We start from the raw sequence: 144,179 nt of genomic DNA, 5'->3' as shown, positions 1-144,179 counted from the left end.
TTTGCGAGAATTCACTGAATACTTGCATACCCGATGCTTTTTGCGGCAGCCGCAGTCTGGTTGCCTCCTTCCCTGATTACTTTCCTGCAGACAGCCACGTGTCCCTGTAGACATGCAACGGAGGGAGAAGATTAAATCCAAGACATCCTGGGGACAAGAAGACCACCCTACCCACATGGATCTGGTTGAAGGAACTGGGACTGCAAGCCACAGCTGATGGAGCAATCCCTGCACCCCACCACCACCTCCTTTGCCTGCAGCTGGTCTACCTCTGCATTTGGCCCAACATGTATAATGTAAGTTCTAGGATGGAGAAAAAAAAAAAAAAGGAAAGAAAAAGAGCACAAAGCCCGAATATAAATCCGTTCTGCAGACAGCCATGCTTTCAAGCGAGGTCCTAAGGAATGTTTTTCGTCACTCCCAGTGAAACTGTAGGACTTTCATCTCTAAACGCTTGCAGAGCTGCAGATGAAAGGCTCCTGACTGGAAGCACTTGAAGCTCAGCTTTTGATCTCCGTGTTGCCTGCACGCTTGGCCGAGGAGCACCGCTGCAGTCCCTCTTCCGAAAGACAACAAGTGTTTTCTTTCGCTCTCTCCGTTTAATATTATCCGAGTTTACCCAGGGGATGGACATTCCTGTTTTCTGAGGGTCAAATATTATGACAGCTTTGGATATCAATGTTCTCACAGTACCTCCAGCAGTTGTCTTCCAAAATAACTTCTCTGGTCCTTTTTAAGGAACAAGCAGTCCTGTTTAATTTAGCTTTGATTCTCACTGGGTTTTGGGGAGGGTTATTCTCTGAGGCTTGGGGAGAGGACCTTTATTTATTTTTTCGGAGGAAAATTCTGGCTATTGCAAGATGTCTCTTAAAGGAAACATGGAGGAGCATTGCCAGTCTCTGTGGGGGACGAACGACCTGGGAGATGCAGAGCTCTCACCGTTGGAAATGTGGGGGCTGAGGATTAAAAAAGTGAGGTAGCAAGGACTTGCAAGGACAGTCGTGTGTGGGTACCTGAGGTTTGCTCCTGGGAACGGTCTGGCAAGCAGGGGCTGCTCCCTGTCTCAGAGGTCTCAGGGTGGGAGGAGCTGTTTTTCCACTTTCCTGCTACAGAAATTGAATGCAAAATGCTGTCATGTCAGAAATCTCTGCTCAGGGACTGGTATTGATTTACACCCACTTAGCACTCAATTTGTGCTGGTATAAACGTCTACCTAAGGCAGTGGCAAATCAGGATAATTTTGTGGTAATCCTGAATCAAGTAACACTGTAATTAAGAGTAGTGACTACGGAGAACTGGCTGTTTTTGTGCATGTACTTATTCTTCCTGCTCGATGGGAGTTATTGTGAGGAAGTACCAGCAGGTGCCCAGCACTTGCTGGTGCAGAATGTCTCATTCATGTTAGACATGAGGAAGAAATTTTTGACACTGAGGGTGGTGAAACCCTGGCCCAGGTTGCCCAGAGAGGTGGTGGATGAACCATCCCTGGAGACATCCCAGGCCAGGCTGGACGGGGCTCTGAACAACCTGATCTGGGTGAAGATGTCCCTGCTCATGGCAGGGGTGGCACTGGATGAGCTTTGAAGGTCCCTTCCAACCCAAACTACTCTATGATTCTACAATCTCCCTGGCACAGCAGTGCTCTGCCACCTCTGACAGCTGAACACATTCACCATCCCATGCTCTGCTGTGAATTAAATTCCTTCATAAAACATCATCTTGGACGCCCTGCTTGTGAAAACTATGACTCCAAAGCAACTTGATGAAGCAAGCTGGTTTAAATTAGAAGGAAAAGAGTATTTTAAAAACATTTCAGCTAATGCATCCTAAGGCCTCCTGTGGAGGGGACAAGTTATATTTTCACACCTGCTCTGTTACTGAAAGAAAACTCCCAGGGTTTGCTCTGATTGGTTGATGTTAATATACAGCTTTTACCTGTCTTAATTAGGACTTTTGGCAATATTCACTAATACATTATATGCATATTTAAGCCCTGTTTAGTTAGACCCTGTGTCTCCAATAGTGGAAGGGAGTAAAGGTGAATATGGGTTAGCTATGACATGAGGGAAAACACTACAGTGCCATGACATGAATATCTGGATACTTGTTGCACAGTGGTTAAAGAAAAAAAAGGGTAACTGGTCTTGTATTAGTTATCCCATTTCTGAGACCATGCTGAGAGCACATCTCCTTGCCCCTACAGGGCTCCTACCTTTCCCTTGCTAATGGACCATGATCATAGGTTTTTCTTTGTGCCACTGAGCCTTGTCAGCTTTTCTCTTTATTCTCACATTGGTGTTTCTCCCAGGCTTCCCCAAAGCCCTTGCAAAGGTGTGGGATGTTCACTAATAACCAGCAGAGCCAGTGAGTGAAATACCATAGACTGAGCATGGATTCACCACTCCAGCCACGAACATCTGCTGTAAGGTGCATGGAAAGGGCTGTGCCCATCCCATGTCTCCTGTCTCACACTGAACCCAAATTCTGGCCCATGTTCAGTTGCCATGTTTGGTGTGGGATCCTCAGCACAGTCTCAGGCAGCCCAGTCCTCCCTCTGTTTCATGGGGACAGCAGCTCCATCCCTCCCTTTGGGGCTGCAAGGACACCCCAGGAGCACTTTGATGCTGCTGTTATGGCATGTCTGTAACTCCTTGCACCCCCTGTGCACTGAAGGCCCAGGATAATTTTGCAGAGTCAAAATACCATCCCAGAAATTAATTTCATCAAGTGCTGTGGAGTTTTGCTTAAACTCCCCTTTTGGATTTATTAGCCTGACAAATATAATTTTTTTTCACAGCTTGCTGGCCATCTGCTGATCCTCTATAAATATAGCTGATTTAGTGCTTTGTCTTGAAAAGGAAGAAGAAATACATTTACACATACAACCTATAAGAGTGTGATGCCAATGAAAGGTATTAGAAAATATAATAGTTGGCCAGGACCAATGAATAACATAGAAGAGTAATAGGACTAGATGTGTGTATGTGTTTAATTTACTGTCTGGAGTTGAACGTACTCCCAAGACAGCCAGTGTCACCCATCAAAGGCCATGCTGGTGGCATTGCTTAGGTTTCTATTCTGGAGAGATTCAGAGTCTCTGGGAATGGATTCACCTGGCCCAGCTTTCACCTTTCCAGTGGGACAGTGAGGGTCCATGTGGCTGGGGGTCTGTGTCCCAGATCAACAAAAGGAAAGGAGGAAAAGCAAGGAAGGAAGGAAGGAAGGAAGGAAAGGGTGTGAGCCCTGTGAAACAGGATAAGAAGATATTACATATGTTTTCCTGGAGATTCCTCCATGTTTTGTCAATTTGTGTGCACACAGGAGTTGTCTCTTCTCTGCAGAGATAAACATTCAGACACGCTGGGTTTTGAAATGGCCCATCAGCTGGAAGCAGCCCTGTCACCGTACAAATGTCCCCATACCCCCGCTTCTCCTCACCACAGCCTGCACACAGGGTGCATTATCCCTGGGCAGGACCCAAGCCCCTAGCACAGAGATGTGTATTCCTTTTGTGTGACTCACAACTAGGAGCTGCAAGTTTTGGATATAAACATCTCCTCCTCTGCTTCTGGCCTTTGGAGCTTTGAATGTTTTTGCTTTTTTAAAATTTTTTTTTTTCAATAAAGGGTGTTCCTGGCATTTTCTTTTCCACCCTTGCCTTGTAAATCAACTTGTTGGCTTATGGGGAGTCCCTGCAGGCAGACACGGGCAGACAAGGGGCACAGCATCTCCCCAGGGCATGAAGATGTGTCCCTTGGCTGGTTTTGCAGCCTGAGGAGCTGTGGCCAGACCCTGCCAGAGGGTGGGAAGGGCAGGATGGGGTTTTCCCTGGGCAGCTGGTGCTGTGAATGCAGCCTGATGGCACTGGGCTGGAGCGCTTCGAGGCAGCTCCTCTCCCCAGCACTTTCCTGAGCCAAGTGGGCTGCGTGATGGGTTTCTCCTCCGAGGCCAGCAAGGAAAAAAATCTTTCATTGCTGCAAAGCAGCCTCAGGAGAGCAGCTCCCAGCCTGGGACCGGGAGCCTCTGAGGCTCTTTCATGCCTGTGTGTGAAGGTCAACGCCGGTGTCCCCAGCCGGGGAGGATCCCTCGCCCCTGACCTGCCCTCTCCCCTCGCCTGCCCTCTCTGCATCAACCCCTGAAGCGTGCGAGTGGCCGGGCAGATGTTCATGGCTCCTACGGCACCGCAGCATCCCGAAACCCCGCTGGCAGGGCCCTGTGTGCCCGTGGAGGGGGAGACGTGTCCCATTGTGCATTGACAAGGACTGGAAGACAGTAAACAAATAAATCAAAAATAATTGAAATGACACCATGGGAAATAACTCCTCAGGGCTTGCAAGCAGACAACTTCTTCCCAAGGAAAGTTGCTGGGGATGCTGCCTTGGAGATGTCAATGTAATGAAAACAAAAACAAAACCCACCCCAAACCAGGGAGTGTTTTACTTTAACTAACGGGTCCCTTTTAAGTGTAGGATATTGACATTGTGTTTGAATGGGGGCACCGTAGGAGCCCAAACTTGCCATACACGTATTTCCAAACCTACCACCTTCTGTAGAAACATCAAGGGAATACATTTGAATGGAAATAAATTCAGCTAACGCCTATTGATGCAAATGGCTAATTTCAAGTGCATTAAAGAATGCGGCCAGAGACGCTTCAGCAAACAATCCAGATCATGTCTTAATTAAGGTAGTTTCTTTCTTCTTCTTTCTTTTTTCTTTCTTCCTTTTTTCCTCCCCTCCATTTGTGGGCACAATAGCAAAGAATCCTCTAGCTCCCTGAAAAGACAAAATTACACCTAAAAACCAAGGCCATCTAAAAACATGTGCTTTGATAAACATATATGGACATGAATTTAATTGTGCCTGTGCGCTTTCACTCTGCAAAGGTGACAGCTGAGCCAATCAGCTAACTAATTAACATACACTGCAAACGAGATTCCTCTTTTCTCAGGACCGGGACAGATGGCCTATGCCACTCAGCCAGCTTCCTGCGCCTAATCCCCTGCTCCTATTTGCTCCGGTGGCTGCAGATATTTGCATTCACTCAACAATAACCCATTGAAACAAATCACTCCCTTTTTTCTTGCCACCTCCAAGAAAGCACTACACGCCACTGCCAATGTGGAAACGCTGCCACAAAGGAGCCAATTATTATTTACAGAAAAATATCAGAAAGAGGAAAAAACAAGATTGCTGCTAAAAATAAAGCAAAGCCATTAAAAAGGGGGGGAAAGAAATAAAATTACTTCTCTTAAAAGGGTCTTGTTCAAAAGAGCTCCATTCAGAGTGTCTGAGGCAGGTTTTCATATTTTTTGCCTGTTCCTGTTGCCATTGAATTTGATAGTGAGCTTTGCTTTTTAACAAGTTTTATGCTTTATTTTGGACACTCGTTTTATGCCTTGGCCAAAAATACTGATTTAGATTTGTTTTTTAATGTCCCTTTTCGAATGGCCCACCCCTTGCCAATAATAAAAACAGTTTCAAGGCAAGGTTTATTTTCAACAATATCTTTTACAGAAACACGTTCACGGATGCTTCCCAACAACTGTTGCTGTCTCTGAGGTGTCCAGGCTGGGCTCTCAGGAGTGGTTTGTGAGGGATGTGCAGCCCTGAGAGCGGGGTAGCACAGGTGCCTTCGCTCATACTGATGATATAGGCACCCATGTCCCATCCATCCTGCTGCTCAGCATCGCAGAAGTTTTTCCCATTTTCTCAAAAATGCAGCTGCAATGGGATTTTTGGATCCCATTGGAAGAAAGGTTTTAAAAATACTATTGCATATGCTGTGATGATCTGTGGGGTGTTTGCCAAGGTGCAGAGGCAAATGCACTGGAAGGAGGCAGATCCCAGGGCCCTTTGGAACCATGGAGCAAGGAGCGGGCAGCGGTGGCGGGGAAGGAAATAAAACCAACCAGGGATTTGGGAGATCAAAGAGAAAATTTTTTGAAGAAATCCTCCAAACTTCATTGATACAGTCTAAGGAAACAATACATCAAAAAAAGTGAATCAGTGAATCATTACACCTTGAGTCCAAACCAAGACTACAGCAAATAAATGCAGGACTGGTAGGTCTCAACAACACGCTTGTAACATGTCTCAGTGTTGGCAAAAAAACATTACTAGCTGCTTGGATCAGGTATGAAAGAATTGCTTTTTTATTTTGTTTTAAATACAAAAAAGATCCAAAATATCTGACATCTAAAATCTTTTTCTGTGTGTATAATTTTTGTTATAACTTTAATAAATTTCATCACATTTGTGCTGTACTTTATTTCAGCTGACTGAAACGATCCCAGCCATTGATTATTGATTCAAGTGTTGACTGAGGTGACCGTGTAACTGAGTCTTCTTTCCCTGTGTTGTGAGAAGTGACTAGATATGAAAACATCTGCTCTTGGGGGGTGGCAGAGTTGTTTACGCGGCTTCATGTTTGGTTGTTGGTGCCTTGGGTCAGCTTTTCTGGAAGAGGAGATAGCTTTACAATATCCATCTGCCCTGGTGCAGCAGTTCACATATTAGGATCTCAATCCATGGTGGGTTAATATCAGCATTAAAAAAGTAAGTAGTAATCATATTCAGGAAGGATGGCTCACTGACAAACTGAATAGACTCCTCTCCCTTTTGCTGCCTTGGTTTAGTAGAAAATAGTAATTCAGATGCAATTCCAGACCAAGGACTGGCAGGGAAACTCCCTAGCAAATAATTACAGATCCATCAAAAGAACTGAATGCATGCTAGTTTCATTCTAGTTTGAGAAAATCCTTGCATATGCCTTGTGTCCAGACACTCAGTACTTTTGAAATGAGGATTTGCACACATGTGCTCAGCCTGTCCATGTAGCCAGGTAGGTCCAGAGACCAGGGCAATCGTGCCCTCCCAAACGGGCACCAGGATTGCATTTGTAACACAAAACAGACTCCCAGAGATCAAAAACCTCTGCTACTCTGACTTGGTTTCCCAAGATTTATGTTTTCTCTCTGTCTGTTGCCAGATTCACACGGAGACGCCAAAGTAGAATAGGAGAGACTCCTCTCCATACATCTCCAGTTCGACCAGAGTGATGACAAGCAACCAACTAACATCTGAGAAGACTGTGATGAAACTTCCTGCTTGGCTGTGCAGCCTTTCTCCTTTTACATCCATCGCCACGCTACAGGGTCCTCATTTGACCCACAACTCTACAACCTCAGTTCTCAAAGGTTGGGCAGCCTAATTAAAACCAAAGAATACGATTTTGCACGCTGCATCTTCTCAGCCTGCAAATTGGTTTGGCCACTCCTAATAGCTCTTCCACACCCATCCAGCACAGGAATGATTACGGGAACATTGCTAGGAAGCCTGTTTTGGTGGTGGTGGACCCGCTTGCTGTTCCCTCTCATCTTTACACCAGGCCCCTTCACACAAGCAGGAATGCATCCCTGTTTTGTTGGGGTTTTTTCATTCTGTTTTGCTTCTTTTTTTTTTTTTTTTTTTTTTTTTTGCCCTGGAGCACACTCCTCCTTTAGGAATCAAAATGAATATGCAAGGTGGAAAGATTGCAGCCTGGTAAAAAGCTGTGCTCCCCTTTGCATCTTAACTGACCACTGACTTTTTTTGCAAAAAATGACTTCTCAGAGGAGCGCACAAATTAACTAGCTGTTTTGCATGCAATTAAAAGAAACCCAACAACAACAACAAAATCCCCTGTATTTTCGAGACAAAGTTATTTTTCATAGCAGAGCCTTAAACGTCCTTATAAATGTAAAATGCCAGTAGTTTCTCATGCAAACAAAAGATCCCAGGGCTTAGCTCTCTGCTGAGAGTGGAGGAAGCGCCAGGGTAGGAATGAGGGAACATTGAAACGGGCTCCTCTCTGACAGCTTTATAGCCCTGATACAATGGGCAGAGCCTCTATACTGATGACTCTAATTTAGGCAGCTCTGGCACCCACCCCCCATGGCTCTGCTGCACATTAGTGCTGGTTTCTTCAATTCTTCTCCCCGGCCCCAACCGAACAAATCGCGTATCAGTCACAGCGGCCCCACGCACCAGGGCCCCGCACACCTTTGTGAGACTCCCTGCAGAAAAAAGCTGCTGTTTAGCAAAACAAAAGGACTCTCATAATCTACTTATTGTGCTTCATTAGGATTGCGGGCGCCCTCTTCTAATGGGAAAGTTATAGGATCAAGCAGCCAGCGCACTTCAAGGTTACCGTTCTGGGTAATAAAGACATTTTTTTCCCCGTTCGTGTCCAAGCATGACAAGACACAGCAGCTCGCTCCCAAGAAGCCGCTTGACATCTTCATTGTTCTACCTTCTCCGCTGAGCATTTTTTGCACTGTTTTTTGAGGTGACCATCACGAAAACAACCATGGCTTTTCCAAGGAGAGAGGCGTTTGGATGGGATTTTTATTTTTGCAGAAGTGAGCCCACTCGGGCAGGATCTCTGCACATTTTCAAAGGAGGGTCCTGGGCAGATGTTATCAGGGGTAGTTTATATAAATCTGAGCCTGGGTTAATTCAGAAAATATGTAGTTTCTGCAGCAGCTGCGAACCACACAATGTTATCGCGTTCCTGATATGCGGACACTTAGATAACATGACAGTCCCTAGGTGATAGGATCGTATCAACCTTTGATGCTGAAACACATGCAAATTCCCTTTAGAGCTGGCAAAGCAGTGCTTCTGGGGACTGTTTAAAGAAGACATTGTTCAGATAGTGTTTCTCACTGCAACTGCAGTTTCTTATTTCCAGAGCAGAGGAGCCAGCTCTGTTGGATGTTACAGAAGTCCCTTAGAAACATTAGAGAGATAACTTAAAAATAATCATTATAGCTCATTTTTAATGGATTTATGGAATATAAACAAAGCAGAACAAAAGCTTGGCTTGTTTAAGAAACTGTAGAGTCATAGATCTGATGTGTTCATTAAATACAGCAGCCAGAGTCGTGCTGCAGAAAACATTTGTGAAATACCGAGCATTTGACTTTTACTTCATATGTAATTTAACTCTAATGGACCATATTGTGTCATCAGTTTTAAAGTGAGAGTCCTTGATGAAGTCTTCAGGGCTTAAAGAAACAGTGACACAGTAAGGACACAAAGATTTCAAAGCTCTTCAGCAATCTAAAAAGACCTCAGTTCTGAGTATTTTATTTAGACAAAACAGACTTTTTTCAGCATCAGAACTCAGACTAATCACACAGATTTATTCAAGTGACATTAAAAAGCAGATGTCCCTTGTAGGAAGAACATCTATTATTTAATGGTTCACAACAATGCTCCATTTCAATTTAATATCAGGATTGGGAACTATCCCACCCAGGGAGGAAACCGGGGAGGGAATTTTCGGAGGTGCAAGGTCATTCCCAGCTTTACCTGAGAGAAACCTCCCCCTTCCAAACTGCCCTAATCATTACCTGATATACCAGTCCTTACAGAAAGTCACTGTGGCCTCTTTAAGATAATGAATGGTCAACACTTGGTCTACCTGAAGAAAAATACAAATTATAACCTCACCCGAAGAGGGGCTATCTCCATGGAGGTAAAATAAAATAAAGTATTAGACCGTGATACTATTGCTATTGCCTGTGTATTGCACACATGGTCACTGGAATTAGGTTTAATAGGGTCTCTGTAAGGAGTTACAGTACAGAAAAGCTTTGATTTGAGTGATGAAGAGTGCAGGTCTCTGGTGTATCTGGCAGTCCTGCAGCCAGGTGACACACAACCCAACTCTACCAACCCCCTGCAAATGTTTACTCCCCAATAAGTCTAATTTCAAACTCAGGCAATGCTTACATGCATGAAGTGCATCAAGCAAAATACTGTAGCCAGCAGTTATAGCCTTCCAGGAATGCAAGGAGAAACAAAGTGCAGTTGCTGTTTTCTGGAAGCATTTAGTGAAAGAGCCCAGCTGGGAGAGCAATAGCTGGTGTGGAACTGCTGGGGAGTGTGACCTGGGAAGACGTTGCCCTTTTGGATAAAGCAGATGTATTTTGCAGGGCTCTAGGCAATGACAAGCCTTGGAAAGTTGTAGCTAATGTTTCACCCAGTAGCCTACAAGGAGACCAAATTTCTTGGAAATAAAACATTTCTCATGGGTGTCTCATTAAAAAAAAAAAAAAACAACTATTCTGGCCATATTCGCCAAGCAGTCCCTTTCTAGGAAAGCAAATGCACAACGAATCCCAACCAAAAATGAAGCCAAGCTACCCTGGCACCAAAAGAGCAATGCATGGGCTGAACCTGGATTTATGCCATTTTCCTTAATCTGTTTGTAGGGAGGTAACAAATATCCAGTTTCTCTCGTGCATCAACAGCTTTGAGGCCTCTTTGTAAGCAGAGCTAAAGTCAAGTGCATCTGTAATGCCTGTTATTGTGGCAGACACCACAGAGAGAGCATTAGGAGCTCCCTCCTCACCCAGGGAACACAAACCCGGGTGTGTTTATAGCCCAATAATTGCTTGTTTGTGTAAAGTAATGATGTCCCTGTTTGGCTTTTAGGCCAATTAGGAGAATAAAGGTGGTAAAAACACCAACATAATTAGTCTAATGACTATAAAACACTGACACTAAGTGTAAAATCTCTAGCCTTTTTGGCACCCTGGTTTTATAGTGCAATATAAGGAGGGCAGTAACATTTGGATGTGGAGGAGTTCCTTTGCTTTTGTAGCTGACTTTGAATACTCCAGCCCCATCAGATGTGTTTGGATCGCCTGGGGTGGCTGACTGTGGTCTCATATTAAAAGAAAGTTGCCTCTGCTAATTATTTCTTGCACTGCTTTTCCCCTTTGCTAATTAAGAGTGGCAGAGAGTTTTGATTATCACTTTTTTTTCCCTAGTACTTAAAACCAAACTCCAACCCACCCCAGATCCCCAGGCTGAAGAAAATACCTTTCCTCACGTCTGGGGTTTCATTACTTTATCAATACGTTACCAGCTGAGATTGCTGGGGACGTGCTATGAGCAGTTCAACTCACCAAAAATCAGTCTTTTAGTGTCAGCCACAATGCCAGAGCTGTTGCTTGGTGGGTGAACAGACGGGGAGTTATCTGGATGTGCAGCTCCTGCTGAAAACATGAACAGCTTCATTGTGACACGGCTGTTCCCTTCCTGGTGCGGTTAGAAAGGGACTGTCCAGATTGGCAAGGCCAAGATTCAACCTAGGATAATTATTTGCCCAGAGGCTCTCTTCAAAAAAGCGATGCAATTCCTTTTGAGGGTTCATCCTGCTGGCGTGAAAGCCCCTTCAGTTAACCGATGGTTGTTCTTTCAGTGCAGGAGCTGAGCCTGTGCTGGGAGGGCTGTGCTACACCAGCAGTGTGTGTCGCTCTTATGGCAGCAAAACTGCTATTACTCAAATCGTTCTTCTCCAGTAAGGTGATTTCTGCTGGTAAAATCCACTTTTCAGAGCTTTTCAGAGCACAAGAACAGCACAAGTGGGAGGCCTTGCAGCATCGCCCGGTGGCACTGTGTGCTCAGAGCAATGAGATTGTTCCACGTACCTGCCACAAGAACATGGTCCAGTGGCTGAGGCTGGACAGACTTCATCACAGTGCACATTTCACAGCATAGAGGGGAATTTCTGATGTGTCATGCAGGGCGCTGGCTAATCGCAGGCTGGGACAGTCTGCAGTTATCTCAATTTTTCCTCACAAGTGTGAGGAATGAAGAAGTGTTGCAACCCTCTCCTCTCTCTCAAATTCCCTAAATTTGCCCCTAATTTCCTGGACATATTTCCCCTTATGACCCCTGCTTTTTCCCCACTTCCACACCACAACACCTGTCTTGTGATTCCTGGCACAGCTCCCTGAAGGAGACACTTGCATATGTTTAAGGCCATGGGGCGGAAAGTAATTGTCCCAGTTCAGTCCTATGTAAGTAAAGAAATGGCTCATCTCAGTCTGGTTCGTAAGAACTCTAAGGGCACGGGAACATCTGCAAACAGCAGATAGTTTAAAAGCCAGACTTAATTCCTAGATACTGGTTACTGTGTCTGCTGCTGGTTCTGCCACCCAACAAACCAGCCAGCAAAGTTCACTTGCCTCCTGAATGCATCAGGAAGGGTGATCTGCAGTTGCGTTTGCACAGAAACAGATTAGCGAGAGGTCACACTGTCCATTCCCTCCAGCTCACGGCAGTCAGGGCTGTGCTGCAGGAATGGGGAGCTGAGGGCAAGAGTGTGCCAAATGGCTCCAGTGAGATGGGCAGGAGAGTCCTCCATCGTGACCCCACTCTGAGTGTCCTTTGAAACTGCACAGACACCTCAACAGAGACCTTTCATGTGGCAAATGATGTAGTGATGTTTAAAAGATTATTATTATTATTATTATTATTATTATTATTATTATTATTATTATTATTATTATTATTATTTCCTAAGGATACAGCTAATAAAAAGGAATTAGGGGTGACAGCATTTTGACCTTCAGTGTGAACTTCTTCCCGACACTTGGGACTCCAGGCAGAGCTCTGTAATTCACTAAATCCAGGCTAGTTTTGCTGTTTGTTTTTTTTTAGTATTTTTTGGTGGTTTCAACAGATGTACCAAACATACCTTGTTGAATTAAAAATGACAGTAGAGGAGCTTTCTGCTGCCCAGGAAGCTCAGCTTTGGGGTTTTGAAGCATTTATCTTTTAGCAAGAGGTGCCTCTTTCTCCCAGCCACTGTTGAAGCTCAGCCTTCGTGCCCTGGACTGCTCTCTTTCCACAGATTATCTGAAAAAGGTTCTGCCTTCCTTCACTCTTCTCAGATCAAAGGGAACATTATCAGTTTACAAAGCACCCCTCGTTGCTTCCTGTCTCCCAGCACCTCTGTCTCACAAACTTTTTCTCCACGGACAAGAGACTGGGCAGCACTGCATCCTCCAAGACAAGCGTGACTACAGAAGTCTTCTGCACTATGAATCAGAAAATCGTGCTTCCTAGCCCTGGGAAAAGTTGTTTAGTCTGAAGATTTCGGCCACCAAACATTTCTGGTGGAATGCCAGTGAATGTGGGGAGTTCTCGAAAGGATCAATTTGACCCCCTGTCCTTGATTTGCACTGTGGGGAAGAAAGGAATAAAAGGCATAAAAATGTAAGTTAAGGACAGAGTGTCACCCTTTGCTTTGAATTTCCTGCCTTTTGTCAGGCTAAGTGCTCAATGCTATTTAAATGCAAGTTTTCTATAGGAGAATCCTCCCCCAGCCAGGCTTTCAGGGAAAGGTTTGCAATGCCCATTGCTTTCATAGCTGCAGGTCTGGGGACAGTTCATCCGAAATCTCCTGCCATCAGAGAGTTCACTCCATCTCCAGGTTACGCTAGAGCTGGGTGATACTTCCTTCAGCATCAGAGCAAAGAGAGAAGATGCACTTCTGCCTCTACCACTGATTTTGTCCTACAACAGTGTCACCTAAGCACCTTCTGCCTCAGTTTACCTGTCAGTTCAGTGGTTATAACAGCACTGGTCTTGTGGGGACATTACAAATCCATAACTCTTCCATGTGCCTGAACATGCTTTGTGTGCTGCACTTAGGTTGGAGCAACTTCTTCAGAAAGACTATTTTGCCAATGGTGCATCTTTTCTTCTTGCCAAGATGGACAGATGGCTCTTAGTTAAAAAAAATAAAATTAATACTTTCTTTTCCTAGACTTTTATTACAGTATGTTGTCGATAGAGCTCTTGCTTCTGAAATATTTTCTCCCTTGTATCTATTCCACCCCTGTCTTGCCCCTAAACAGACTCTCAATTAACCATAGAAACAGATTCTCAATTAGGAATGGGCAAACCTTACAAGCTCATTTTCACATATTTATATGGTTGGTCAGTGTTGTTCTGTCTCAGCTGATATTTCTGATTGGTTTTCAATTAAGTAAAAGCATCTGCTCACTGGAAAACTGTTTCAGCGTAACTGAAGCAACAAACCAGTCTTGTTCTTTGGTAAAATATGAGGTAATAAATAAACTTTTTCCTGTTGGTGGTGAAAATAACAAATTTCTGACCTGAATTATTCCAGAGGTTATTGAGTCCTGAAATTTCCTGATGATTTAGTGAGATATGAGACATGAAGCCTCTCTAAAAACCAAACAAGTGGAACTAAGTGAGGATGCAGTTATTCAAGTGTAGGCACGCCTGCTTCTGAATCTGCACTGATCAGCTGTACCACGGTGTTACACCTGGTGAATACCTGGGATATAGTCCCTTGGGTTTTATGTTTTGGTGGAAATCCAGCATAACTCCATGAGACAACAGAGCTGTACCCAGAGTGGCCACACGATTGTATGGTTGAAATGCCTCCCTGAGCAAATCGCTGTGAATTGTGCTGTGACTTGGAAATGAAGTGGAAACATCCAATATGTTAAAGACTAGACTATTGCAGAAACACCCCCACATGGCCTCCATGTTGGTTACTGGTTCATTCTAGTTGTGGCCATGAACACAACCTGCGAAAGACAGAGAGATATTAATTAATCTTCAGCGTTGCTGAGCTCATGCAAACCCCAGGACAAACTTGGTTTCTTTGGAAGCTCAGGCATAAAAAAAACCCAAAGTAATTTGTTTGCCCAGGTGAGGCCATCCTTCCTGTCATATTTTCATATTTGAAAACAGAGCCCTGGCCTAAAGCCTTCTTTCAGTGTTTTGGACAGCAAAACCAAAGTCACCCCTGGAACATCATGAAGGTGGGACAGCCTGTCCCTTGATGCGGGGATCTGCGGCTGGGTTTAAGCACCGGATTAGCCACAGAATAGCTAAGCTCCTAGAAGGCTTGAGAAAACATGCTGCCCTTCCATGCTTAGAGGGTTTGCCAGGCTCTCCTGTCACTTGGGATGAATGGGGAGAGAAATCATTATTTAATTATCTGGGAAGCCCTCTAAAAGACTAATCAGCAAGGAATTTCACTCCAGTAGTAACAGCTGGCTCTCACACTATGAGTCACAAAGAGAGATATTAAAAAGCTGTGTTTTTCTCAGTTAGTGAACTTATTAACTGTGCTCTCCTCTTTTATAAAAATGCTGCATTGTTCTCTAACAATGGTCCCCAGCCCTTGAGAAACACGACAGTACACTGAAGGGGATGGGGGGCTCCTTACTGTAACTTGGGGTTTACCTAGTGCAGGATCTCATGCTTCAAACTCCAGTTTCCTTTTATTTTTTTGGGGGGGGGGACATTCAGGTCAAGCTCTGCCCTTCAGCCAGAGGGCAAAAGGGTCTGAAATGAGAGGTATCAAATGGAGGAAGCACTGGGAAATGGGTCTTTCCAAAATAGATGGGGAGGTCAAGGATAGAAAGGGACAGAAGTTCTTGGCAGATGCTTCTGCTTGGGCTGTGATTTGTCACTGAGTTGGGAAGACCTTACTCTGCTGTAAGATCCCACTTGAGGTCTCTCTGCACCAGTTCCCCTCATTCCAGTGCTCGGCAGTGGATTCCGGAGCGATAACAACCACAGGGCACTTACTAAACATCAGTGCAAGGAAAGAATTTGAAGTTCAAGGGGCAGCTTATGTGAAATTAAATGAGGGAAGCAATGGCTCGGTGTAATTCCAGGTTACCTGTCACCATCTGGGTTTACACTGCTTGGACACCAGTTTTACTCTCTTCTGCAATCTGCAGCTACATGACAAGCACTTCAAAACTCAGCAGACCCCATCACCCTCTCCAGGTCTATGGACCAGACCCTTGGCCTTATCAGAGCTCTGTGGAGGGGACAGTCACCTTCCTCCTCTGGGCTTGTCACATCTCCCAGGGTTTAAACATGTAGCTCTCTAAGCACAACTGGTTCAACAGCACAATCTGATTGCTGTGGGAGCATGGGGATGGGGAGCAGGTCCCTCCAGCACACAGGGGCACAAATGCCTGGAGAGATGCTGGTTGTGGGGGAGAAGAGCCAGGCATGGGATGGGTATCTGCTCAGGTTTTGGGGGGTGTGTGTGCTTGTGTCTGCATGTGGGAAGGAAGGGAGGAAGGATGGAAAGGTTATAGGATTACAGTTCACTGAAAACCCATTTCCCATATGCACAGTGGTTTGTTGCTTTCAATTTTTGTTGAGCAATCTTTGTATGTGTATATAAATTTCGGCCCCCTGAAAGAGCCTTTCCCCGCACCAAAGATCATATATTTAACTGCAAAATATATTTACAGGGTCAAATTAAATTCCTAGTATTTGAGGCAGGACAACAGAGTGGAGGCATCTTTGTCCAAGCAGCACTGGGCTCTCTGCCGCAGGGGGGAATACGAAATAGTATTTACCTTGCACAGACAAAAACAGTGTGAACACAACCACCCTCTCCTCTTCTGGGGCCCTTGCTGAAGACAGACGGCTCAGCAGTCTGGCAGTAATGGATAAATCTCAAAAGGCAATATTTCAGCTTATATAAGGGGATGGGGCTCCCTGCCAAGAGAGCTTCTACAATTTACATCAGGGAGGATTTGGCTGGAGATAAATCAGGTAGTCATTCTGCCGGAGGAACTGCGGTACCAGCAGCGCTCACCTGTCTGCCCGGTGTCAGAGCCAAAACTGTCCCCCCTCGGGCAGCCCCAGGTATGAATTGCACATTTGGGGTGCCCTGGGAGAGGTGGGCAGTGATGCAGATGAGAGACAATGGCAAACTCAGGTGTGTGTAAACACAGGAAAATAGATGTTCAGCTGGAGAACTTTCTCTTATAGGGGAGAAGGAGGGTGTCCTGTCAGAGGGGAGAATTTCCCCAAGGAAAGCTCCCTGCTTTGCCACTGTCTTTTTGTGCCATCAGTCTCTTCGCCTTGGCCTGCTGCCACCCAGCACCCCATTAAGTATCCTGGGCTGTAGGTTCAGAGGTGATCAGGACTTCCCATGCTCATCCTCTCTACGCAAGAGGTGGGATGGAAAGGCCAGAGACCAGCAAATGGTGGTTTCAGCTCCCTTTGCTCACATCCCTGCACAGCTGCCGTGGGGGAACAAGCACCATCATTTTGGGGCTGGTGTGGGCTTGCTCTCCACTCCTGATCCAGGACGGAGCTGGCAGGACGGATGAGTCAGAGCTGTCTGAAGCAGAGCTTGTCCTGGGGCTGCTCTGATAGAGTAGCTTGCACACAGCCCTTCCTTATGGCCCTGCCTTCAACTACGGCCAAGCCCAGATGGTTTGGTAGCAGATGCACATTTCCAGCTCCTGGCTGTCTGCATCTGTTCAGGAGGGGTGTTTGCTCCCAACTTTTTGCTCACACATCCACCACTTTTCGTAATGTGCAGGCTAGCAGGATGCAAGCTTCAGCAACTCTGGTGCAAACACAACCTGTGCTTCCACCTCTTTCCTTCTACTAACCAGACCCCAGCACTTTTCCTGGGACTGCTGGATGGGGATGAAGCCAAGCCAAGGGCAGGGCAGGCTCCAGCTGAGATCCATGGGGAGGTCTTCAGCAGACAGAGGTGGAGCTTCCTTTGCCTCTGCCCTGCACACCTGTTAGCTTTGTTGCATAAATAAAAAACAATTTGCTCTTGATTGTTTGTATTTTGTTTTGATACTCGGTGGGCTCACAGGATGTGGAGGAGGTAACACACACACCGGGAGTTCACCTGCCTCCTAGTGAGACAATAAACCTTTAATAAGCACGAGGAACAAGCTCTCCTCTTCAGTATGTGCATTACAGGAGGACATAATGGTACTGGTTTAGGAGACAGCCCTGCTGCAGAGCCCATGTCCAGATCTTGCAGGCTGTTTTAAAAAACAAGGAGGAAAAGTTATTTTAAGTTTTGCAGACTGCATCCTGATGCCTGGGGTTAAATCTGATCTGATCTAGTTATCTGTTGCTTCTGGATGAGACTGGGAGTGTCTCAAACACCTGAAGGGGACCAACACATCAAACAGAAGGGTCTGGACCATCTGTGTCCTTTTGGAGGCTGGAGGAGCACTGAAAGCCATGTCCAACAGCCCTAGATGCCCATGCATAAGCAACTAGTTGACTAATAGGACTTCTTAAATCAAGTCCCTGTCAGAGGGAATTACTGAGCCAAGATCTGCAATAGAGGCTTGTGCCTGTTTCTGTAAAGAGTGCTCACATTGCTGGATACTGTACAATAGGAAAGGGTTTCTGGCCTAGGCTGCTATGAAAGCTCCTTAACAGATAAGAAAATATGTCTTTATATTTGCCATTTGATTGTGAGAGGAGACATTTTAATCAGCATTTGTCAGTCTGTCTCTGTCTGATATATAAATAGTATTTTATTCTGTTATGCTGTTCTTATCAGCATCCTACAGTCTGTTCACTCATAAACAACAGCGATTATCTTTTCTGTAGGGAAAATGTGGCTTTCTTCTTCTTAAATGCGCAAAATTCCTACCAAAGTTCTGTCAAAATGGATGGATCCCAGCTCAGGTGAGTGTCTGGGGAAAAAAAAAGGGACAGACACTGAAGTTTGTCAGCGGCTAAATTCAGAAATGTGAGGAAAGGTTGGCCTGTGTAAGGGGTCCAGAAGACAGCTACCATGTAGGAGCTTCCCCATAATCCGCTGATCCCAAGGGCCTGAGGCTGGTCAGGTAAACCTGGTGCAACTCTGGGTGCAGGCTGAAGCAAATGATGGCATTTGGGAGAGATATAGGGAAGAAACAGTGCTGGAGAGCTGTTTTCATCAAGGCTTTCTTCTTCCTCTGTCTGCTTTCAACCTGCACAGTGAGCTCATGTATCTCCCTGTTCTGTTCCAGCACCTTTGCCCATCTCCTCTCTGTCACTGGTACCTACAAACCCTGCATCCATCAGGACAAGGGGATGGACAGTTCTTCTAGGATCTATCTTCAGAGGGCCAGCTGATGCATTTTCCACCCTAGGTAAATAGTTGTTTTGATGCAGAAAGGCACTTTGGAGGCATAGTGACCCTGAATAGGTTTTGGTCAGTAATTAGTTGGAGGCAGCTGTGCCTGCTGGAGAAGTGATGTGGTCCAAGATGTGTCCTCACTGACTGTGTCCTAAAATAGCTCTGCCAATGGGGATCCAGCCAAGATCATATGAGTGCTTTGTCTGCCCTGGGTCCTGCAGCATGGAGTGACTGTTTGTACAATAAATCACTGCACATCCTTCAACTCAGATATGCAAAGTCTGCAACACCTGAAGTTGAATCAAGTGAGCTCCATGTGGCACTGTGGTTTGCAGTTTTCAGGTATAAGCCCCAGAGATTGATGATGTTCAGCTACATTTGTGCTTCTTATAAATTTCTCACTGTGCTGTGCTGTGCGCCCACAGCTGTTTCTGTGCTTCTGACGCTGAGGACAACTCTGTTCTGTGCTGTGAAGTGCTGTAAGTGATGGGCATTTGCAGTTCAGCACTTCAGCGTAGAGATATAAAACTTCATCAGTCTTAGGTATTTTCAAATTCCAAGTATGTGCCTGGTGGCCCTTATTTCTGCAAAACCACAGCCAGACACCTGTTTATGTGCATTCAAAGTACAGTGCAAAATCTAAGGCTGTGGCTTGATGCTATTTCTACTGCTTCTGCAACAGCTCAGTTAAAAGGCATTTTTTTCAGAGGAAAATGTGACACTTAAAGGGTAACATATTCTTTTCGCCTTCCAGTTTCCAATTCAGTTTGTAACTTAGCCCCAAGAAGTGATCAGGGGCAGCTTTCCTTTCAGCCTAAAATCTCTTTTTCATGTACTGGATGTCAGCGCTCCCGAAAAGATTAAATAAGGCAGAGGTAATGTAGATTTAAAGGATTTTCCAGATGAAGTGCCAGAGCACTTTGAACTGAAGAAGAAAGGGGTTGCTGTGCAGGGACTGGTTGTACTGTGGGAAGGCACCGTGCAGCATTGCAAGTAACTGTGCCAAGTCTGTGGGGTCACGGGGTCTGGAAGAACATCGTTAACTCTGCACTGTGGGGCACAGGGAGATGCTTGTGGTGTGCTGGGAAGAAAATGTGTGATGGGCTGCATGTCCAGTAATGGCCCTGGGGAGGTGCGATACCCACTGGTTGGGCTTGGGGAGCTGGAGGGACCTTGTTCATCTGCCCTGGTGCTACCATGGAATCACAGAATCATAGAATTGCAGAAGAGTTGGGGTTGGAAGGGACCTTTGGAGATCATCTAGTCCAACCCACCTGCTAAAGCAGGTTCATCAGAGCAAATCACACAGGAAGGTGTCCAGGCGGGTTTGAATGTCTCCAGAGAAGGACACTCCACAGCCTCTCTGGGCAGCCTGGTCCAGGGCTCTGGCACCTCAAAGTAGAGAAGTTTCTCCTCATATTCAGATGGAACCTCCTGTGCTTCAGTCTGTGCCCTTTGCCCCCCATCATATCATTGGGCACCACTGAAAGGAGTCTGGTCCATCCTCTTGACACCCACCCTTGAGATATTTATAAACATTGATGGGATCCTCTCTCAGCTTCTCCAGGCTGAACAGACCCAGCTCTCTCAGTCCCTCCTCATAAAAACCACCTTGAGTGTGGTCAGTATGCAACCATCAGCAATGCTGATGGGGCAGAGGGGACCTCTATCCCCTGCAGCTTTTGCCCAGAGATCCAAATCTACATGGAGAGCAAAACCCCTCCAAGGGGATGCTGGAGTGGGAGGAAGAGCTGTGAGGCCAACAGATGTGCTCCCTGTGTCTGTTCAGTGGCCATCTCAGCTAGGGAAGGGGCATCGGACATCACCAGAGTTAAACGTTGCTGCTCCCATGAGAAAAATAGACATCAAGGACAACTTCTGCTTATCCTCCAAGACAGAGACTCCACTCTGCTTTAGCACTGAGGACGTTTGGGCGAGAACATGAACTGCTGCAAAGGATAAATTAGTTCTGCTATCTCCAGGTGGATCAGATCTCTGACAGTATCTGATACCAGCTGTTCAGGAGGAAAGTTCAAGGAGATTTGTGGAAGCATTCACTCTGTGATGTTCTCAGAAGGTGCGGAGTTACTTTCTGGCCACAGGCTGTGGGTGGAAGGAGTGGGAGGAACAAGGTTTAATAATAATAATAATATTAAAAAAAATCCCCTTTGCATTTCAGTAACAGCTCTTCCAATGTTCTCAGACCAAATTAGCTCATGAAAAATTCCTGGCAGGTTGGTATGAATTCCACAGATAGGTGAAAAGAGATTTGGAGGTAGAGTGAATAAACAGCAAAATGGCAGTGGAGTGGGTAGAAAAAGAACTCAGGAGCCCAGCTCCTGTTACTTCTCTCTGGCTATGTTTTCCTTGTGCCATTTAACCTTCAGGAACACTGGTGGTGTTTTGTATCTCTACTTGGGGCATTTTTATTTAAAGAGTTGCAAAGCAGCATGAAAAGCTGTCAGGAGACTGAAGCAATTTAGGTATCTAATGCCATTGAGCAGATACTCATCTCTGCCTGTCTAGGCTTGTTCACCCTTTGGGTTACGTGGGTGTCTATGTGTGGGGCAGTATGGGATTATTTGGGAGCAGAAGGCAAGATCATAAATACAAGTCTTTACAACAACTCAAGAGCTGATTTTTGGGTGCTCTGTACCCACGGTCAGCTTGCTTCTTTCAGAGCCCTTTGACACCCTTCTGGGCAAACTTTCAGGGGCTGCTGACCTGGTGAGCTCTGGTGAAAACCATTTATTTTGAAATCTGACTGAGGTTTGAATGGTGAGCTCTTGGAAAGTTTGAAACTTGATGCATAGCTAGATCAAATGATCAAACACAAAGCTACTGGGTGTATGACAACAGATGTTCATATCCTGCTTCTGTAGATATGTACAATGTGGCTATTGAGATATATTTGAGATATCTTTGGAGTTTCCTCATCCATTTTGGGAAGAGCTTTCCAGCTCTTGTCAGTCTCAGGTACCTCTGAAAAGGTGAGAAAACCCCAGCAAAAAAAGGAGAAAAAAAACCCTCCTTTCAGGTTCTGCAGGCACCTGTGAACAGCCAATAGAGATGATCAGTCCCCTGTGGACAGGGACATGACTCTGCCTGGTCACCCAAAGCCCTTCTTGGACACACCAACAAATGGGACACTCATGGATTTTTCATCATTCTGAGGCATCCAGGGCTTGATTTTTAGACTGCTGAGCATCAGCACCCACTGAAGCCTCAGCCCCAAACACCCTAGGAATCATTGCCCCTTCACAAGTGCAAAGTGGGGAGCCTCAGGCAGTCATCACAGAGAGAAATAGCCTTAAAAATCACAGTACAGGTTGGATTTGCCATTCATGTGGGGCATTGCATGTGTCCTTGGGTACCCAGGACCAGATGGTCACATCCTGCTTTTGCTGTGTCCCCTTCCCCGGACTCTTCATAAACACAGATGTTCCTTCTCCTCTGACAAAAATCATTCATGAAAAAATTCAATAGGACGTTTCTTCCCCCTCTTTCTCCCTCTCGTTTTTGTTGTATTGTTGACAAGCTTGAACTCCACAGGGGGGGGAAAGAAAAGAGCAGCCCAGCCCCTGGTTCTCCCCGCATCCTGCAGCAGTGCCCATTTTACATGGTACAAAGGTCATTTAGCATAGCATGGAGCACTCAGCAAGTTGCACAAGGCAATTTCATCTGATCCGTGATGGAATTCCACTCAGCCAAAGTCCTTATTATTATGCATTTTTTACACATTAGGATTTTCCTTTTGTTGGCAGCCAGATCTCTTCACGAGGTGTTAAAAAGTGCAGAGGGGCTCTCTGCTCCACTTCGGGTAGCTAATCCTGCCTTTAAAGCTGAGATAACTGTTTCATTGCAGGACGGGCTCAGCTTTAGAGCTGTTGACGTTTTCTGACAAGGATCTCAGAAACCAGCACAAAACCTGTGGTGGAAGAAAACCCACCTCTGCTTCTTGCAGAACAACCACATCCCAACAATGGCTGTGAGACTGACTGTAATTTCTTCTCTCTCTCTTTTTTTTTTTTTTTTTTTTTAAATTTACATTCTAGTCTCTAATTTTCTAAATGTTTTCCAAGCTGGCAAACATGACGACTCATTTGCACCTGTGAAAAGCAATCCTCCCAATTTGATGGATGATACGGCAAACCTTAAAAAAATAAAGGTTAACCGGTAAAGTTAAATAAATAGATTCCCCCCAGCACTGAATGGAGCAATGTCGCAGAGAGAGCAAACATCTGCTTCTTGCCAATCATGGCCACATGTCTCCAGAGTAGTAAGAACAACTGCTTTATTAAGTATCATAGTCCTTCAAGTACTAATTAGATTATACCTGAATCTAAAAAAATACATAGCCTTTGCTCATAGCCCTTATAAAATAATATCAAGGTCTATTATAATGCTTCTGGCTAGAAAAATAATCAAACCCAGTCCTTCAGTCAGTAGGATATTTCAGTGATTTTTAAACTGTTTTGACTCTATCAGAAAAGATAAATTAAAACAGGAACAGGTGCAGAGAAAACTAACTAGGAGGGAGCATAATCAGGACCTGGAAAGCCTGGTTTATGAGAGGGGACTAAAAGAGATTGGCTTGTTAAGCCTAACAAAATTAAGGGAACATGATTGCTGTCTGTAAATACATCAGGGAAGTAAATACGAAGGAGGGAAAAGAGCTATTAAGGAAAAAGGCAGGGTTGGCACAAGAACAAATGGATATAAGCTGGTCACTAATAAACACAGACAGGAAATTAGAAGATGTTTTCCAGCCACCTGAGCAGTGTGGCTCTAAAATCGGCTTCCAGCAGCAGCGGAGGGAGCAAGGACTGGGCTTAGTTAGAGCGGTGCTTGGGAAGCTTCTGGCAGGGATGGCATGTCCTGAGAATGGGGAACTGAATTCAGAGTGCCAGGACATCCCTGCTGGTCCCACCTTCACCTGTCAATGCAAATAGTTTGTAACAAGTGAGGGTGGAGGGACAAAACATGGAAAATTGTAACAATGCTGGTAGTTTGTTGGGAAAATGCTGCTTCTGAGGAAAATAATCTCTCAGGGAACAGAAATAACCAGTGAGGAAATTTCAGCCAGAAAGATAAGAACGAATAATGAAATGTGTAGTAGCAATGAAATGATCTTTCTGGCTAATATAAGGAGAAGATGAAAGAACTGGAAACCTTAATTCTTGGTGACAATATGAATTTCATTCCCTGAAATATGGCAAAACCCAGAAAAGCTACATAGGACAAGATGCTGTAAGTCTGGAAAGGCACCACCGCAGTTGTTAGCAATGAGCAGACAGCATTTGGTAAGTTGTGAAAGGATAAACTGAATTTAGTTTTCTCCTCCTCCTACCTTCCCCATGACCAAATTTTTAAACATTCAGAAAGACTTCCCTTTGACAGACTTCCTAAGGAACACGTGGTAGGGGCAAATTAGCACAGCTATTTAATTCCCTCAGTGAAGGTGCCTTTTCTTTTTTCTTCTTGATTTAGCCAAAATGAAAAGTTTAAGCGAATTCAGCAGTCTGGCACAGTCTGTCTGAAGCTGGTCTGCTGCATATGAAATCCTTAAACAGGTTTTGGCTTAACAGAAACATGCTAGCTTTGTTTTGTGAGTAAATCCCAAGTGTTATTTGGAGTTGTCCTCTCACAAACACAGAAGCAGAACAGAGTGTTGTGGTCAAGCTGATTCTGTTGCCGCCTGAGCAAAAGGTGTTTGGTTAATGGGTTTTTAAGTGATCTGATGTTTGGTCATCATCTTGTAAATGATCAGGGGGAAAAATAAAGGTCTCTGGTTCTGCTCTCATACTTCATGGTGATATAGAGGGGAATAACTGGGAGGAGGTGTTGGTCCCATTCTCAGCTGCTCCTCTACCGAATCACTGGTGGTTCTGTAACAGCAGTACGTTTCCCTCAATACCCTGTTCCTAGGCTGTTTTTCTGGTTTCTCACATACCTGTACAACTTTGTTTTACAATTAAGAACATACTGGTCCCTGTTCAGTAATAATAAAGGCAAAGGAAGGTAATGCAAATAGTTACCAAACGACCAAAGGGACTAAACAAATTGTGACGCTTCCAAATAGACAAGTAACCCTGACTGCAGCATATCAACACAAGCATACATCAATATCAGTCAATACTGTATCATGATACAATTCCATATGTACTTCAGCCACCCAAAAGCACCCCGGGTATCCATTCTGGTTACATGATGCACCATGGTCTCTTTTTCCTACTGTATGATTCAGTTGTTAACTCAGGTAATGCCATGGAGAAATTACTCAGACCCAAGATTAGTAACCAGGTAGTAACCCAGCCCTAATGGTTCACAAGCAAGATCAAAGGTGGTTAGAAAGGCAAAGGCGAGGAAGCTGCTGCATTAAAACCCGGTTACAGGTGTATAACAACCCATCTCTATAGAGACATCTGCTAAGATACATTTACTCAGAGATATTTACTGCACATATTAGCAGGGATAATGCAGAGGGACAAATTAATTACCTGGGTAATGATTTTACATTAGTATTTGCCTTTAGTGGATTCACTCCAGAAATTATTTTTGCCCTGTCCATATGCACATAGTATTATTTGTCCCTATTTGCATTTATGAAACTCAGACCTGAAGTGAAACTTGAGGAAAAGCTAGACAGAATACAGAGATGTAGTAATGACCTTAAACTTCCATTTGCTAAAAAGTGAGATGAAAAAGTACTCTAACCTTCTTACAGACTGGGTAGCTCTCAGGACATAAAGAAGCACTGGTGTTACAGATCTGCAAGCCAGGTAAAACCTCTTTGAGGTTTCGAGGGTGAGGGGTTCAATTAAGGTGGTGCAAGAAGAGTGGCATGACAGTTGCTTTGTCCCATCGATCTTCTGAACAATGCCTTCAAGTGAAAAAATAATCCATGGCATGTACTATATTGGAGATAATAACTGCCTGATTAGCGAGTTTCCTGTTGAATGGGTGCACTGATAACATGCCATATGAATCAATTCATTATTAGGCTGTTGCAGGGGCACTTATTGATTTGGTTTGTAAAGTGGCTTTTTTTTTTTTTTTTGTCTCAGAAATGCCCTTGCTGCTTTTGTTCGTCCTTTAAAACAAAATTCTTTTAGAGAATGGAAACTCTCAGACTAGTCTTGAACTTAGGCTGGTGACTTCATATTATTTAAGGTTTCTATGCCAATTAGCTTCTGAAGTGAAAAAAAGGCCATCATCTACGAAGGGGACAGAGTATGCAATTTCATTTAGAAAGACGGAGAGAAGACGGGCAGGATGGGAGGGAAGAAGAAGGAAGAAAGGAGAAAGCTGGAGGGAAGCAAAACATACAAGAATGGATTACAAGTGTCAAGTTCAGATCCAGTCCTTGAGTCTGGCTGACCAAAGAGCCAGCCTAGTTTGGAATAGCTGAATTTCATGTTGTAATGTGTATATATATTGAGATGAGACTTTTGGGTCAGGTACAGACCCAGAGCTCCTTGACAAAATACATATCAAGCTACAAGTTTGGATTTCAAGATTTGGATCTATTTAGATGTGCAGTTTGGCATCACATTTCCAATAACAAGATGCCTGAACAATAAATAAGCCACAGCTCTATATACCCTATTCTGAACTCCTGGAGAACAGGTTGCTTTGCTGCTGAGAACAGAAGAAAGCAAACACTTTTCTGGCCAGGCTGTGCTTTGCAATCAAATCCTGTTGTACGTTACCTTCACTAGTGCCTCATGCCTATATGAACCTTCCTTTCTACCAACATCTTTTTTGTCCTGTACTGAATAAGGAGGACCTTACTCATTCGGCCTTTGTCCCACAGGCATTTCTCTGACTTGTGCTTGAGCCAGGAGGAGCCCATCGTGAAAAAGGAGATGTTACTGACACCAGCCTGGCCAGGCATCCATTAGTGGAGAAATTACGATACAAGTATGCCAAAGTGTATCAAAACAGCTCATTCAAAGTGCTGCTACAACAAAGAACTTGGGCCTTCGACTTTAAGTTGAGGATGGCAGAGGTTTTGTTGTCTTCAGCCTAGTCTTTTTGCAGATCACTCCCTGGTAATAAGTTGAGGACTGCTTTCCGCCTTTCAGAACAAGCCTTCTGGGACAGAGAATCCTCACTGCACCAGTTTGGGCATGAACCTGACCCCATGTGTGGGGAATCACACTTTGCAAAGATGCAGGGTGAGCGTGTCAGACATAGCTACATCCAACTCTGCTGTTAGCAAGTGGCCAGCCTGCTGATATACCTGCAATGAAGGTATACAACAGCATAAACATCATGTACGTGTTGCAGTTACAGGGCTTAACACTTAGCGTTTCAGGGGGTTCTTGCTGTACCCAAACTGCAGCAAGAGAAAAAGGTGTCTTCTGGTTTGGATCTGGCCTGAAAGCAAAACCAGACGGTGTGTTCGGATCACCCAAGCTCAGAGGCCTTCAGCTCTGAGACTTTGGGTTTGATCTTTTTATTATTTATTTATTCCTCAAATGCACTTAATCATTTCTACCAGATGTTAAAGACCATTTGTGTCATCTGAGACTTACTGAAAACAAACTGAAATGTGGCTAATACATATATGCATAGTACTGCATCATGACTATCTGCTCCTAGATGATTATTGCAGGCACCCCGAATTTCATGCTGGCAAAATGTATTTAAACATGAATATCAATTTGAGACTTCAGTTCTGATCACACTAGATGACTCTTAACAACCATGACCAACCTCTCCTCAAATCATTACCATTCGTATAGCCTCAAAAGGCAAACTTGATGAGAGAATGAGAAGCTAGTAGGGTCTCAGGCTAAGCATACAACAGTGGGATAGCTATAAATGAACCTTTTCAACCATAAATTACATGTGGCCAGTAATTCCCTTTTCTCCCTCTCTCCCTCCCTCCCCATCCTCCCCCTCCACTCTGAAAACCCTGGGACAAAGGCTTGCCTCTCTGAAGGATGCCTTTCTGGAGGATTAAGCAGCTTTTGTTGACAAAATACAAATTACAACTCCTTTGCTTGGTGTCCCGCCTTCTCAGCTGGGCTCCAGTCCCTGAGGGACAAGGCTCTATTACCCCTGCGTAGATGAAGAGCTCAGAATAGGCAGATGTAATTATTAACACCATTCAATGGGGTGTCTTTCTGAATTATCAATTAAAAATCTCTACTGTTTTTTCCTTGCACTAAATAGAAAGCTGATGGCAGTTAATCTATTGTGCAGCAGAGCTTTATATGCATATTTAAACAGTGTGCTTCTCTGCTTTTTTATCCCAAGGGCAGTGTGGGGTGAGAGGGACTCCCATGAGGCAGCACAAAGACCCCTGTCATTTGGTTGAGAGAAGAGTCTTTGGAAAAATATTGTCGCCTTCCACCCTTGCAAACAGGTCCCGTGGAGATAGCCAAACAGGCCAGCGATGCCCGATATTGTGGAAGATGACAAATGAGCGTTCCCTGCTCACACACCAAAGTACATCTGAACAGCTCTTTTGACGTGCTGCTATTAAAATGCAGAGTTCACGGGCAACAGACACATGAGCATGAAGTGAAAACAGAAATTAAGCGATGTGATTAAAACCAACAGCCACGCTGAGCTGGGCTGCCAAGAGCTGTCAGTTTTTGGCTGAGGGAGAAGGCTGGTGCACCAGGCTTTGGGGACGGCACTGCGAGGATGGCTCAGGAGCAGGACTTCACGGGTAGAGTTTTGTTAATGCTCCTGCTGACCTGCGAGTGTGTCTCCAGCTTTAGCAAGAATAAAAACATCCTTGCAAACTGCCCAAGACAGCTTGTTTCAATTCCACTGAGACCTTCAAAATTTCTGTTAGTGGTAGTGGGGTGTTGAGCTACCACTTCTATTTGGCAGCTCCAAAGCCCAGTCCTAACATTTCCAAAAATACTCATTTTGTTCTCAGATCCTTCTCCACATGAGCGAAGGATCATTTTTTTCCTTGTGAGTAACTTCTATCTGGTCATAGAGTTGGGCCTATTCGTGCACAGAACAAACTCCTGATTTATGGGTAAATTAATTTTTTTTTCTTCTATGTGCTGTGTATGTTGCCTTTTTTCATAGATGGGATTCACATAAAATCCACAAGTAGAGTGAGAGAGGTTTTTCAACATTGGAAAAGTGACATTATGCACAGCAGGAATGTCAGTTCAATAGTTTCAATTTCCAAAGTGGTGTCAACTAAAAAAGCACCCAAAGAAAGACAAAACAAGCAAAATTTGGGACTACCTCTGGGATTGGGGAAGTAGAATTAAAAATGCTGTATTAGACAGAAAAAATAATAGCTGCTACGGAAATGGAAAGCATTCGGGGCTGGACATGTGCCTTCAGCAATTTAGGAGCTTATTTTATTAGCACTTAAGACCTAGAAGTAGCATTGAACTCTTGACATGTTGGATCACTTCCATCTATTGCTTGACACAACCCCCGTTCTCTTTTCCTAGCTTTTCAAAGTCGTGATTACCTAACAGCATGCAATACCTGGGATGTCAATATTTTTTTACTTTTTAATGATTTGTCTCTCCTTGTCCCCAAAACCTGGCTAATCATAATGGACCCTAATGTGCATGCAAGTGTTTCCAAGCTGCACTGCTCTGCTCAAAAGCCTTTCTCAAGATGAATAGCATTTGAACTTTGTCCAATTTGTCTTATGTGGTATGTGCCCTTTATTTACTCCGTCATGTATATCTCACTCCATTTAAAATATTCACAGTTTGTTTTCAGTGCTATCTGGCTGGCCTTCAGTCTGGGTTTAACAAATGTTAGACGTTATATTCACTTGCATATTTCAGGTTTTGTCATGAACCAGCAGGGGAAAAAAAAAAAGAAAAAAAAATGGCCTGCACCATGATTTAAATAACATGTTCAGATCCTTTATTTTTTTGTTTTAAATGCCTTCATCTCTTGGCCTTATAAGGTGCAGACTGTCTCACACTGAACACTAGCTGGGTGGCCTCAGTCAGCCAACAGCCCCGCAAACTCATCCCATTAAAGTCATTATGTTTACTTCTTATTTCAACAAACCAACCTGGATTTTGAGGCAGGATTTTGAGGAAGAAATCCTAGGTTCATTTCAGAGTGAAAGGGTGTGAAATTCAGTTGCCGATATGATGCAAAATGGGAGCTTTCTGCATTTGTTGCTAAAAATGCATTTTTTGTCACTGGTGAGGGCTGATTTTTTCTTTATAAAATCTAAGGAATCAAACAGTTCATGAGCAAGAGATTAAAGAGAAGGATTGCTGTCAACCAGAGTAATTTCATATCTGAGCACCACCACTTAGAGCAACTCTTCACCAGACCTCTGGTCCCACTCTCATCGGGAGAGTGCATACCTCCGTGAATAACACTGATAACCTCATGGAAATGCTCTCACTGTTGGGGAAACTGAGGCACAGACCCTAACTTCAACAGACAGTTACTGCACGTGTCAGGAATCAGACTCATGTGAAGAACTATACACTGGAGAAAGGCTCAAGGCCCATGTCCACCAACAAGTAGCATGTCTCAGGGAACAAAACTTTGCCACTGGTGCTGTGTAGATGTAGTGAGACTATGATCCTTCTCCCGGGAGTTTGTAGCCTACAAATCAGAGAGAAAGGACAAGAAACAGGAGACAACAGACCTTGAGGATAAAGGTGGCAATGTAAAGGACAAAGGGTGGGGATAGATTCCTGAGTGAGTCACCGAAGAAAGTAGCACACACCTGGAAGGGCTGGAATGGTCCTCAGCATCTCCTGGCTTGCAAATTTAAAAACATAAGTGAACACTTGTGATGCGCTTGGGTAACGCCTCCAGAGCTGGACACAGCCCCGTCTACCTGTGTTTTCCCTGGGGCAGTCACTGTATGCCCAATTTCCCTCCTGTCTGACAGATAAATAGGACAATAAAAGGAAGATTGAATGACGAGTTTACTTGATGAAGTGTCCAAGTACATTCCAAAGATACTGGGCACTACAAGAGCTTTTCAAATTCAGCCAGAGAGCAGCACAACAAGAACCAGTAAGAAGAAGCTCAGCCTGGAAGTTAAGGGCATTCAAATTCACGGGGGAAATAAAGCACGCAAAAAACCCCAATTAAAACAGCAAGGCTGAATAACCCTTAGCACAAACTATCGAGGAGAAGCAAGACGTTTTCAAACCAATACTGAATGCCTTTCTGGAAGTCATACTTTGATCAAAATAAAAGCGATTTGGCTCAACAGAAGGAAACCAGAGTGAAATCCCTTAGGGGGGTGCTTTCCAGAAGATTTCCCCAGCTGAGAAAATGGCTCTTCTTTATTTTAACAATCTCCTGAGCTCTTTATTGTGGAGTTTTATTTTTATACAGTCAGTTCTATCAGTTGCATGGCAAGAAGTGTCAGCACTTGCCCAGCAGTTCACATGAGGACTTTTATCCTTCTGTGTCTCACGAATGTCTCTGTGCACAGTGAGAAAGAAAGAGGGGATGAGAGGGTGCTGGAGTGAGTCACCCTGCAGAGCTGGGGAAAAGTCCCAGGAACCGTCTGGTGGAAGGCTGCATCCTGCCAATGCTCACAGTGAAAAATTGCTTAGCAAGCTCTTATGAGACGGAATAGCAAAGCGGCAAACGCAAATGGATGATCTGGATAAACAAAAACATCCCCTAAATAAAAATCTGCAAAAATGGATTCAGACTGCTCCATCCCAGGGCTGCTGACTGCATTCCTCCTCAGCAGCAGGATCTGGCCTTGCTGCTGGCCAGCCTGGGGCCATGAGGGATGCTCCAAACTGCGTTTGAAGAGGCTTTGCAGCCATGCTGCAGCTGGGAGGAATGTGCGCATGTACCAGCTCAAAGACAGTACAAGTCCCAGCAGCTCTGCAGCCTGGAGTGAAGACTGATGTGCCGTTTTTAGCTGTATCAAGAGCCATGACCTCATGCCTCTGCCCTGTGGAGGAGCTGCCCATCATTCACCCGTTTGACACCTAAGTTAGCAGATAGTTTGCCTGAGGTCCTTACATGCAGAGGTAGGAGCTGAGCAAAGGTCTGACCCTCCATTAACAGACTCATCTGCTTTGTCCCAGGGCTTTCAGAAAGCACAAGTCAATTTTTCTGCCTCAGGAGCCTGGTGCTGGACTTTTCTTTTGGTGCAAATTCATGCTGCATACAGCCTGATGAGTCTCTCTCCATGCTTACTGCAGAAAAGCTAATTCTTCAGCTTGTATTTGTAGATGAGGTGGTGTCTCTTTCCTCTGTGCAGAGGTGCCAAGCAAAGGCATTGCTCCAGCTGTCCACTGGTTTCTCACTGACACAGAGGAGCATATACCAAATCACAGTGCTTGGTGTCATATTGCATCCTGCAAGTAGTTGTGTAAGCATAAATGCCCGTGTCATCCTGCACTGGTGGGGACACTGCAGACAGATGCTACCTGCACCATAATTTAAGGAAAAGGTGGGGGAAGTGAAAGGCTTCAGGTTTAGACTTGTTTGGTAACTCACATGAGTGGTAAAAGGAAATAGATTTCAGGGGTCTTGAAGTTTTAGTTGTGGGTGTTTCATATACATCACAAAATCTCAACTTTCTTGTGCAAGGATGCTGTGTTAGCTTTTGGTTTATCATTGACTCTTTAGTGTGAGCTCTTCCTCCAAGACCTGGGCTCAGGACTCAGCTGTGGGGTGTGTATGAGTGATGATTTTGTCTTAATGTCTCTGGATGCTCTGAAAGCACCAGAACTTGGTTTCCTACCTTGCAGACAACAAGGCTTTTAAAGTGTATCATACTGAGCCTCCTCCAAGGGCAGGATGGCTCTGACAGTGACACACATTTTACTTGGGAGGACCAGTTTGAATCCAGACTGAGTTATTTGGGACTGAATCCCATCTGCTGGGTCTTTGTAGGAACTGGAGTTTGCTGCAGCCTCAGTCCTGCTGTGAACTCGCTCCATGTGCTGCTGTTTACATGGCAGCTTTAGGATTCAGACTTCACTACTGCTTGAGATGAATCCAGGTTGTGCATTTCTTGATTGTGGCCATTGCACCGCAAGTTTGCAAGTCAGGGGCACAGCTGCATGACACCACTACAGTGGTGTGAGCTATTAGGATGGACTCACTTCCCAGTCCTCCCAGAACTTGCTGCAGTTAACACACAGGGTTTATTTTAATACACACAGACAGGGTTGTGTTTATACACTCCTTCCTGTTACAAAGGCACATGTATAAACCAGTATCCTGCCTGTCCACCCAACCCCACACCAGATTTTCCCCAGATCAGCTGAGCATTTTAGAATACCATTAACACCCCAGCTCCATGGTCTAATCCCTGAGCTGGGCCTTCAGATCCAAGGAACTCGCTTGGAAATTTTGATCTCTCACTATAAAAGTCATGCCTTTAAGATCTGCATCACCATCTGAGCCTCAGCCTCATACACACAAATATTCTTCTGTCATGCTAATGCCTAGAAGTTCCTTATTATTTTTTTTTTAAACTGAAAGTTATATTTTCATACACATGTCTCTATTTTAGCTGGTGGACCTTTAGCAAAAACCCAGAACATTGCGAGACCTGTAGTAAGACCGTGACATTTTTGCTTGCATGTATCTGCGTAAGCATTCGACTAAACCAAAATCACTAGCCTCTGTGAATTTTTTATGAGTGTTTTCCTATGGGCAAATACACAAGAATTCACCTTTTAATGACAACAAAAATATAAGAAGCTGCTGCAAAGAAGAGGCTGAAAATATGAACTGTGCTTTTTAAATCTTTGGAGTTGAAATTAGTAAAAGCCTGTTGCTAATTTCTCAACCATCTCAGGATTTTTTAAGATGATCATAGGATTTTGAAAAGCTTTATCCATGATTTTTCAGCTATGGAGTGGGCAACTTGTGAAGCCTGAAAATAACCAGGTTATGACAGCACCCAAATGAACACACTAAAATGTTTTCTTACTATTGCATTGAGCAGTTTCCTTTGCGTACACCCTTTTTTTTTTTTTTTTTTTTTTTCTTCCCCAAAATCAGACCATTCATGTCAAAGAGATTGGAGACAGAAAACAACTTTCAGCATGGGTGATGGAAAAATGACTATGCTAATGTTGCCAGCATTTGCCACTTCTGTTTCCAAGTGACTGAGACTTTCCAGAGACAGAGAGTACCCTTGCGCTGCAGAGAAATGGCTTCTTTATCCAGGCAGCTTACACGGTAAATTGAAAAGAATAGTTACATTGCCTAGAAGGCTACAGATCAAGTGACATAAGCCTTGACTATGCAGCTCCTCTTCTGTGTACCCTCTCATCCAGGACCTGAGATGACTTTTTTCCTCCTCATAAACTCTTTGCTATTTCACTGGTGCTCGTGTGCGTACAACCAAACACAGGTAACCTTGTAATCATCCAGTGTCACGTTTGGGAACTGTGCTCCACCATCACCTTGATTTTTGTTTTAGACGGAAGGCTGTTTTGTTCATGGTTTATCCTTGGCAATATCCAAACTCTTCTGTGTCTTTAACTCTTCCTAGAAGGCACTTTGCATGATATCGACTGAAGCAGATTGGCCAAGGTCAGGCAAACATTATTATTGTAGCTGCACACATGTATTTTTCATTAGAAAAGTATCTACTTTCTTTTTCTATTGTTAAATCTCACACGACTACATGTTGGTCATCTAGTGGCTGAAGGAATGTCTGTCACTTCACTAAGTCTTTGAGATTTTGGGCAATATGACACAGCAAACTGTCTTGTCCTCTGTAGGCAGAGCAGGACAAGGAAGGGTGAGGGGTTGGTTCAGCTTCCTGTGACTCCTCCAAAACATCTTAGCATTGCAAAGGACAAAGGGCTTTTCAAAATGCATTAATGACTGTTGTAATCTTGTGGAGATTAAGATGTGGTTTCAGCAGAGCTTTCATCTTTCCAATGTCGGTAGGTTAAGGTTGCACTCCAGAAAACAAGTTGTGTATAGAAGCGTAGAACAGCTTTGCACATTGGGATGCCCTTAGTTTGGGCTCATGCCGGGTGTCATGCTTGGAAAAGCAGGAGTCTTCACAGCCAGGCTTAGCTTTCCAGCAGAAAATTGAATCAGATGGTACATTTGGAGTAAATTGCAGTAGCAGCAAAGACACACAGCAAGAGCTCTGGTGGTTGCGTATGAACTCTTCTGGGACCATGCTATTTACTCAAGATGCCATTGCTAAAGCCAGCATCACCATTTTGTCAGTGCTGTTGTAAACAGCCTCCCTAGATTGAGCTATCATGACTGAAGTCACATATTTTGCTGAGCAAACAGTCTTAAATTCACTTCCTTTGTGGATAAGACAGAAAGAATAGCTTATAAACACACATGGGTCTGTACTCCACCTAAAAGAAGGCACATCCTTTTTCCTGAAAATAATACAGCCTCATTACTCACACAGATTTACCATTATTTTAGCATAGAATAAATGATGCATTACAGCAGTGCAAGAACGTAAGAATAATTGTATAAAGACCCTGGTAGCCCACTATCCTGTTTCCAAGCGTTGGCCGGTAGCAGATGCCTAAGAAAGAGTATAGGAAAAGGGTAAGCATACAAAAAGATTCAACAATTTGCGGTTCAGAGAATTCCTCAGCCTGGTTCCATCTTTGCAAAAATGTAATGTTAGAATAGTCACAAATGGATGGTTAAGGGGGTAAGTGGACTTTAAATTGCTAAAAACGTCAAAAATGATTTGACCCTGATGAGTCACAAGGTGAAAAAAATTAGCTATAAAGTCAAGGAAAACCAAGGTATGTTGTGGGTGTAGCTGGTGGTGTGCAATGTGGACAGAACATTAACTGCACTGCTGGGAAGGGGAGACGGCACTAAGGGAAAAACTGCAGCTCAGCAGGACATCCCCTGCAGCCTCGGGAGACAGCTGTGCAAGGGAATAAGGTCTAAGTGAACCAGTGGAAAGGTTGTTGTGTTTAATTTGAGTTTGGCAGTCCTCCTTTTTTTCAAATCATCGCAGAATACCATATGAGGAACCTCGTGCATTTAGGCAAATGTAATTCAGTTGTTTCTTGGACCTGGTGATCTTCCATGTTAAGATTGTCAGCTTTAAATTCATGCATGTTGGCCCATTTTTTTTATTTGCATCTGTTGGGCTAGGCCTCCCATCCTTGTCTTTAAAAAACATTGCTAAGAACTGGTAAAAAGCATTGATCCTCTCCGGTTGTCCGTAGCTCTACGATCAGATGAGCCAAAATAAACACAAACTGGGCAACTTTTCCAAGACTGAAAACACCTCATTTGTTGAACATCCAGGTCTGAAAGGCGCTTTGTCCATTTTTATTTCAAACTTTCCAAAAAGAAAGGCCTGTTCTTCCAGAAGATCATGGATGTAAAATTCCAGATGGATTGTTGCAGACTTCGAAAAGTAGTCTGAAAAAAATGTCTGAGACTGGGAAACTACTGTGACATGAATACTGTTTTGGACTACTGTCTCCCCTCAAAATACTTCCCAATACAGCAGCAGTGGGCAACATGACGCATTTGGTAGCTTGAACAAACCTGCAAAGTGGTGGTATTTTCAGGATTTAAATGATACAAAATGAATTTCAGTGTAATAGAAACACTGAACACATTATAGTACATTTAAATAAAACATTTTACTGAGTATTAAAGGAGGAAGCATTCAGCTGGTTTTGGCTGGAGAGTTAGAGGCATGCATTTAGAAAACCTGAGCTTTTTCACACACCGTAATATTAGTTATTTGGCAAGAGACTCTCTAAACCCTCATTAGTAAGGTTGCTGATTTGGCAGCAGTGAAACGCGTCTGTTTATGAGTAAATCCTCACATTATCTTCCTCCGCTCTTCCTTTTTGCCGTTTTCCAGTAAGTACTTCTCTCTGGAGCCATCCCATTGCTGCTTTCCTCTGACAACCCATTGGCCCTTCTAAATGCAGGACTTCCCACAGGTGACACACAGCTCCTTCCAAAGACCATGAACTACACAAAGCTTTGAAACCAACCATGCTAAGGCAGCCATCTCCTTTCCCTTTTTTAATGATTTAGCATTTCAGGCATCAGTCAAGCCAAGACTAGCATCTGACACTTGTGTGTGGGAGGAGGCTTTCCCCAGGGGTGATGTATAAAATTTACTTGTTTATTTTTTTTCTTAGGTCTTTAACAGTCCATGCTCCTCATTGTGATGAATGTTTCTGCTGGAGTTCGACATTTGAATTCTGCACTCAGGGGTAGAAAATGAACTATTATTTGCTTTGCCCACCTATGAGAGCTCTGCATCAAGAAACTCACCCATATATGGAATCTGGATCTCTCTGATGGCAGCTTGCCCAGGGTTCAGTCTTCTGTTCACTTCCCTCCACTCTGGTCCCATGAGCAGGAAGCTGGTAGAGGTGAAACATATCCATCAAAAAGCCCTTGAGAGGGATATTCTCCCTTGTAGAGCAATACTCTAAGATTCAAATGCATGCAATTTAGGAGCATTGTTTACTCTTCCTCTCTATGTGAAAACTATAAATCTGTAAGAATAATTGATCTAGAAACTAAGCCTAGTCCATTCCAGCTAATGGGAATTAGCAGTCACTAATGTATGACTGTGGGAGGGGGAGAAAGCAAAGGTCATTTTGACCCATTCTACACCAAAAGCTTGGAATCTGTTCAGAAAAACTCCTGCCTACCAAGACCCACTAAAACCAGCGCTTTGATCTCTGTACAATGTGCTCAATTAGAGGGAGGGAATTATAAAACAAAGGCTTTTTAAAATTTCCTTTAGAATTAATAATTTTGAGGGTGGTGGAGGATGACAGCAACAATTGAAGGAAATCATCACTCACTATTTGCCCAGAAGTTTTGCTAAAACACAAAAAGCCGTGAGGAAGCACGTTTCAGAGGGTGGGTACAGGTATGAAACTGCTCACAGCATGCTGAGATTTGTGCATGATGTGGAAGACAGACCTTGCTTACTCCAGCAAAGTTCAGGCTTTCAAGAGGTGACCTCAGCTAGAAACCAGAGTGGTTCTTCCTCAAAATGTGTTCGTCTACCATAAGTCTCACATTAGGTACAGAGAGGCAGAGCCAGAAATACAGATTACATCCTTGCTCATGGCATCGTTTCCACTGGGAGCACAGAGCAGAGTTCAGCCTGCTCTTGTGCTCTAAACCCCAGGTCTGTGCTCATCTGATGCCATCCTAACATTGTGAGGAGCTTTGCCTTGCAGCCTGGACTGCAGGACACACGCAAGACCAGGGTTATCCTTACAGCTCATCCTTTCTTCTCTTACCTACATACATGCCACCTCTCATTTCAACTACTCCAGTTTCAACACTCGGTTGACCACAGCTCTGAGGTTTCTTTCTGTCTTCTGATTGTGTCCAGTAATTCTGACAGTCACAGATTAATTAAACATGAACCACGTGACTGTTGCCTGTCCAGTGTTGCCAGTTGGTGCTGGCAGGGTGACAGTAAAACACCACTCTCCTGATCTGGCAGAATTTCACGGTAGGATAAAGGCTGGAACACTGCGGGTGATGGCAAAATCAGTCCATACGGGTTTAACAGCATTTTCCATAGAGGAGATTAAAATCAACTTGCTGAAAGGGAGGGAGAAGCTCTTCAGAACCAATATGTAGAGTTCAGATTAAGGTTTTGGCTGAAGACTCTGGCATGCAAGTGAAATGATGTTATTTGTCACAGATTACCGGAAATAAGCCTGGGACAGGAGCAAGCCTGTGGAGATACGTGGCACCCGTGTCAAGTCTTCTCAGACAGTGAGTTACAGATAGGCCTGTGGAAAATGTTGTTTATGTGTTATGAAAATGCTTCCAGGGAAATATAGGTCTCAGAAATCCACCTGCAGCTCATGCAAGGCATTGGATTTCTGTGAGAAAAGCTGGGTGTGAGGAGACAAGTGGTGATGTTAATGGAGAATGGCACGACAGCTCTTCTTCCACACAACAGCTCGGAAAGGGAAAGACGTGATCTGGCACTTGCTGTACTTCAGGACATGAGAAGGTTATGAATGCAAAACTCAACTGGAACTACTTGCTGAGCTTTGTAGCATCTAAATATAATATGAATGCCATCTGTAACTGGTTTACTGCATGACTGTAAGTCCTGCCACCTTTTGAAAGGTCTCTGCTCTCAAACTGTGGTTAGACATGGTGTTTCCACTAAGACAAGGACCAGAAGAGGACACACAGATGGACTGCAGGTGGGGGTTGTTGTAAACAAAGTAATGAAGGACGTGCCTTGATCCCCACACCCTGACTCCAGGCACTTGGCACTGGGAACCTCAGCTTTCCCTCCAGCCACAGAGAGAGCGTGGCACTTCCAGGGTCATGACTGTGACATCTCAATAGGTCTCTGGAGGTGTCTCCTTAGGTCAGTTTGCTGAGATGCTTGAAGTTATCTGAGAATCACATGAGCCTTTGCTGCTGGGAGTAATGTTCCTAAGGGCAAAGTTCCTCAAGCTGGATGTGCCCACGTAAGCAGTCATTGTATCAAGTGAGAAAGGAGATAAATACTAGAAAATGTGATAGAAATTAGTTGCTGGGAGACATCCTAAGGTGTTTCCCCAAACTCACAACATGAAAGCACCATGGCTTTCAGGGGACCTATTAATAGCAGATGTATAAAAAGAAACACCATCTCTTGGTACCACACATGAAGGCATGAGGCACTCACTGCTACAGGGCGCTGCTTAGCCATATTCCAAAAAGAATATTCCTAGGAATAATAAGGATACACAGGTGTAAGTTACACATCATAACAACATGTATGTCTGAAGTGATAATACACCTCCGGGTTCAGAGCTGAAGGCATTCCTTAACAATTTTAGTCCAGGGAGGGCACTCTCTGAGAGAAGATTATTTCAAATCTGCCTGCAGTCATGATTTAATGCAGTTATCTCAAATATTTGCCACTGGCTACTGTCAGAGTCAAGATACTGGATTATATCAGCTTTGGGTCTTTTATAAAAAGTCAGCTTCTGTATTCTAAGGATGGGGAAAGACAATCTGTAGATCTATAATTGAGATATACAGAAGATAAATGCAATTTTCATGTCTTTCCCTTATGCCTCACTGACTTCTCTAATGTGGCAACAAAGAACAAAGGGTATTCAAATCTGATTTGAGTGTTTCAAAGTCCAGTGCTTCTGCTGGTTGAGATGGGCTAAAGAAAGTTGTAACCAGTATTTGGATCTTCTGCTTCTGTTGAGAGATGATTTTAGCAAAAAGACACATTTTAAAGGCAGACAACATCTTGCTTCAAGTGGAATTTCATCCATCCCACAAAGGTGTGCTCTGACCTCCTCAGTCCCTCCTGTCAACTGTATCATACCCGTATCACCCATGCTACCTGGTGAAGTGCGTTTCTGGTACCTTCTACAAAGCTCTATTAGAAACACAACATTTTCCCTAGGAACTTTGGTCCCTGAATGTTTGTCCACCCATGAAAGTGCCCCAAATCACTGACCTTTATTTATATACTCTGAGCAGCTGCCCACCACTCTGAGACAAATGAAGGGTCCTAGTTACACAAAGATTACGGATGCTGACTTAATGATTTCCTTAGGCTTTGAATGAGGGGCACAATCAGCATCAAAATAAGAAGTCAAAGAAACAAATACTAACAGGTTAAAACAACAGCCCACAAGAACACAAACAGAACCTGACTCTGGTTTTTTTTTGAAGTGCAAGAGACTCAAATAATTTATAATGGATGGAGTTCTTTTGATCTCTGTGCTATCCACTTAAACTTTTCCGTACAGTTGCTCAACCATGCAGGGCACAAGGTTAAAGGAAGAAGATTTCCATGGTTAGATGGAGCAACAAGTTTTTTTCTTTTGAGCCTTAATTCTTTTTACATGAATGTGATGACAGCAAGTATACAAAAACGCACCAGCTCATGCGTTTCCCTCTCCTGTCTTTGATAGATGACATATGTACATATATCCCAGCTGTTACTTAAATAAAGCTGCATGGATACAATATGTTAATGACAACACAGGCCAAACTGTATGATAGAAGTACTTAAAATCCATAGCATAAGATCCATATTTTTTTCTCCAAAAATCCTAAAACAAACCAATTGACACAACTCAAAACACAGAGCAGCCTCTTTTCAAACCATATGAAGACCAAGGTTCAAATTGACCCTTCTGTTTTTATGGAACATCTGTTCCTCCAGACCAGTCCCAGTACATTCTGACACCCTAACTGAGAACTGGGCTTTACATCTGCCTTTTATACCCAAGGGAAATCTAAACCATGCAGTAATACTGATTGTGCTTACATATGCCAGGTTTGAGACTTGTCCTTACAACAGGACACAGCAGAGTTACGGACATTAAATCATCTGTAACCCAGACAGGCTAGGGCATGCCAAAATTGCTCTTGGAGAAGATAGGAAGCAGCACAAAGTTTACCTGCTTAAAGTGTCTGGGCTTAGCAGCCAGCTGGGAAACTTCATGGCTCAGTGTGCATCTTTATGTTCTGCCTGATTAGAGATGGGATTGTTCATCATCTTTTACCAAGAGAGAATGAGTGAACCAGCAGTCTACACCTAGCTCTCATATTTAACAAGACATATTCACCTGAAATCATAGAACCATAGATTGGTTTGGGTTGGAAGGGACCTTAAAGATCATCTAGTCCAACTCCCCTGCCATGGGTAGGGACATTTTTCAATAGACCAGGTTGCTCAAAGCTCTGTCCAACCTGACTTTGAACATTGTCAGGGATGGGGCATCCATAACTTCTCTGGGCAGCCTGTTCTAGTGTCTCACCACCCTCACGGTGAAGAATTTCTTCCTTATATCTAACCTTAATCTACCCTCTTTCAGTTTAAAGCCTATTACCCCTTGTCCTATCACTACATACCCTTGTAAAAAATCCGTCTCCATCTTTCCTGTAGGCCCCTTTTAGGTACCAGAAAGCTGCTACAAGGTCTCCCTGGAGCCTTCTCTCCTCCAGGCTGGAGAATCTCAACTCAGCCTGTCATAAGAGAGGTGTTCTATGCATCTTGATTTCTTTGTGGCTAAGACACATGGCCGAGACCTGACTTCTTAGATGTCCCACTTCCACCTTGTATGATCTTAGACAAGTCACTGTGTATTCCCTACCTTTTTTTTTCCATCACATCCAACCTTCTCCCTTATTCGAAAAGGGTAAAATGCCTTGCTATTTAACACATAAGGTTTTCAGGGCTCTGTCTCTTTCTTATTGCATACCAGACCCCTGTGTTTACCTCAGGCCTCCAGTGGCCATTATTGTGGTATCTACATTAAATCATGATGCCCTCTTTTCCACAGATACCAGCAGCTCCACTTCATTAATCAATTAACCTGGGAGACCCAGGAATGCGTCAGCAAAGACAGCATGAAGATCCTGGCCTTTTATAGATGAAAGAGTTAACGAAGAACAACAACATTTTTGAACATACCAAGCCATGATAAATGGATGTAGGAAAACACAGGTCTTGACACTCTCTGTCAGCACACAAAAAGGGCCTCGCAGTATTTTCTGATTCACAGACCTGCCTAATCTGCGACTCCACGCTGACTTAGAGTACATGAAAATCCCCGCTCACCCATCTGCTGTGAGAACATGTGTGTTGAGGGTTAGACAGGTGAAACATCTCATATCTGTCAGCAACGCCTGCAAACTGAGAGGGGAGGATATTGTGAGTGATTTGCGGGGAGTTTCTGGCTCAAATAATGTTAAGCTGCAAACGTCTGCAAGCAAGTCTCTGTCGATGACAAAAAGAACAATGGCAGGTAAGGAAAGAGAGACCAAACTGTACATGGAACAGAACTTGGGTTGTGTCATGTCAAAACAAGATCTGACATAATCCAGCAATAAGCACTGTCAACCTGATAATGGGTCACCTGCAAGCGGAGCATCTCTACTTCGCATCATGCATCCTTATGCAAAATGGGGCTGCCCCTGTGCTGAGCATAGAAGAACAAAAAACAACAAGGGAATCTTTTGCCAGTGATTTCAAACACAGCCCAAATCAAACCCTCCTAGGGAGGAGTTTTCCACATTCATCATCTGGCTTATCAATGCTGTCCTGAGTAAAACCTAGATGCAGGCTTTGTGAATGCCAGAACACATGAACAATGGTCGAAACCAGGAGGGTGATGATAAGAAAAGAGTGCAAAGCACGTTTCGAGTTCTACCTTTTTAAGCAAGTGTTGGGGCCAGGGAAGCTGATCTTGGGCTGAGTGCCAGCATTCCCTGCAATTTAATCCCAGTCCTTGGAGGAAAAAGCTGTTATCCTCGCTCCATGCCAGTGTCTCCCCCTTATCTCACATTTGAAATTCTTTAACCACTTCAAACCAAAATATCTCCACGGAACACTTCAGAAAATGTGTTTTCTTTTGTCTCCTGAAAACACTGATGAGAAGAAAAGCTCTTCTGTGTTTTGTGTAAGAAGCCTTTCAACGCCTGGGCTCTAAGTGCTCTCTTCTGTTCATTCACTTTCCCCAAAGTTTCACTCCATGTAAGTCCTTTCCCCATGGAAGGCTGAAAACCTGAGAGTCCTGCATTGAAGAGAAGGAAGCTTAGGCAATGGGCAGAGCGCTGGGCATACAAAAAAAAAAAACATTAAAGCAACACCAAGGAGCTAAGGAAAGCCAGCAAAAGTGCTGAAGTGGAGCTAAGACATACCTTGGCACCTTGTCCTTAAGACTTGCAACCAGCAGCTTGAGTGCTGATGTGGCTGCTTGCTTTGCAGGGTGGTATTGTCTCCTTTCCAGCTGTAACGGTGTTATTCATCTCATTTGGCTCATGTGCAAAGGGATGCTGCTGAGCTAAAACACCAGGAGTTGATCAAGGGGGTTTGTGTGTCTCCTACACTGAAAAAAACCTGAAGAAAAGAGTGATGAAGCACCTGAAAGCTGGAAAGGCTTGGCGAGTTAAGGGTAGACTAGAAAAGTGGGATTTAGCTTGAAGAGGGTCTCAAGGATAGGGACTGAAGCCAGCTCCAAGAGGTGCTCAGGGATGCCTCTCTGTTGTTTTTACAGGCTTTCTTCTTGCAAAATAGTGGGGGGATTCAGCTCCACAGCAATAAATAGAAACCATTCCTTGGCCTTCAGTGTGAGGATGTGTTAATATCCAAAGAGCTCTGTCCTCAGCCTACTGCAAGCACAACCGTTCAAAGCCTAATATGAACAAATATGAACAAATATAATATGTTCCTTGCCGTGCAGATGATGTAAGGCACAAAACTGATAAAGCAAACATTACCAGTGACAGCAGATAGCTGTAACACAACTTGGACAATCCTCTTTGGACAAGGAACAGTCTGCTGCAAGAAGACTTTGCTTTGGTTGCTTGTGCTCTAAGACAGCCATGCCCACACTGTCAGATCTTTGTTCTAACCAAGGGGCAGTAGGCAGCTCAAAGCAGAGGTCCATGTCCTTCCTCAGAGGCTTGGAGCTCTGTGGTTTGGCTGTCTTCAGTAGTCTCATGAGTTGTCTCACTCTGCCCAATTGTGTGCATATTCTCTTGGTGTCCTGCTCTATCATGTTGGGGACAACAAGGAAGACCAACAGGGAATTCTTATCTGCACAATTTCTCAGCAAAGTCTTTTCATAGCCATGCTCTCTTTTAAGATATTTGCAAATAACAACTCACCTGAGTACTGTTCCTTTGCAACCATATGTTCCCCTGTGGCTTCAGTTAACATCTGTGGACTACTCAGCTTCCTGATTTCTCTCTTCTTACCTGAATTTTCCTACATCTGGCAATAATTTGGGTTCCTACTTAGAAGTGCCGTGGTGGAATTCTGCAATCTTTAAGATAAGAACAGATATTGTGTTTGAAGCAGTTGGTATGCTTCAAAACAAAAAGGTAGATTTATTGCAGAAATTATTAGTCAAGGTGTCCAACTTGTGTTTCTTGTTGAAGTTTGGAATAGATTTGCCAAATCATCCTCTTTAAGACTCACACTCCATTGCAATATGTAAGACCACCTCTACAGTTCATGAGTTTGGACAGTCGCATCTGATTTTGGTTCAGTGAAGAACTGCGAGACCTATCTGAGGCCAAGACTGCATATTTGAATTACTAGAACTTTGATACTGCTGTGACTTTAAAAAAAAAAAAAAGTCTGCCTAAATGTCAGTGCAATATGCTGTTTCTCTGCATAGAATTTTATATTCAATAGGATAGAAGATCTAAACCGTCCTGCAACATCCAGTCACTTAGCAGCATCTACATGATTTTAAAATTTCCTAACTTTAAAAAGAAGAAAGTGTTTCTCTCCTAACTGAGGAGTTGTGTGCAAAGTTCAATCCTATGGTACAATTTTATGTCTATTTAGAAAAGCCCTACAAGACTGTGTTTATAATTTAAGCACTGACAAAGTTGTAGCTCAGCATATGAGGGAAAATATACACGAGATGGTGAAGGTGTTAAAGTTTAATAACATCTTTTGACCACAATTTATTTTTGCACTTCCCCTCCCCCCCAGTGATTTTAAAGTAATGGATTCACACCACGTAAGCAGCCCTTATTTTGCTCTGGCAGAGAAGTGCTTATCTCTCTGAAGGAGACGTCACGGTGACTGTTTATGAACAAACCACACAAAACTTGGCTAAATCTTAATGGGCCTATTGATGCAATATCAAGGGTGAAGTAGACTTGGACCCCACAGCACGTTCAAATTACATGGCTTTAAGTGAATTTAGAGCTCGTAAAAGGAGCTGGTTTGACAGCCCAGGAGACTGAAATCCTCTGTTTACCTCCAGAACAGATATCACATGGACCGCTCACAAGTCCCCCTCTGTGCTACGCCGCAGAGGATCCGAGTTGTTACGGCTCCCAGCTACACATCCTGGCTCTGAACTTCAGCCTGCAACAACCTGGGCTTTTAGCTCTGGAGGCACCTACTTCAATCTCAGTGTGTCAGCCAAGACAGAGGCCATAACAAACTTCCCTAACATGTTCCAGTCCTACCCCAGAGAGCTCCTTCTGAGGGCTGAACAACATTACTCTGTACCCAGTAAGTCAAATACCACTATGGCACTAGTACGGAGAGGAAGCATTGAAATAAATGTTTAGGGATAAGATCTCAATGGACAGAAAGATAAAAGGTAATGAAAGAAAGAAAAATTAAAATGAATATTAGGAAAGACTAGTCTGCCTCACACTTTCCACAGCAAAGTTAGGAAGGTAGCTGCATTCGGGAGACATTTGTGCTATTAGATCTAGGAGATCTCTGTAGCTTCATTTTCATTCATAGGAAAAAAAGGCCAAATTTTCAAGATCCCTCAGTGGTGGAATAATACTTCAATGAAAAATGCTATAAATACGTTACCCCAGGGCTTGGTTCTTCTGGAAAGGGACTTTAACTAATTCTGTGTTGGCCAGGAAAAGTAGTAAATTGCTGGTCATCTCTTCTGTTCAGAGAAAGAGGGTCATTTTTGGCAATTCAGGCTAGAACGAGGTGGGCTCTTAGGAAAAGTTCTTGCTTTGGGGGAAGAAGGTGGATATAAGGCAGAGGGGCATGCAGGGAGCTCACATCCTCTTTGGGCTAGCAGATATCCAGCTAGCCACAAACAGACAATACCCAGACAGCAGCCCTACATTTTGCCGTGTTATTGCTGATGTTCAGGTCCAGCTGACCTGTTGTTAGATCAGTGGAAGGATGCCTGCAGGTTCCAGTAGAGCTTGAGTTGCATGCATAAAGAAACCTGTTGCATCTCATGGTTTCCAAGCTGCCATTGCTTGTGCAAGTCCAGGTGTAGCTCTTTATTGCCTATTGAATGGTGGGGTGAGAGCGTCACAAGGTCTGTGTGCAGCTGCCTAATGTTGAACGGCTGGTGTTGCCCTCTCTAATGAGATGTGGCTAGAAGTCCTCTCAAATAGGGAGAAATATTTCTTTGTTTTGGCACTTCATTTCAGTTCACAAGCAGCCAATGGAATTTTCCTCTGGCTTAAAAAAACCCCCAAAAACAAAACACTAAATTCACCTTTGGTCAGAAATGAAACATGGAAAATTTCAGCAAAGGTGGTTGGATTTTTTTGAAAGTTCGAAATGGATTAAAGAACAAAAAATGCATGAAGATGGTCAGTAAAGCAGACTGTGCAAATGCAGACTTGCAGATTTATGAGGCAGATTCACAGTGACAAAAGTGCAGGGCCCTTCACTCTTTGCATAAGGGTGGCGATCACTTTCTGCAGGTGTGAGAAAGCAAATAATTCAGCAGTTCCAGTTCCTAAAAGCTGGAAGAAGACAGGTGCTGTCCACTCTGAACCTGAGCACCGGCCAGTTTCTATTTGCTCGCTGTAGTGATGATTTCACAGCAGCCGATGGAGCTTCATCGACATCAGGAGAAGCAAACACAACGTGCTCTGACAGAGCAGTGCGCTGAACCAAGCCCTGTTTACTCCTATGACAAGAATAAACATGAAGACTGGAATATTTTCACTTCCCCTTCTCCACCCCAGTTTAGTTGCTTTTTTGTGTCTTTTACTGTTTTCCCTGTATTTGAGCTGCAAATAGGAAGAGATAAAAATACCCTGACAGGAAAGTAAGGCAAAGCAAAGCTAAAGCACCTCTCATGTCTTTCATTGCACAGGTCTGATTCTGATCTCACAGAGTAAATCTGGAGTAACTCTACTCAAGTGAATAGATTCATTCTGAAAAGTCAGAAGTGAGTCCAATCCTGTATGTTTTGTTTTGCTGGGAAGCTGTAGTAGGGTTTTAAAGCAAGCATTACACCCATTTGTTTAATGAAAACCCTCTTTCTTACACAGTAATCACAGGCACCTCTCTCTTTTAATTACTTCTAAAATGCAGAGTACTGATGAACTGCAGTGGTAATTTTATATCCTGGCTCTGTTTGGCCTTGATTGCATCAGTAGCAGGTAAGAAGGGAGGGCTGAATAGCATTTCACTGTTTGGTAAAATAATTACTGCTCTGGCTCAACATTTCAATTAATCCTTTCAGTGCTGCTGGAAAATGTTTGTGCCTATGAGTCCTAACCACATATCTAGTGGAAGGGTCCTTCCTGTTCACACTCAGACGATTTTGTGTGGAGTCCCTCATGCAAGTTGAGACAGCGGGTGAGAAAAGAAATGAAGAAGGGAAAAAAAGTAATTTGATAGGTGTGGAAAAAGGAGAAAAAGACAGGTTTGGGGGCATGTCCTGAAGGTGGAGAACAGCATGCTGCTTCACATCACTGTGGCAAAGAGAGCAGGTAAAAGTGCCTTTTTAAAGGGGCTTGGTCACAGGCTTGGATCTCTTAGTGTTGCCATCGGTCTTGAAATTCCCACAAAACTGCTTCCATTCCCTTGCCTTGGGGCTCCTCAATGGTTGTAGCCTGGTGGGACAGAGGGTGAGGCATGGAGACCCACAGTCTGGTGACTGGTGTGCAAGAAATACGAAAGCCAAGTCCCCAAATCCTCAGTCCCAGCCAGCTAGTGGTTGTGTACGTGGGCTTGACGCATGCAAGGGGCACCATGCAAGGGTGTTAGTCCTCAACTGCTCTCAGATGGGTCCAAAGCATGCGAACCAACCACTTTCCTTGGCATTGAGGTCCTTCTCTGAGTGCTGCTTTACTTTTTCCTCTGCATGAGCAGCTCGTCCAGGTCCCCACATTGCACTGGGGCTCTTGCAAATGCTGATCCTCTCGCAGCACAAACCATGCAAGGCAACAAGGCACCTATCTTTTAGATAAGAAGAAGTTTCTCATCGCTGCAGAAAGCTTGCAGTCGAGGACTATGGGAGCTCAGCTGCTAACACAGAAAAATTAAAAATTCAAAGACTAGCTACTATTTTAAAAAATCTCATAATTTTTAACCCATTACTTCTTAGGCTTGGCTAACAATTCAGTTCTGAGGGTTAGTTGTATTACATAATGAACTTATCCAATAACAATTAGCTCAGTTAAAGATAATTAACAAAGACAGGGCATGGGAACTAAACCATTGCAGTGAAATAAACAGCAGTGGTGAAGCACTGAGCCCCATGTTTGCCTGAAGTGAGGGGAAAGAGTTGAAGATAATCTGGGGATCTTATTATTATCTGTGTTTGTGACCTTTTTGGAGAATACTTGCTCCGGAGAAGCTGGGACATCTGAAAGTTCACAGAGAAAAGTGACATTTGAGTCATTCAGTTTTTTAAAAAATGGTCTGAAATCAGTTTGAGAAGAAATTAGGAAAAAAAGAAAAAGAGCAGTTTGTAAAATATAAGACTTTTGATCAGAAACAGAAATTTCAGCACAAACTGGCTTTGGCCTCTTCCTTCCATAGCAATCTTGAAGGCATGTAGGAGAGTGGCTTGTCCTGTTTGTGCTCCATCTATGTATTTCCATAGACTTATGGAAACAGCAGCTGGTCCAGAGGACAGACCATCCCTTCTCAGTTGAGAGAAATGAGTCCAGGAGAGAGTGTCAGTATGAACACTTCTTTTTCTTGCATGATAGTGAAGAACCCTGTATCAGGTAGATAATTTTGACAGAAAAATATGTGGTTCTGACATCATGATGCTCAGTGAGATGCAGCAAGACCAGTTTGGCTGTAGACTCCCTGTGTGACTTGGTACCAAGGGTCTGGCCCTATTAACCTCAGTTTGCCATGGGTAAGGTGGGGGAAGCGTGTCGCCCACTTCACAGAGCTGCTGCAAGGATTAGCTCCATGTTCCAGACATGCAAATAGACACCAGCCATGGATATGGATCACCCTATAGACCGAGTATCACAGTTTGAATAATTAATATTTGCAACAAACAGACCATAAGCTGTCACTGGGCTGAAGCATGTTCTCCTGAAACATTTGCTGGGTGATTTTAAAGAGAGAACAAAGTTGCAGATACAGAGCATTAGCATTTGTGTTTGGTGATTTTTATTTTCTATTTTTTTTTTCAATATTGGAGGGCCGTCCTCCTACTACTAAATTTTCTAAGTCAATAGTTTGCTGCAAACTGTTTGCTTGGTTAATCCCAATGCAAGGCAACTTTCATATTGCATTCACAAGAGCGTCAGCCTTGTTCGGAGCCTGTCAGCACAAGGAATTTCTGTTTGCGAACAAAAGTCTTTACACATTCTGGCTCCGAACATGTGCGCTGTCCTTTCGAAGCCAAAAAGACTCTCTCCCCGTGCCAGTTTGTGTTTCCAAAGTTGCTCTGAGTCCTCTCGTCATCAGCCAAGCTGTGCTGAGCTACTGAACTACGTTTTTGGAATTACAAGGAGAGCTCTTCTAGAGGGGGAATGAGGACAAACTCCACAAGCTCTGGGCCAAATCCTTCCCAGGCGGTACGTGCCCGTGTCCACATGGAAGGTGCTGCTGTGTGCAGGCGCTGAAAGATCTTGATTGCATTGTGTTTAAGGTGCCTATGTGTTTTTCTGCTTCTGCCACACAATTTTGGGTTTATTCTGGTGGAAACGAGAGCAGGAATTAGCTTGACTGCTGCCCAGGAACCTTCCTTAACCCTCCGTGGGTGTTTCTCCCTGGGAAATCACAACATCAATTCCAAAGGAGCCTAGCACTCTGGCATGTAGTTTCTCAGAGGCACAGAGACATGAAGTCGCCTGTGGTTAGAGACACACGTGAGGCCTCATGTGTCTGAAGCATCAATGAGGTGACAACATCCACCAACTTCTGGATCAGGCCAATGGAGGCAGGGGAGCAGCAGACCTCATGCTGGCATTGTCTATGCAGTGCCCATTTTGGAGATACATAATTTTGTGTTTCACATAAAGATATACGTGTTGGTTTAAAGATTCTCACTTGTACAACGAGCACCATATATAATATTTTATGGACGGAATACTGAAGTTTTCCTGCAGCAGTCAGTGTATCTAAATTCTGTTATTCCTCCATGATCACGACAGAAATCTCCATCCCGAGTATTATTTCTCATAAGGAATATAGATGCCAGTTGTGTTTCATAAACTAGTGTCCTTAAAAATTCTGACATCTAGGAGAGCTGAGCACAGGGAGAAGCTTGTAAGCTATGATATATATGAGATCTAGGTAGGAAAATACCAGACACAGTTCTAAAAGTATTTGGAACCAAGAAGACTTAGTGAAACTGCTCATACACAAAAGGGCATTGAATGTCAGGACAGTGTAGCAGGTATTTTTTTCACCAGCAATCTTTTATCAGCTAATTAAAAACGAGGTGGACGGTGTCACTGCCGTTCTGTTCTTCACCTCATATATATGCTCACAATCTCTGCTGACATACAGGTGTTAACCTTAGACAGAAATTACCACAAACAATGATGTGAAGGTAAATCAAATCAGTTTTACAGTGACTTGTTTTGCACATAGAGAAAGGGGAACAGTCCCTAGAATCCTACAGAAACTTTTTCTGTTGTGTGCACTGTTTTAGAATTTACCAATGCAATAACGTTAAAGAGGTAATGAATAATAGGAAGAACAGACCAAAAAAAGAGATTAAGTTTGAAAAACACTGACCTTCACTATAGAAATTGGTAGCATTTTTAAGAAAGCATAATCTCTGCAATATAAAGTTTTGTTTACATCAACATTTTACAAGGTGTAAGGAGCTTCTGGATCTTTCCAGCGGAGATATTTTGGACATGGTAAAAAGTAACTCATATTCCTATTGCCTAGAAAAGGACAGAGCAGGTCTTGCATCAGCATGCCCATGGGAAAGCAGGTAGTCAGGAACAAACTTGCAGAAAATATTGTACCTCACTGCCACACTGTGAAATGTGAGAGCAGAATCAGAGGAAGAACCCTGTAATGATCACTGACTGAAATAATCCTGGTCTCCTACTGAACCAGAGAAGGAATGTGGGAAAGTAGGTTCAAGTCCTTGTTGCTCCACAAAATAACTGTACAGCCCTGAGGAAATCCCTTCTCTGCTCTGTGCCACGGTCGCTCATCTATGGGAGGAATAAAAAATACATTTACAACATCTCTGCACGCAAGGCCATAACTGCACTGTGAATTCAAAGGTACTTAGGTAGAAGAGGATGAAGAATTGACTCTTTTCAGACTTAAACCCCAAAATGAGAGGATAATTGTTTCAGGATAACACAAACCTGATTTTTTGAGAATATTTAGCAAACTGGCTTATTTAGTTGTTGGGTATTTCTAATGAAAACAGAGGCTGAGTTCACAGAATCGATGTGAAATGGCAGTGATTGGGATCATTGCCTATACAATGGAAAACCCAGGTTCAAATCCTGCTGTTGCCTGATGAGGAGCTGGTCTGAGGCCGATGATCCCACACGCTCACTGCCCATTGCTGCTGGGAGAGGAGATGTTTCTGCACACAGAGCCAGCAGAAGGTGCTCAGCAGCAGGGAAGTCCTCAGGGAGAGGATGCCAGCCCCATTTCACAAAACCTTTACCCGTTCTGAGTTGTTTCTTCCTGCACAAGCACAAATGTCTTACCATTTGAAATATAAGGAAAACAGAGGATTTCCCACCTTGCCTGCCTGGCTTGTGGTTCAGGTGTCACCACGGGACACAAAGGTCCAGATTCAAGTTCTTGTTTTGCGTGAACTGCAGTAGGATTTTCATCTCAAGTCTTTGCATGCCCAGTGACTTCTCTCCCATGCAATGAGAAAGTATCTCAGCCTCCTCCCTTGACCAAGTTTTCATCTGATCCTATATGCTTCTGAACAACAACAAAAAGGTTTTTGAATAATTCCATACCAGCTGCCCTTTGCACTATTGCCAGGTTGTCCCTGTTTCCTGTACAATGCGTCAAGAGAAGCACTGAGGATGTCTTTTAAAGGCAGCTCAGAATTCTCCTCCCAAAGAAAACATTTCCTCAATGAGCATGAAAAGAGGGGAAAACCATACAGAGCAGTATCAAAAACAACTGTGAAAATAATAACAGGCTGTTAGATCTTGTGAATTTTAATGACGAAGTGTTAATCCATGAAATGGAAGGGGTTTACCCACCCTGTTATCAGAGCTACTTATTAAGTGATGAGGAGGCAAACATCCAGGCTTTCCTGACCGGTTTCCCTTGGGCGTCTCTGAGGGCAGGACTGCCTCAGTCGATTTAGGACTTGTGTACGTGGAAATACACCCCCAAAAACCCCACAGTGTGGCTGGTGATAAGCAGAGGTGGAAAAGTCCTTTCAGAAAACTGAGCAAGAGAATAAAAGTTAGTAGAATGAAAAAGTACTGTGCTCAAGTGTGACTTTTCAACACTAATGCAACTGCCACAAATTAGCTTTGTCAGCTCTTAGAATTCAGTAAGAGGTTAGTGATGCCCGCATGAATTATAATGATGTAGTTACATGCAAGTAGTTGTTTTTTATTATATATTCACCTGAATTTAATTTTCTCCTCTTCCGCAATCATCCAGCAGACTGTTCTCTAGGGGGACGTTTACATATTGCCTTTGAATGTACAGGAATTTCAGCAGAGGTGTTTTTTTATTTTTTATTTTTTAAACTGTATTTAAAAAAATCATGATAAAACACAAGATTTCCTATATTTTCCAAGCACTGTGAGGTCTGCAGCCATTCTGGAGTGATAATGATCTCCAAAGACACTATAAACAGTGGTATTTTTCAGAATGACCTTTTTTCTCTTACCAGATTCTTCTTTGGAGACTGAGCTGTTAATTTAGGAGTTTATTCCCCAGAAACCACACTTAATAAGCTGTATGTGCCTTTCTCTCTGTTACATAGCAAGGAGTCTCAAGCTGAGGTGCGTGGAAAGGAAAATCAAATTAGAAGTATGAATGAACCAATGCAACAAGAGATTTTACATTTCGGACTCTATAGCTAATGTTCTGTTACACACTAATTGCTAACCCTCATCAGGTGCTTGGAATTCACCCGTGTTTGGTGAAGATAAAACATAACAATAAAAGAAGGTGCTGTCAGAGCAGTAGTACACAAATTCTGGAGAACTGGATTTGGTTACATAAACCAGCCTAAAATGACCTCAGTAGGACAGTGTGACCAAGCTCACCACAGTGTTTAAGGTGTTTAATTCCTCTTTGAAATCTCTGGTGAGGTCAAAGGTCTGTCATCTCATATGCAGTGACTATAGGCTGCTTCCAGATATATGACTTAACTTCCATTTTTGTCAGGAAAATGGAAATAGCATACACTCCCTTCTAGGCAATAAAAAATCTATCTTGACAAGCTGAATAAACAGTGATATCCATAGTTAGCGATAGCCAGTCTTATTCTGTAAATCCAAAAATGCAGCCTATATCTCAGATCAGCTGGTATTCTGTGAGAATGGAAACAAGGTAACGAGAAATGAAAATCTAACTTTTTCAGATTATTTTCTTAGCAGCTGCATAGAAATCAATCCCTTTAGCCCTCAGATGATCAAGCAGGTATCATAATTGATGTTGCAATGAAAAGTAGCATCTCAGACACTTCCATAACCCCAGTTCTTCAGAGCCAGCTGTTGAAAATTTTAATCTGAGTTGTTCTCACAATGTTCTAGTAAGAAAGGAAAACACAATAGGAAAATACCTGTATTTTACAGCTGAGGCTCAACTCCACAAGAGGAAATTAGAGCCTGTGTACTGTCTAGGTGTCCCTGGAGAAAATTTTGCCCAAAATTCACATTCTTGCCAGTTGTCTGCTGCCTGTCCTGGAGCTGATTTTGGACACCTCAATTCCTCCTTTAGCATGTAGGAAAACCAGTTTTCACAGACATCTAATCCCAAGGTGACTTTGGGATTTCTATTAATTAGATGTCTCTTATTATACCTATTAGTCTTTTATTAATTTTATTAGACTTTATTAGCGTTTGTGGAATATTTATATGAAAGACCATGAAATCAGTTAGCAAAAGAGGATTTTCTGTTAGGCTGAAATTTGCTCTCAGTGGAAATGACATGCTACAAATCATGCTGTTTAATTTATAGGTGAAAAAATCTTTCTAATAAATTGCTACAATTTAGGTGGTATACAAATAAATTATTCTCTTTTTTTTTTTTTTCTGATAAGATAAACATTGGAATCCTTTCTGCATTTCATAGGGCTTCTTTTATGAGCCATAAGAGGAACAATTTATTTCACTTCATCATATCTTGCAAATACTTCACATTTTTTAAAATGGTTCAGTGACTTCTTTATTGACATTGTACAGCATTTCTGGAATGTATTAGTATATTCTTAGGCTCTTTTGTCTGTTGTACATTAAAGCTGAACTGAGAGCATGATGTTCATTTAGGCTGGAAATGAAGAATAGCAAGTTTGTCCAGATATATTAATGACTATTTTTCTTGTAGAGGAAACAATAGCAAAATAGCTGAGCATTCTGCAGTATTCTCGTCTTATTCTGCAACTAAACCTGGACTAGAGTGGTTTCTGACTCCCAGTTTGTCCTGGATTCCAGAAATCAGTTGTTCTAGTACCATTTCTAGTCTCTCTGGAAGGCAGATGGACTGGAAACCTTGCAAGAAAACTTCAGTATAACAAACTCAAGACTTCAGGAGGGTTGGCATGTTTATTCAGGAATTTGGTATTTGACCTAATTCTAAAATCTGAAGGCAGTGAGTGCTCTCCTCATTGAGAGAGGTCAGTTAAACCTGAGCACACCTCTGAAATTCCAGGGTTCAACCATCAATTTTCCTAATAACTTAGTTTTAGTTATTTTTTATGTCTTGCCAGAACCACAGTAGATGAAGCAAAATTTCATCATCCTAGCAGTTTGATGAATACAATTCCTGCATTTACCAAGTTACTGACATAAAGGTAAACAAACAGGCAAATACAAGTGTGTTGCTCTATCTTTCAGCTCCCTCCTTACAGATGTCCCCAAGGGTAGAAAACTTCCGAAAGCTAAAGTGTTCTCATAAGTTTTTCTTTATTAGCTCAATTAATAGCTCTTTAGAGGGCCCCTTCACCACAGGTTCCTTTGGACACCAATGTTTTGTTGAACTTGTACACCCTTCCTCTGAAATGGAGGTTACTCGATAACCATTTACAACACTCAGTGCATTGATGTACCAGGGTGCAGAGCATCGGTCACAGATTACTAGAAGTGTTTCCTCAGCCAAATCACAAACAAACTCCTTAGTAAATACCTATCAGCCTTTCTCCCTTATAAGCTTCATTTGAAAGTTTTCTGAGGTTGTGAAATGCTGTATTAAAGCTTACGATTCCGGGCAGAGCCTCCTGCCATTACAGTGTTGAACTGTGTCACAGGTAAGGTTCATTTTTCATTCAGCCAACCTATCTGAGAACCAAAATGACAGACGTGAACTGATGGTGACAACCTTGAATTTCTGCATTAGTAGGTAATGTTGATACTATGCACATTGTATGACACCTCCTCCAGGCAGCAGTGAAAGACAAAGTGTTTTTTATATTCAAAGGTGCAGCTTTAAAGCCTTTCTTCTTGGGGGCTTTTCTCTTACAGGTTCCTTCCTTTTGTGACTCATTTCCAACTCTCCCAGCTGAAATTCATTGTTCTTCAGCTGTAGCTCCTCAGTGCTTGTGGGGGCTGTTTTGCTGAAATCTATGTTTAAAAACAGTGCCTTTAAAAAGAGCAAGAGAGAAGTTACTTCTAACCTACACACTGTACCAACAAGTGTATAAAAAGAGCTAAAAGGATGAGAAGAGGTGGTGCATGAGTGGGAATGAGCATTGATGCCTTTACTTGTTGTCAGCCTCATTTTTATTGTAAGAGAGCCTTATGGATACTTACAGCTTTATGTCATTGTGCAGAAAAAAAAGCAGCCATCCTTGGGGGGCCAAATCCTGGGAGCGGTACTGAAGCTGGAAACCCACTTAACTAGATGGGAGAGTTTCTCCAGAAGACAGGGAAGCTGCTGATGTGTAGAGGGAAGGATTAATTTGCTGACTCTGGCCACCCCTGCCAGAAAAATGATGGGCTTCAATTTCAAATGTCCATGTTAAACTTCCTTTTCCTCAGTATTGGTGAAGTCAGTCACTCAGCGAGGCAATGGCATTCCCATTGCTTGAGCATCAAATATCGCTGTCATCACCCACCTCATTGCAACTGTCTCCTTTCAGGGTAGTAAAATGTTTCGGTACCAAGAAAGCATCTAAAATGTTATTTTAGGTAAGATATGAGAGAATAGTGAGTTTAAGGAGCTATTCCCTGTTTTGCAGGGCCTGAAGGAGACCTGGTGAATTCACAGCAACAGACTTGCACCAAACTGCACCAAGATTGTTTGGCCACTTTCAAGAAATTCCTGACTTTTTTCTCATCCCTGTACTTCCAGATTTGCCTTACTCCATTTCAAACTCTGACAGTTGCCTTTGGCTTTTTACAGTTCCTCCTCTCTTTCTCACTCATTTATCCCCTCTGACTGCTTGAAATTTTAACTCTTGTACTGGCCATACAACTATACCCTTGTTGGATTAGCCCTACCATCATTGCAAGTACCTGCAGACTTTTACCACACTGTGGTTTGCACCTCACCCTTTAAACAAAAGGCTGAACACAATGATTTGTCATTTTTCTCAAAAAATAATAAAAAAAAATCAGACTTTTTCAGGCCCCCTGGAGAAAGCTTGAAAACTTAAGCTGAATAGGTAGTCGCATTTGGAGGAGATGTTCTCCAGTAATATGGCGCACTTTCAGAGCACACCTGCTCCCTGAACTAAGAGCTGGAAACAGGGTCTCTGGGATTGGAACCCACAGGAGATGGTAATGCCTGGCTTACCCTGCTGTCACTAAGCTGGAGAGCCTTGAGGACCATGGAAGCATGGGAATAGGTCTCTATTTAGGCAGTCTTTGGTTGCATTGGCTCCTTGAGGCTGTTGACAGCTAAGGTGTAAGGAGAGAATAGCTTGTCACACAGCAGTACCAGAGCTGAGGAAGAAAAAAGACTCATTAGAGGATAAAAATCTTCTTTGAACATTTTCTCTGGAGAAAATTGCTCACAAGTGGTGGCAGCAGAGCCTGAGATGGCATCTGGGACAAATCCCTTAAACATTGCACAGACCTTCCTCAGGCCTGATGTTTGGGGGAGAGAAAATTTTCTAGACTTACCTAAGACTGAACCAATGCAGTGGGAATCACAAATGGAAATGGCATTAAAACCCAAAAAAGAACAAAAACATTAAAATAACTTATTTAAAAAGATGCCAACCGCTTTCAATAAATAAATAGCTGCAGTGCTATTACCTCTGCAGAAAAGGCGTTTTGTAGGGTAGTAATGGCAAATGCAAGGAATTAATGCAGGTACTAAAGTAGCTTTATTTAGAGAGGTGAAGCAGTCAGTTGTTGGAGTAGAAGTGCTATATAGATTGTGAGAAAAGTCTGCTGAGAGAAGGAAGCACAAAATTGCATCCTGAAAATGAGAAGCACTCTGAAGGAGAAATTCATGGTGAAGTAAACTGGAACTTTTCTTCAGAGAAACACTTATAAGGAAACTGCTCCCTTCTCCTTCTTCTTCCCAAGCTGCTGACACGCATAAAAAAGTGTGTTTGACCAGCAGCTTATTTGGAATGTTTTCTCCTTCCCCAATGAATATGTGTTATTTCTTTAAACAATATGCCACTTAATACCAACAGAAGTCTCCTTAGCAGATAGGACATAGTTGCAAGGCTTCAACCCATGCCAGGGTTTGGATGTAGGAAGAAAATCCTGCTAGTCTGAAGTATTTACTTATTTAGTGATTCTTTCCAAGGTCGTATTTTTAAGCTGTAGGGGAAACCATCCTGAAGAGTAAACTGAGTGACTGGGAAGTTGAAGTACAGAAGCTTGCTGTGACTGAGTTAGTAATGCTCTCTTTAAACAGTGGCCCCACTGAAGAATTGAACTTAAGTGCCTCGTCAGAGTAAAGCCGATGTGTTGTCTTTGGGAAGCATTTCCAGCTTAATAGGGATGAAGTTTCCTTTATGCCTGATGCAGCAGCACATTTCGTTTCACAAATTTCCTTTTCCACCCATTTAAGCAATTAACTTGGAATGAATGAGATGCCAGATGAATATTACTGCCTTAGGAATCAATAGCTGCTTCTGAGGTGACTCTGGAGAAAAGAGGGGGTCTATATTAGCCAGCTGTGCATTTTGACATCTTGCCAAAGCCACGCCACCTCAGCAATTACCTCAGAAGCCCTGTACCCATGCCTCTGTGTGCCCCATTTTAGCAGCAATTTGTGCCCTCTGATTTTCCTCATGGGAGAGGAATGGTGACCTTTTGGGATGAGGGAGCAGAGTGGAGGCTTTGCAGGTTCTGTGCCTCGCTCCTTGGCCATGGAAGGGAGACCCCAGGGGACATGCAGTGTGCAGCCTGGACACTTGCACCCTGGGCATGGGCAGATAGCATGAGTGAAGATGGTGTGAACTACTCCCAGTGCAACTTACAAGTCCTAGTGTCATCCTCTTACCTTGTAAAGGTGTCCTGCGTATAGTCACCAGCCACTTTGTTGCTTCCCACAGCTGGTGTGAAAAGGAAAGAGGTGAAGAGTCCATTGTGTGTAGACAGAAACCTGATGTCCCCCAGGGTAACACATGTACACTTCCAGCTGCCTTGTTAGCTCCCTGTCCTCATGTGGATCAACTTCTGATTCAATGAGTTAACCCCTGCTCTTCAAAGGAAGAGAGCCGGGCAGTTGTCCCCGTCTATGGTATCTTCTGGCAATAGTGAGGGGAAAAACTGAACAAGGAATGATGTTTTGATGCTAACAGAACATGAAGCATGTCTAAATCATGTTGATGAAAACAAGCATGGATAATAGTTGGCCCTGATAAAGTGGTTCTTAGGAACAGAGTTGGAAACTCCTCTGGATCATCCCTCACCAAAAGCATGGTTAAATATCTTCCATTTGTAGGATATTTACTGCTGGAGATGCCTGATCTGGAAAGACATGGTCAGGTTAAACATGAAGTGCTTGGAACAAAGGGCTTCACTCCAAGGCACCACCCCCACCCAGGCAATAAGGGACAGCATGGAAGGGGCAGCTTACTTGCCAGTTGAATATTTGCCAGCTGAATATTTGAGACCATGAGATGCTGTAACAAAACAATTAATCTCCCCCTGCAATCTGTTGAGGTTATTTTCAGCACAGGTCAACACATTCAGGCTGAATTTTCAAATGTGGGTTCTTACACTGTTCTTGCAATACATTTACTCGCCTGACTCAGGAAGCAGGTACTTATCGCTGTGGTTATGTGGTCTGCATGAGCAAAGCCTCGTATGCAAAGGGAAAGGGATCCAGTGTACTCCTAATAATACATCTTATGCAATGGGAACAATTCCCTTCCAGACTGGAGAGTATTGTCGTGTTCTTAAAAATTGGGCAAGGTGGTGAATGGGGTCAAGAAAGATAGAAATCTGAGACTTGGCTGGGGTGGCCGCTTGTGGTGGCGTAGCTCGAGGGGTGCTCCAAGCAGGGCCTAGGATGTACATCACTGGGCAAACTCATGCAGATCCCAGTTATTTTGAGGAAGAAATCAGGGATGATACCACTAGAGATGCTGCCACGGCAGCACTGTTAAATGTGGCCTAATTTATGGTGAAATGAGTGGCTCCTTGAACCCAGGGTTTTCGGATTCATAAGCTATCACACAATAGTTGCCTAATGCAGGGCACAGCGATAGAAATGGGAATTGCACATGTTTCAATTCAAGCATAAATCTATTTTTGCATTCGCTTCTTATTTTGCCCTCTTAGGTTTGGCCGTCTGTCAGAAAGCACCACATCCGATCCTGCTAATTCCTTTCTTTAGGTCCTTCCTGTCAGAGAGCTGATGTGGTCTTGCTGAATTCTTGCACAAATTCACTTTGTACAGTTTGACCCTCTGGTATTAACAGTAAGTTTCCTCCCTAACAAGGAAAACAACAGCATTATAAACATATGCCTTCATTTACACACAGGTAAGCTGACACTTAGAAGTCTGGATTTGGTTTCCTACATGAAAGCGGTTCTGGTTCTCAGAGGTGTTGGGAACACAGGCTCCAATGAAAAGGCTTGAGTTCAGGCATATAAGACTGAAAAAGTTGTCATATTGAACAAGAATAACGTTTGATCATAGAAAGTGACAGCCTCAAAATTCTGTGGAAATAACCTTAAAGCCCTTGTTGCTTAAAGCAGCTCCCTTCGTGGAGTTTTTTTTCTAGTACTGTCTGAAATACCCTTAGTCTGGACTGAATTATTTTCCCTCTTGAGGTTCAGACTTTTTTTGGTTTTCTCCTGGAAGGAATTATTCCATCACCAGGGCTGAATAAAATGCAAATATGCCAGGTTGGCTTTGGGTTTGTTTTAACAAACACTTTGGTTATACTTGGTTTTACGGTTTTTGCTTTGCCACTGTGATTTCTCAAGCACTACAAAGCTATACTCATTTTAAACGAGCACTAAAGTGAAGTGATCCAACAAAGATATACAGATGTGTTTATGATGGAAGCAATGCTGCAAAACCAAGATTGACACAGCACCGGGTAATATCTAGGTTGTATTGAACATGGAGATCCTCTCGCACTCCCTCAGCCTATAAACTGTTGCTGTCACATCTCTTCTGAGCAAACTCAGTGTGCCAGATCAGGCATTTAGAAGTTGAATATTAGGTAACTTTTAGGTCAATGTATCTTTTGTATCAACGTATCAAATATAAGCTAACAACTTTTTTTATATCCATACAAAAAATAAATGTATTGATTGTTCTTAAGAGATATGGGTTTAGGAACTAAAGAACTAATCTGGGAGGTACAAACCCAAAACCTATCAGAAAAGGTATGAAATTATGTCTGGTAGTGTAAGGTCAGGCAGGAGCACAGTTTCATACCCTGTTCAGCAACACTTCTGTTATTTAATCCTTACCTTCTCTTGAGTACAGGTTGCCATTCTCCCCAAACTAACAGCTGAGGAGAAAAATCCTTGAAGAGAGCAAATAATATTTAATGATTTGACCTGTTAGATAAAAAGACCTATGAACTTGTAGGATCTTGAGTCTCTCCCATACCACCAGCTCTCTTTTGCCGAGGAGACCTCTTCTACCTCCAGTCTGGACCTTAACATACCTAGGTGCTGACTTTGCTCCCAGTGATGTTTGCAAACATGTGTGTACAGTTTTAATGCATTATATTTTTTATTTTATTTTACGTGAAAGACATTGCTAGTTTGACCCTTTCTTAGGTAGAAATGTCAGGTGACACTACTCTTTCTGTGAAGGAGGCTCGTTATAAAGTAAAAATTTTCAAAAGTAGCTCTGACGGTAAAGAGGTCTCATGGGGAAGAAATGTTTTCACACATAAACAGACATGCAATTTTATTTTCGTTGCATGGAGTTAATCCATCCATGTTACACGATTCAAACTGTGAGGCAATGGCCTTCACTGGAGATTTTAAAAATATTGATGACTCTTTCAGCACTCCCAAATGCTGAGTGTGTTTTTCTTAAGTCTCAGAAACGGTACTGAAAAACAGAGATTCCTGAAATATCTTCTGTCTTGCCCTTTTTTTGAGAAACTACTACTGGATACATCTTATTCATGACACAAATAATGCCACAGTTCCAGTACAGACCATCGGTTTAGAAAGGTTTTATAAAATACTAAAATATGCAGTCCATTTCTATCAGTTGTGTTAGACACTGCAAAATGACCAGACAGCTTGTTTTACAAATGTGTGAGTTGATTAATATCTGTGCTAAAGTGTAGTAAACATATAATTTTAGTCATGAATATGAAAACCAGATGTCCACATCTGTATTTCAAATCCTTTCTGAAAGTTGTTATCTCATAGCGGCCATCATTTTACATCTCACAGCTCTTATGCTTCATCTGACACAATAGATCTGAGTATCTTCACCCAACACAGCTAACACCTGTTGAAGGAACCTAAATTTTCACATCAGAGTTTGTGCTCCTAAAACACTTAATAAAGCTCAGCTGCAGCATAAGTCCAGACTTTGGACAGATGGCTGCTTCACGTTAAAGTTTATTTTCCAGGAGTTTGCTGTACACTTTCCATGGATATTCGAAAGAGTCATTTCTTGATATTATGATGTTAACCCGTCAGTAATTTTCAGAGTTTCCATCTCACTTGCCAAACCCTGTGAATCCTTTTAGCCTCCTGTTGACCTGTGTTTGTGAACATTGCATGGTGAATTTCATCACATTGCAGGGATTTACTATCCCCTGAGTTGCCAGTAGTAGTCTTGGAGTTATCTTATTTTAAGACTACAAGGTTCATTGACCTTCAGAATAAACTAGGGTGAAAAACCTTATGAGTAATTTCTTCAAAACTCTTAAGAAATGTATCCATCTTCCCAAGTCACTTACTAACAAGGTTGCTAGCCAGGATACTTCTGATAGAAACATTTTTTTTCCATTTGAAAATGCTGGTTTGTTAGATTTGAAACTTTCCAATGTAGGTTCCAGCTACACTTTTTAGTGGGTTGGGGATGAAATTTCTGACTGAATGATGAGACCAGTCCCTGTCTTTCCATCATGTTCCAGCACTGCCAATAGCACAAAAGTGGTGAAAGACCTCACTTGCAATGACAGAGACCCAGACATTTAATCTGCCTAATTCAGATCAGGATATTAAGCCTAGATCATCTGTGTGTCAGGTGACCATCAGCCTTTCTTCCTTAATCCCTTCTGTTGAAATTATTCTGCTTTCTTAGATACAATTGAATACTCAATGAATGGAGAGATATAGACAAAGGGACTCAGGAAAAACAGAAACAAATGAAATTATTGTTTTTAGCACCAAATACTGCAGACCCTTGCTCCAATGCCAACCTTGGGCCATATTGCCCTTGTTTGAATATCTCTTTACATGGCATTCGGAAAAAGAATGGCTTCAGATGTTGTCTTAGATTTATTTATATGGTGATGTGGCATTATGGTACTGTGTGGAGGCACAAACAGGAGTGCGTAGACCTGAGCCATCCTGCTGATTGACATCTCTATTTAAAGCTGCTGAGACCTTACCTGGATTTCAGAACATTTGTCAGAAGCAGAGGTAAATGTCAACATAATATTCATCAGAAATACAAGTCCTCACAGGTAGCTGAGTAGCTGAAGGAACTCAAACAAAAGCAACAAAAATGTGAAGATAAACTGACAAGTTAAAAAAATAATTACAAAAGCTGCATTGGCTAGGAGACAACTGGTGAGGGACATGCTTGTTTGAGTTTATTTGAGGCATGAAACACCAGCCAGCAAAAAGGTTACTTGAAGATAAAAGAACTGTGAGGATTCCTTCCTACTGAGACCTCAGATCAAATGTGTACTCCCTATCAAAATGAAGCGTATAGAGACCAAAGAAACAAACAAACAAATACGGGATAGCTAAGCAGCACAATAAGGACAATAAGTGAGGCTGTTAGAAGAAAGAACATGTATGCCTAAAAATGGTGAAGCTGTGTTCAAATGAGGTGGAAAAAAGAAGAGAACAATCTCCAGTAGATTAAATGTGGAGATGCAAAAAGAGAAATTTGAAAAGGAGTTTCGGTTTAACTTTAAAAGGCATAAAAATTTAACAACAATAATTAATTACCTAACTACATTATGAAAGCCTTGCAGAAGTTATGCAGACCAGTAGATGGTGAAGGTGTGAAAGTAGCAGTGGGAAAAGTACAAAAGATAGATGACTTTTTATTTTCCATTTTTATTCACCGTGAGGCCTTAACACATACTTTGGCTGCCTCAACTGCAAGTGTCAAAAATAGAACAAATTAATAAATATCAGGAGAAACAAATCCATAGCATCGCATACTGTTCATTGAAGGGTTCTAAAGAAAGGCAAGTTTCAAGTAATGGATCTCCTGGCTGTGGTGTGCGATCTCTCATTTAAACCTGCCTTTGTATTAGAGAAGTGGAAAGTTACAAAGGTGATGCCAATTTTTAATAAAATTCTTCAAGCAGAAACACACAAGTTAGAAATATGTTCCAAGTAAGTTGGTAGAGCTTACAATAAAAAATAAGATCATGACACATGAATAAATAACATTTATTAATTTATGGGGCAATAATCCAAAAAACTTTTGTGACAGGAAGATAAACCTATTAGTGTTCTTTGGAGGAGTCAGTGAGCATGTAGACAAGGGAGAATGGATTGACAAAGTCTAACAGGATTTTTTAAATACAATGAGCAGTCCCTCAACAAAGCCTGGGAGAGAACCTGCTGTGAGATAGGTAAAACCTTAATATACATACCTGGCTAAAAGATAGGAAACAACAAGTATGAAATAATGGTAATTTCCTGAATGTTTGCCAATGGACTTTCAAAGTAATCTTGGCTTGTGCTTGAGCTATGCAACACATAGATAAATGACCTTGATGTCTAGTGAAAGTATGAAACTTGATCACCAGCCTAGACAGGAGCACTCAGTGTAAAAACGAAAGCTCACTATGAAAATTTGCAGAGGCAATAAATCAGATCTGCAATACTGACAAAAAAATGCCAGATGGAATTCAGCATTGATAAATCAGAGGTAATGCACCTAAGAAAAAAAAAATCCTCAATTAACATACATAATGATATGCTCTTCAAATGTGCTCTTAGCTATTACTCTTTAGGAAAGAGATCTTGGAAGGATGGCAGGCAGTTCTATAAAAACCAACTTGATGTTCAGTAGCAGTCAAAAAAAAAGCCCCTTTGTTTGAATTGAAGAACTATTTGGAGAAAAAAAAAAGAGAACAAAAAAGAAAACGTCCTTATGTTACTTTGTAAATCTATGACACAAACTCATCTTGAATAGTGTATATTGTTCCAGATTCTCTGTCTTGAAAAATGTGTGGTACAACTTCTACTGTAGTTGGAAGTGGATGTCGACAAACAAGATCTGTAGATGGACATCGCTTGTCAAACCAGCTAGAATCATAAACAAAACATCAACATATTGTTGAGAACACAAGCCCTTTGCAGATCTAAAAAAAAAAAAGCATCAAAGACATATTGTGATTCAAAATCCAGTTTAGTATTTCTATCAATAGACATAAGTCTAATCAAAAATAGTAATTACCACTAGCTAAAAACCTTGTCTTTCCTAATGTAGAGCTAGAAAAGGTATGAAGAAGCTTCCAAGATAAGGTATGGCATTCATACGAGGGTGCGATAAACAGTTCTGATTTATAAAATTGAGAGAAATGTGGAGAAAGCAATTAGGAAATGACAGCTCGCTCTTTCCTAGTACAAGATTTAAGGAGGTCAGCCATGAAACCAATAGGCAGCAGGTGCGAAGCCAAGAGGAGGCATTTCCTCATACAACACTGAGTTAAGCTGTGGATCTGTTTGTCACAGGATGTTGTGGAGGCTGAAAGTCTACAAAGCTTCAAAAAGGGACTAGAGCAGATTGCAGAGGAAAAACCAACCAAATATTAATTACAAGAACAGCATCCAACAGCTTAGGGAAACCATAGGCCAAAAAGTCCTAGACCTCAAGGAACTTGCAGAGAGACACAATTATTTTTTTGTTTGGTCTTTATTTGCTTCTCTAGGCATCTATTTTCAGCCACCAGCAGGGTGACAGGATGGTGGGTAAGGTAGATCATTCCGCTGACTCAGTGCTGCCTTTTATATGTTGTCAGACACCTGGACTCAGCAGAATGTGTCGAGATCAAGCTCAGGGAAGAGCCCTGACTTCACAGGCGGAGCAGAAAGGCGATTTAGTCCAGACACTTTGGTGATTATGGCATGGAAAGTGATGCAGAAGAGATGCGGTGGCCTAGTAATAGTTTGTGGCCACCTTCATTCTGGTCTAAGCACAGAGACAACTGCCACTGTAAGCTGAAATGTGCTCAGAGAGCATTGTTCTTGAATGGTGTTAATTAAAATGAATCTGCAGGTAACTGTTCTGTCCTATTTTTGACAAATGGCTCTAACTCAGTATTTAACTCCAAAGAGGCTATGAAATGAAAATATAGGCCCATTCCTCAATAATTATTAATTTCCTGTCACTATTTTCCTTACTTCAAGAGTTTGGAAAGTTCTAACAATCTTGTAAGGTTGATTAAAGAGTAATTTGGAAGTGGGATGGGGAAAGAAGGTGAAGGAAAGGGAGAGAAGACTATTTCTGAACACTAAAAATAGTTTCAAATTCCCGCCAAGAAATGACAAATTGTTATATACACAGTCAGACACGGATATGTATATTTTGTTTTAAATTCCAAATTGAAAATGTACTGCATAAAGAGAAACCACAAATTGAAACTCCATGTGCTCATATTGGCAGCAATGCCAAACTTAGGGTTTTTTTCTAAATATAGCCCCCCCAAAACCCTACCTCAACCTTCCTCCACCTCCTGCCTCCTCTTTTATAAGGAATAACACAGAGTGTTTTTGATTCTCAGTGACTTTTTTCCTTTCCTTTGAGTTACTAGTGGAAGACCAGGCTCTCAGAACCTTACTCAGGTAACATTTCCATTGGTTTCAATGGGAGGTTTGCCCACGCGAGCTCTGCAGTATTTTTCCTGGTATTTACATGAAATAAAGGAATGTGTGAGAGGAATGAGGAACAACCTTGGCAAAAAAATGAGAAGCAAATGCCATTTTGAAAAGGGATGGAGGGCAGAGAAGGAGGATACTGGTGTGAGGAGGACTACGTAAAATTTTAACCCTCTTCCATCTCTGCAATTTCTCTCTTTTAAATGGAAAGTCCTTTGAACTTGAGTCAAATATCTAAAGAAAATTAGTTTTGTGGACTCAGTCCAGGTCAAAGAAAACAAGCCACATAAAAAAATACCAAATAAATCACCTCTAATTTAAGCAAAACTGTACCAGAGACTAAAGACAAATCAGTCCTTTCAGCTTTTGGGATGGAAGTCAACATCAAAAGACGAACCAAAAGTAGAAGCCTAGAATGCAAATTTTTTGGTCTTTTCATACCCAAATTCTCATGCTTCTTCCATTTTCTTTTACAGAAGAAGAATGTGGTCAGACTTAGGGGAATGACTTAATAGCTGTTATTAAAAGGTAATGTCATCCTCCTGGGATAACTGGAAAATCTTTATAAAGAGAATTAAGCAATGATGATATGTACCGGTTTGAACGCTGTGTCTTTTAAGTTTTGACTCATGAGATGTTAATTTCTCAGTCTGATTACATGAAAATATGTAAGTATGAGCACTGATGAGGAAGATGAGTATCTTGCTGAAAGTTAAGTGGTGTTTAGTTCCTTCCACTTCTATGAGGAGTGTAGGAAAAGATGCCTCCTACCACGTTAAGTGATACTGCACACAGTAGAAAGTGTCCAATATATGCAAAAGAGTACTACCATCTCCGTTGCAATAGGTGTTTAGTTCCTTCCACTTCTATGAGGAGTGTAGGAAAAGATGCCTCCTACCACGTTAAGTGATACTGCACACAGTAGAAAGTGTCCAATATATGCAAAAGAGTGCTACCATCTCCGTTGCACTAGGTGTTTAGGTGAGGGACAGAGAATTAAATGATTCTGCTGCAAGGTCCTTGTGTGAGAGTGGGTTTGGTCTTCATTTGGTCCATCCAATGAAAGCAACGGGGCTGAGCACTCTCAAAGCTGGGTGCAAAGTGTCAGAAGTGGGGTGGTGGAAGTGCTATCATGTTTGACTATGTGTAAAGGAGCCATGCCCGCGTTCAAGTGGCCAACCTGGATGGCTTGGAGTTCATAGACGTTCTAAGAAAAGCAAGGTGGGAATCATACTGTGCTACAGGTAATTAGAGTTACTCTTCTGAAGGAAACGAGGTACTTCCTTTTATTGTCCTCAAACAAGCAGCATAGAAACACTAATTATTCACAACAAAGACACTAATGGAAACCCCCCCAAAACCACTAGAACAATCCGGTGCAGAATAACATGAATTAACTGTTACGTTATGTACCTCCAGGAGAAACACTCTTCTGAGAGCTCTCTGAATTGCTCTGCCTGGTAACCACCTGAGCACTGCCTTAGTTCTAGACATCTGTCACCACAGTTATTAGCTAACAACAAGTATAACATGAAAATAATCACTCTATTTAGGGCAGGAACAATAAGTAATTGACTGATATGAAATTGCATCAATATCATTATCTCCTGTTGACTTTTTGATAACCCGTTGAAGAACAGTTTGTGTTTTCCGGGGTGGAAAACACTACTTGTTTCCTAGCAGGGACCCTGCACTGAGAAGTTTTCCTTTATGGCTACCTAATTTTGCAAATTTAAGTTATAATGCTTTCCAAGCATTGTTGACATTTCATTACCTCTGTTTTTGTGAGTGTTTTTGTTTCGTTTTGTTTTGTTTTTTTCCAAGCGTCAACCTTCTGCAGAATGCAGACTGGTATATTCAGTATGGTAGTAGAAAAACAGCTCTATATCTGAAAATCAATTCACAGCCTTTCCAACCTGATTTTGTTGTTCCTAGCCTGTTAAAGGTATTTAGGCACCTAAAAGGTGTAAATAGGTGCTTCTTAGGTATCTAATTCATGCTAAAACTAATGGGAATAGACTATATTTAACGGACTTTTCAAAAATCACGTAGGACTGGGATAGCAACTGAAGCTACAAAATACTTCTAAAATGCTGGGGTTTTCTGGTATAAAGCAGTCTTTCCAGTGCTAGCCATTTTTATAATGTAAGTTTTTTTCCATATATTCATTTTTGTGAGAGACCTGCCACTCCATCTCAGCTGAAGAACCTCCTTGTACAAAGTGTGTTAATGCCTCAAGCATAGCTCCTCAGTTTTCGTGGGTTATTGTCAAATAAAACTCGAACACTCAATGGACCTAAGAAGCTTTCCTATGTGATCAGAGGTCTGAAATAGTCTAATGCCTCGGTGCACAGTCTAGGAGAAATTCTTGCCCTACTAGCCCAGTTTTCAGGAAGTGCCAAGTTGCTTTAGAATATCACATCTTTTTAAAGACTTAAAAATCCCATCCAAGCACTTTTGAAAAAATCCTCGGGAATGCAAGGGGGTGTGTGAATATTTTCAAAGTTTTAGTTTGACTAACCCAGGCACCGCTTAGATCATCAAACAGACATGTGTTTGGGACACAGAGGCACTACAGTCCTGGTGTATTCATCCCAGAATTCTCATGGTTATGTGAATAATTATCTCTTCATACCGGCCTAGAAATCTTGGACAGAATTAGTAATCACAGCAAGGGTGCTAAGAAATAATTTGTACTGTACATCTGTCAGTATCCCTTAGCCCAGCTGGAACTTACATGCTTTCCCCCCTACCATGGGTTTCTCAGATTGTGTTGATGTGTATTTAAGCCGCAGGAATGTGGCAGGCAGTCGGGCAGGGGGGAGAAGCAAACGTCCCTGTTATTTTGATTCCAAACCATGATCTCTCTTGTCAGGATGGGTAAGGAAAGAAAGTGTCAAATGTCATTTGGTCTCCTGTTCTCAGCTTGTCTGGCTAACTCAAGGTGTGCTGGGGGGAACGTGTGAGGGCAAGGCCATCACAAGTGCAGAACAACTAGTAGACCACTCAGACAAGCATCCTCCACCAGGCGTCCCATGAATCATAGAATCATAGAATCATTTTGGTTGGAAGGGACCCTTAAGACCATCAAATCCATGAGAGAACCTCATTGGGATTACACTGATGATAACCCAACTGGCTATGACTGACACTGATATTTTGAACTGTGTCAGCTGAATAGTTCCACGTTTTACTTCATCTTGTCTTTGAGAATGAGAAATAAAGTCCCTGTGTCTTTTTGTTCTCTGATGCCTTCCTCTTAATTGCCCTTCTCTTCATTGTTGCAACCATGGGGTGGGAGCTGTCAAAAAATTGTCATTCAAAAGCATTAGTCATAAAGGTGTAAGAAGGGGAAAACAGGATGAAAGACTTCATCTCTGGCCCTGCTTTGGTCAGGAGATTGAACTAGAGAACTTCAGATGTCCCTTCCAACCTGCAATAACCAGCTACCCTGTAAGAGTGGGAAAGCCTGAACTTTCAAGCCTATTTTACTACTAAAGAAGCAGTGTTCTTTTTCAGATGTGTAGCATTCTATTTAGCCTCTTGCTTGACTTATGATCATGTCATATTTATGCTTAACATGCTTTCTTTCATTCACTCTTCCTCATTCTCTTCTTTACTCAAATGCCACAAACTCTTCCCACCCCATATATTTTTGTTTTACACTAGAATTATGCAACTCAGCTGGGATTTGCTTTGGACTGCTTCCAAATGCACCCACACAACTGCTCTAAAACTGATGAGGTTTATCCGAAGACAGATTTGGCAAGTCTGTGTTTCGAAGGACTACCGATCCAAAATGCTTCAGGATGAGACTTTAAGACATACAAATAAACCCGCAAAGCAATGAGGTATAAGGTTGTGAACAGTTTTCACATTTAAATGTTTAGAAGAGTTGAAGCTGGTAGCTAAAACAACTTGTCTGAAAACTATTACTTCACCATCAGCAAACCAATATCAGTCAGTTTTACGGCAACTGACTGGGTACTCAGAGGTTGCGACTATTCAGGGTTTCATGATGTTGAACACCTGCCATGTTTTTTGTTCAGAGCAACACTATAGTTTGGTTCAACGAGGCTACAGGCAGGCAGTGGAATCTTTAACATGCTGTTGATTAATTTTGTTTCATCTGTAGATGCACAAAACATCCTCTGCAGAGGCTGTGTTGTCCATGGGTAAGGCTATGAATTTAGAGACCTGGTTTTAATCTTGGCTCTCCTCTTGGCCTGCTCCACAGCCTTGACTGAGCTGCCATTCTCATCCATGCCTTACTTCTAGAAAATGAGGGTCCGCTGTACAGCCTTCCATTGTAGAAGCAGTCAAAGAGGTACTGATGAGAACTGCAATGTAGTGACTGGGTTTTTTGTTTCTGCCAGCACACTAATTCCAAAATCCACACCCAAAGTCACGGAACTACCTTTAAATGATGAGACAGAATCATTCTTCTTTTTTTTTTCTTTTTTTTTTTTTTTCAAGACATTCCCTGTATTTGCGTCCCTTGGGTAGTAACAGTGGAAAGTACTGGCGATGAGAGCAGCTGCTAGACAAGGCCTTATTTGCCCAAGTTTGAGGGCTTTGCCTGTGTCAGTGATGTAAGGATACCAGTCTCTTTCAAGAGGTGTGGTTTATCAGAGGAGCTTTTGCAGTGTCTCGGACATCAGGCTAATGGTCTCACATACAGATTCTGTAAGATGCCTTTCATTCATCCTGCCAAACAGGAGCTGTGCTTGTGATGCTTTTCCAAACTGAAGGGCATTGCTCCCATGAATGCAAGCAATGTTAAATCCTGAATAATGCACACAGTCTTCCATTTGCAAAACGCTTCCACCTTTCCCCTCGCCCTCCCCGACCATGTGGTTTAGCTTTTGGCACTGCAATAGATACCCTGAATCAATGTTAGCTTTTTGAGACACTGACACTGAACACTGAAAGTCTGAGTGAAATACAGACATGTTGTAAGTCCATTGTTTGATTGTTAGTTGTTTGGGGTTTTTTAACCTGGAGCTTTATCACAGATGAACCGGGCCTTTTGGCAGCATAGATAAACACGTCTATTTTCACGCAGTGCCCTGAAGACATCCATGTACTAATCAATCCAAATAGGAAGCCAAAAACTCAGTGAGAAAAGATCATATTGTTTGATGTATATGTTTGTGTCAGCTTTACCCCACAAAATGGTGAACATTTACAAATGAAAAGACAAAAGACATAAAAAATATCCAGATAACACAGCTTACAGAGCTACCGGCATTGTAATGACAACTTGTGGGAACCATGAAGCACTGTCATGATCTGAGGTGTATTTCAGTTTTCAGTACAATAAAATCCCAGCTTTTGCACGAGAAAAACTTGTCCTTTTTACCAGACTGTAATAAAATATTTGTGATGGCTTTTGTGGTGCGAGCCACTGTCCACTTAATAGCTGAAGTCCATTACCCTCATTTCTCTTCTGAGTCAGACCACCACACACCTCCAAACCAAGCACCCAGAGCTCAAAATTGGTGTCAGGCTGTCCACAAAGACCTCCAAGGGCCATGTCTGTTTGCTCAGAATGATCTGATGGCATGGCATGGGCTGGAAAGCACTTTATGCCATCCTCTGTTCACCTGGATCAACTAGACACTTACAAGTGCAAAATACGTGAAAGAAAAAATATATCTGTCCAGGTTGCTGTGTGTTAGCCTGGCTACCTGAAATCAATGTCTACGTGTACACATCTGTGAAACAGCTGTCTCCCAATCTCCAAATACACTAATCTTAACTGAAGAGCCAGCCTGAATCAATATGTCCCTTGGGTGCTACTGTGAAGTTTCAATTTACACCATTCTCAGGAAGGATAAGGATTTGCTCTGGCCTCAGTTCGTTCAAGCACAGAGCTGCTGAAGGCCATAAGAACCTTAAAAGCCTCTATTGTTATCAAGACTCTTTCTCTGGTTATCTGAGAACTGTGGTCTTCCATACTTTGTGTACATGGAGTAAAGAGGACCATACTAGTCCAGTCCTACCTGGCACTGAAAATCTATGTGATGTTGCTGTCTCGAGCCCAGTCAAGTGCTAGACTCTATATGTTCCTATTTCTGTATTCCCATATATTTCCATGGGATCTTGGAGGCCTCTTTTAACCTCTTTTCTTCCACAGTGCCTTTATCATTTGCTCTATCCATCTGTCATCCAGACTGCCAAGTCCAGCGGGACCTGAGCAAAACTGAGGTGGAAGGAAAAGGAAACGCTTTCAGTAGGTATAAATGACTGTCGTAAGAGAGGACCTTGGCCTAGTAGAAATTGGCATGCGTTTATTCCATGAAGTCCCATGCAGAAATACCTGAGCTAGCTGCGCACACGCTAGTTCAGGTTATATAAGCAAAGTGTACACACATTAGCAGAAATACTGGAATTACTTGGGTGTGGCTTTCAGAGATTATCCTGTTCCACCCAAACGGAGAAGTACTGTGAAGCTCATGTAGCCAAAAAAGTCATTTCATTACACTTCTAAAGCCTAATCTTTTTTAAAGCTTTTTTTTTTTTTTTGTTCTTAAAGAATTATTCATTATGAATAGTACATTTTGTACAAATGAAATTCGTAAAACAGCTGTGAAGATGCCCCTGCTATTACCACCCTCCCCAGTGACCTTGAAGTATTGATGGCAGAGTTAGAACAGAAGAAATAACATTGGAAGGGCTGAAGTTGAATCTTTCTGCTTGTTTGGTCACCAGGAAAAGTGGCTGGTGCAATTGAACAGAGGGGAATTAGGAAAAATAGTCTGCTGCTTCAAGTAGGCTTCTGAGAATCAGGAGACTTCATTGTGGGGAACACACTTCTCTCTCATACTCATTTTGCATTAGCAAGGTTCCTCCCAATCCACATTTGCGTAAAGAAGATGATGACTAGGAACTTAATCTCTTCAGGCACACCCATCTGAATCTCTTTCAGGTGTACTTACGTAGCCCCACTACGGTAGCTTTTTTCATGAGCGTTTTGCTCGCTGTCCCAGAAGGCAAATTTGATGAAATTTCCACATTCATTTTGGAAATGGCAGGAATAGGAGACTATGCAGTTTGTCCAAGGAAGTCTGTGGAAGAAATTAAACCAAGGTCTCCCAAATCTCAAATTAGCACTTTAGCCTCTATATGATCCTTCTTCTCTACTTCATTTTCCCCTGGACAGGAGAAATTCCCTGAGGAACCAACATAACCACTGCAGATTCAGCTACAATAGGTTCTTAAAGCTGGGCAATCACTCTGAAATAAACACCTTTATTCTCAGATAACACATTAGTCCAGGATGCTGGTCAGGAAGCAACATAGGGTACAAGCTTATTGCTCAAAGTGTCAGTGATACCCTCCAATGGCTGAGACATCCTTGCTACCCTTACAAGAGCTTACTGGCCTCCCATCGACTGGGAAGTGCTGCATCTCCATCTTAAAAACATCAAAAAACAAGGGATACATCTGGCTTGTGGCAAGATGTGGAAACTACCTCACCAGGATAAGGTTAATTTGGGTGGTGAGCCAAGGTCACAAAGCCTGATGCAGAACAAAGCTGCCTAGCAGACACTGAGGCTAAGTTTATACTCCCGTGCTAGGATGCAGAGCATCTGTGCGTGGCAGCCGCTCAGCCCCGCATCGGGCTTTCCTCCCTCCTACAGCAGCTTGCACTTTGCTAGCAGCACAGACGTTAAAACTTCCTTTAGCTTCCAGAAAGAAGATAAACACGGCTTTCAATGCAGATTAAAATACACACGCACTTTTGAAACATGGTCGGTCATTACTAATTCATGGCTGCTGTCCAGCAAGTGGAGAAAAACATTTCCCCTCGTAGGTTTAGCAACAAAACCAAGGAAAAAAAATCAATGACTTATACTGTACACTGAAACAGCTTAAAACACAAACATTTCCAGAGTACAATATTTCAAGCAGTCTTGTAACCAGAGGAGCTATTTTTTAACTGGATTCCTACTTTTTACTACCAACAGCCTTGTCTTATTTGCAGAGGCTCTGCTAGCTGTCAGACATCCTGACTCCACTTAATAAACTCACTTAAAGCAGAACTTTCTTAAGTCACAGTGTAAGTACATAAATTAGTTGTTTCAGCGTTAGACCAACACACTTCTCTTTCTTCCCTCTCTCCTGAGCACTGAGCTACAACGAAGAAACTCAAGTCTCAAAAGAACCAACAGTTCATTAAGAAACGCTGCCATAACCCAATATGCCCAATATACTGCAGCTCCTGTTAGCTTTGGTTGGAGCTGTGGGGCCACTTGCTTCTGGGTAACACTGAACAGAATTTGGGTCCTTAGGCCTGAGTACCAAAGTTTAGATCCTGCTTTTGAAATGCTTTGTGTGCAGTGATCTCAGTGAAGGAAATGCAGAGGTGTTGCTGGGTTGGAGGCAGATTTTGCGTCAAGTGAAGCTTAATGCACCAGGAAGCGAGAAAAATCTCTAGTGTCTCACCAGATAAGCAGGAGCAGGGCATATTTCATCAGTGGGTGGAAGTCTCGTAGTCTTGTTCTTGCCTTGTTCTTGCTGTGCAAGGCAAGGCAAAAGGGCAAAGCAAATGAAGGCAAGGCAAAAGGGCAAAGCAAGACGAGGCAAGGCAAGGCAAAAGGGCAATGCTTGGCAAGGTAAGGCAAGGGAAAAGGGAAAGTAAGGCAATGCAAGCAAGGCAAAATGGCAAACCAAGGCAAGGCAAGTCAAGGAAAAATGGCAAAGAAAGGCATGGCATAGTCTCGTTCCTTGTGAAAATGAAGATCAAACAAACCCCATAGTCATGTCACTGTCTCTGTCTGACTCTCCCTCATAACTCCTCCATCCATTGGCCCAATTTGTTCAGATTCAACAGAAAGAAATACAATTCAAAAGTAAATAAAACTGAAGTATATGGGCTGCCAAATGGGAGAGAGATGCCAGAAGTCCTGCTGTCTCAGAGGAAGGCCACTTGGCCTTTCAGAGTGTCCAAAAAGAGAAGGGATTTTAGCAATGCAGACTCACACCTGCACAGAAAAAAAAAATAATTATGCAAAGCTGCAAGGCACTGGGCTCTGCCCATTTCTGTGCTCGCAACTGGTTTCTGTCACTGCACAGAAGTCACTGCTGGGAGGCCTGGAGGGACTTGTAGGGTTAGGTGATGCTGCAATTTGGTCTGCTTGTCCTTCTCCAAGGAGGGGACACGCAGCATGGGAGCAGCGTGGTCAATCACCCCCTTGTTGGGGAGGGATGAAATGACTTAGCTTCTTTCCATGCTGAATCTCATCCAGAGACAGGGCTGGTCTGAGCTCCCAGGGCAGAGGCAACCAAGAGTGTCACCCCTTCCCAAGGCTGGCCCCTTCGACACCGAAACAGGGGGTCAAACACCTTGCAGAGGTCCATGATGGGATCGAGGTGGGCGTTGGGGAGAGCATCTAATCCTGTTCTCTGGTCCTTTGCCCTGCTCCTGCTGTCCCTTGGGCAATGCCAGGCTGGTGACAAGCAGTAGTTGACAAAGTTTAGTGTTGCAAACATTGGGTTTCTCTCCCCAGCTGCGACGTGTTGTACCTGGTGGCAGCTGGTATTTTTACACTAAAACTCATTTCTTGGTATTAATCTCTGTGTTACATCTTGAGAACCAGATCTAGTCCTCTGGTAATTTGATCTTAATTAAACAATTTGGCTGCCAATCCAGTCCCTTTCTGGCTACCTGTGTATTGCAATGTTTGGTGTTAGTCAAGCACAGCAGACATTTTATCAGCCCTGGTGTTGTAAATATAGCTCTATTTCTAAGCAGATGCTGATAGTAAGTTTGCCTTGCCCTGCCCTACCTCTCCCACTAAGCTGAGTCATAATAATGTGCAGGGTTAGCCCAACTCCATTGGACAGTGTAATGCTCAGCAAGATTTGGCAGATAGGAGGCTTTACTAATCTTACGAATCTCATTTTTCACACTGAAGCAGTTGGCTGGGGTACATATTTTGTGTGTGTGTGTGTGTTTAAGTTATTGTATAATACGATCTTCCAAGTTACATAATGGTTTCTCTCTTCACTTGGTGTCATCCGAGCCCCACACAGGAATGCACACGTATCGCCTTTGGCAGCTTGTGAAGTCCACCAGGGCCACCGCTCCCTGTCCACCAAGCAGCTTAGAGACGGCAAGTACTACAAGTCCCTACGCACGTGTGCTTTCCAAAGAGCCAACTTCACCTGTCTTGCATCACGTGCCATAAGCTTTCAGAGAGTTTTTAGCAGGTTGTGCCAAATTACAATGAGGTTATCAGCAGAAAGAGCTATATTTTTTCCCTCTCCTGAAATAACTGGAGTTGCCAAAGGTATCTGGTTACACTTTCAGATGAAAAGGCCACATTCATTGTGGGAATCAGGCTCTCAGACATGGGGAACAACTGAGGTCCAAGAACCCAGGGGTGGTGGCCCACTCCAAAAGGCAGTTTTGTGACTCAGGGCAGTTTTCTACTTATGGAAAAAATATGCCCCTGTAGATAGGGGGGAGCAGATGGGAGGCAGATGCTTCCTTCACTTGGGGGGTTCAGCGATAAAGGCTGGGTGTAGTGTTAGCTTGAACCCCCACAATGGTTTGTTGCTCACTAGATTCCAACCATTTTCCCCAAATCCCAGGTGGGTCATTGCTAAGCCCTGGCTGGGCTGTGGGCAGATGTGGATCTGTCAGGCAGAGGCTGCCTGTGGGGCTCCGGCCACCAGCGCTTCCCTGGTTTTTGCCAGTCCTGCCTCCGAATGGGAGCCCCAGCCTGCCTGGCAGTGGGTGCCAGCAACCTCTCTTCAAAAACATAACCATTACTCCTCACAAATAATTTTTCCAGAGACAGAGCTACACATTTTGTAGAGGGTGGTGAGTGGACTCAGTTCTATCTCAAATATTGTGGTTTTTGCCTCTATTTATTTTTCATTCTTCGCTGCAGTATTTCACTGTTTTTTCTTTTCTCTTTTTCCTACTTTTCTCCAGTGGATGTTTTCTCTCCTCCTCTGCCTGCTTAGTTTCTCACAGAGTCTCCTAACCCAGTGACATTTGTGTTCAAATGTTCAAACCTACCATGCTCAAGAGGGCTCAGGAGCAGGGTAAACAAGTTTGCCTGTGTGTTTAGCATACAGCTCAATTGTACATTTACAGTAGATATTCTGCTTTAATTTGCTTTTAAACAGCCCCTTCAAACAGCTCAGAGCTCTGGACATTGTTCTCTTAGGTGCATTACAAAACCACAATTAATTAGCTGGGCTCCCCTGTGGATTTTCTCAGATTTTACCCAATCTTCCCGCCAATTTTAATGACCTTCCCAGTCAGGGGCTTTACATCTGTAAATGCTGAGTGCCATTCAGCACTCAGTAAACAAGGGGTATCTGAGCAAAATAGCTGGAGCTTGAAATCAAACAGTTTACTTGTTTATACTGTGGGAGACACTGTCGGTCTGGGTGGCTTTTAGCACCTGCCGTGCCATTTGATGACTTAATTTTGGCTTTCTGTTCTATTTTAAGAGAGTTCAAGATTGATCTGTGTTATCCTTCCATAAAGTTGGGATTGTGGGGAAATCTGCTGTGCAGAGCCCTCCTATCCCACCCCCTCTTCTTTGCCCTTTTTCAGCAAGAAACGACAGTTTGTTCACTGTCTGTGCAAAACTTGCAGAGAGCTCTCCATAGGCAAGCAACGTTCAGCTGCTCCCTCTTCCTGCTGGCTTCAGGCCAACATTCCCCAGCAGGTGTCATATACCAGCAGATGAGAAGGAAGAGAAAGGAAAGAAAAATGAGCAACAGGAAAAGATTTGGTGGTCACGGCCCACCTACTGCCTCATGGTGCTCAATAGCTCTTCAGATTTTAGCACACGTGGTGCAAATGCAATGTGGACCTTCACTCCATCTCAGAAGCCCACCTTGTGCAGGCTGTGGCTGCCAGGTATACCCATGATACCCATGCAGTGGAGGGCATGTTCATCTGGAAAGCAGCAGTCAGCTGGTAGTTGCACAGGAAGGATGGAAAAACTTTTTATTTTGGTCAAAGTAGGATTTTAGGTGGCTCTTTTTCAGGCAGAAAAGTGGACCACTGTGTTGTCTACTTGGCTGGAACTAAGATGCTCAGGATCGAACTGTATTTTTTTTTATGATTGTAAGATGTGAGCATAGGACAAGCACAGTTGCTTTGATCAAGGTTTGGCATGAGCTGCACCAGAAATTACAAGGCTCAAGAGTCAGGAGGACTGGGTTAGAGAGCTGGCTTCATATGAGTATAAAGCCACATCACAGAAATGTGAACAGGAGAGGTGATTTTACATGTGATGTCAAAGTTACCTGCCATAACATAGCAAGCAGATTTTCTATGCATTCTGAAAGTGCACACATTTTCAGAAAATATGAAACTGTAGCAAGAATATTCCAGTGCACAATCAAAACAAGTACCTTTTAGTACTAATTAGGGTAGCCAGAATAGAGCATGAAGTAAAATTACCTCCCCAAGATCACAGAATCACAGAATGTTAGGGATTGGAAGGGACCTCGAAAGATCATCTAGTCCAATCCCCCCTCCAGAGCAGGAACACCTAGATGAGATTACACAGGAAGGCATATTAGTTACAATTGCTCATGAATAAATGAACCAACTTCTGTTTTTAAACATATCAGTTTTAAATTGGTGTACAGTTCTTTCATGTTCAGGGTCTCCACAGCTGCACCCACATTAGTCCAGCAAGAACAGTAGTGATGCAACCAGCCAAACCTCTTGGTCTGCTGCTTCTGTGGCAACTCAGCGGCCTTCATGAGCCTTCATGTCAGAGCAGCTGTTCAAACGACTGAACTCTGACTAAGACATAAGCACTCACTGCCGGAGGTAAGCTCACTAATAAAAGAAAAGTGATGAGGCAACAGTGCCCTGCTTGTGCCCTGGCTCTGCATCTGTAAAACAAGGATGATGCTATCACCCTTATCTTGCAGGGGAGTTGTGAAGATACATCATATTAAAAATGATTTAAGAGGTGCTCAGAGACTGGTGGGGAGAGGAGCAACCTAAATGCCTCAAAGAACAAGATTTTCTTGCTGCAGTTTTAACTTTCAGATAGAGTAGGGCAAGAGCTCGTATGAACTGCTCCTTCAGGACTTTCCAACAAGAGTAGCTTTAGGTCCCTTTGCTCCTCCCAGGGCTGACATTAGGCCCATTTTTCAGGTTTGCTAGGAGGTGTCACAAAGCACAGGTAACTGGGAAAAACTGCAGCTAGAACAGACAAGGAAGGATCCCTGTGGAGCAGGAGTACAGAGCTGTGCTCCTTAACCCTTTACGGTCCTGGACATGATCTGGAGCACACCAGGGAAGAGCCTGTGCCAGCACCATGAAGGGCATGGTGGCTAACCATCATGCAGGTGCCATGCGATGGTCTGGTGGGGAGCACAGCTCTGTCTGGGGACGGGTCACTCATGCTTCAGATCAGCCCTCACCTTCAAAAAAGACAACATGAGGAGGAGAAACAAATGATGAAAATTACTCAAGGTATTGAATGCTATTGTGTAGCCTGCAGTGTTTTCAAGAGAAGCCTCATAGGTCTTCATGAGGAATAAATAATTTTTGAAAAGGGGAAAAAAGGTTGCTCTAGTGCTTTCTCAGACTAACTGGACAAAGCCAATACCTACGTAAATAGAAGGCAACACAAAACCAACATGTGGAAACTGTCTGATATTCTATACTGCTTAGCTGACTTGTGGAACTGCTTGCTGAAAGATGATATTGTGGCCAAAACCCCTGTACTTGGCCCTGGTGAGGCTGCACCTTGAATACTGTGTTCAGTTTTGGGGCCCTTACTACAAGAAAGACATTGAGGTGCTGGAGCAAGTTCAGAGAAGAGCAATGAAGCTGGTGAAGGGTCTGGAGCACAAGTCTGATGGGGAGCAGTTGAAGGACCTAAGAGCATTTAGCCTGGAAAACAGGAGGCTGAGAAGAAGTTGGCCCAAGGGGAGTCAGAGCAGCCTCATAATGTGCAGAAGTGAACTGAGAGGTTTCCAGGATGGGAGGTTTAAGACAAAGACATAGTGGGTTTTGAAGTTTTATAAATCCATTTTAGAGTGGTCAGGGTGTTAATGAAGAGGAATCAGAGGATGGCATGAGTTTGCAGATCAGACAAACAGGAAGCCCTTCATGCCTGCTGTGAGCCAGCTCCCGTCTAATAAACTCAGCTCAGCCTTGATGCTTCTGGCAGTCCTGTCAGGTGCTTATTTCCACAGCCGTGGCAGATCTAACCCCGGCTGTGTCAGCCTGAGTGGCTGCAGACTCATTTTTCCCTTGGTATACATCTATATGTGGTGTCCTGCATGGGGCAGTTTTGGCACATCATTGCCACTGGTTCAGAAAACAGCTGCCACTCACAGGAGTTTGCTATAGATATAACTCATCTCTTTGGAGGGAACCAATACCAGGCCTCTGTGACATTAAATCTCCTTCAGATGTGAAATTTTGTCATGCAGTTCTAGCAAACGGACACATGGAGTCTATTTTTAATTCTAAATACCCCCACTTTGGGGTTGTTGCTTTTTCCTCTATTTCCTTTCATCACAGCAAGGTGCTTATTAAGAACTTGCTTCTGCAGCAGGGCAGACTCATACAATTTAGATTTTATTTGTTGAAGAATAACCATCTGTCAGCTACTGAGAAGGAGGAAAAGAATCTATCCCTGAAGATTTGGAGATCTGTGAGTCTTTAACTAGCTCTCTGAACATGCCGTATCTCAGAACAGGAACTGAAGTGCCCTGGGAAATCAAACAGGAAAATCAAGTAATAAAATGTTCAGAGAGGCGGCGTGTAAACGTGCAGCACGAGGGTGGAAGCGCTTGCCCATGGAAAGCAAAGGACTCGGGTTAATAATCAAAATGACCTCACACTCATAAATTAGGCAAGAAAAGTGAATGAAGGAAAGGAAACAGCTCTTTAAATGCTCATTGTCAGAGAGCTGTTTAGCAGCTCTCAGTGCAGTCAGCAAGTGCTCCCTGGTGCAGGGCTCTGGTTACCTGGTATGTTTGTAGGAAGCTTGCTGAAGGGTGTGCTGCACAAACCTCCAGAAAGGTCACAGTCTGCACACATATGGTGTGATGGATATATGAACTGCTCTGCATAATTACTCACCTTTTTAATAAACTCCCCAGTCTCTGCTGAGACCTCCAGTGGCAGCACAAGAGGGACCTGCATCAATGTTACACCAGGAACGGTGGCTGCTTTTACAGGCTCAGAAGGCTCCTTCGCTGATATGTAACAGAGCTGTGGAGCCAAACGTGCATTAGCACTGCCTGTTGGGCTTGAGCCAGTCCCACTGGCTGCCACGATCCACCCCTGCTGTTTTCAAAATTAGTCCTGTCCCACACATGGCTGGGAGGTGACAAGAGGTGGTAAGATGCAGCTTTAAACACTTCTCTGTATTTTCCCAGGAGCCTATGGCACTGGTCTGCAGTTCCCGTGTGCCCATGGTCAGAAGAGGCTGGAGACAATTTTGGGAAGCTCTTTGGTACCTGGGTGCCTGCAGTTTGTCAGCTGCTGATGGAAGCAATGAAAATTCCCTCAGGAGCGCCTGCCTGTCCGCAGAGGCTCCTGGGTCAGAGGCATTTGTTTGGCTTCCTGTTGCAACAACAGACACCCAAACCTGAACAAAACTCATGGAGAAATGGTGATGTTCCTCTTTCTCAGACTAAGGAGTATGGCTATGTGTTTGAAGAGTTAGGCATCCCCACACCTGCTGTGAGCTCCTCATCTTGATGTCTACTGGGCCTTATCCACAGCCTTTGGTGGATACATAGGTGCTGTGTTACTGTCCAGTTCAAATCTCAATCAATGCAACCCAAATGTGCCCATTTCCTTCTACTGTGGGGACCCTGTGCTCTCATCAGAGCCAATTCCTCATCCTTGTCCTTGGAGTAGCTCAAACTGTTTGGAGGCAAATTGTCAAGTACACACAGCTGGAAGGTCAGCAATCTGCTGCAGGAGCATGTCTGCTCTGGTCTCCAGGGTACCTAGTCCCTTTCCTCTTTTCTCTGGGAACGTGTTTTCCTTCTTTACCTTGCAGTGTATCTGGGAAACCAGGTCACCATACTGTGGGTACAGACAGCTGGAGAAGGAGGCAATGACAGATGCTTTAGTGGGTTATCTACAAGTCCATTCTGAAGCTCACTCAGTATCACACTAGCCTAGCACCCTCCTTACTCACAGCTTCTTGCAGACCCTCAGGCGTTGACCTTGTTTGGTGTTTGACTCAAATCTCACAAAATCGGTTCCCACCATGTTTGGACCTTGAGGCAAGACCAGAGGTCAATCCAGATCAATTCTGTGTGCACTCATGTGGTTTCTAGAAAGTCTGAAACCTCTGTATGAAATGTATCTCCTCAGCGGCTGTTGAAATTTAGCTGTTCTCCCTTTTAGAAAGTCAACCTCTCTTTGCCCTTTGGACTCTCACCATAAAATCAGCAATGGACCTGTCTCTCTTCAGACTCTCTGTCACGAAGAAGATAGGACCTGAATGAATGGCAGGAAGATGTGCCGGACAGGTTCAGGTTGGACATGAAGAAAAGGTTCTTCACCCAGAGGATGGTGGAGCACTGGAACAGGCTCCCCAGGGAGATGTCACAGCCTCAAGCCTGACAGTGTTCAAGAAGCGATTGTACAACGCCCTCGAACACATGGTGTGAACTTTGGCGTTGTCCTGTGCATGGACAGGAGTTGGACTTGATGATCCTTGTGGGTCCCTTCCCACTCAGGACATTCTGTGATTCTATGATTCTATGAACTATTTACAGATGGCCAGAGTTGGGCAGGCTTGCCCTCTTCTGCCTATGCAATTAATACATTCCCCATCACTGATTATTTGCCAGTCACAGATGGGCTCAGAGGCCATTCCCTTGTAATCTAAACATTATGGACAAAGGAGGGATTGCAATTTGAGGGAACAACTAGTGCACCCAAGTCTAAGTAAAAGACAACTGTGGGCTTGTAAGAAGCAAGAATATGTTGTGCCAAGCAAAACAGAGTACCAGAAGCTAGGAGAGTACAGAAAAGGAGACATCAGTAAAGGATTATATCCTTCCCACTCCTCTCTCCTTATGAATGTGCCATGCAGCTACTAGGCCACATGGACCTTTGTATGTTCTTACGTTCTACTAACTGCATTGAAGCCCCTCAAGAGTGATATATACTTCCTTGGAGTAACTGCCATTGATGCCACCTTCCTAGTGAAAGCCAATGCAAGCTACAAACCCAAGTTTTCCTGGAGAAACAGGGGACAGAACACCCCAGCCCATGTGATGGGCAGTAGCTACATGATTTCTTTTTTAATTTCCTCTTTTCCATTTCATCTGGATCGTGTCTACAGCAAGCCTATGGAGGCTCAGCAGAAGCTGAACTTGGAAAAGGAGGGAGATTAAGAGGATCAGGCAACTGGCTCATAAGTGGTGGAGAAAACTTGTGATGGAAGAGAAGGAGCCACAAGGGAAATTTTGATAAGAGACAGGATTAAATTACACCAGTTTGTATAGCTGAGCTGTGTCAGATCCTTGCCCTGTGTAACACACGGTGGACTACATAGCAATGCAAAGAGCTACTATATCACCTTTGTTTTCTTCTTCCCACAGCAAGTCTCACCTGTCAATCACCATAAATTGCCAGATTAGACATTTACTATCTGTTGAGGTTAAATGTGTTACTTTCATGCACTAGCTGGAACCTCATAATTAGCTCACACCTTCTTATCAGAGACCAGCTTCATTTTCCTGTTGTTCTTACTTTTATAGCTGTTTTGCCTGCTGTAAATCTGTCTCCACTGGGGATGCTTCATTTACACCTATTTATTGCAAGAAAGACTGAACTAAATTAACGTTAATTAACTCCAGTTCTGAGAAGTTTTAGCCACCATTTCCCATACAGGGCAAGAGAGTTTCTGGCCATGTAGGTGCATTAATTTTAAAGATACTGGGCTAAAGTCTGTACTTTGCTAAGGCAATATACACCCAGGGTAATTTTTGTACTTTAAAGTACAGTTGCTTCAGTGAAAATTATGGCAGAATCTACTCCACTACCAAGTTTTTCCAACATCTAATTAGAAAGCTACATGCTAAAACAATTCCCTCTTGCTAGGAAACTTTGGATCTATTTGAACTTTGGAAAATATCTTGCTTTTATGTCTGGACTCTCTAGGGCTGCTAACATGTCCTGGGGCTGCTGAAATGATTTTTCAACTCCATATAATTGTGGTGATGAAGTTAAATTGTAATTAAATTGTTAAATCAGCTGCCTTATTTTCCGTTTTCATATTGCTTGCTCAATTTCTCACCATCCCTGCTGCTTCACATTCTGAAAATGTTGAAGTGGAGTGGAGAGTTAAGCATGGCTCATTACTTAGGTAACTCAGCTCTAGTCCAGAGTTATCTGCAAAAGAGATGCTAAAGGGCTTGGTCTTTTTTTTTTTTTTTTAGCTTTTCAAACAGTCTGTCAAGGGAACAGATTTCAGCCAATGTGTTTGTGCATGTTGTTACTTGCAAGGATATTGGGTGGGGGGATGCTCAAGGAATCACTATCAGTAGTGTCTCACTCCTCTCTCGAGGTACAGAGCAGCACCCTGCATCTTGCCAAGCATGCTTACTCATGTTTCTGGGCTGTATTTTCCAATGCTCCTGCCATCCTCCCTTGCAGCCATTTGCTGTCACCAACTGTTTAATAAACCTCAGCATGGGTTTTGTTCTAGTAGTTCTTGTAGGAGCCACCAGGCTCCTGGAAAAATCTCTCTTCACATTCAGTTAACACCAACACAGTCTTGAAGCTCATGGAATGCAGAGGTCATTTTTCGAGGGAAGATCTTACCATATCCATTTCAGTGCTCTGTTGCTGCTAACCAGCATGTTTCCAGCTTGAAAAGGGGCTGACAGTCCCAGATGCTCTGAGGACCTTCAAGGTGAGTGGGCCATGGCAGTAATTGCCCAGTCAAGGAAGAGCATGATGAACCCTGATGGGTGCATGGAGAGCAACAACATGGCCACATCCTGCACAGGGACAGATTTCATGTTTTGAAGCCTATGAAGACTTTGACACAATAAGATTTTCCAACCCACTCCAGTTTTACTTTAACCGAGGACTTACATTGGAAAGAGCCTTCAGAGTCTGGGTACAGGATCTTCATGAGTCTTCTCCAAAGTCTCACAGTGAAAGACTGTGGTCATGGGTATTTTGTTGAGCAGACAAATTCTGGCAACAGATGGTGCACTGCAGATAGCATTTTCAGAATAATTGTGACCTCTGGTTTTGGGGGAGTTTGCTATAGAGAGCTGTCAGACAATGCTATGAATACACCTCAGCTTTTTAAATCAAGGTCTCCCTCAATAACAAAGACAGGACTACCCAGAAACACGCTCAGCTGAACGAACAAGCTAACAGACCCACCAGCCTTTCGTTAGGAAAGACTTCTCTGCAGGAAGATGATGTGTCTGTAAAAGTTAAAGCATCATTTTCTCATGGGGGAAAAAAAAAAAACAACAATTATTCACATTTAGGTAGAGAGCTGGAAATTGAGTGCTGGAGCAGTGTGGGTGCTCTTGCTGGGACAGGAGCCTGTGAGTCTTGGCGGGTTTCTTTTCTAAATGACTCAGCTGGTGTCTCTTCACTTAAATCAGGCAAATTGCTTGATTACTTTCCTTCATTTTGTTTGTCAAAGATACATTTTAATTGGGAGTTTTCAGATGTCTTGTTTCTGGCAAGAAAGATGCAGGGCACTAAACAACGTTTTGTTGTATTTTTCTGCAAGTTATCCATAATTTCCCAACTTTGGGAAAACTACAGACTGACAATAGGAAGGAGGAAGACAGAAAAAATGTTCAAAATTACTTGTACTACAGTGAATGATTTCAAACTGTGAAAGCTACAAGGTATTTTTGAGACACCCCCATTGTGGGACACCCACAACTTCTCCAGGCAACCTGTTCTGGTGTCTTGCTACCCTCGTCATAAATAATTTATTCCTTATATACAATCTAAATCTGCCTTCTTTCAGTTTAAAATCATTACCTATTGCCCTGTCACTGCAGGCCCAGGTAAAGTCTGTTTCCAACTTTCTTATAAGGCTCCTTAAAGTATTGAAAGTCTCTTATAAGGTCTACCTGGAACCTTCTCCAAACTGAAGAGCCCCAATTCAGCCTGTCTTGCAGGAGAGGTGTTACAGACCTCTGATTATTTTTGTGGCCTTCCTCTGGACCTGCTTTTCTCCACTGCCTGCTCAAGGAACATGAGAAAAGCAGATTAGTTAACTGCACATGTTTCAGGGCAACTGATGGGGGAATAACGTCAAGGGGACATTCATGTCTCTTCATCTCCATGTGCTCTGAGTAGCTTGAAATGACACCCTAACCCCCAAACATCTGAAGTGAACATTCCTGCTCAATCCCAAATACAAAAAGACAGAGAATATGAGTTTCCAAAAGAGAAAAAGAGCTTTTTTTTTAAAAAAAAAAAAGAAAAAGAGAGAGAGATCTGTTTGGGCCAATACAAACATATTATCATTTCCAATCTGTTCTGGTTTCAACCACCCTGTTGGAAAACAGAAAAAAATCCCACCACCCTACGTTTATATTAAGTCAAAATAATGTTCTTACTTAAAAATTAGTGAACCAACATTTTGGTTTAGAAAATATCCAAATAAAATATTTCAATTATTTTTGATGGTCTTGAATTTGTTGAAAGAGAGCCCTTCTTATCAATATAAATTGATTTTTCACAAATCAAAATTTTCAGATAAAGAAGTTAAATAAGCTCTCCACACCATCTGTCTGGCTTGTCTACTTACACCATAAATTCTCCATCACTGTCCATGCCTTGAAGGATCTTCAAGCATTGCCAGAAATGCAAATTTCAAATGGCTGGTGTAGCTGTGGGTGTGTTACAGCATGATGCTGAGGTGTTTGCTGTCCATCAGAAAGGAACAACCTGAGTTTAGCAGGACACAGACAACCTAAGGACCTGGTGTGTGTGAAATCAGTGGAGGCCCATCCGCACAAATGCATTGCTAGGGTGCAATTTGCAGGTCCTCTGCCTTTTCCCTGGTATGGCCAGACAGAAATTGGTCCTGGATTTGAAGTGGCATTTTGAGGAGTGAAGACTACTAATTCCCTTGAATTTCAAACACAGTCATTCCCAACTCAATCCCAGAATAGCAAGTTAATTCCCTTTACACCAGAGGAAGTGCATTTTTACTTCACAGAAGGAAGAAGAATTGGCTTTCCAGTTACAAGTACTTTGGACACTTGTTAACTACTCTCCCCAAAGAACTGATGCCAAGATTTCTTATTTATTTATCTATCTTTTAAAAAGAACAGCAGCTTTTTATGCTCTTATGAACAGCTGTACAAAAACACAATTAACTGTTTCCTGAGCTGTTGACAGCTGGCAGCATCATTCCAAGGTGAAACATCAAAACTATAATAATTCTGTCTTGTAAAGGGCAGGTAACCTGAAACAATTAGGAGCTTTTAAAAATGTTTTTCTTCTTTTTGGAGAGAGTAAGCATGCCGTTTAATTTAACCTTGCAGACTTTGCCCTGTCCTCTTCTGAAATGAGAAGAAAGATCAGAAATAGCACTCTCTAAACTATTCACTGCCTCATCCCATCGTGGGATATCATGGAACGGTAGTGGATTTCACAGCCAGCAAGAAGATCAAGGACACTGCTTTTATTATCATTTAGGGAGAACATCTGTCCCAGTCCTTTGCCTTGTCTGGGTAATTATTCCAATCATACAGGAAAAACAAACTCCCCAATTGAAAACAACTGGATAAGAAACTAAGAGGCAAAACAAAATTCTTTGTCTACCACGTAGGACATCTGATATCCTGCTGCCTTAGAAGACTCCCTCATGAAAAAAAACCAAAAGAGTAGAAGGGGGAAAGAGCATCTTGGATTCTCTTCTCCTGTAGACTGGGTCGGCTGGGAGATGTTCTAGTGCAATCTTTCTCAGCAACTCTTTAAATGAAATTATTTCCTGGTAGATACCAGAAAAGATAGATTTTTTTTTCAAACCAACCTCTGAAACCGTGAAAACATGTGTTTTCCCATGTGCAAGTAGAAAACATACCTTGGGATATTCAAATCAGGTGGCTGAATGCACGCTTGGCCAATAAGTGCATACAAATTCCTGCCTGATGAATGTCTCCAGATGGCTCATCTAAGGTTACATATGGAAAACGTGGTCCTTACTTCATTCGTTTTATAGGTATGGATAACATCCATGCTCAGCCAGCATGTAACAGTGTCTGAAGACATGGCTGTGCACAACCCACCACCACCACTGTTCCAGGTGGGATGTCCCTAGTCCTCAGATAGAGGAAGCAGTTTGGAATCCCTGACAGAAACCAGAGAGAGGGAAGGGTCATTTGAGGGAATCCCAGGAATTACCCCAAATCAGGTAAATCCAAGAAATGACTCAAGCAAGATCTCTTCATCCTTTTCTCATTACTACATCTGTTGTCCAGAAAGCAGCTGGACTCTGGACAGGAAACCACTGAGGGCTTGTCATATCCTTCACTCCCCGTTTACACAACTGAGGAGCTATATGAGCAATAAAACCTTTTATCATCATAGGTGCATCCCATGATTTCTTTCCCAGCATGTGCACCCTGGTGCATGACCTCCATACACATGTAAGCAAGGAAATTTTTCTGGACGAGAAAAGCCAGATTGAGGCCAAACCAAGCCAAATTCTTAGGATTACACTAATTTCCTGTGAGCAAGGAGACCAAGCAAGCTTTGTTAGCCTGGAATGTCCAGGTCCCTAGATGCTGTGAGGAAGTTTCAACATCTGTGCAGGACAATGGGAGAGAGGCTGGGAGGGTTCCAGGTAGCAACCTTGGAGGATCTGGAAGACAAGGGCCATGTGTCCTCCTCTGTCATGGGCCTCCTGACTCCCCACTGACCAGCACCTGGCCTTCACCTCGCCCCAGCTGCATCATCATGCAATTGCCGGTGTCAAACAGGTATCCATAAATGCTTGTTCCAGCACAGCAGAGCTTTTTACAGCTTAGCTTGAGCCAAACTGGAGAAAAAACATAAACTTTATTTGAGATAGGCAGGGAGTGTGCTCATGGGGAGGTCAGCACCTTCTGCAGCTTCCTTGTGTAGAGATATTTTTGAGTACGTGTCACCCTTCTCCTCCTTAAAGTGGAGCCAGTCAGGCTGCTTTAGCATGCCGAGAAGAAATACATTTGAGACTGATGTAAATGAGATATGTACTCAGACTGTCATGGCTCTGAGATGAGACTGAGAGAGAAACAGCTTTTCTCTGAGCTCTCAAGCCTTTCTCTAGGACACTAATGATGGTACTGTGTCCATATAGTGCTGATTGGACCATAGAAGTATCCTTGAAATAATTTTGTACTTGTCTTTCTCCTTCTGCAGATAAATTTAATCCCAAGACCCTTCAGGAAACTTTACTGATCTCAGTCACCTTTCAGCAGTTTAAAAGTGTTGAGCCATTGTGTCTTCTGCACATCAAGATTTCCTTCTAGGAGACTGAGGTCAATTGCTGCTGCAGTTTCCTGGTTGAGTATTAAATCATAAAAGCAGGTGGTTTTTGTTTTGTTTTTATTTTTGTTTTTTTTTGGGGGGTATATGTTGGGTTTTTTGTTTGTTTGTTTGTTTGTTTCTCTGTTTTTTTGTTTTTTTTTTTTTTTTTTAGTTTGTTTTGGTTTTGTTTTGTTTTGTTTAATTCCATTAAAATCTTTACTTTCATACCAGGCAAGAAAAGGTTGAAATCAGGTTAGACTATATAATTTCGTACTTATGTTCCTAATTGTGTTTTTGCAGTGTTTCACATTACAGTTTTACCTTGTCTCCTAAGCTTCTTTCACTTGATAAATATACTTATATTATGAAACTGCCCACTTTCTACATTCTTTTTCACTTTCTTCTCTCACATCAAAGCCAATATAAATAAAGAATAAATTGTTGAGCTAACAAAACTGTTAAGAGAATACAGTTTTTCCCCTGGAGCTGTAAAGATTTCCAACACCCTAGAAGAACTGTCTTAGATCAGTAATTGTTAATGGAATAAAACAGTGTCAAAAGGTAAACACTGTTGTTTGATAAGTCAGGTTGACTGTGCCTTTCTGGACCGTGTCTCTTGCCTGTCTGCTTTTGTTTTGTTAAGATTAGCTGTTCTCAGTTCAAGGGAGTAGCCAGAAAATGAATTTTGTATACACAGCTCTGTTTGCAACTTCCAACCCCTGCACTTTTTCACTTTAGCACGGCTAGCACGTATTCTGCTTCAGAGCAGCTTTCACAATACGCCCTTGCACAATCTCTAAGTCTCTTATTGTGGGTACAACACTGAGTGAACCTCCAAAGATGAGCCAGTGAAAGCCACACAGCCAAAACATTTGAAAGGCATAAAAAATCAGCAGCTCAGCAATTCCAGCAGGTTGGACAACAGCCTGACCTTTGCCATAAGGAAAGTGAAGGAGATATCAAGCAAACTTCTGTGCTATTTTCTGTAATTGTCCATATGGTACCTTTTGTCTCCCAGGGGCAGTTCATGGCCCTGCTGGGGCTGAGGGCTGCAATCCTGAGTCTAGTCTCCCAGTAATTTATGTCTGACCTCCAAATAATCCAGTTGTCTCATTTTAAACACAGACTGGTGACAACCAAAATTCTGTGGTGAAAGCCAGTCTCACAAAATACTAATCCAGGCTGGGGAAGGGCCCTGAGAACAGTTTGCCTTTCCCAATACTCAAGAAGACAGATCTCAGGAGATGACCTCAGAGGGTGGATTTTCTCTAAACTGGGAATAATTTTTTGCCAACACAACATCTCTGCAGCCCAACACCTCATACAGCCTGTAGATACTTTGATGTTGAGACAGATCTAGGGTAATAAATGTGCAGATAAATATCAAGTGTAACAACAGTTTAATGAGAGCTAACAGACTGCCAAAGGCTTAAGTTTTTGCTCTGAGCATCTAAAATACCCATTATATCTAAGTTCCTTTGTGCATTTCACCATTTTTCCACTTGTCTGATGCAGCTGATGGACAAATACAACCTGTAGCTGTCGGCATCAGTCAGGCTGCCATCACTACATACCACTGTTGGGTTGGAGGGTGGTCAGAGGGAAACCACCAGGACCTCTGTGGAGAAGGCACAGAGTAGTGTCTGTAAGGAAAAATCAAGAAACAAACCCATATTTCTTTGTTAAACAAATTCCAATTGAAGACACATGTCAGCGTTCAGAGAGGTGACACAGGACAATCAATATTCTTGATGGCTCAATAAAACACTGAAAGAATGGGATAAAGTTAGTCAGGGGGAATTGAAGAGGTCAGTTTGGAAAGGTTTGCTAGCTATGAAGTCTGTATCAAAATCTGTGCAGAGTTTGCATATATCTAATCTACTGTCAAGTATCCCCATGTGTGTAGTTCTACAGCACTACAAGGGCTAGAAAACTCTGTGTTCAATCCACATGGTTAAATCTTGATTAAGCACTCCAAGTTAAATATATATTCTGAATAGGGGCCTATGTGCTTGAGCTGCACTCCTGTCTTTAAAAATCCACAGCTCTGTTACTACATGCAAAAGTGTCTGTAGCAGAGAGGAGACCTCTCACAAGGAAATCCTGAAAATTTGAGAATGTGTCTAGTTATGACACATATGATGCCGCTGGTTTTAGAACATTTGCTATTGCAAGAAAAACCTAAACTATGCTTGAATACATGTATTAGGATTTCCAACGGTATTAGAGCTTGTCCACCCTAAACTAGGTGACCTCCATTGCTAAATTAATCTACTTCATTAAGATGGGTCTGCAAATGACCATATGGCCTCTTCTATGATTCCCTTTTACCGGCAATCTTGAGCTCTCTATCAGACGTTTTCTTCCTTTATGAATACACGTTATGTCAGCTCTGCCTGATGCAACCCTCCAATATCATGTGAAATCTGCACTCATTCTGTGGTTTGTAGGTTGTTTTTTTGGTCCAGTTCTTCACCAGCTTTAGAAACCGCCAGCGGGAGTGGTTACATTTTAAAGGCATTTATTTCCCTGTCATGGTCAGTTAGAAGTTTGTTGTCTAATGTTTTCCTTTGATGCTGAGTCATGTTTTTTTGCAGGCTGCTCATAAATTTGCAAGAGCTACAGCATCCCTGTGTGGAGCAGGGACTGGTATGTGAAGGCAAATTTCAGCTTGTACAACACAAAGACGATGGTCGCCTGGGTTGGGACTTTTTGATATTGCAGAAAGAAGCTGCTATTGTGTTCTGTGTAATCATGCCCTGTTGGGTGAATGCATGCCAGTCCTCATTAATGATGTTACTGTTACATTATGCTAATTGTATCTTTGAAGCTCTGTAATTCTGATTTTTCTGAACAGCGCAATAAAAAAGTTAATTAAAAAAAGATGTTCTCTGAATAGGGCAAGGGAGATACTCTCTCAGGAGCTAAGGGGAGTAGCAAAGAAAAAGCTTTGCCTGCACTGTCTAATTGATGTTAGACATAAAGACAAATTATTAATTAATTAATGCTGCTTCAGATGATTTGAGAGTACACAAGCAGGAACTATGCTGTGGACAATAGGAGGTAGGAGACAGGGGCAAGACTGAGCAGAATTTCCCTCTTGACTTCACGCTCCTCAGCAATCCCCTAATTAGGAAAAATTACAAGCATACACTGCCCAAGATTGCTTAGAGAGTAGATTTCATAGGTTTCAAAAAGATGACGACTTGAAGCTGTTGCAAGATGTGACAGAAGGATGTCGAACACAAACGTGCTCTCCGGAGGTAGGGAACATGAGAGAATTCCACTTTCTTCTTGTGGATGGAGACTCTCAGGGGGAGTTCAGCCTCACCATAGATTTCTTGTGCAAGAGCAGCCAAGACTTTAAAGCCTATTTCTAGAAGGATATTTAGTCACACAGATAAGTTATCTGATCTGGGTTTCAATTTCTCCCGCTGTCTCAAAACTCCATAAAATGAAGCTTTTCCACCCCATTTATCGCATCACATCTATTTTGGCAACAATTTCTGGAGGGCAGGAATGGCCTTTCTATGCATATAACTGACTACTGAAGTAAGCAATAATAACTTGATGGGAAAGTTAAGAAGTTACATAGAATACACTCTTTCCATTGTAAGATGCCTGAAACCCTTCCAAATTCTGCTTTTTCTGTTGTTGTTTCTTTTTTTTTGTGTGTGTTGAGAAACACTCTTCTTTCCACATGTTCGTTTTTGTTCTTGGTCTGCCATTCTGAGCGCAGCTATGAAGCTCGAATGGCTCTTGCTGGTCAGAGCCGATGGGGCTTCTGTCTTTCTGTCATTTTATGTGTCGTGCAGACAAATGAAAGCCACAGCAATAAAAACTTCACAGTGCAACAAACCCCCATGTGGCTGATGTATGCCACATGGTGTATTCTGCTTGTTACCGGTCACTCTTGGAAATTATTCAGTTTCATTTTGCCACCCAGTCCCATTGTATAAAGCAACTTTTTCCTGTTTGAAGTCCAGTGTGTTTTTGGGAAAAAAAGAGGCATTTCTCTTGGGTGAAGTAACAAATGTGATTAGAGAATCTAACTAGATTTTTCAGAGACACAGTTCTTATCTATATCTGTGATTTTTCTATATCTATATCTATTTCTATATCTATAGAAATCTATATATCTATATATAGAAATCTATATATCTATATATATCTATATCTATATATATCTATATATCTATATCTATTTCTATATCTATATCTATATCTATATCTATTTCTATATCTATATCTATATCTATATCTATATCTATATCTATATCTATATCTATATCTATATCTATATCTATATCTATATCTATATCTATATCTATATCTATATCTATATATATTTCTATATCTATATCTATTATCTATATCTGTGCATTTCTCTTGGGTGAAGTAACAAATGTGATTAGAGAATCTAACTAGATTTTTCAGAGACACAGTTCTTATCTATATCTGTGATCTTTCTCTTCTCTTTTCTTTCAGTCTTTGGACTCTTAATGTTTATGGCCTTACACATAACTAAAGCAAATCAACAGATATTGCTTTTCTTCAAGAATATTTTAAAGCCTTCAGTTAAAATCCAGTGATGTGCATTATACTTTTCCCTGACTTAAGGGTCTACCACATACAAAAATATTTATCATGTCTTTTGTACAAACTATCCCACAGAAAAAAGCTTGTGCTGTTAACAATGGAGAATGCATGTAAGAATAAAATGTAGCTACTAGCTAACAGGTTGTAGGAGACAGACCAAAATATTTTGTTTGGTGGTTGTTTGGGTTTTTTTGGTTGTGTGTGTGCATTTGTTTTGACACAAAGAGCAGTTTTGGTAAGCTGGGTCCAAATGTGTTCTCAGCTGGGGAGAAAGGACTGATTGATGGTGGTAAAATATTAAACTGTTAAAGGTCCTTGCTTCACAGTATATAAAAGCAGTCACATCAGCTCACGTTTCACTTTTTGTGTCTTTTCTATGAAAAAGACACCAAAAAATCTGATAAGCATACTCCAAAGCTCCACCAAGCTGCCCATACAACCAGCCTCCTCAGAGTGCAATTACTCAAACACTTATAATGAGAAAAAGATACTTTTAGAAAACATGGCTGTAAGGGTTCAGAATGCAAATTGGCTGTGAATTTGCTCTAACAGTGTGCAGCATAGCTTCTACACAGCTCCACACGCTAAGGCAGTGGGCACAGACATCCAATTCCATCAGCCTGCTTATGGCTTCTAAGAACCAGTCTAGCCACCAAAAATCATCAGGGGCTGTTTGGCTTCAGATCTCACTGACATGGACACACTTCATGCTTATGGGTGAACATGTACACAGGTGTGTTGTTTAAGACCAAGAGAGGTAGCTGAGGAGGTGCTGAGGATTGCAACTGAATTAAGGTTTAAATAGCAATACTTCATATTCCTGACACCTACTGCAGCTTTGTGTAAATCTGGCCACTGTCAGTTTTCCTGTCACTGAAGGTAAGGTCGAAGTAAAGTCTCTTGGTTCCAGTCTTACCTGGGTAAACTGGTCTCAGAAAATGGTGTGAAATGTCCACTAGATTGCACGTGGGAAATTTGGTCCTGAGGATGCATTCATGTGGCATGTAGCATTGTAGCATGGAGGGTGTTGGTCTCTTCTCCCAAGTAACAAGTGACAGGACAAGAGGAAATGGCCTCAAGTCACACCAGGGGAGGTTTAGATTGGATATTAGGAAAAATTTATTTACGGAAAGTGTTGTCAAGCATTGGAACAGGGAAGTGGTTGAACCACCGTCCCTAGGGGTGTTTAAAAGATGTATAGATGAGGTTCATAGGGACATGGTTTAGTGCTAACGTTAGATTAATGGTCGGACTTGATGATTTTGAGGGTTTCTCCCAACCAAAATGATTCTATGATTCTATGTCACAGCATTGCTCTTCACAAACCTGCCCCAAGCTAAGCTCAGAGGTTCTCATTCCTCTTTTCCTTCCCTGTCAACCCAGGTATTATTTTGAATGCCTAGACAATAGAAGCAGCTCTACTTTTGCAAGGATCTATAAGGGGAGGACGTTTCTCCCAGTCTGAATGCAATGGCACTGTTTGCATGGCTTTGTGTCAGCAAAGTTTCTGTGCTCGGACCTGGCAGCCTGAGTAGCAACTGATGCCAAAACAGTTTTGACCGCTACACTCAAACCACTAAAGGACAATACTTCTCCACTGAGAACAATGGCCAGAGCTTGTCAGCCATTACTCACAAAAGCTCCTGCACTCTGGTGTACCCAGAATTTGTTGGCATTTCACAGTAATACAGAGGTGTCAAGTTGCCCTCCAGTTTTTAGGGTCGTGGTGTATTTAAGAAACCACAAATGAAGATGAACACATAGAGGCTCTACCAGAATACTTGCCAGCAGCATTCTGGCCAATGTGTTTCATGCACTGTGTTTAATACTGTGGAAGCTACGGTGAGGGCACAGGCACTGTGGTGTTAAGCTGCTCTTAGATGGGAATGGTTTAGTGGGTGACTTCTCAGCCATGGCTCAGTGATCCTGGAAGGCAGGCGGGGGTGTGTGCAGCACTTCTTTTGTTGATGGGGACATTTGTAACCGGAGAGAGTGAGATTAAGTTTACAAGATGCAAACACAGAATAAAGACAATATGAAGTTCTCCAGCACACGCTGCTTGAAATTTTATGTATTGCAGGCTAGAAGGGCGCTCTCAATATCTGCAGATTGACAGTTAGCTAGACAAAGTGATGCTAGGATGTAACGTATATCTGATAAAAAGCACTCAACTTTGTCATTTTCCCTTTAGAAGATGATAAGGGCTCATTACTTATTGTAACATATTACTTGAATCACCATAATTTTATCCACAAACCAGGATCCAATTGTGAAAGGCATAATACGAGACCTATAATAGAAGAACTGTTCTTATTCTCAAATTATTCACATAGGAAGTATGAAGATGACACAGATGGAAGAGGAAGGGCAAGAACAACACCTCCGCAAGACGAGGAATGGTGTCTACCTTTCTGTAGCCCAACTGCAAAGACAGATTGTGGCAACTTCATGAAAGTTTGTGGACCCCATCTCTCAGGTAGGAGTTGCCAGGGGAGGACACAGTAAGGGACCTCTTGGAAAAGCATAGGTAGAGGTATTGGAAAATGCTGTCAATCCTGCAGGCTGACAAAGAGGCTTAAGGACTTCATGTTATAGCATCCTCACTCAAAAATGTGCCTCTTTTGTAAAAGGATGCAGGTAATCACTTGCAACTGCCATAAGTTTCAGCTGAGCTGAAGTAACTTTTTCCCCTCAGCACTAAAGAAGGATTAGCCTTTTAAGGTTTGTTGTTGTTGTTGTTGTTGTTTGGGTGGTTTGTTTGTTTGTTTTTGTGGGTTTTTTTTGGGGGGGTGTTTGTTTGTTTGTTTGTGATTTCTTAAATATAAATAAATAAATAGATAGATATTTAAAATCCAGGCAAACTAATAGGTCAGATTAGAGCCAGAAATGAAACACAATCAGTCAGGTATTCAGGCTGCCATGCCAACCCATTGAAGCCTCTTCTCCCGCTCTACCAGAAACACAGTTCTGATGCAGAGATCAAGAAAAATTGTGTACTCCTGACTTAAAAGCTTTGCTAATTATCCCCGTCTCTAAAGAGGAAAGAATATTAAAAAGGCCACTAACCAAGTTCGTGTACCTTGCTTATATAAACCATGTTGCTTAAAAATGTCAACACTCAATTTCAGAAAACATTGAAAAGAAAGAACAGAAAGCAACTGCTGTTTGCGAAGGTGGAACAAATGACATAGCTGGTAGACAAGTCTGCGTTGGAGCATGGGAATGGAGGGCAACGTAATCCTTGCAGACAGGGTCTGAAGGCAATCACACCTGCCTGTCCCCTGTGTAAGCACAAACCCACTTCTCTTTGCCCTGGTTAGTAAGAGAAAAACAATTTTATCTGGAACACCAGAGAACTGTAATAGCATAGAGTAATTTCTCCCAAGGCATTTAGGGTAGATATTAGGAAAAGTTTAAATACACTTAAAATTAGAAGAAACAGGCTTGTGACATCTCCGTTGCTGGAACAGGTTGTATTTGTCAGGGATACAGGGAGATTTCACTGTCTTTCGTTCTTCTCTCAGTTTCTAGGATCCTGTAATTTCAATAGTTATTCAAGTTTTGTAACATCGTCTGAACTAGACAACTGTTTTGAAAGTTTCCAATACAGAAATCACTTATGATTACAAAAGGACTGAGGGTTGCATCATCAGGGCTTGGCGCGCAACTGTGGCATTGAGTCCTTCCCGAAGAGTGGTGTTCTCCCAGCCAGCCTTAAACAGCTTGTGTTTATACCCAAATTTGAGTTGACACCTTGGGCCAGAGCCTGCCCTGATGCTTGATAACAATAACCCCATGGTGAGCTGGATTCTCTGCCATAGCGGAATCAGAGCACCCTTGCCTGAGGATGCATGCCACGTTCCCACCGGCAGTGTAGGACAGAAAATTCTTGCATGCATTAACTATTCCTAATTTATCCAATGCAGTGTTTCTTGTTCCTTCCTCCAAAGCCCTGCTGAAATGCAGACTGTTGGAAAAGAGGGACAACTGGGCTGGCAGAACAGGACACCTCTTTCAGTACTTCTGCCGTGTTGCTCCAAAGACATTTGGTGCATGGAGATGATACATGGAAAGGGTTCAGATGACTCACAGCCTGCTTAAATGAGTTTTGCAACCCACATGTGCTCCTGTTGCTAAAAGACACCATGTGCAAGCAAATAAGCACCCCAAAAGAGAGGACAGAGAGTAAATAAATCCTTTTGATCATGAGTGAATTGACCCAGGCATGAGGCTGTTGGGGCTTTGCAAGTGATGCTTATAGAAGTGCTGTACTGATGGTGTCCCCTGGGAGCTCTTTAACAGGTTTCAGAGCAGCTCAGGGACCACCTGCTGAAGCAGCATCTGCAGTGCAGGCTCTGGTACCCACAGACTCTGCCCAGGTCAGTCTCCAGAAGGTTTTCTTCTGTAACAGAGACCTTAAGCACAGATACTTCGGGTCTTTCATCTGGAGCAAAAATACAATAGCTGTCCTTGATCTTGCATTTCATTCCCATCTTCAATGCAAGCTACATACAAGCTAAGGACAAGCTCCCTTTCCCACCTTCCTTCAGGAGAAAGAAGAAAATGTATTTTCCATCACCCCAGACCCCATTCCCTCCTTTTCTCTTGCTTCAGCTGCTGGTGGTTTTCTTTAACAGTTTCACTTTGCTATAAACTCAGTTGTCAAGCTGGTTTAGAGCACTATAACCTTTTGTAGGCGAGGTGGGAGCAGAAAGTTTACCCTCCCTCATGACACTTTTTTTTCCCTTCAAGAGTGTGTTTTGTGGGTTTCCTTTTCTTAAACAATGAAGCAAACTATTCCCAGAAGTGATGGTGACAGCCAGCTGGAAAACTGCCTGCTCATCACTTCAGTGCCCAGTTGACAGAAGAGCACATCACCTTGACTGTGTAAGGACAAGACCATGTTGCGTGTCCTCAGGTGATGTCCCTCTTGCCTGCCTGACTGGTGTCTTCCAGTGACAGATCTGACACACGCAGCCACAAGCATCCAAACCTCAGTCTTCAGCACGTGTTTGATCTGGTGATCTCAGGGCTGATCAGGTGAAGGAGTCACACTCTCTCGTGCTTTCTTGTGTCACGGGTGAATTTGTGTTGTGTGGTCCCACAGAAGTGTTTGCTACCTGAGCAACCTCACCTCTGCCAGAGATTGGCACCTGAATGCTCAATCACCTTTGTTGTGGAAAAACCTCTTTGAAGCAGGGCTGTTCCCCACATGACTGGTTCAAATGGGTGTCTCTGCCCCCACACAGGCTTTTTCTTGGACTAGGCAAGACCTGCCTTAAAATTGAGCAGGTTCCCAATTTCCTATCTGGCCTGAGGTGAGCTTCAGCTTGCTAGCTGGATGAGAGCAGATGTATGCAATGGTGCTGCCCTATTTCTTTATACAGCTTTTATATGAGCAAATAAGGAATTTTATTTGCTGTGCCTAGTCTGTCCTCCATCTATTTGTGATCTAGACTCTCACTCAGAAAGAATCCCACCGAGGCATCCAACTCCCCTGAAACAGGACGTAGGCAGGGTCCGCTGAGCTGTTCATATAGAAAAAAACAGGTCGCTCAAGTGTTAATTATGGATAGTTTTCCAAGTGCTCAAAACCCACAGCTTGGAGTAACTTTTCAGAAGAGATCTGCACCCCTTATTATGCCAGTTTGAGGCAGGTTTTCAGCAGAGATTAGTCTCCAGTTTGCTGGCTCTCAACTCTGGCCAGTTGTTTTGCTGCTTGGATGAGAACTGAGCCGATCTGAAGATCTGGTCTTCAGCAACATTGAAAAATACCACGTTTCAGGGATTGCACATTGTAGGCATTGCAATCGTCTGGTGCTTGCCAGACTGTAAGTAATCACGCCAGCAGCTAGCAAGCTGTCAGTTACTAGTGTAAGCTGCAAATCCATCAGGAATTGTTTATATTTCACAAGGGGATGGATAGAGAGAAGATTCATTTAATTTGCCTTTAAAAAGTGTGTGTGTGCACGCATGGCAGAAGGTCAAGATAATTTTAGAGACTGATTTCTTAACGAGATCCCTTACGAAGGTAGTGATGTTGGAGTTAACAGCCCCTCGCCTTGGCACGGCTCCTGCTCGCATGGCTGGAGCTGCAGAGGAGAGCTCTTTCCCCAGGCTGAACCTCGCAGCGGGTGCTCTGAGCTCGCTTCCAGCTATGCACACTTGGGGACAGATTTTTTAGCAGGGCCTGTTATGACAGTACAAGGGGTAGTGGTTTTAAACTAAAAGAGGGGAGATTTGGGTTAGACATGAGGAATAAATTTTTTACAATGAGGGTGGTGAGACCCTGTCCCAGGTTGCCCAGAGAGGTGGTGGATGCCCCATCCCTGGAGACATCCCAGGCCAGGCTGGACGGGGGTCTGAGCAATCTGGTCTTGTTGAAGATGAGCTTTGAAGATCCCTTCCAACCCAAACTATGCTATGATTCTATGATTCCATACAAATGTACTTCCCAGCACTGGGAACACTGCTGAGGCCTTATCTTCATCCCTCTGACATTTACAAGGCTCTGCTGTGCTTCTGGAAAACGTGATTCTTTTCCTATACCCCAAACCATAAGCCTAGGATATTGGTACCATAAATATTAATCTGAACAGGGAATGCTGGGGCTGGATCATATCCATATCTAGCACTGTTTTCACTGGACCTGATACCCAGGAATTAGTCTGTGTCATAAATTCAGACCTAAACTCACTTCCAAAGCATTGTCAGCCAAAAGGGAAGGGCTTTGCCTAGTGGGCAAGGTCTGCACCGAGTCCCTCTCATTAGGTATTCATGGACATGCACAGGCTGGATCCAGGCACACATATCAATAACACAGTGGGTGTCTGTTTCAGAGACCAAGGAGTCAAAATGGTAATTTTTGTCATTCCTTCAGTGGTCAAGATCATGGGCAAGGATTCAGATGACTCATCGGTTCTTTGCTGCTGTGTGGTGAGCTTAAAAAACACAAAGACATACAATATACATAAGTCAAAGTATTCAAGCTTCCAGATCTGTAGGTGATGTTATTTGCACACTTCCTTCTTCTCTTCAGGGCCAGAGGAAAAAGGTATTTTGGAAAAAAAAATTAAAATCCTATGTGAAACGATAGAGCAGGCAGCAAGACTTATATGGCCTGTTGCAGGGTAATGACTGAGATTTTTTGTTAGAGCTGCTGTTATCATTGCACACTCTTGTGCTGAGAAAGTTAAATCCACAGAGCTGGATGGGCTGCTGGGAGACTGGTCTGCAGTTTGTTTTCTGCAACTTGGAAAGCAAACTTGCTGCTTTTTGCTTCTTCAAGATGTAACTGAGCAAACTCAATGGACTTTGAAATGTTTTTAAGCTTTTTAAAATCGTATAGAGAGGTGCTTTTCAAATTGGTCACTACACACTACTTAAGGCAGATTAACCATTTTTGGATGAATCGGGGGTTTTCATGCAAGCGTGTATTTTCAGCAGAGTACAGGAGATTTTGTACTGACTGCGCTTTCCATTAAGGGTCTAGTTTTCAGTAGAGGAAAGGCAGGAGGGTAAGAAAACCAGCATGCCCAGAAAGCTTTTACCTCGACCTTTGATGCTGCACTTGCAACCCTGCAACCAGCAATGTTTTGCCCCAAAGTGCAGTCAGGATTCCCTATGGGAGATGTAGGTCAGGTGTTGCAAACCATCTTTCTTCACCTTGGTCCAGGCTGATGCTCCTCCTGCACACTTCAGCACGCATCCCTCCCCTTGCTGAGAGCCATCCTCCTCCTGATGATGTTTCATAACCCTTTTTCTGAGCCCCAGGCCCCAGCTCTGATTTACACTGGGGTTGCTCTGCTCCAGACTTGAAGAGGGCAACCCAAAACAGAGCAATAACTGAGAAACAGAGCTGGCAGGCAAAATCAGGCCAATAATTAGGACTGGACCAACCCCCACATGCTCACGTTGGTTGTGCTGCACAAACACCAACTGCTTGGCCTCGGGGCCCTCTTGTATCATGTCAGGCCAACTGGAGTCAATAAGAACGGCTCCTTTGATCCCAGTTTCTCAGCAGCTGGACAAGTCACGGCCTTTACTTGCTGCTGACTCACGGTGAACCACTGCATGCTGGTACTATAAAGCTGCCTTGGAGGGCAGAAATTAAGTTTGTGCTGGCTTTAAGACCCTGTTACGCCCTGGGAGCAATGTGAAGAGGCCTTTGTACAATTTGAAGTCAGGTTCATTATATTTGCATCCTACTATAGTATAAATTAGCATTATTTGAGCATAGTCATTATTTGGAAGAAATGACAATAAATTAAGGTACCAAATTTGCAATTAAGGGCCAGCAAGCTAGTTAATTAATCTTATATCTAATTAGCCAACAATAAATTACCCAAGCAGGACTATAAATCTATTCAGTGAGCTCCAACAGCTGTGTGCATAAAGACCTGCCCCGTGCTGTTGGGAGCTCTTGATGCTATTCGGCTGCCCTTTGTCCCCCGGCCGCCCCGATGCCCCACCTTCAGGGCTTCTGTCTGGTTGAAAGCTCCTTTGGGCAGCCATCATGCCTTTGAAGTGGCTTAGATCCTCCAGCACAAAGTTTGGGGGATTCATGAAAGTAATCGATTTTACCGAAAGTTAATGTGGGATGAATAGTGTGTTTAGCCCCATCACCAGTCTCAGCTTTAAAGTGCCTTTCTATGGGGTGATTAGTAATTTCATATGCTAAAGAGCTACACAAGGGGCAAGGATGACCAGCTACTAGTATACAGACAGACAGCACTCATAAAATAACTTCAGGTATGGTTTTTAACAGGTTGGTGTGTCTTTTGTTTGAATTACAAGCTCCACAATATGTTACATAATGTGAGTTACAAGTTCTGAAGTGCTGAAGTATTTTTGTTTGGTTGGGTTTTTTTTAGGCAAGCTATGCAGGGCTATGCTTAGCGGGCAAGCAAGACCAGGCAGCGCAGATAAACGTCACAGAGGTAGAGTTTTTTCAGGTAGCTCCTAAAGCTTATTTTCATAGGAGCTGCCAGTACAAAGAGGGATTTGTGAGTATGGTTGAGTTAAGGAACATAAAAAGTACATGATGTCTCTATGAAAATTACAGTGTCTTAGCTGTGGTTGGCTTCAGGGTTGGCTTTGTACAAAATGCTGTACAGCAGCCAAGCTGTGTCCTGAGGCTCTGTGTTAAAACTCACACAGCAAACAATGAGAAGAGATAAAGTCTGTCCCTAGAGCTGCATGCATGACCACAAATGTGTTTTATGGAAGCTCAAGGATTGTGCTTTCGTTAATGTACTAAAGGCTCCAGGGTACATATGGCCCTAAAAGGAGGGCACACACCCACTTGGGTTAAGTCTTGGCTCTGGGAAAACCAACGGGAGATTTGCCATTGGCTCCCATGAAGCCCTTTTTGTCCATTACTACATCTTTCTTCTGATGACCGTGGGCCAACGTCTCAGCTGGTGTAAAAGCAGCCCTGCATGTACTGGGCTTTGCTGATTGATTCCAGTTGAGAATATGGTCTGCTGAACACCATCTTCCCTGGTTAAAAATGCATATTGCACTAGTAAAACTCAAGAGTATAACCCTTAAAGTCTTCTCAAAGGAGACTCACAGAAATAAATAAATCATGAGGTTTACTAAGCAACTTTAGAAAAACCCAGACAAAGGGAGATCGCCTTTACTGGCCCATCCTCTGACCATCTGAGAGAAGATTTAGTAACTACATCAACAGGCCAGTTTCCTGGCTGCTATTAATGGATGCATCTCCACTAACTTGGGTTTTCTCTGATGAAGAACTGGGACATTTGCATCAAATGCACTTGAAGGCATCATCCATCTCACCATTTGAAAAGGTATTTGTGATTATTTATTTACAAAACTTCCCTATCATGGAAGTCATGTGCAGAAAGAGAGCTTTGCCAATGCATAGCAAATCCCTACACCAAAGTAAGTTTGCACAAGAGTAGTATAATACAGAGTAAACAGAGCATGGCATGAGGTCATGGAGCTGAATGTTTCCAAAAGAGGTATCTTTGTGGGAAGACATGGAATGAGATGATATGAAAGAAGACATAAAACTAGAGAAGAATAAGGAAGAAAAGCCAAAATACTGTCTTGATTTACTCCAATTATTTCAAGCAGACATTTGGAACTGATGGAATCTGTTTGAAGATCATGAGATTAAAAATAATCCAGGTTCTTCATCTTTCTGAGATGGTATTTTCTGTTGTCTGTCTTTAGCCTGCTTTTAAGCAAAACATACATCTTGCACAATAGCATGTCTTCAGGGCAGACCTTTGAGAATAACACAAAATATCACAAAATGAGCCAGGGCATGGTGGCGTACCTGCATGTGGCTCCAAGGAGAGTCACAAACAGGGAGGCCAAGAAGAAGCTTTGGAAGGAAGCCGAGAAGGAGCAAAAACCAACAGAGCTTCCAAACACAGCAGAACTTTTAAAGATTTTGTATTTTAGGCAGAAAGAAAGGTGGGTGGATCCCAGTGGAAACCCACATTTACACTGTCCTTTTCTAGGTCCTTCTTTTGCAGCTGTCCTTAGTGATAGGATTGATCAGAAAGCTGTTATTGTGTTTTCAGGAATAAATAAAAAGAAAGTGCTTTCCAACAATGTATTTTGTGAGCAGCTCTCCTCATCTGTTGAGTTAAAATCTGATTCCACCAACTATCACCAAAAAATGAAGGCCAAAGTTCACCACTCTGGGATTCAACTGATAAACAAAGTCTCCTTGAGGCCATCGGCTGTTCAGAGATTGTGAGAGTATCCTTTTCCCAAAATAACCATATCACATCTTTGCCTGTTCTTAAAATTGTATTTGAACCAGCCCCTTTGGAAATTCTTGAGATGCTTGGTTATGCTTTGTTTACTCTCAAATTGGAAGAAAAAAGAGTACAGTGCAAGTGGAATTCTAACTGAGACAGAAACACAGGGACTAGACTGCCCCATTAGTGGTTTTTAACCTGATTTGGCAGATTCAGGGCGTTCAGACAGATTTCAGGAAAAAAAAATCTGATATGGAAGTAAAGCTGCAATGAATTCAGCACTGAATCTATTTCCAGCCTCATGGGCCCAGCATTTCATCCCTGGGTTTCTGTTCTTAGGGTCAACCCTAATTCCTCCACTTTCAGATTCAACCCATTCCCATTCTGGCTCTCTGTCTAAACACTTCAGCATTCTTTGGGAATATCATACTTTTTCTCAAGGACATACATTACTTACAAACTTTCTCTGACCAGCTATAGGAGTGTAACAAATGGAAATCTACATATTGTCTTACTCTTCTAGGAGGCAGAACTGATTTGCTTCCTTAACAAAACAAATGCTGACATATCACTTCATTTATCCAGAGTTTGGAACACTGAAATCTGTGGAAATAATTTTTTTTTGCCCACTTTCAAAAATATTTTGCAATACATACACCTACTCATTAGATTTTTAAAAATTTCGCCAAACTCACCCACTCTCTAGAGAAAAAAAAAGTCCATTTCAGTCCAAATCCACAACATGATAACAGGCTTTTAAACAAATAAGCACATTTCTTAAAAGGAATCCATATCTGTTAAATGACTTGTAGAGCAGTGTGGTAAATCAGCCCACAGACTAAGTGATACTTGATAGAACAGACTAGCTGGATATAAAAGCTTAAGTTTCTCATATGCAGCCAGCACTAATGCTTGCAAAGCCAAGATTTGCTGTTTAACATTTTGATTGTGCTCTCCAGTTTGACTTTCTTGCTGTTGTAAGCACCTCATGTCAGCATTCCTTGGAGTCTGCATAATGTACATATATGCTGATCTTTAACCTCTGTGTCATCACCCAGACCAAAATCAATAGAGGGATATGACACTGGTGGGACCATTTGCCCATAGTAGTTCAAACAGACAGATGGGCTGTTGTATGAGCATGGGGACAAAGAAATTTGGAGTCAGTTGAGGGGGTTTTATTTTTTTGGAAAGTCAAATGAAGCTCTCAGAAACTGGATGCAGAAGGAGATGAGTTGAGCTTTGGTGCCAGCAAAACTGCCGCAGGTACTGTAATCTTTGCACCTTGAGGCACAGTGAGAGTGTTGCCTGCCTTTGGGCTTTGCTGTTTTGTGTCATTTTATTGTACAAATTCCCTTAAGATTCACATAAATACCGCTTACTCCCTTGGACTAAGCTAGCTCATGAATAATAAAAGCAAACAGCAGTTACCCTCCATGATGCCTGTAAAATTCCTTGTCCTAAGGGATCTGATTGTTTTCTCCCAGCTTTCCCCCTGCAGTGTATGAAATGTGGTTAGAGATTCAGAGCCTGGCAGCTGCTCACTCTACAGCCTTGCAGATGGGGATGGGGCAGCTACACACTGGATTACCTCAGGTGATAGGTGGGTGGAGGTGACATAAAATGGGACTTCCAGTGACATAGCTGCATGTCAGGTCATTTCGCCAGCATTTGGCTGCAGAATGTACCCACTCGCCAAAATTCTTGTCTTTGTGGTCCTCAAGCATTGCAAGAGATACACAGGGTAAAGGCAGGAGCCCCCTTGTTTGGGTGAGTAGAGACACTTGGAGGGACGAGCAGAGCCCCTGCAATGCCAGCCCCAGGTGAAGGGCAACTTTGCTTCTCCTTGTACCTGGACAGTGCTGCAAAACACTGTGCTTTTCTATGCTCTGGTTGTCCTGGCTCCAAGTTTCTGCTGCGTCTGGACTCCTGAATTGTAGCAGTGCCCTTCCCCAGCTCTTTGAGGTGCTGTAGAGACTGAAGCACAAACATGCATAAAGCAGCCTGGTGCATTAATGCTTGAAACATTTTACAGTTGGAGCACTACTGCCTTTATTCTCTCTCTGTATTTCTTCTTTCACGCCCATAGTGGTCTGTAACTGAAAATCAGGCAGACACACTCAATTGTAAAAACAGAAATATTTTTGGTTCACATTTTTCTGAATGCCTTTTTTTTCCCAAAAAAAACCAGTGTATAACTCTTTATAATACAGCCTAGTTAATATTTACCTTTCATTCTACACTAGCACAACACCTTAGAAAGATGGGATGAAAAAGGCAGACTGCACTTTAGAAATAGACCACTATTCCCAGGCAAACTTATATTAAAAAAAATAATTAATGAAATCAATATGTATTATTACACATAATGAAGCAAAATGTATATTTTTACATATTAACTCTATTTGCTTTTACTCTTTACATGTAGTCATAAAAATATTTATTTTTGTGCTTAGAATAACAAAATGAAGCTCAGTGTTCAGGCTTTATCTGGCTGGCATTTATTATTCCCATATGTTAAGGCAACAACCAGATTGCTCTGCCAGCTAATTCTGTGACTCTTTCTCTGCCTTTTCATCTGATCCAGCAAAGATTATTTTCTTTGCAGCTATTATTGCAAAGAGGTGACCGATTGCCACTGGGCACAGTTGAAAATGAAAGAATCACAATTAAGTTTATTCTTCTTGTGAGAAAAAATGCACATTTTCTCAGAACATTAAATTCCATCTGAGGAACAGAGATGAGAAATAAAGATCTTTCAGTCTTTTAAATAAGACTCCCTGTTTTCAATAGCATTGCTGTATTTGGACTTTTACTCTGGCGAGAAGTTCCACTCCCAGCTCTGCTCACAGAAAGTGATGACAAAATGCCTTGTTGACTCTAATGAAACAAGGATCAAAGACAACAGAGCAACCCCAGAAGATGAACCCGATCTAGTTGAAGATGTCCCTGCTCTTTACAGGGAGCAGTTTGGACTAGATGGCCTTTAAAGGTCCCTTCCAACCCAAACTGTTCTATGATTCTATGAAGTTGATAAGGTCAAGCTTTTTATCCCTGATATATCTGAATCATTTTGCATTTATGCATGCAAGGTGGGTTTTTTTACCATGTTTTGTCTGAATGTACTACTAATCTGTTTGTGATGAGGTGTTGGAGCACTGCCACCACCACCCTCAAGAAGTTCAGTTTGAGCCAGAGATCAGGTTCTGCAGAGCAGTTTAAGGAAGGAGGAACACATGGTCAGTCATGACCTCCCAAGGCACAGCATATCACACTGGGTCTTTGCATGCCTGCAACCTGTCAGGAACATACAACACCATCCATAAAAATGAGTAAGTGAGGGAATTGGTCTTCATCAGTCCTTCAAGGGCTGTTGACTACAGCTAACAGAAGCTGCAGAGGTATATCTGTAGTTCAGTCACAACCTGTAAGGGTCAGTAAGTTTGCACTGAGCTCCATGACACCATGTTTGGATGCTTACCATGCCTCGTACTGCCAGTGCAAGGCCTGACCAGACACTTCTACATCTCACCATGACACAGTAGTAGTGCAGCCCTGACCAGCCTTTGAGTCTGAAGTCTAAAGCTTTTATCTCTTCTTTTGGGATCTCTGATATGTCCCCATAGCAGCACCTGGAAAATCTTCTCAGCTTCCATGACCAGCAGTGCCCACACTTGGTGGGATGAGATGTAGCCATGCACCTGTGCCCACCAGCATGGGCTATCAGTGGGATGGAAGGAGCACTGTTGTACACTGGCTAGATTCCTGAACTACCTTTTGAGGCACAAGGTTATGGGACATGCAGCTATGGAATTTATGGCTACGGGATCATACCTTCCCTTCATCCCAACCATAATTCTGGGGACTTTGCTGGAGAGTTGGAACAGGAAAATCAATGATGTCAATGTTTTGTGTACATGATTATGGACCAAGGGGAAACACCAAGGTCAGATTTCCCAGAGCTCTGCGGACTCTTCCATGAAGCCTACCTCACAACATGTGCAGGTGGCCAGGAGCATGGCATTGTAGCCCAGCTGGGATGCAGACACCAACGACAAACAGAAATTTCTCCTTAATTTTCAACAGTGCCTGTATAACACCAGCACTGAGGACATACAGAGCAAACTACAGTCAATGAGTGAGGAAAGGACAGAGTGGAAAGGGAGTTTGTGGGAAACAAAGTAAGCAAAATTCTTCTCTTGGAAAGGTGTAATAATTGCTGTGATAATGAAGATACGATGCTTCGGATGCCAACAGGATACCATGGGATCCTGGAAAAACTGCACAGCTGTTCAACTCCAGAGCTGTTCATTCAGAAAACAGTTTTTCTTCCTCCTTATCAGGCTACTACAGATAGTTTCTCTACTGCTAGAGCTCCACCGCCCAGCAGTAAGACACTTTTCACAGCTGCAGCTGCTCAGGCAGAATCAGGTATCTCAGCATAAAGGAACCTTATGTGCATATTTCATTCCCTTTCCCTGATGGAGTAACTAGAGCAATATAAGCAACTTTATATTGACATAATTCATCCCCATTGGGGGTGTTATATCATGTTAGAGAGATTTAGATGGTTAATGTGATAAAACCTGTGAATAGAGAAGCTAGTAAGATCTTGAATTAGTTTTTTTACTCCTTGCACTCTACATGACTCACAGTAACTCAAGCTTGTAACAATAACAAAGTATGAATTGGCCAGGACTAAGCCAGATCAGTTTTTAACTACCTGCATGCTCAAACTTTCCACAACCACAGAAATCTTGTACAGGGATAACAGCTTTTCTTCTGAGCAATGTATCTTCTACTGCAAGGACCACATATATGACAAACTTTCCAAAGGAAACCAGTGATCCTGGATTCTTTTATACCTAAATGCCTGTCCTGAGAAAACGTATACAGTGTCTGGATGGGAACTGGTATTTGTAAGGAAAAGAGTGATAAGGAGGATGCAAACTCTGAAAGATACAGATTGTTCTGCAGAGGGCCACTCTCTTATCTTCAGGATATGCTCGAGGAAGCGCAAAGAGTAAAATAACTGCTGAGGAAGAAGGAAAGGGATCTAACAGCGAATAGGGAATGATGAACAGAAAGGGTGAGAAAGGACAGCCTTGGAAAGGGGTTAGAAAGTAAAAGACAACAAAGCAAGGAAGAAACAGAGGAAGGCGGGGGGGAGGGGATGGGGAGAGGATAATGTGTGAAACAAAGGTGAAAGAAAGGAAAGAAGAAATGAAAGTGAGAAGGGAAGAAAAGCCAAGGTCTAGTGCTGAGTACATTCAGTTCCTATTTTATTTATACATTTATATTCCAGGCAGCATATAGTAGATGTCTCTAAAGACTGTGATTTATCATAATTTTTTCTTTTCAGTCCCGTGGAGGAAGAGGCAAAGGCCAGGAGGGGGCTGGATTCTTTGCCCAGGGCACGTCTGCTCCTCAGGCTGGCCCTGGATTCAGAAAAGTGCTAATGCTCCCTGGAAATGGAATGCAATTAATTTTCTGTGGCACAATGTTCCAAACAGAGCATATTTGGGGAAGCTCAGGTTTGTGATTCTAGGCTACCCTCAGTCTATCTGTGCAAACTGAAGCTGCAACACCAGCTCTTCACACCGGGTTATTATTTTACACTTGGGAAACCAGCACATCTGGGATTTTTGACCTGAAAATGTTTGTTTGCATGACATTTCTTTGAGTGAAGAGGGCGAGCGTCTCATTTTACCCACATAAGTATTAGTACTCTGCTTGGTAGCCTGGCCAGAGTCCACTGAAGTCAGCAGCAAAATCTCCTCTGACTTATCTCCCACTGCATTTTTAAAATTTTATTTAAACTTTGTAAAAGTCAAATTTGGGAGATATTTTTTTTTAACAAACACTGAGCAGAGACACTGGGTGATTTAGAATAATCAGTTTAAAACCACATGTGACACATAGCTGTAGCAGCATAGCTTTTCCATGACAGCTTGTGTGTCACAAGAACATTTGTCACTGATCACTCAATTATCTGCAAATTACAGCTTAACTTAATTTACACCATTTCCTAGTAAAAATCAGGACAGGGTCCTGAAGCCAATAGGCCTCATCTCCTGTCATACCATTGCAATCAGTAGATTATTGATAGCTGAAGAGAATTTAACCCATACATAAATATCTTTGCTTTAAGACACTTTGCTCATATCTTGCAGTAGTGCCAACACTTTTTGGCTGCTATCCACTTCAGAAAGCTTCAAATTTCTTTTTTAAGAAAACAATTTTTTAATTGAGTGGCCAGAATTTTCAAAGGGGATTTTTTTTTTTTTAAATCTGTTTGGTTTTGTTTGTTTGTTTTTTGTTTTGTTTTGTTTTCCCCTGCATCGTTTAAACTCTCTCTCTGAAGCTGGAAATCTGGTCCTTGCACATATCTCCCACCTGCACTGTCAATGCAGCTATTCCCCAGCTGCTGGGGGATGTGTGGGGACATGAGAAGGTGACAGGGTTATCCCAGGCAGTGCAGGGGTTATACCCAACCTGTGTGTGATGATGCTTTTGGGAAAGGTAGAGTTATGATAATCACAGGTGGGTTTGGGCTTTGCTTTGTGCTGTGGTTAGAACTTGCTTTGAGGTTCCTGGAAACCTCGAGTAGATAGGCTGACTTTTCCAGAGCCTTTCTGCATCTTCTTTGACTACCTCATGTTACAAATAAAACAAAACAACTCAGACTTGAAATATATGAAAAAGTAAAACCATGTGTCTTTTCCCCAAGGCAACAGAGCAAGCAAAACCTTGTGTCAGCTACTTTTAGTGAGGGTAATGCTTCTGAAGAAGGAGCAATGCCATTATTTTGGAAGCCTCATCTGAAACCTTTCGACAACAGTAGCCAGTACCAGAGAATGAGGTGTTACCTCTGGACACCAATGCCACCTTTTGCTGACTCAATTAGAAAAAGAAGAAATGACTGACTACTGCAAGACACAGCCCATTCCAACCTCTATTGTTTAATAAATAATTGAAAATGGTTGTACCAGGGAAGTATGACTTCGTGGTGTTTGAATAAGATATGTTACCCAGTGGAGGCTGATGGAAAGAAGATAAAATATGCTGAATACTATATATTTAGACCATTGTTTGGTAGGTGCAATAATATTTCCCTGTGAGTCACTGACTTTCCTTGTGGATCAATACCACACTACAGAGAATGCAACTTCGCACGTAGCACAGCTTCCCCTTGGTTGACTCCTCAGGATTTGAATGATCTCTTTGCTGGCACCAATGTGCTGGCAAAAGCAAGAGCTCCCAAACTGCGCTCCCTGATTCATCCGTGATGCAAAAACTGCTTCGAGGAAGGTGTAACAAAGCCAGGGTTTTAGTTTAGTATGGGAAGAGCTTCCTCATCTGGTAAGTTGGAGGGTCCCTGTTCTCTACTCAGGGACCCAGGAGCACACCTGGTGCTCACAAGGACACCCTATGCTCCTTCTGTCACCAAGTCTTATGCTGGAACATGCAGGACTGATGAAACAGGTTTGCGTTGTTACCCTCTGCTGTCTCTACTAGAACTGCTTGAATGGGGAACACAGAAATTGTCCATCAAACTCAAATGGTGGGAGGCTTTGTAACTTGAGAAATCCAGCTTGGACCCTTCCTAACACCACTGCAATGGAAGAAGGTGAGGAGGCAAGAAGCCTGGGTGTTGGATGGAGATAGATACCTTCCGATCTTCCTCCCAAGCAGCGTGTTACAGCTACCAATATTGCAAAGCTCTTTAGATGGCTGTTGGACCAGCAAACCTCTGTTTGTTTTGGGTTTTGTTTTGTTTTATTTTGTTTTGTTGTTTTGTTTTTCTTTCCTTAAGCCTAGAAGATTGAGGCCAAAAGACCAGTAGGTGAGCCAGCCCCAGCCCTCACTGCATTCCCTGTGGATGAACAGCTTTTCCACACTGGCTTATGGACCAGGCTATGAGCTCTGCTAGCTCAGGGAGTGGGGTCAGCACCTTCCCTCGGTTTTGGCTGTAGTTGGCAGAAGGAGCGTTGTCAGCCTAGTGATGTCCATCACTGCACTTGAGCAGGTCTGAGCTGTTGCTGATCTACTGTGACCACTCTGCTCAAAGCAGATGATGAGAAGCGGAATTTTGGGTCTGGCTGTGGGGAGGGTACGTGGCTAATTGTTGACACACAGCTCTTTTCTCTGTCCCAGTGTGGGTTTTGGGTTTGAAGGTGCATAGCGCATGGTATCATCTGAAGGGTGAGTATAAAAGCTTGGAAAGAAGCAAAGGAAGTCAGGCAGGGAACCTCCATAAATCTATCAGAAAGTTAAATACTGTAAAATCTCCATGTTGTTTACCAGCTGTGCCTACAATGAAGACAGAAATAATCCTGGTAAAACATGACCTTTGATCAGCAAGGTGGAGAAATTAGGTCAAGCAGGTTTTTGCTTGGCTGAAACCATAAGCTGGGGATGGACAGAAATAAAATTATCTTCCAAAAACATGTTAGACTGAGTACTCCACAGGAAGCTGCTGTTCAGCAGCCTGCAGCCAACTTGCTGCACTTGAAAACCTTCCTTGCATTGAGCACTGAATGCACAGGTCAGGGGAGAAAGCACATGTAGAGAATAGAAGCGATTGCCTGCTCCATGAGCTGAGTTTTGATGCTTAAATTACATTTCAGGGCATGTCCTGGCAGGGATTTCCTATATAACCTTGGGGAAGTCCTCGCATCGGTTGAGGTTCAGTTATTGCCACCTGCAAAACAAGATGCAGCCGCTCCTGTGCTATGGGTGTGATATGAGGTGTGCCCTGTTCACGTTGTGCAGATGGGAGGGTGTTTCAGGGTGTCACTTCTGGCACGTGCAGTCGCACACACAGGTCAGTGTGCACACGTTGCCTTTGCGTGAGGGGTCAGAGTATTGCAGTGGGGCTCCTCCTGAGTGTGGTCTGTACATCCAGGCAAAGCACAGAGCCAGTGAGGGTGGGCACCCCATGCTTTGGAGGGGAAAAGAAGTTAGCGCTATGAAAACAGACCCCAGTTCTTTTTTATTTACAAACGTCAATATGGCCTTCTGAGACTAGCACTAGCCCACGTGTCCCATGGTGTCCCATCAGGGTCCTGCACTCAGTCTGAGGTCATGGTGCTGGGTCTTCGTGCCCTTCAAACCCTGGCCTCAGGTTGTACCAGGGAAGGTTCAGATTGGATATTAGGAAAAATTTCTTCATGGAAAGGGTTGTGAAGCAGTGGAACAGGCTGCTCATGGAAGTGGTGGAGTCACCATCCCTGGAAGGGTTTAAAAGATGTATAGACGAGGTTCTTAGGGACACGGTTTAGTGCCAGAGTTAGGTTATAGTTGGACTCAATGATTTTGGGGGTCTCTACCAACCAGACTGGTTCTATGATTCTATGATTAGCACTTCTGAGGTTTTGGCTGCTCTGAGGGGGAACCAAGGCTGAGCAATTTAATCTATAATTAATGGGCAAAAGGATTCTCAGAAGAACTTGTAATGTAGAAATGCCACCACAGAAAATATGCATAAAGTCAGCAGTTTTGGATGGTATGGGCAATCTGTGCCTTCACCTGCTTCCCTGAGCCTTTGTGTGGGGGCCACTGACCTGAGCAAAGTCATCCCAGTCTGAAATGGGTGAAGAAGAGGTCACACACTCTTTCGATATTATTTTGTGTTTGGTGACAAAATTTCCTGGACATCAGGCTTTCCTGTAAGCAGCACTTCAGCAGAGTTCAGAGAGGTGTGAGCACTCAGAGGGTTAAATCAGCAAGTGGGTGACATGATTTTACGCCTGTGGGCGGTTTGTTCCAAAGATCAGCTGCTCCCAAAGCAAAAGTAAACTCACAGTGTTTATTATGAGTGTCTTAAGCAAGCAAATTATTAGTAGAATCTGATCTGTGGTTATGCGAGTTGAGACCTGAGGTGAAGGTTAATTATATTTTTTTCCATTAAAAGAAAAAAAAAAAAAAAAAAAAAGAAGAAGAAAAAAAAAACCTGTTTGCCAGCCTCTGAGGTGCTTTAGCAGCTGCCACGGGAAGATGCTGCCTGCTCCTATCCAAGAGCTGCTCAGCCCACGTGTCTCCAGGTGCTCCTGGATCTCCCGGTGTTGCTGAGTTACAGAGGGTGTGGAGCTGCTTTTGCACATTGAGGGCTCAGCCTAAAAACCTCCTGGCATCCTGGAGAGTTTTTTCATTAACTTCAAGGGGCCTGGGCGTGAATGGCCGAGGTCTGCAGCGGCAGCCCTGGCCCGTGCACAATGCCTGCCCTCCCGCTGCCCTCCCGCTGCCCCTGACCTCCTGCCAGAGCTGACTCACCGCCGCCCCGACGCTTTCAGAGCCCGGCGGGATGGTGAGACGGTAATTGATGTCAGTTTTTTTCTCAGGGCAGCACCTCGTACGTGCTGGGATCCTGGTGTCTGCTCGGGGACCAAGAGCACAAAAGCAGATTGGGAGCTGAGACGGGATGGTGGGGCATTTCCTTCCCTCTCCCCCCTGCAGTGAGTGTATTTCATCCTAGGGAGGGTTCTCTACATTGAAAGGAAAGAAGTGACCCCCATGAGGATGGAACCTTTTCCCATCTGGTGCCTGACAAGTTTGGGGCTATGGGAGCAAGGTACACTGGGCTCCCTCCTGCCACAAAACCTTCCCAGCCCTGAGCCACAGCTCATTAGAGTATCTCCAGCATAACTGCAGACACCAACATGGCAGCATCCCGGCTGCTTTGAGTTGCTGTGGCAGCCAACAGGTATTAAAACTTGTCCTAATGCTGGTCTGATATGTGGGTGCTACCCAAAACAGCCAGATGCTTTTGTGGGCTGGAGATGATGCTGAGAGCGGTCTCAGGGATGCTCTGATGTACCTGGGACCTCTCAGCCCTCACCATGGCCAACATGGGTAGGAGAAGGATGGTCTACAGGCAGATATGGTCTACAGGGCCTGGACACTGCTCCAAGGGCTGGGGGCTCCTGGCTCTCATCAGATAGTTCACTGGACAGGCAGAGAGTGTTGGGCTGAGTTATGGTACCACAGTAAAGGAAAGAAGGAAGAAGCCGCATGGGCACATCCCATTGCAGAAGAACTGAAATTTGATAGATCTGTCCGAACTGCACAAATTCACCCAGCACAGTGCCTACACTCAGTGCTCAATAAATAAACAACAATAAAACAATGTAGATGTTTTCTGCATAAGGTAATAGTGTATAGGTCTCTTGAGTCAAATCTGGAGGCAGTTTAACGAGGCTCCTTGGAGCAGTGGCTCTGTGTTTCTCTGTGTTTGCAGAGTACCATGGTGCTATTCACATGTTTTTTAATGCAATAAAATTACACAATAATGCAATGCAATAATAAGAAATTATAGCAGACACAGTTCTCAGCCATACCAAATGAGGAAAGGAAAGGTTTCACTCTTGCAATAGCAGCTCATTCCATAACCCTAGGCAAATTGTTAGATTTTCAAAAGCACCCTGGTAGTGTTTGTTTTTTGTTTTGTTTTGGGTTTTTTTGGCTTTGTTTGTTTGTTTGTTTTGGTGTTTTGTTTGTTTGTTTTATTTTCTTTTGTTCTGTTTTGTAGGTGTTTTTTTGTTTGTTTGTTTGTTTGTTTTCTTTCGGAGTGCCTTTTTAAGGCACTCCGGAATCTCAGCAGTCTTTGAGAAAAAGCCTCTTAGCATCCCTGTGCTTTGCTTCCCTTACTAGCAAAAGCTGCAGAGAGACTTATAACTCCGTGAACACACATGGGAGAGTCAGACACTGTGATGATAAGTGTAGCATTAAATCGGGACTTTGCAATCCATTTTCCTGAGGTCCAGCAGGAAACAGGCACCAGCTTCATCTTGGGAGACAAGGTAAGAAATGTGAGTTCCTGGGACCACAAAGCTGGTGAGGAGCAGGCCCAGCTACGGAGCAGCAGGCAGCCTTTGAGCAGCCTTTGAGCAGCCTTTCCCCCTGCATCCCAGGGAGTTACAGCTCTTTACTTTTCCTGCTCGCTTGCTGCCAGCAGTGTAAATTCCTCGCTTCGATTGCCGGGAGCAGTGGGGAACCTGTCAGCTCCCGAGTCCGGATACTGTGGCCTTCACATTCAGAGAGACGCTCCCCCTGCCCTCCCTCCTGTCCCGCTCCCTAAAATGTCTCTATCTCAAAGAAAAGCAGTTTAGCACATGGGCAGTCATGTTCAAATTCCAAGGCTAAGCACGCAGCCTGCGAGAGGGAAGGGGGGCAAAAACAGAAAAAAAAAAAAAAAATCAGGTGCTTCTCAAAAACAATCAACCTGATTCACATGCAGCTCAGCAGCTTTTTTGATGGCTCAATTCCAGATTTCACAGCTATTCAATAGTTCTCTTGTGTAGCTGATCCTTGTCTTAGAATTCAGCACAACTCAATCCATTTTCCCTTTTCTTTCTATAAACAGCCCCCTCCTCCTCTTCCCCTCCCTTCATTTTCTTGATTTACATCTCTAGGGAGATGGGAATGTGAGGGAGAAGCTTGTAGCCTTCCTTCCTGGGGGGCCTTGAACTGGTGTCCCCTGTCTCAGGTTCCCATTATCCTCGCTGCACAAGCGGCAGCCCCTCTGCACTCCAGCCCTACTCAATTGGAATTTAAATGCTTCATGATTGTTGTCTCACAGAATAGGAAAGTGCTGCACTAAAGAGTAAATTACAGCAGACAAGTAACTGCCTTGGGAAGGAGTGTGAAAGGAGAGATGAGCCCAGAACAATGACGGTTTGCAAAAGAGGGTTTTTCCATAGATGAAACAATCTTCCTGAGACAGTCTCATAAGGATAAATTTGATGTGGACAGCATGGATATGGGGCTTTGTCTTGGAGAAGTGCAGTGTTCTCAGCCCAGAGCAGGCCCAAAATATGTAGCTTGGACATAGATATGAATTGTGTCCTGGAGCCAAGAGCCTGGCTGGATCGGGGCTTGATGTTTGGTCTCTTATGCGGGCTGGATCTGAGCCGTTTTGCTGGGATCCAAACTACTAGGCAGCTTGTAAGGAAGTGAACAAGTTTCCCAATATCCTTGCTTTTGCTGCTTTCTAAGCAGAGACATAGTTTAGAGTTCACTCATGGTGAGTCTCTCTAGCAACACCCTTCCATGCTGAGACCACCCCGGAGACTATCATCTTGTATTAATACACTCCATGGTCATGATCATTTGTTGTCTAAACAATCTAGTTGTGGCATTCGAACATTTTCCCCCTTGTCTGCACTAGAAACTGTAGAGAAACAGTAGAAAACAAGTCCCCAAGATGTCTTGGTTGTTCTAGAGATGCTTTTATGTTTTCTTATGCTTTAGATCTGAGCCTGTACTTTTTTCACTCAAAATGGACCCACTAGGGTCAGCCCCAAAGCCCAGATGTTCTTGTGCTCTCTGAAAATGGACATTACTCCCCTTTCCTTGTGTTGTGTGGCACTGACTATATCTCAGGCTGGGGTAAAGAGAAGCAAGCCATCTACTCCAATAGCAGAGTATCTGCACCAGACCTACTTCTGCCTAATCCTGCCTACATGTTAGTCATCATTGGGCCAGCCAGATGAGATCCCAAGAGGTGAGATCTCTATGAGAACGAGATGCTGAACAGATTCAACATGGAGCTAGCTGTAGCCTTACTAGAATCTGTTTTCTTGCCTGAAGGGTAAAATGTGCTCTGCTGGTCGTAGAAAGCACCCCATGACTTCATATGAGTTATAAGGACTCTTCCAGCTACATCGCTCAGCTGTGCGAAATGGGATTTCTTCAGCAGGAGAGATGGAAGAGAAAGGCTTTGACGTTTGAGGAAAACACAGGAAGCTGTTAAAATTATGGCTAACATTCATCCAGAACATCTGAGGGAGGAGCAAAACTGAATTAGTCTCAGTGGCTCAGCCATAGTGCCAAGATCTGGAACAGAGACCAGCTACGTGGAAAGGGAGCAAACTTCAAGTATTTACCCTTGAGAAGTACTGATGGCATCTGTCTCCTTAACATTTAGGTCACCTTTGCAGAGTCTGTCATATTAATAGAAGATTCATGAATTAAACCAGCCAGGTGGTGTAAAGCATAGGTCACAGAAACACTAAGAAAAGCATCAAAAAATGGCATCTTCACTGAGAAGAGAAAAAAAAAAAATCAGGAGAGTTTCTCTCCCTTTTGCTCAATAACATATGCCTTTCAAACTGTTTGTTGAAGTAAGGTGCCATGGACACACAGAAAAATAAAGCACAAGTATGACTAAGAGAAATAAAAAGAATTGTGCACACACACATATGCATGAAGGTACAGGAATCATGGGCATATGCTTCCCCTGAGCTGGGTCCGAATGGCACCTGTTCAATTACTGCTCTGGAACTGCTGTAGCAAAGCCTGTGCCAGCAGTTTTTTATTATTATTATTTATTTGAAACTACATGTGAGAAATGCTCCTTGGCTCAACATTGACAATTAACGTCTCAGTGCTGAAATAAATTTTTGTAAGGTTACTGTATTTTTTTTTAATGACCATTCTGAAATGAGGTTTTTTAAATGGCCTTCAACAGGACTCTGCTACATCCCCATGCCTTTGCAGGTTTGGATGCCTGTATCCCAAAAAAACGGGTTCAAGGAAAGAGCACAGCCTGTTGTTCACAGCGAGAATATTCTGTGTTTCATTTGGAAGAGGGTCTACTTGTAGAGACCACAACCAGGTGCTCTGCAAAGCACATCAGGTTTTGCTGAAGTCCCTTGGAAGTGACAACATTTTCTCCTTCTAAACCCCAATCTACACTTCACATAAGTCCCCAGACAGGGAGTAATTTTAGAAAAAAGCTCTTGTGCTAATGAGCTGCTTTAGTTCCTTTGACTTGCCCAGCTCAGCACTGTGTTGATTCAGGGACTTGTGGCCCAAAACAAATGCCACTGAAAACAATAGGAAAACTGGGCTTAGGATCAACGCACGCACAGTGTGAAATACTTTGTTCTGAGGGCTTTTGAGGACACATAATGTGGTGCCATCAAAGTGCTGGCACCCTACAGGAAGCCGTCAGCTGGCTCAGGGTGAACCAGCACCCCTTCACAGCTGCCCCGCAGACCTGCTCCCTTGCCCCCCTGCACACAGGGCTCTGGTGAGATGCCACAGGTGAGGAACATCCTCCAGGGCTTTGGTGAGTCATGCCTTTCCTGAGGAGACATGTATCAGGAGAGGCTGCAGGCAGGAGAATGTCTGGGGATGGGGATACAGTAGACAGGTCCTCCTCTCATTCCCTTCAGGCATTTTCTCCTAGCCTCTGTCAGAGATGAGAAACAAGCCTTTGGGTTCAGCCTGAGAGTCTGGTCGTATTTTTTTCAGTGGAGCTGTGTCTGTATCCTTCGAGAAAGTGTTGCCTGGCTGTGGATCCTCTCACAGGGTTATGATAATCTAGATTACTTTTCCCCACATGGCAAAAGGGCAAAACTCCTCTGCTAACTGAGCCTCCAGCCCCCATGCACTCCTTCTCCTCACTCATTGGTGGTCCCCAAAATTCCTTTACCACCATAAAAAACATCATCTCCTTCCAGGTGTGCCCTGCCTTCAGCATTCTCCCAGCTGCCCCACTCCTGCAGGACTTCTGCCTGCTCAGGGCAACAATTAACACAGGTGTCAATTAAAACTGTCTCTGTCCTCAGGTGTCCACTAACACCAAGGGCATTGGCAAAGAACAGCCTCATCTTTGGTCATGTCTGCCTCTCCCTTACAGGCAAATGCAAACACCAGGCTCCCAAGCACCAGCCCTCACTTCTGATTTCTCTGCTTTGGATGCTTGTCTTCCAGCTCTTGAGCATGTCTTGAATGTGGCTTATTTTCTGCTAATAAAGAAAAGAGCCTTGCTCTCCAATAATGGCAAGATCCCATCTTTCATGCCCTGCTGCAGAGCCAATTTCTGTCAGGAAAAGCAGCTATCACTGGAGGTTTTAAATAAACCGCTGCTCCCACCAAAAACCCTCCTGTTGTATAATGCTGTCCTTCCCTTCCTTTTAATGAAAACAATCAAGTAACTGTCTATTTTTACCACATTAGGGACAGATCCAGCAGCCTTAACTTGTGCATGCCTGTCTGGAAATCAGTGGGAGCTCTGCCTGCATGGGAAAGTGCTGCAGGACCAGGATCAGGAGTCACTAACCCTGTATAGTGCTCCCCACTTTGGGCTGAGAGAGGCCAGGAAAACATGGGCCACAAGGTAGTATGCATTTCACAAGTGACATTTGGTGTTAGTCAAAATATGCATCAGTGTGACAGAGGCATATATTAAAAGGCACATTCTTTTACCACACTATTACTGTAATATCCCAGTGCCTCTACATGAATTTGTTCCCAGGAAATTCCATCATCACTATTTCAAGCCTGTGGCTCTTCAGGCCACTTAGGATGATGGGAAATTACCCTACTCAAGAAAACAGAATAACAAAAACAGTGATCAAATCTGCCTTCATCCTTAGTCTGCATACCATTATCAATCTCTGGCAAAATACTTTTCAGTACAGAAGGATTCCTACTATGTTCTTAATAAAGTATAAAAAATCAGCTGAAAGGGAGGGTTTGGCTTTTTCCTACAAAGTCTAAAATAAGAGTAATACTGCCCCCAAAGAAATTCCCACAATTTAATGTTTACCAAAAAAACTGTATTAAAAGGTATACTCTACTCCAGAAGACCTGACCATCCACAGTGGAAACATTTCCAGACTGAATCAGACCTGCTTGGGCTAGTCCAGTCTTTAGGTCACCTGGCCATTCGGTCCAACAGCAGCACTGACTGCTCATAAAAAGAGCAACTGTGGACTGACCCACCAAGGAAAATATGTCCTTCTCAGTTTAGTAATTGGAGAATGTCTTCAGCCTAGAATCACGAAGGTTTGTGTCTTTTCCAAAATGCCTTGTACATCCATGCCTTAATGCTCCAGAAGGTATGGATGAGAACAGTCCTGTTCAATACATCCATAAACTTACCTAAACAGACTTAAACACAACATTGCATAGACCTTGCTGCCAGTGATTTTATATGTTTCATAAATATCTCATTCTCTAACAACTTTATTGACTAAAAATCATGGTACTAGAAAGCTCAAACATACCTGGAAGTATGAAGACTTTATTCTGCCATATCTATTTGAGTTTAGAACCAGAGAAAAACATGTTTTTCTTGTGTTTTGGGGGGCAGCATAAAAATATGCAACCTTTTCACTTAAATTCCCCAGTACTGAAGTCTTCACCACATGTGAGTAGGCTTGCAGTTCCCAAGGAGTAAGGATCTCCATCGTTCCTGTCCACCCTCAGGTGCGATGGGAGCCCACAGCTTGGTACAGCTGCCCAACTCTGGCATCACTTTTTGTGCCATTTTTTGAACTGCACCATAGCTAGGAGCAGCAATCTGCATCACTGTAGGGCAGAGCTGAAGAGGGAATCATGTTTGTAGTTTTGCTGTGGAGGTCTGGGTTGGGGAGACATCGATGAGGCAGGTTTGGCTCACAGTGAAAATCCTGCAGTGCTCCCAGGCCGCAGATCCTATCACTCACATCAAACAGATAGATGTGTGTCTTCAGTTTATGGAGAGCTGAGGCTTTTTGTACAGAGGATTACCATTTGGGAATGTTTCTGTGGGCTGAGCAGCTTTGAGTGACTTGCCTCCCATTATAGGGTTCACCTCAGACTAGTCTGAGCCACCTCTGGAAGCACCTTTTTTCACCACCTGCCAAAAGAAGAAGCCCCAACAACTAGTTTGGATTAGGTGTGAACTTGTAGGTTGACACGTTTCATGGGAGGCAGGTCCCATGCACAACACCATAGCCTCAGGCTGGCGTCCCAACCCAGCACCTGCCTCAGAGCATCCTCTCTTCTCACTTGTGTCTCACCCACCTGCTGGGAAGATGTGTAACAGAGATTAACAAAGAGCCCATTCTCACATTCACTGGGTCAGTGTGTTTATCTTTTATTTTTTAAAAGCAAGGCTATTTCTATATGCTAAAATAGAGCTGAAAACCTGTTTTGCATTTGCCAGCTGATGAGTGACTTCACAGGCAGTATTGCTGATGCATCTGCCAGGGTTCTGCCTTCACACAGAGCACCACAGACCCAGGAGACAGGTCTGAATGAAGGTCCCCGATGCACTCATCAGCACTTATGACTGCTGGGCATGGGAAACCTTTGCACACACACTAGGAGAGCAAGGATGAATCATAGAATCATTTTGGCTGGAAGAGACCCCCAGAATCATCAGGTCCAACCATAACCGAACTCTAGCACTAAATTATGTCCCTAAGAACCTCGTCTAAATGCCTTTTAGACAACTCCAGGACTGGTGACTCCACCACTGCCCTGGGCAGCCTGTTCCAGTGCCTGACAACCCTTTCTGTGAAGAATTGTTTTCTAATATCCAATCTAAACCTCCCCCAGAGCAATTAAGGCCATTTCCTCTTGTCCTGCTGCTTGTCATTTTGAAGAAGAGACCAATCCCCTCCACACTACAACCTTCTTTCAGGCAGTTGCAGACAGTGATAAAATCTCCCTTCAGCCTCCTTCTCTCCAGGCTGAACAGCCCCAGTTCCCTCAGCTGCTCCTCATCACACTTGTGCTCCAGGTCCCTCACCAGCTTCGTCGCCTCCTCTGCACTCCCTCTAGTACTTCAATGTCCTTCTTATGATGACGGGCCCAAAACTGAACACAGAATTCAAGGTGGGGCCTCACCAGTACTGAGTACAGTGGCACAATCACTTCTCTAGTCCTGATATTTATGAACATAGGAATATAAAGTTTGCAAGTTGATAGCATCCTTGTTCGTCCTAGGATTTGTGTGTATCAACATCTTAATGTAAATGCTGAAAGAAGTAGTTGACTGCTGGGAAATGAGAGGCTGTAGTTAGATATTAAGATATTTAAAATAAGAATATGTATATAAGTCTCCTCAGCCAGTGTTTCTCTGGGTTTTGCTTTGTGCCTGGAGTGGGCTGTTAGTGTTGTTTCTCCAGAACTCCTTGTCCTACTTTGTACTGTCGTGCTGCTCCTGTATTTCACTATAATGATGTTTGGAAAACCAGCAGAGGAGCTGGAGGAATGGATTTATGAAGAGAATATTAAATAAATCTGGAATACACTGTACTGGTTTCTTACTATACTACCAGTGAATACAGCCTAAGAAATTATCTGCTCATTATTGACACTGAGATTACTATGGTTACATCTATAATTAAGATTGTCTGAATACCTGCTTTTCTAGTGTGGTCACAGAACTAAAACTCAGAATATAAAACATAAGTTGGTGTTTTCCTGAAACAGAACTGGCTTTGTTTTTTTTTTTTTTTTTTTTTAGATTGAAATGAAACACTGGAAGTTGTTTTTTTGGGTTTTTTTGGATGAAATTCACTCAAAGCAGAGTCAAACAGATTCAGCATCCAACCTGAAACTAAATGTTAATTTCCTGACATCATATTTAACCTTTAAAATAAAGGAATTATGGTAGACACCTACATAACGTTTTTTAAATAAGACATTTTAATTTAAGCATATCTGAACAACTGTTTTTCAAATTTATTTTCCCCAGACAATCTATTCATTGACTCTTCACACACTGTGCTGACCTGAGGTTGCAAATTTGGTCACCTAAGACAGCCAGCAACAGTTTTCTTCCCTCCTAACAAATTCCTTTGTTTAGCCATGTGCAACCTTCCCTCTCTCTCCTGGTGGTATGTGAAGGATGGACACTATTCCTGGCCTGGGAATGCTGTAAATGGAGAAGTAAAAGGGCACTGTGAAGATAATATTTTTATGATTTAAGGTAAATATAGGGTGAGTCTTCACACTGATTTTAGTGCTCTCTGCATCAGCCCATTATTTCAGAGGCTGCATCTCTGCTTTGCTAATAAGCCCGATGGCAGCAGGGTTCATCTCTGCAGCTCCTGCAAACACTCCTCCACGCAAACTCCGCTCTCTAGTGTGGGGGTGCAGACCTTTGATTTGTCTATTTTTTATGTGTTTCCTCTGTACCCCACTTTTTACATTTCTTAGCAGTCACTGCTTGAGCAGAGGCTACACAAACCATAACCAGCAGATCCAGCCTCGCGGCTGGTGGCTCCCACCTTGCGCAGCCATGGCCATTGCTGCATCCCTCCTCCCAGGCTCAGGAGAGCCAAGTGACCCCACCAGCACCCAGGTGCCCTGTGTGTTTTAGTCTGGTGAAGCTTTCCTGGGCTCAGACCATGGTTTTGCCACCTCTCATATTTCATATTTCACTTTGGTGCAGCAGTGTCTGGATTAAAACCCTGTTATTGTCACAGGTGCACAACACAAGAGGAAACTGGGATGCAGAGGTTACGTGACATGTCCAGGCTCATGAAGGAAGTAGAAATCAGAGACATGAATAATTGAGCTCGGCTTTCATATTAGCATATCACATATACAGCTTTTACCATGAGTCCTGAACACAGCCATCCAGCCAGAAGCTGTGACTGAGTTATTTCCACCACTGAAGGTATGTTTGGTTTTGAGTTACTGCAACATTTCTAGTACAAAATTCAACACCTGAGGAAAACAAAACAAAAAACCAATCAACTAACACCAACAAACACACTAAAAACCAAACAAAAAACCCAACCACAACCACAGAGTAGTAGGTTTAAATGCATATTCTTACTTAAACTTTCTTTCCATCAAACTGTCACCAAATGCTCTCGGCTCAGCACCGTCAGTTGGTTATTTCAAGTCTTATATTACCTTTCTTTTTCATTTTTTTTTAATCCTTCTTCCTGTCTTCTGATTTATTGTCTTTAACCTTCACAAACCTTTTATGCCTAACCTAGAATATTGTATGTCCTAAATCTAAGGATTACAAAATGCTTGGAAATGATTTAAGTATCTGACTTATTACTCACTTGATAGGGTAGAAAATTGTGTCTTTTCTCTCTCTCTACATCAGAGGACTTGCTGCTGGAGACAGACACTGGGCAGTGAGAGGACACTCATGTTTTACACAGACCAGGGTCTCTGCTCTGCAGAGTTTATGCATTAATAACCACAAAAGTAACCCTGCACTACATAATGAACATGTGGAAGCAGTTTTACTACTTAGATAGGATCTCTGAGCCAAAGAAGTTGTCAGATTTTTCAGCATCTGGGAAGCAGCTCCATTGAGACATGACTGTATTAGTCCCAGCCATGTATCCAGCATTATTAAAGACTTATGCTTTAAGTAGGCCCCTAATAAAAACCTGCTTTGGTGGGAGCTGGGTTTCCTTGCCTTACACGAGTCACCTATTTTTGAAGGAGTGTTAGTAGCATTTGCTACTTAACTGATGAAACACTTAAAGCTCTCAATCCACCTGCTTAATTTTCAACTGTGCATATGTGCTTAGATGAGTTTATAAAAGCCAGGCAGCTGTGGCCTCCATCAGGAAGACAACGGCAAACCATAGTGTGACCACAGGGCAGGGGCAGAGACCAGTGGTCTCCTCTAAAGTGGGCCAGATGATGACAGATCTTCTGAGGTGAAGGAAACCTGGAAGGTAGCTGGTATCCAAGACCCAGAGGGCTTTATTAATTTGATGCTTTGGGTATCTGGCTGTCAGGCAGGTGCCTGTCTTCCGCAGAAGCATTTGAAGCCCACAGGCTACAGCTGGAGGCAGAAGCACTGTGTCATGGTAGGTGAAGCCACCTCTGATATCCTGGCTAGCTTTCCAGCTGGTGTGTAAAACCTTTTATTTAAGTGGAGCTGCACTGATTTATATTTACTGGAAATCTAGTTTGAGGCTATCCGTTGGAAGCCAGCTCTGATACGTGTTGGTTTTGCTGAGAGCTATTATTCCTCTGACACGGCTTGCTGCCTGGATTTAGTTCCTTGTATGTTCTTGCTTAATGTTTCATGGCCAAACTGGCCTCAATCACTCGAGGCCAAAAAGAAAAAGATTAGAAAGACTGACATCTGCTAATGGCTGCTTGGTGGTTTTTCTGCAGTACTTTATCAACCCTGTCACAAACAATAATAGGAAGGAGAAGAATCCTAAAGGTCTTGGAGATCTTGCAAACCTAGTTCCTCTCTGCGGATGGCTGCAGCCATTTCCCCATCACCTCTGCTGTGCCAAGGGCTGGCCTCTGAGTCCACTTGCCCCTTCTCACTCTCAAGCAGTTCCCATTGAGAACCTGGAAGCTGCTGGAGCTCCAGTTCAGAGGCTGCTGATTAATGTTAGTTTATCCGCCAACATGCATGTGTCATTCACATTCAAATATTGCATCGCTCCTCGGAAGACAAGAGATGCGGGCTGAGGAAAACACTGAGTACCCTTGTGGCAGTGTCTGCCAGAGTCCTGTTTGTGTGAAGTTTGCCAACAACAGCCTTTGTGAGGACTCCAGAGCATTTTCTTTCCTCTGGGGATTAGTTCACAGATTCAGCTGGGAAAACTGACCTCTCTCCCCTCCCCCTGTGTGATGCCCCTTGAGTCTTGGAGACTCCTGGGGTATTTTGCACTGTGTAAGGAGATATTATCTTCCAATACAATGGATTTGTTGAAATGTATCTGGCAGGACAGCAGAGGCAATTTTCTTTTTCTCAGTTAGGGGTGCTCTGTGTGGCAGGACCTCAACCAGAGCAATGCACACCAATGTCAAGGCATGAGCCTGGAAGAAGAGACTTGGCTGCTGGATGACTTCGTAGTCAATTAAAAGGAGGACAAGGAAGAATATAGCTCAGGAACCCTCAAACATACTTTTTCTCCTGATGTCTCAAATTCTTTCCTGCCTTTCTCAGGCTTGCTCATGGCCGGTTCTGCCCAGTCAGGGGTTTAGTTTGTGAGAACAGGCATCCTCCCCTCCGAGGACAGTTCTGGCTTTCCAAATTACAGGTTTTCAAGGTTTAGTTCAAGGCTAAATGTGAACTCTGTTACAAAAGGGGGATATTTTGGTGGCCTGGGGCTGTCCTGGTGGCATCACTGCCAGAGGAAGGCCATGGAGCTGTCACAGGATGCATGAACTTAGACCTTGACCCTTGGCCAATGGAACCAGGCATGCAAAGGGACCTATCTGCTGGGGACAGAAGACTGCAAGACCTTACGAGAAAGCACCAGAAAAAAGGTGTTGTTTTGGGGGACGCCGCCCTCCCAGGGTGGTGGGATGGGGCAGGGACCTCCATCCCGGTGTCACCACTATGGTTTGGTCCCAGAGAGGCACAAAGGCTGCCCTTTTCCCAGGTCCTTCTGTTTGCGACACAGCAGAGAAACAAAAATGAGCCTCTGCCTTTTAAGATAAAAGGGATATCAGCTTTCATGAGTTTTTTTTCCTGTTGTCAGAAGTCAGGTCAAGGGGATGGGTTAAATAATTGTTTTTCAGGTAAGTGCAATTTAACTCTCTTGCTTTGTTCTGCACTGCCTTTTCTCAGGTTAATTTTAATGATGGGCAGAAGGACACAGAAGCTGCTTTGACATACTAGAGAAAAGTTTATGCTTTCTGCACACTTTTGTTTTAACTCTGAGTTGGTACCCTCTCTCTGAGTTTTTGCATATAATTTCCAGATTTTTACAGTATGTAAATGACTTCTACTTCACAGGTGAGTTTCCATCCTTGTGAAAACCACTCTGCCAGTTATTACTCTGGAGTATATCCAGCTGTGAGGCTGGATGAAGGACAAGTGAAGCTAGCTCAAAAGCAAGGTTTCCATTTAGCTTCAGCACACCTCTCAGATCCTGTTAACCCAGATGAGATCAAAATGATATCTGAGAGAAGCACCTTTGGCTTCCACAGCAGCAACAGAGGAAAGACAGCTTAATCTCTGTGTGCTTGAGCCAATCTCTTCAGCACCTGCTGTTCAGAAATGGGGAAACTGAGTCCAGTCATTCTCATTATTTTAATTTGCAAAAAGTTGAGATCATCTGGGAAAGAGAGCAGACACTCCCTCTGCAAGTTTTTGTTACTCAAGGGCCCCCAAATTATTGGCATCAAAAATGTTTTGTCCAGCCACTGGTTTGATGCTTCATCACTCACTGAGTCCCCTGCCAGGTTTATCAGTCTCATGGCAGTCATGGGGAGGACAAGCCCTGAACAACTTGGTCATCCCCACTGCTCTGGCAAGAGACACACTTGAAAGAGGCATCCAAGATGCTTTGGAGCTGGGGTGCAAGTGCTAGGTTCAATCACTGCTTCTCTGAGAGGCAGTAAACAGTACTAAAAACCCGCAGGAAGCCATCAGTGAAGTGCTGGCTGCAGAAAACTTGGATTTGGTTTGAATCAGAATTGTACCTGTTCATCTGACAGGACTGAAATTTATTCTAGCCTGGGGGATTATCCTATCCCTTTTCCAGTGGTTTTCAGTGTTGTTTTGAACTCAGATTTGAACGAAAGAAGATTAAGAAGCAGAGAAGGAGAGCTGTTGCTGAAGGAAAAAATAAATGCCATTCTTCCCACCGCAATTCCTAGCTGGTCCTAGATAAACAAAGCCCAAGATGTTCGTATTGAGATTACATTTGTCTTATCTGTGATCAGGCATTGCTGGAAACAGAACTTGTGAAACAACAGTGTGAGAATAACAATTTTCACTGGGAAGGAACAAGCTGTTCTTGGAGTGTATAGGGGGTGTTTGACAGTCTCATCAACAGACAGAGCCTGTTATAAATGCTGCTCTATTCCTACTGCACACAGGCGAGACCTGCTGTGGGACCTGGCTCAAGTGCAGCAGGAGGGAAGTGCCTCCACATGCTTCACAATTCCACCGGAGGCATACCTGCATCTTTGGCACTTAAATACCATTAACAATCTTGCTTTGCTTCCCTCCATGCCTCATTTTCAAGTGAGAGGAATAGAGCATCCTATACTAGGGCTGTTAAAGGAAAAAAAAATGTGCTGAAGGACATGAGATGCTCAGATGCTTTGGTGTCAGAGACAGCACCTAATGCTTTGTGTGCTGAAGGAAGTCGTAGAGGAGGGCTGGGTTTCAGCTCTGCTCTTCTGAGAGACGGAACAGACCTACAAAGTACACACTGGTTTGTGCCCCTGGTCTGGGTGCTGGGGTGTGCAGGATGCATGCAGGGCACAAAACAGTGTGCACAAGGAGATAGTGATGGCACCTGAACATCTCGCAAAATCCACTACCGATTTCCATGCCCCCAGATCCCTCCCATCTCATGTATACAGGGGGCTGAGAAAGAATGGCAGTGGGTACTGTGTTGGAAGGGCATTTTGCCTTACAGTGGGGAGTACAAACCACATTTTCCCCCACCAGGCTGAAGACAGAGACCTGGATGTGCACAGAATCCTTGCAGAATAGCTCAATTAACTTTACCTTGTTTGCTACTATATTGGGACCATTGCCTGGCTTAGTTTGAACCACACTGCTGTTTTCCTGGATCACATGAGTAGCAGCCTTACCAAAGTGCTATGTTACAAGAGCCTGAGCTTTCAGATGTGCCTGATTTGTGTTCAGCACAACTCTAGACAGGCACAAGCCTACGCACAAGCAGATCCTATTGCAATATCAAGGTCTTAGAGCGTGCAAGTGTGTGTGTGCATAAGGGTTCATGTATTTAGAGAAATAATGTTTCCCCTCCATCCAACGCCAAGAGACTGAAATCCAAGCAAGCCTAAACTTCTTTACCATTGACGCCATAACAACATTTGAGGTTTTGAAAAAGAGCGGAAAAAATGTGTTGCTGTAGTAAGGGAATTGTAATAAGATCTTAGCCTTGGAGTAATGCGCTCTTTAGTGCAGCAGCAAGCTCTGCAACGCTTCTGCCTCCTTGAGATTTGTGAGGAGAGATGTGCCCCAAAGAATGTGAGTTATTCTGAATGGGGAGAAAACGCAGCTGAGGGTGAATGGAAAGACATCCAGGAAAAACAGAGCAGCACTGCTGTTCTGTTCTCCTCCCAGCTCCCACATCCCTCCTTCAGCTCGAGCACAGCGGAATGCAGTAGCCTGATCGAGTTCATAGAAGTGCCTCATAGAAGCACCTAAAAAGAACTAGACTGCAGCACAAAGAGGAGCAGAATGTGAATTATGGGTTATGTAGGACCTGGCTGCAGTAGAGATGAGTGAACCCTGACTGGGAGAGATGGCAGTAGTGGCAGTGCTCCAACAAAGCCAACCTGTCAAGTGTCGCACTTTGCGCACAAGCCTCTGCTTCTCTTTTCCTTTGTAGCTGAGGCATTTATGCAGCCTATAAACTTTCAAAGCATCTGTCCCAGACAGCTGGTTGTCCCGACCTACACTGATTTGTTTCTGGCCCATTGGGACCAGAGTTGTGTGTGGCTGAAGCCAGGACTGAGGTTGCCTCCCAGGGCTCAGCAGCCACTGGATCCATTGCCATGCAACTCCAGGTGGAAGTTATGTACAAGAACACAACAGAGGAGACCCCAAATAACTTCACACTCACTCCTCCATGTCTGACCAGGAGGGAATATATCTCCTAGAACAGGTTTCCTTTGATTGTACTTCAGAGTACAAAGGCTGCAGCTGTCCTTAGTACTTGTGGAGACCAATTAAAGGCAAGAAAGGGTCATCTCCACATTTCTCATTCTTAAATAACACTGTATAATCTGGGCTGTCAGCCACAGGCTCAGTATCATATATTCAGCAACGTCAAAGCTGACTTACAACACAGGTATCTGGTATTGCAAAAGCTAGCCTAATGAGAAACATCAGTTTATGCTTGATTATTATAGAAGGAATAGAGGACAGAAAATATTATTTTCCTGTGTTCAATCCGTAGTTTGCTACCACCTTTGCAGTCTTGATTTCCCTTTCTCAGAAAAAACCTTAGCAGAGCTGGAGAAGATACAGAGAAGGCAATAGATATTGTCAAAAGTATGGACTAGTATCTATACAAAGAATAATTAGAGTAGAACAATTCATCCGGGGGCGGGGGGAGGGGGGGAGAAATAATTAAAAAATGAGCTCAAAAGTGTGATGGAGAAGGTAACAACTGTTTGTCATCCATCCACCTCAAGGACACCACATGAAACCGTGTTTGAAGCAGGCTGAGATGATGGTCCTTCGTTCAGTAAGTAGTGAAGCTCCACAGTGTCAAAGGGCACTGGGTGACGTTTTATGTGGGTTCAAGTTCAAGTCAATATTTAACTAGGCAGCACCATGGAAAAGAAATTCATTGAGGATGACGAAATGCCAAAAGACTTGCACTGGGTTCAGGAACCGCAAATCACTTGCTGCTTGGAAAGTGTCTGGAGTAAAGTATCACTGTATGCTCACCTGTTCTTTTGCTTATTCCCAGGCATTTGAGGTCAAATTCAGGACACTCTACCAAATCGATCCTTGGTTTGACCCAGCACCACAGTCCTTGTGTCAGGTCATGGATCTCTGCAGAACCCCTTGTACTGAGTTGCGGTCACACCTCTCATTCCAGTACAAGTGGACAGCTCCGCCTAAATTTGAGATTGGATTAACCATTAGAAACAAAAGTTTCTAGTCTTGATGGGTGTAGGGAAAAGCCCAGATATGAAGAACAGGAAAATGAAGGCAATGTGAATTGCTTTTGTTTCAGAAAAACAGGTATCTGGGGAATGGAGCCAGGCTGGTGGGAAACGCAGTATTATAAAAATCTATTCTGCATGAATATATCAGCAAATGTACACCGGTAAGTATTGACAGGTAGGGCAGTGGCTCCATGTCTTTGCAGAGAAGCAGCCAAACATCTAACAAAAACGGCATTGCAATAATTCCATGAATTCTTCTGAGGGACCATGCAATGCCCTGACTGCACATGACCATGTTGTCTGGGAGCTGAGGGCTGGTGTAAACATTGAGAAGGGTGCGAATTTTAGAGTTTAGCTCTAAAAGGAGATTCCTCTGAAGTCTAGTGGAAGACTGTTCCTGAGATTATGTTACCTGTTTTAGGGATTTCAGTCCAGCTGTTCATGCAGAAGAGAGAATTAAGAGCTGGAGCCTCTTCTGGTTTATCATCAGGATGAAGCTACCACTCCAGACACAACTTAAACAGAACCACTGTGTTGTTACTTGGAAATGGGCCAGGTTTGCAGCTGAGGCATTATCAAAATGCGCCGTCTGTGAGCAATATCAGCCTGAATCTTTGAGATTACAATGAAAGCTGAATATCAAACAAAGGTTAGTCTGGATTTCATTACAAAAACATATATTTCATTAGGGCCAATGAAGGAGACAGGCTGAGACCTTAGCATTCGGGATCCTGACCATGTAGCTACCATCGGACAGATGTATGATATACATGCAGTGAGATCTGTATCAGCACAGCTCATCCCAGCATGCCGGGCCAAGTTATTGATGCAAATTGCACTGCTTGCTGATAGAGCTGTCTCTGTGGTAAAAAACCCAGGAAAGGCTCAGGATACTGAATGGAACGAGATAGCAAGCAGAAGTTTGCTTTTGCTGCATGTTAGCCATCTAAAATTTAGGTGCCTGGTCCAGGCTGCTCAGGTGGGACACAGGCAGAAAGGAGCATTTCTGGAGAGTGATTATTTCTTGGACAGTTGTTTTAAGATGGAATTGTTCACCCTCTGGACACTGAAGCGTTTGAGACAACAGGTTTAGACTAGACTCCCACTTTCAGATGGTTAACGTTAGATCAGATAAATTCCTGACAAGAGTTCTTGAATTTTAATTATGTCTTCAAGTCTATTGCTGGCAGCTCAAATATTTCCCTGCAAGCTTTACTTTCTTTACAGTTTAAGGGAAAAAAATGTTCACTGTTGTAACTTAGGGAGACTTGAGCAGGTAAGGATTTGTAAAGTAAATCCTTACTCAAGTTTCAATCAAATTTTAAATAAAGTGGCTAAAACTACACAGAGAGAAAACCATGACAGACACCATTTTTTTTTTTTGCCAGTGATGGGGTATTGCACATAACAGGACTTAGTTTTCATAAGTTCTTCCTGGTTACCATTATTGTATTATTAAGTCTCTGTTCTTTTGGGATACAAGTGATAAAATTTAATGGAAATTCTCTAGCAGTCACAGTTGTTAAATCTGCAATGGAAGTAACTGTAACCATGGGAGACATGTGAACTGCTGGCCTGATCCTGCCGTCCAGTCTGTGTGATATTTGCTTGCTTGAAAACTCACATTAATTGTGGTGGAGCCATTTACATGCAGAGCACTGCAGGTTCACACCAGCCTTCAGAAACACGGCAGGCATTTGATGCATTCGGCCACTAATTCTGCAAAGAGAATTAGGACAGATCTGATGGAGAATATGGACTTTTTCAGTGCTTTGTTAATAAGTGTGTTCTCACACATTCATCATCTATGAGACTGGGTATAAATGCATACCAAGGGGTAGTTCTAATGGATAGTGAGATTTTGAATTAACATCTGGAAAGAATTTTGAACTATTTCTCATGACAGATACACAATTTAGGACAGAGGGCATAGGAGAAAAGCTGAATTTTATTCCCCTTCTCTGTACTTAATGAGAAAATTTTGTCTCTGAAACAAGTGAATGAGAAATTGAATCATCAAACAGTAGATTTCCCCTCATAGCCAACAAAATTTGCTCATGTACTGGTAGATGTACAAAGTATTTATATTTTGTTTATTGGCCTCTTGCAGAAACTGGTTGTGTGTGTCTGGAGTAAATAATTTGTACTCTCAAACATAACAAATTAAAAAGGTAATGTGCAGGATTTTATAAAAAAACACTCCCTTACATATATGTGCATACTTATAAACTTTGTTGCTCTTGCAGGGGTGTAGCTGAGGACAGAAAGTTTCTCTTTGAGTTTGGGAGGTTTTGTGAAACATATTTGAAAAACCCCACAATATGCCTCCTAGAGTCATAAATCAGAGGTTGGGTGACTGGTTTGAATTAGGACAATGAACAAAGACAAACGAAACATAATCCTGCACGTCTGTAAATTCTGGAGGCTTCCCTCTTCGTTTGGTGTCAGTACTGAACCAAAAGTATTTAGAGAGGCAATATTATTGAACACAACAAATAGGAAGCAAAGCATAATTTTTGTTAGGGGTAAGTCATCCCTTAGGCAGAAGCATTCCATCAGTCTTACTGCTTTTCCCTGCACCAAACTATGGCTAATTTGTGGTTGGAAAAAATAGAGGGGCTGTGGTTATTGAAAATTATATACTGTGTTTCCAGTTTAAAGGGAAACAAAAGGCATGTGTTGTAAATATAAACTTTTTCCTTAAATTTTAAAAACAAAAGTCTATTTGAGCGCTCAGTTTGGGCTCGATCCGTAACTATGCTATTTCACTGCCCATTTAGGAAAAATTTCTCCAGTGGGAAAGCGACAATCAGTACCATAGAAGAACTGCCAGCTACAAGTTAACCGTATTCTTGTGTCGAGCTCTTTACAATGATGACAATATTTGCTCCCTGGCAGCACAACTAGAAGAACATTGTTTTGAGCAATGACAATTATTAGCCATTAGAAGAAAATGCCAACACAAATGTTGGAATCGCCCATCATTTGGGATCTTTAATTCAGGACTGTGGCTTTTTCCAGAGGATACATGCCAAACATTACAGGCTTGAGACAGAAATTGCTTGAAAAGACTTGTTTCTTAGGAGGTCAAGCTAAATAATCAAAATGATGGTTTGTCCTTAAGATTTTTGGTTCAGGAATTACGATTTGGGACATGGTTTTTATGTAGTTGAGCCTTGACCATATGAACTTCCTTAACAGATATATAATTTTGATGGTATTCTGTGTATATTTTACTTTCAAAATATTGCATTTCTCTGTAGATCCCTGAGCCTTGAATGTCACCCACTGTTCACCTAAGAGAGACAATCAGGTAGTTAAAAATTAAACATTCTCTCTTATTACTTATGCACTATTTTCAAAAGAGTAAAGCTTCATTTCCCAAGGGGTTGAAAAGACTCTTGTCAGCTTGAGTAATGCCCTGAGGACCTCCAAACACTAAAGCATGTGTTTTTGGGGACTGAACCAAGCAGAAGCCCTGGGAGCTTGGAGGTGTGGAAGGCAGAGATCCTCTGTGGATGCAGGAGGGGTGACAGAGAATTACGTACTGCTGGAGTAACTGTCTCTTGGACTGAGAAGGATGCTTCAAACAAGCATAAAGCCGAATCTGCCTTTTCCTGCTGTCCAAATCTGCACATCTTAGCGGCTTTTGGGCGGTAAATTGTCTCTGCTTCCAGAATTGACCTTGAAGCAGAAATTTTGAACATGTCATAAGCCTGTTTTGCCCAATTTTATGTATCTTCTAGTTCCCCAGGGCCGTAATCAGTGTGGTAGTTTGCCTTGGGGAATGTGCTCATATTATATGGATAGATCTGCAGTTGGGCATCAATAACAACTATTACTGGTTCAGCCAGGGCTAGAAACAATGGAAAAAATGTCATGATAAACTCCTGGAACTTGGCTGCAATTTTGCAAGCACAAGCAGTTTTGGAAACTTCAGATAAGCTTCCAAAGGTTTGGATCCAGGTCCAAACAAACCCCAAACTCTAAAAATATGAGGCTTGTGCATCACTAACACACACTCCTATATTTGCTGCCATGAGAAAATACTAACGATTTTATGGATTTTTACATGCCCCAGTTGGTTCTCTGTGCTGGCTGGGTTTATTATAGTCTCTCTTACTCTGCAACTATATAGACATCAATAAAGATGAATAAAGCTGGACAGTCAGATTCTAATTTATGCTGATCATGTTGGATGGCTTGGGGCACTTCAGCACACACGCTTCGCCAGTGACCTTTCACACTCCCCTTCTAGATCAAAGCACTTTATTCCTCCACTTCCCAGAGAAGCACAAAGACAGAATTCCCATTCAGCAGCCCTTTATTAATCTACAAAGTGTCAAATCCCGACACCTTTAATCTGCTCGTACTCGTCACTGCAATGATTTAAAGAGTAGAGCATTGTCTTCAGAGTTTTGGGCCCAAAATCAATATGTAGAATGGCCTAATTCCTGATGGATATAAATGATGGAAACACTCCTTTCAGACACGATCTCTATATCTCTCAAAACTCCCTTGAGGCCAAACCCTCCCTCTGTGAATTTGATAAAACCTGAGCAGAAGTCAAATTTCCCTGATCTGTTTTCTACTTCGCTCTTTTCAGCTGAACACTCATTGTCTTCTTGCAGAAATTTGTTGCTCTGGCTCTTGCCTGGTTTAAGCTATTACCACTTTGGAGAGGTACACAGGGCTGATCTGCTCCTCAGTGCTTGATAGGATCTAATTAGGTAATGGCTAATTATGTTTTCTGATAATACAGATTGCTTCAAATCTACGTGCATTTAGAAAATTCCTACCAGTGTTCACACAAGAGGATCTATTTTTTGCAATCTGTTCAGGTCTCTGAGTCTCGTTCTCAGGCTACAACAGGCGAACTCCCACAAAACTTGCTTCCAATTTACAACTGTGTCAATGAAAGGAGAATCAGGGCATCTGATACATGCTCATGAGAATAAAAAGCATTTTTTAGCAATTGCGGATTGGTCACAATTTCAATTTTCCTCCTCCTGATTAATTTCCATACTTCTGAAAAGACAGACTTCTGTTCACTCCTTATGGTTTGTTTGCTCGCGTTTCATACTACTTAAATGCACTTTAAATAATCAGGCAAACTCAGTTTCTTTCTAGTGCTCAGCTTCCTCTTCAAGCAATGTTGTCAGTCTGTCTAAATACCAATTTAAAAAATATGGACAGTACAACTATTTATTTTTATTTTTTAATTTTTCATCAGTTTCAACAGCAGTTAGTAATCACTACAAGGATGAAAGGATTAGTTAACAACATTGCAATGAGTTTATTTCTCTCAAGACAACATCTGTTTTTCTCCTGAGCATATTTTCACAATGATCCATGCTTTCCACAGAAATGTCTGTTTTAATTAAAAACATAAATGCTTTTAAATAAAATTGAAAGCTAAATATTATAGCTAATACTTGGAACAGATGAAAAACTTGATGTTGGAATCCTGCTGAAAATATCAAGATTTTCCCCAGAAAGCATGTATTTTAGGACAACTCAAGGAATTTCAGTTTTATGAATGTTTCACCTGGCACACAATATGCCAGCTGAAAACCAATTAATAGTTAGTGATAATTATCCAAGATTGAAATTTCTGACCATATTCATTTTTAATGATGGTTTTGAATTATTAAAAGCAAGGAAATGGGCAGATCAGACCACAGATTCATAACCCAGATATGATGCCACAGACAGGCTTAATAAAATGAAGATGAATACATGCTTTTAATGAGCTAGGACAGAGCTAATATGTTAATGAAACATCAGTTTTTAGACACCTGACCAGACAGAATTTCCTTTTTCTTGCTCAAGTTTGGATCTAAGTTCAATTACAGGTGTTTATCACCCACTTCAGAGGATTAGATAGCACAAGGAGCATCTCTTGGTCCACTGTTGACATGTGTCTGCTTGGAGCAGTGACATTTTTCTGCAGACCATCAAAGACCACTGACCTCAGCACATGCTCTGGATGCTCCAAGGGTGATAGTTTTACATGTTCAGAGCTCTTCTGAGGGGCCCGGAATGGCTCTCAGGGGTATGAAAGAATAAAAAATTACTAGGCATAAACGCACATTAGTACAAATGGTGCAACATTAAACTGCTAGAGTCACAGCAAGTCAACATATGCGCAGACATACTGAGCCGAAAGGCTGTTATTTCATCTTTCGCTCATACTCTTGTGCCTGGGTTTTGCAAAATCCCCATTATGTACAAGTTGGTGCATACATGGATTTTTGCATCACTTTGCAGTCTCTGTAATGCTTTGCCCTTTCTTGTCATGGTTCTCCATGCAGAGTCTGTATGGATGCCTGAAGGACAGAGGTAACGCTCTCATCTGTTTTTTGGGTACTTGCGAAATGAATAATGACTTTCGATAACATAAAATGTCCTTGAAACAGTAGATTGTGTTACAATCCCATTATACCCTTATAGCAACAGTCTCAAAAACTTTTGTTTCAAACATGCAAGACAGACAAAAGCCAATATGACATTTCAAGAGCTCTGGCCACCCTGAGAGTTTTGTAGGTGCAGTTGCAGGCATTGAAAGCAGAAGGATATTTATAACCCCCAGCTAACTGCGTTACTTCACTATTTTCCTTGTCTATCTGTCTCTTTCCCCTAGCAAGAAGGCTACAGCGGTGCTAAGAAAGAATATTCCTCATGCAACATGTATTTGCTATTCAGCCTTGACAAACTGCTTTTTTAGCCGGGCTCCCACTCAAATTCACAGGGAGCTGCTGAGACTTAACTCCATTTTTCTCAACGGCTTTGAGCTCTTGCTTCCAGATAGCTTGTTTGAGACAAGTGCTAAAAGGGACCATGCTACTACCACAGCTCAGGCCAAAGTGTTTGGCAGCACAATGAGTGATTTCCAGCCCACTGGCCTGGCTCACACAATTTGAGCGTAATTCAGCATCCCCTGGCAGGATGCTCGCTCTGTTGCCTGCCTATGGTCTTGTGCCAGCTGGAGGCTTTATTTCTGTAGAGCAGGGGTGTCAAACTCACTTTCACATGGGGGGGGGGGGGGGCATGTCAGCCTCGTGGTTGCCTTCAAAGGGCCAAATGTAATTTTAGGACTGTATAAATGTAACTGCTCTTTGAAAGCCTCCTGCTTGCTTTGTTTTACTCGCAATGATTTTCCTGTTATGGCTTATTGGCCTGTAGGACAGCATGACGATGGTAATCTCTTTGGGAAAGACACAAAAGAGTTAATTATTAGTGTGCTGCTGGAAACTGAGATCCACAAATCTTTGGTTAGATGGCCATGAGAAACTCCGCGGTGATATCAGTGATGGGTGTCCCTTACAAACAATTTCCTGGCCTCAGAAAAGTGATATTAGGCCTTGGAAACTCAAAGGGGGATCTCTACAGGGTCAAAAGTCACAGTTCTCTTCTGGAACCCCCTCCATCTAAATGGGAAAAACTGCAAATAAAGCATCTGCAAGAGAAAAATCTGGTTGGAGCTATTTAAGCCTCTGTTATCAGCCATAAAGCCAATAGCATCTGTGCAGGGAATGAGATAAAACAATCACCTTTTAACCTCAATCAGCAAGTTTGAGCTAGGGATGCAAATGCACAGCACAGGTGAGTCCAAGACTCTTTCTGCACTGTGAGATGGTATTATTGACTGATGAAGTTCTCCCATGAATGCTGGAGTTTTCCCAGCAGATGAACATTCAGCTGCGTGCAGCGACAGTCAGAGGAGATGTCCTACAGGAGGGTAAAAGCCTCTTCTGTTCTCATGATTCAGGAAAGATGAACAGAGTTGGGCTCGACGATCCTTGTGGGTCCCTTCCAATTGAGGACATTTTATGATTCTATGATTCTATGAGATTAACTAGATGGATGTTGCCGTTACAGACATTTTTCCAGTTTCTCTGTAATATTTGCATCCCACAAAGACACTGTGCACTCTGCAGGCAGGGACATGCTGCTGCAAACCAGGATGGAGGACACGTGTCCCTGGGCTTTATCTAATATCTAACCTTGCTTTGATGCTATCTCACAAGGGAAAGGTCAGCGAAAATTGTTATCTTTTCCTAACAAATTGAATAGATAAGCAAAGCCCTGCAATACTTGCTGGCAAAGAAGATTGACTCTTGAAAGTCAGCCACTCACTTTGGCAATGCTGTGGGGACCTGAGCTGATGAGGAGGTCTGGTCTGAACAGCAACAAGTGCCATAGAGCTGATGGGAGCTGAGGCCATGACCCTTGCAGCTCACTGGCAAACATGTGAGGCCAAAGTCCCCTTCTGTCCACTTGCATCCAGAGAGATTATAGAGCTTTAGCCTTGGGGTTCAGCCCCAGTGTTGCAGCCAAGGGATGGCCTGCAGAATAACAAAAGCACTAGAGACCCCAAAACTCATGACTTGAAGAAAAGAGGGAAAGACAGAAGGGAAGAGTCTTCTTTGTCACCTTCAAGGAACTGGTGGTTTCTTTCCAGCTCTTCAATGCCATATAGTAGACACATCCACAGACACATCTCTGCTTAACCCCAGGACTATTTGTTTCTGGATGCTGTGGTCATCTCACACTATGCCCTCTCTGTCCCTGCCCTGCCTTGTGTGACCTGCCACCGATGGCATTGCCACACCACAGGCAGGGGACGTGCTCACATCACACCACCAGCACACTGAGGGGAAATCCCCCCCTCTTCCATGTCAGAGGCTCACATGTTTTCAAAATCAGTAAGGACACACAGTATGGCAAGTCATGAGGGAAGATGCAGTAACATCACTGCCAAAAATGTTAAGTAATCAGTAGAAAACTAAATGAAAAGTGTGGAGCTAGTTAGCTTTCCAGAAAAAGTCAAAGGAGAAGTGTGAGTGTGTATATATATACATATATATGTAAATATCTTCGCATATATACAGGGTGTTTCAAAAAGGTGGACCAAATCTGAATGTATACTGCTTTGAAATTGGGTCCATCTTCTTGAAACACACTGTATATTTCTTTGCATCTGTGTAGAGGATGAGGATGGTTTTAGAAAAGGATTTGCAAACATCCTGTATTTCCTCTGCTGTGGTGTTTCCTCAGCTAATATGAGTAACTGGTGTGTAGGGGTTGCTGAACATCTATTTCCTATTTCAGACAGAGCTATTACTTAGGTAATCAATATTTAATCTCTATTAGGGGGAGTCATTTTTAAGCCTGCTTTAAAAATTTCATCTGTAGCAGTTGATATAAATCATAGTCACATGAGTGCTGCACTCAGAATCTTCTCCTGTATCTCAAGGGAGGAATCAGCCTTTTCATGGGGGTGAAAGGAAGGAAAGAAACCCAAGAAATTTCGATAACTCTATTTCAGGCAATGGAGCAAGTCCAAAATAGCACAGGCTTGATTCACACCCTGATTTTTGGGAGGGTGGCAGAGAACTTGGGTAAAGGGTATCAGCATCTATCCTGTGATGACTCAGAAGCCGCAGCCAGCGCTGGCAGCAACGATTCCTCTCCTCTGCTCCCAGAGAGGAGGCTTGGTCAAAACTGAAACATTTTGCAGAGATATGTCAGTTCGCAGCCAGAAGGTCTTGGAACAGACTGATAGAATCACAGAATGTCAGGGATTGGAAGGGACCTCGAAAGCTCATCCAGTCCAATCCCCCTGTCGGAGCAGGAACACCCAGATGAGGTTACACAGGAAGGTGTCCAGGCAGGTTTGAATGTCTCCAGAGAAGGAGACTCCGCAACCCCCCCGGGCAGCCTGTTCCAGGCTCTGTCACCCTCACTGAGAAGAAGTTTCTTCTCAAATTTAAGTGGAATCTTCTATGTTCCAGTTCGAACCCATTACCTCTTGTCCTATCATTGGTTGTCACCAAGAAGAGCCTGGCTCCATCCTCATGACACTCACCCTTTATATATTTATAAACACTAATGAGGTCACCCCTCAGTCTCCTCTTCTCCAGCTCCAGAGCCCCAGCTCCCTCAGCCTTTCCTCACACGGGAGATGCTCCACTCCCTTAATCATCTTTGTTGCTCTGTGCTGGACTCTGTCCAGCAGTTCCCTGTCCTTCTGGAACTGATTGATGCTCAGCTATGAAAGGCTGGCTAGGGAGGTGGAGAATTAGATTTAATCCTTTCTCTGACTAATTTTGAGCCATCCCTGCTGAAAATGCTGGTCTGGGTCAAATTGAGCAGGAGTTTGAATCAGTTCTCATTAGTCCATTCTTGTTTCTTATTCAAGCCATAGTTTCAAAGCAGACTAGGTGGACTGAGTCACCAGGTTTTTGCAGCGCCCCCAGGACCAAGAAATAAGATGTGAACCACTCTGCTCCTGTGTCTAGGTGGTTGCCACTTGTCAGACCAGTCCCAGTTCAGGTGGTGCTTCCTGCAGCGTGAGCTTAGGGTGTTTCTCCCACCTCCAGCCCTGTTCCTGTGCCATCCACGCCGGCTTCCTCAAGGCAGCACAAGGACTCCCAGCTTCTCCCTTTCGAAGATCTCCATCATCACATAACAATATAGATTTTTATGCTAAAATGCCCTTTTTCAGTGCTCAGAGCTATACAGAAGGTGAATTCAGTAAGAACTGGATGGCATAACTTTCCTCGATTTGAAATGAATGTTGTACCAATCTTAACAATATTTGAAGAAATCAAGAAAAAGACAAGGATGAGACACACCTGTGAGTGCTCAGAACTGAAATGTACCCAACAGGACAGTTTTCCAACCTATCATGATGACATAAACTTGTGACTGCTCTCATGGAAATACACACAGGATTGAGACAACTTTAACAGTGGAGAGATGTTTTGTTAGGATGTGACATGGCCAAAGGTTTTGAGAAAACATTTAGGTATTCAGCATAATGAAAAGGGGGAGACTGAGATTTATCAGAAATAAACACTGAATCAACACAGCTTCATTATTTGCATTCACAGTTCAAGGCCAGCAGAATGCACCAGGCATACGAAAGGCAGGCTGGCCCAAGGCTGCCGAAAGTTAATATTGTGCAAGATTTCTGCAGATGTGGAATAGTAAACTATTCTGAAAGCAAATGCTCAGTTCAGTAGAAAGAATGAGCACT

The sequence above is a fragment of the Columba livia genome, chromosome 4, assembly GCF_036013475.1.
Source record: "Columba livia isolate bColLiv1 breed racing homer chromosome 4, bColLiv1.pat.W.v2, whole genome shotgun sequence".
Taxonomy (NCBI): Eukaryota; Metazoa; Chordata; class Aves; order Columbiformes; family Columbidae; genus Columba; species Columba livia.
The sequence above is the reverse complement of the archived record's forward strand: the minus strand, read 5'-3'. Positions refer to the sequence as shown.